The sequence below is a fragment of the Rhamphochromis longiceps genome, linkage group LG8 (genome assembly GCF_057381845.1).
Source record: "Rhamphochromis longiceps isolate RC_006_pf linkage group LG8, R_longiceps_female_GT1.1, whole genome shotgun sequence".
NCBI classification, from domain to species: Eukaryota; Metazoa; Chordata; class Actinopteri; order Cichliformes; family Cichlidae; genus Rhamphochromis; species Rhamphochromis longiceps.
This window is the reverse complement of record NC_140564.1, coordinates 9,440,012-9,584,190: the sequence shown is the minus strand read 5'-3', so window position 1 is coordinate 9,584,190 and position 144,179 is coordinate 9,440,012. Positions and strand designations below refer to the sequence as shown.

Genomic DNA, 144,179 nt, shown 5'->3' with positions numbered 1-144,179 from the left:
CGCCCAATGGCTGCCCACTGCTTCACTGAGTGAATGGGTTAAATGCAGAGAGCAATTTCCCCACGGGGCTCAATAAAGTACAATAATGTACACACTTTCTTCTTCTTTCTCGTGTCCAACGAGAGGGGATCGAATTTTGGATCACTGCTACACGGCATACAAGCAGGGCTACAAAGCTGTCTCACACCCGGCTTTTGGGAAGTCAGACCACAACGCCATCTTCCTCATTCCCCAGTATAAACAAAACATACGGAGGGAAGACGTGACTACGAGGGAGGTAAAACGGTGGACTGCCCAATCAGAAGCTACGCTACAGGACGCACTCAACGACGTCGATTGGGACATGTTCAGAGCATGCGCAGTCGACATCAACGAGTTTACGGAAGTAGCAGTATGCTTTGTCAATATGCTAGCGGAGGAGATTATCCCCACTGCGAGAGTCACCACATTCCCAAACCAGAAACTGTGGATGGACAGATCGATCCGCGCTGCAGTAAACGCCAGGACCGCCTCCTACAACGCGGGTCTCGCCACTGGCGATATGAGCGCCTACAAAGCGGCCTCATACGGCGTGCAGCGCGCGGTGAGAGATGCCAAACGCCAGTACCGGGAACGTGTGGAGTCCCGCTTCCACCAGGGCGACACACGGAGTATGTGGCACGGACTACGCACCATTACGGACTACAAAGCCAGGGACACTGCGCCGATCAACGCCGACTCTGCATTCACCAACGAGCTGAATCAGTTCTACGCCCGTTTTGAGGTTAGCCAGGCGGCTAATGCTATCTACTGCCTGACTACCAAGGACAGTGACGTCATCAGCGAGAGACCGGTGACCAGCATCGTGGAGCATGACGTCCGAGCGGCATTGAGGAGAGTGAACACAAGGAAAGCGGCGGGGCCAGACGGCATCACCGGCCGTCTGCTGCGCTGCTGTGCTGACCAGTTAGCAGGTGTGTTCACTTACATCTTCAACGAGTCCCTGGCGAAGTCTGTGGTCCCCACATGCTTCAAAAGATCCACCATCATCCCTGTGCCCAAGAACAGCAAACCCTCATCCCTGAACGATTACCGGCCAGTTGCACTGACCTCTGTAGTAATGAAGGTGTTTGAGAGGCTGCTGAAGAACATCATCTCCTCCTCCATCCCAGACACCACAGATCCGCTGCAGTTCGCCAACAGATCCAACAGATCCACAGAGGATGCCATCGCCCACGTCCTACACACCACTCTTAGCCACGTGGACAAGAAACAGGGTAACTATGTGCGAATGCTGTTTGTTGATTACAGTTCAGTGTTTAACACGATAGTGCCCTGCAGACTGTTCACAAAGCTCAGGGATCTCAACAGCCGTCTGTGTGCATGGGTGTTGGACTTCCTCACTGGCAGAACTCAGGTGGTGAGTTGGCCGTCCGACTGCGGTCTGGAGTGTGGGGCCTCCCTGCTGCTACGGAGTCGGGGTGGTCTGCCTCTCCCCACCGCATGGAAAAGGGTAACACCACCTGGGTCTGGGTGCAGTTCCCCCCTCCAGGGGCAAGGGTACCTAGACCCAGTTTGTAGAGTACGCTTGGGGAGTGTGATCGTGTGTACAGCGTCTCTTTATGTCTGTCTCCACGTTGGTTGAGTGTGGAGTGAGTGCATATGAGAGCATGAGGGGGGGAATGGATGTTTGTGTCTGTGTGTGCCTGTGTGTCTGTGTCTATATGTCAGGTTGGGTATCAGACGCCACCTCTCTGGGGACACCTCAGGCCCTCCAAGGTTTGGAGGCCTATCTCCACCTACCACCACTTCCCCTGCCGGTGGCGGACTCCCTCAGGTGTCGGTGCGTTGGTGGTTCTTTGTGTCTGGGGGTGGGCGTCCAGGTACACACCGGCTCACTCCTTGGCGGCCGCTTATCGGGGCCTGGAGCCTGGGGCTCGCTCGGGCCCCTTCGGGGGTGGGGTGCCCCCGGCCTCTCGGCCTGGGGCTCGGTCACTCAGGCACAGCTGGCGGCCGGCGGAGCTCATGGGCGCGTGACTGCAACTCCCCCTGGCTTCTGCTCCGCGGCTGCTGAGTGAACCCTCATCTGGGACTCTCCTCAGCTCTTACTGGAACAGTGGCGCGGCTGCCCCTCTGTTGGTCTTCCATGGTTTCTTGTGTTCTGGGGGCCTCTGGATGTCTGGAGTTTTGATCTCCTCCATACCTGCTTCACACCCTGGAGGACGGGGCTGTGGCCCCCCCACACTCCCTAGCAGATCGTTACATGGAGAAACCTTTGGAATACAAGCGCGCTGATCCACACAGGTATGCACACGGGTGTTAACTGCTCGTAGACCCAAATTACACCTTTCTTGGCTGCTACTTCGAAGCACATCTGTCCTGCGTGCTGCACAACAACATTGAATATTTAGTATTTACTGCTGTTTACACTTAGCTAGATTAATGCGATGGTGTTGTGTTTAGTATGTTGCTTTGTTTTTTGTTTTTTTGTCTTTTTTTGCTTGTTTTCTATTCTTCTCTCAACAGGTGATCCAGGAGATTTTTATTTTTTTTCTCCCCCCCTTTCTCACTGTCCCTCTCCCCTTCTGTTTTTCCTTTCCTTCCTCTTTCTTTCTCCCTTTCCTATCTCTCACTCATGTCTGTCCCGTCTGTAACATCTGAAAATAAAATATAATAAATAATAAAAACAAAGATCGACCAAATGGACCAATACGGCAATGCCACGATGATCCATTTGGCAAAGTAAATCCATTGGGTATCCTTGTTGGTCTTCAGACAACAATTCTGATGGCTAAAGAACCAAATGGGACAGGCGGAAAAAAAAAAAAAAAAAAAAACTCAGGTGGTGAGGGTGGGTAGATGCGTCTCTAACAGCATCACCATCAACACAGGAGCACCTCAGGGATGTGTCCTCTCGCCACTGCTCTACTCCCTCTACACTTCAGACTGTGTGGCCACCCATGGCTCCTACACCATTGTGAAGTTTGCTGACGACACAGTGGTGTTGGGTGCCATCTCCAACAACGATGAGGCGGCCTACATTAGATTAGATTAGATTAGATAGAACTTTATTAATCCCTCGGGTGGGTTCCTCTGGGAAATTCGATTTCCAAAAAAGCACAGCACCGACAGAAGTTACAGAGTTACAGAATATTATATATATATATATATATATATATATATATATATATACACACACACACACACACACACACACACACATATATATAAATACAGAGACAATATAAATAAAATATATGAAGGGGATAAATAGAATAAATAGGAATAAAAATAAAAATACAAGTGAATTGCACATTTCAAGTATTGAGGTCTATTGCACTGTTGACTATTTACAAAAAGTATTGCACAAGGTATTGTACAGTGAGGTGCAGAGGCACTACAGCTTAGTTGTTCCCCCCTCCTTTGTCCTCCTGTTTCCCCTCCCTCTCCCCTCCAGAGAGGAGTTAAACAGTCTGATGGCGTGTGGGACAAAGGAGTTTTTAAGTCTGTTAGTTCTTGTCTTTGGGAGAAGCAACCTGTCACTGAACAGACTCTTCTGGTTGTTAATGGTCGTGTGCAGAGGATGCCTGGCATTGTCCATAATGTCCATCAGTTTCTTTAATGTCCTTTTCTCTGCCACTGTCACCAGAGTGTCCAGCTTCATGCCGACCACAGAGCCAGCCCTCCTGATCAGTTTCTCCAGCCTGGATGAGTCCTTCTTTGCTGTGCTGCTCCCCCAGCACACCACAGCATAGAAAAGTATTCCAGCAACCACCGACTGGTAAAACATCCTCAGGAGCTTCCTGCAGATGTTAAAAGACCTCAGCCTCCTGAGGAAGTACAGTCGGCTTTGGGCTTTTTTATACAGGTGCTCTGTGTTGCATGACCAGTCCAGTTTATTGTCCACCCACAGCCCGAGGTACTTGTACTTGTTGACCACCTCCACCTCCTCCCCCTCTATCTGAACCGGCAGTGGACCTGCTCTAGACCTCCCGAAGTCCACAACCAGTTCCTTAGTCTTTGAGGTGTTGAGTTGCAGGTGGTTTGTGTGACTCCATGCGACAAAGTTCCTCACCAGACTTCTGTACTCCTCTTCCTGATCATCCCAGATACACCCCATGATGGCTGTGTCGTCTGCAAACTTCTGAATGTGGCATAATTCAGAGTTGTAGCAGAAGTCAGAGGTGTACAGGGTGAAGAGAAGAGGGGACAGCACAGTTCCCTGTGGTGCTCCTGTGCTGCTGACCACAGTGTCAGACGTGATGTCCTTCAGCCTGACGTACTGTGGTCTGTCGGTGAGGTAGTCGGAGATCCAAGCAACCAGGCAGGGGTCCACCTCCATCCTGTTCAGTTTTTCCTGAAGCATACAGGGCCGGATGGTATTAAAGGCACTGGAAAAGTCAAGAAACAGGATCCTGACCGTGCCTTTTCCCCCATCCAGGTGTGAGTGGGCTCTGTGTAGGAGGTACAGGATGGCATCCTCCACTCCGACACCCGCCTTGTATTCAAACTGTAGTGGGTCCTGGGCATGTTGTACCTGTGGTCGGAGGAGGTTGAGGAAGAGCCGCTCTAGAGTCTTCATAAGATGTGACGTCAGTGCCACCGGTCGGAAGTCATTCAGCTCATTGGGCCGGTTCTTTTTGGGGACCGGGACGATGCAGGATGTCTTCCATAGGGCGGGCACTCTCCCCAGTCGCAGACTGAGGTTGAAGACTCGTTGTAGCGGCTCCCCAAGTTCAGCAGCACACGCCTTTAGCATCCTAGGACACACCTTGTCTGGGCCTGCTGCCTTTCTGGGGCGAAGCTTCCTCAGTTGTCTCCTGACCTGATCCACTGTGACACTGGGAGATGTTTGGGAGGAGGGGAGGGGGGGAGATGTCTTGCTGCTGAGAGAGGGATTGGAGGAGGGGGGTGTCATGGTGTCAGGAAGGGGGGGAAGCGAGGGAGGTAGGAGAGTGGGGATTGGACTCTGTAGTGAAGGTGAGGGTGAGGGTGGGGGGGTTGTGGGCTGGTCAAACCTGTTGAAGAAGTTGTTGAGTTCGTTTGCCTTCTCCACAGTCCCCCCCACTGTGCTTTTCTTGGTGTTGTGGCCTGTGATGGTTTTCACACCATTCCAGACCTCCCTCATATTGTTCCTCTCCAACTTCTGCTCCACCTTCCTCCTGTAGGTGTCCTTTGCTTCCCTCAGGCAGCGTTTCACCTCCCGCTGTGCTGCTTTCATCTCCTCCTTCACTTTGCTCCTGAAAGCCTTCTTCTTCTTGTTGAGGACAGCTTTGACTTCCTGTGTTACCCACGGTTTGTTATTAGGATAACACCGTACTGTCTTAGCAGGGGCGACCGTGTCCACATAAAAGTTGAGGTAGTCTGTAAGACAGTGTGTCGCCCCCTCTATGTCCTCACCATGTGGGCTCAGGAGCACATCCCAGTCTGTGGCGTCATAACAGTCCCTCAGAGCATCCTCCTTTTCTGGGGTCCATCTCCGGATGGAGCGCGTTGTGACCGGCTGCCTTTGGACGAGGGGTGTGTATTGTGGCTGTAGGTAAACCAGGTTGTGGTCTGACTTCCCTAGTGGGGGGAGGGGGGTGGCTCTGTATGCATCTCTCACATTAGCATACAGTAGGTCAATTGTCCTGTTGTTTCTTGTGGGACAATTCACAAACTGGTGAAAAGCAGCCAGAGTAGAGTCCAGTGTGGCATGGTTAAAGTCTCCAGATATAATAATGAAAGCCTCGGGGTTTTGTGTCTGAAGTCTTCCTGTGACTGTGTGTATTTTCTCACAGGCAGCTGTTGCGTCGGCCCTCGGAGGGATGTAAACACACACACAGATCACATGACTGAACTCCCGAGGTAGATAATATGGCCGCAAGCTAACAGCTAGCAGCTCCAGGTCCGGACGGCATACCGAAACTTTAACGGAGACGTGTCCAGGGTTACAGTATATGTTGTTAACGTAGACAATGAGTCCCCCACCTCTGCTTTTTCCGCTGGCCTGCGTGTCCCTATCGGCTCTCACGGATGTGAAACCGCATAGGTCTACGTTAGCCTGCGGCGTTAGCTCGGTTAGCCACGTCTCCGTGAAGATAAACAAGCTGCACTCACGGTATAGTCTGTGGTTGTTCAGAGCGCACAGTTCATCAATCTTATTCTGTAACGAGTTCACGTTGCCCATGATCACTGTCGGGATTGATGGTTTGAATCGCCTCCGGTGATCCGCTCTCCTCGCTCCAGCTTTGCAGCCTCTGTAGCTCCTCTTTAGCTCGGCCGGGATGTTGTGTCGCATGCCGGTCTGTCCCTTTGTTTTTAGTGCCAGCAGCTCCGCTCTCGAATAGATGAAGGAACTGGTTCCAGAAGTTTTAAAAAGTGCATTATCCATCTTGTATCGCTATATCTAAGAGGTATAAGTAGAGTAAGGTGAAAAAAAGTTTGAAAAGCCTAGTCTAAAAAAGTTAAAGTTAACAAAAAAGGTGCGGTGTTGCAGAGCTACTTGGAAAGGCTGCCGTCACTCCAGCGCCATCTTTGAATAACATGGATGAAGTGAAGAATCTGGCATCGTGGTGCCAGGACAACCACCTCCAGCTGAACGTCGGCAAGACCAAGGAGCTGGTGGTGGACTTCAGAAGGGGTCAGCACAGAGACTACAAGCCCATTATCATCAATGGAGCTCCAGTGGAGAGGGTGCAGTCCTTCAAGTATCTTGGTGTCCACATCTCCTCAGACCTGACATGGGCTGCCCACATTCAGGTCCAGACCGTGTCAGGTTACATTTCACTGTGTGTTATACTTGTATAACTATGCACGTGACAAATAAAGAGCCTTGAAGCTTGACGGAAAGGTCCACAAACTAAAATTATCAAACTTACCGTTTTTCTGTTTTTCTACGCAATTTTTTACAGTGTAGTGTTGAGGTTTGTGTTTTTAGGTTAGGAAGTGTCAAAAATGCAGATGAAATAGACTAAAAATAGAAAGTTATCACTGGAGGTCTAAGTTGTCACCAGTGGGAACCCCAAACCTAATCTCAACTGTAACCTCAGGCAATCGTGATATGACATGCAAATTTTTGCTTTGATTAAACTGTTCTAAGTCTTGATATGATCAGTGAAGAAAGAAAATAATTGTGATTGTATTGTTGGGAAAAACAACAACAATAAACAAAAATTGCTAAAATAAAGTCAAATAAAATCTTCGTTTAATGCAGTATATTGATATAAATAAACATGCTAAATAATAAATGTATCATAAAGATATAAAATTTATATAGCTGCAATATCAGTGTCTTTTATCAGTCCCCAACTAAACTTTAAAGCATTGTCATTCTTTTGATTCGTATCGCTTTTATTTATTTATTTATCATTTTATCATTTTTGCAGCATATTGTAAAGAAAAGTAGCTTTTTTTATTACAGATTTCTCAGGACTGTTTGTTTCATCACTCACACACACACATAGTCGACATCAGTGTCCCAAGACATGCTTCATCTATATCGACTATATCAATTCTTCTTCAGCTGCTGCTCCCGAGCTGCCCTCTTGTTTCCGGAGAGACGCGCATTCATAAATCCTACACTTACACTGTACTCATCGAGTCTTCTTATTTATGCCCCATTAATTAGGTATTACTGCAATAAACTGCCTGTCCCTGATTATAAATTGGTACACTGTTTGTTGTTTACCTGCTAAAGTTTTCAGCATTTTTGCAATAGTGTCATCATGCTAATTTGCTCTTTTTAGTAAATCTCACCCTGAGTAGCACACTCTGTTCTCCATATTTAGCTCACAATAGTTTGAATCATCAGACGGAGAGACTTAGAAAAGGAGCTTCTGGTTCATTCAATGACATTTATGATTCAGTACAGTCAGTTCAGCTGGAGTTCACTAAGAACTGAATGTGTCCTCAGACACCAAACTTTGACAGAGAAACAAAAAGAGACAGTGGGGTTAAACCAACAAACCATTTGTAGAACATCTGACCAATGTTGTTCATTAATGCTGCTTTAATATACCTGTTCCGTATTAGTATGCTGCGCATGCACGCAGTGAGACGGGAAGCAAGAGGAGGGGACCCGCCCCCGGGAATGGAATGACTAACGTGTAATGGTTGCTTTGTTTCGAAGTAAATGATGCTCAATGATATTCACGAACCCTGAGTCATTATTGAACGACAAACATGGTGTCAGAAGTTGTGGTTCGGTCATCTACTCCAGCACTGCCGACGGAGTGGTAAGACTAAAGTTTTCCCAGCACTTTACGGACGAAGCAAGCAAGTCACCAGCTAGCGTTGCTAGGCTATCGTAGCAGGAGGCTATTAAACGTCGGCGACCATGTCGGACGGATTCCGTAGACCAGACCCATTGGTGTTTTGTGGAAACATCGCAGAGAAGTGGCGTATATTCGAGCAGGAATATGACATATTTATAGCCGCTGCTCATTCTGATAAGGATCCTCGGACCAGAGCGTTCATCCTGCTAAACCTAGCCGGCTCTGAAGCCATCGAGCGGGAGCGCGCATTCGTTTATGCACCCGCTGTGCACGCGGGGGAAGGAGAACACAGACGACTGGTGACCGAAGAAGAATCGAGAGAAGACCCGGAATGCCTAAAGCGCAAATTTCGTGAACTCTGTAATCCCCAAACAAACATAACAATGGAAAGGCACAAGTTTAACACCAGAAACCAACGGCCAGATGAAACAATTGAGTCTTATGTGAGTGACTTAAAAAATAAGGCAGGCAGTTGTAAATTTGGCCAGCTTAAAGACGAGCTCATCAGAGATAGACTCGTTTGTGGCATAAACAGCGACAGCATGAGAAAGCAATTGCTGCGCGACAGCGACTTAACTTTGAGTAAAGCAATTGAAATGTGCCAGATATTCGAGCAGACAGATCGACATACGAAAGCTCTAGCGGCTCCAAAGCAAATGGCGGCAAAGGTCGACACTTTGCATCACACAATAAAGAAAAAGAATCCACACAAAGTCAAGACAAAGACAGGCAATGAACGGCGTGCAACGCATCCAGAACATAGGCTCGCTCACGCAATCACAAACTGTAACAACTGCGGGGGCAGCCACGAGGCAAAAAGGGACAAATGCCCAGCATATGGCCAGCAATGCCATAAGTGCCAAAAATGGAATCATTTCCAGAAATGCTGCAAGTCATCACAAACACGGCAATTCAAAAAGAGACCCGTAAACCACATTGAAATGCAGGCGCACGGCAGCGATGAAGAAATGTTCTATGTGAATGGAATTGACATAGACACTATAAATCCCTGCTTTCCATACAAGAATGACATTTTCACCACGGTGCATATTAATGGAAAACCCTTAGAGCTCAAAGTGGACACTGGCGCCAAATGTAATGTCATGCCAGCTAACCTTTTTGAACAACTGAGACATGATGAAAAACTCATGCCATCACGAAACACTAAACTGGTGGCATATGGGGGAGAGGAAATTCAAACAGCTGGCACAGCAACACTCTCATGCCACTCTGCAGGCAAGGACTACCCTCTGCAGTTCTTCATAGTGAAACGAGACGTACAACCCCTACTTGGCTTACCAGACTCACTTCACTTACAATTAATCACACTAAACAAAGAAGTCCACCATGTGACTAAGGAAGTGGAAAGCACCTTTTCAGAACAGATCTTCTCAGAGTATTCAGACCTCTTCGAAGATAAACTTGGTAAACTTCCGGTTATCTATTCCATGAAAATAGACCCAGAAGTCACACCAGTAATAAAGCCAGCACGCAAAATACCAGTTCCAATGCTAGACAAGGTTAGAGCAGAATTAACCCGTATGGTCGAGTTGGGTGTGATCACCCCTGTCACAGAGCCAACAGAATGGGTGTCGTCCATGGTGGCGACCCATAAGAAAAATTCAGATGAGATCAGACTCTGCATCGATCCAAGAGACTTGAATAAAGCACTAAAACGCCCACATCATCCTATGCGTACTATAGAGGAGATAGCCGCCCAAATGCCTAACTCCAAAGTCTTTTCCGTCTTGGATGCGAAATGCTCCTTTTGGCAGATAACACTTGACCACCAATCATCCATGCTCACAACTTTCAGCTCACCGTTTGGCAGATTCCGCTTTCTAAGAATGCCATATGGAATAAACTCAGCCAGTGAGGTGTTCCAGCGTGCAATGGAGCAGATCTTTGCTGGATACCCCTGTGCTATCATTGTCGATGACATACTCATCGGTGGAAGAGATATGAAAGAGCATGAACACAATCTCAGAAAAGTACTCGACCGTGCAAGGGAAGTCAAGCTGAGACTTAACCCCCTGAAGTGCAAATTCAGTCTCAAAGAAGCCTGCTACGTTGGCCACGTCTTCACAAGCGAGGGCTTGAAGCCTGACCCAGCAAAGACCAAAGCAATTGAAGAGATGCCCACACCTGAAAACGTCACAGCTCTCCAACGCTTCTTAGGGATGATCAATTACCTAGGAAAGTTCATTCCTAATTTCAGCGAGCTTTCAGCCCCACTTCGGGAGCTAACATGCAAAGACGTACAGTGGTGTTGGCTCAAGCAGCATCAAGATGCATTCGATGCTTTAAAACGAAGTCTGACCAGTCCTCCTACCCTCAGATACTACGACGTAAAGAAACCCGTCACGCTAACGTGTGACGCATCGCAGCATGGACTCGGGGCTGCATGCCTCCAAGAAGGCGCCCCGATTGCCTACTCATCTCGTACTCTGACACAGACAGAAACGCGCTATGCGCAGATTGAGAAGGAGCTTCTTGCAGTCGTATTTGGTTGTTCCAAGTTTAATGATTACATCTATGGGAAACAAATCCAAATTGAAACCGATCATCAGCCATTAGTCACTATCTTGAACAAGCCAATACATTCAGCTCCAGCCAGACTGCAACGCATGATGCTTAGGCTGCAAAAGTACAACTTTCAGATAGTGTACAAAAAAGGCTCGCAGATGTACCTCGCCGACACTTTATCCCGTGCTCCCACAACCTCGACGGATCAGAACAGTGATGAAACAGCTGACTACGAGATCATGTCGATCCAGCAAATCTCTTCTTACAGGCTGATGCAGCTAAAGGAACACACTGCCTCAGATCCAGAGCTACAGAAACTGAGCACTGTCATAATGAGAGGATGGCCTTGCAGACAAACTCAGCTGCCCACAGAACTTCGTCAATACCACCCATATCGAGACGAACTCACTCTAGAAGATGGCATTGTCATGAAAGGGCTGAAAACAGTGATTCCTAAATCTTTGCAAAAAGATTATATCGTCATCCTCCACAGAGGGCACCCAGGCATGGAAGCTACTAAACGCAGGGCCCGTGGCATTGTGTTTTGGCCCACAATGACAGCAGATATTGAGCAAGAAACAGCTGCGTGTCCAGTGTGCAACAGCACAAGGCCACATCAACAGAAAGAGCCGTTAAAGCTACATCCAGTGCCAGACCTACCCTGGTCAACCGTCGCCACCGACATCTTCGAGTGGAACGGACAACATCACCTGGTTGTAGTCGACTCTTACTCAGGTTGGTTCGAAGTAGACCTGCTTCCAGACCTAACCGCCAACACTGTCATCACAAAGCTCAAAAGACACTTTTCTGTCCATGGCAGCCCGCATAAAGTAATATCAGACAACGGCACTCAGTTCACCAGCCAACGCTTTGCAGACTTTGCTTCAGCATGGGACTTTGTTCATGTGACAAGTAGCCCAGAATACCCGCAGGCCAATGGATTGGCTGAACGTGCAGTTCGCAGTGCAAAGCAGTTGATGGAAAGATCAAAGAGAGATGGAACGGATGTCTTCCTTAACCTACTCAATCTCCGCAACGTGCCACGAGACAACACATTAGGTTCCCCAGCTGAAAGGCTGATGTCAAGACAGACGCGCACGACCCTACCCGTGTGTAGACGTCTGCTCGTTCCCAGCCCCAAAAGCAACAGAACAGTTAAAACAAACCTACTTCACAAGCGCCAGGCACAAAAGAGATACTATGACAAGTCCAGCAGACCCCTCCGCCCCCTCATGCCAGGTGAGGTTGTGCGGATGCAAACGCGTCAAGGACATGACTCCTTAGGAACCATCAAGGAAGCCCGCGAAGAGCCCAGATCGTACATCGTCCAGTCAGGAGCTGGAGAGTACAGGCGAAACCGCAGACATATCCTCCCAGTCTCTGAACCGCCACCACCACATGGAGATTCCCGTGATGATTACACCGCAGCCCAACCACCTACCACTGACTCCCCACAGCACATTCAAGAACCCGTGACACAAACCGACGAACACACACATAGCCACACGCAACACTTCACACAAGCCCCAGTCCAGTCCCCCTGTCGCCCGGCACGTGATGCTTACATCACACGATCTGGGAGGGTCTGCAAACCAAACCCCAAGTATGAACACTAAGGCGTAAGAGATGGACAGTAACACAAAGAAAAAAAAAAAAAAAAAAAAAAAAGTGGACAGTACAAGTGATGTGATGTCAGCAAAGTTAAATGCTCTCCGTGTCCTTACCAATGACACAGTTCAAGGTGTGAAGTAATTTGTTAATGTTTAGGCTAGAATGTTATGATATGGACATGTTGTTAACGTGTTATTGCTAAAGGTGTTGTTAGCAGTTTATACAGCCATAAGCTAAAGAGAGGGGATGTAGAACATCTGACCAATGTTGTTCATTAATGCTGCTTTAATATACCTGTTCCGTATTAGTATGCTGCGCATGCACGCAGTGAGACGGGAAGCAAGAGGAGGGGACCCGCCCCCGGGAATGGAATGACTAACGTGTAATGGTTGCTTTGTTTCGAAGTAAATGATGCTCGATGATATTCACGAACCCTGAGTCATTATTGAACGACAAACACCATTCATCAGTTTATCTGGGTGTAAACTCATGTGTTCATAGACACATAAACTCTCCAGTCTACACTTACAGCAACTCAGAGAGACAAACTTGAATTAGGCTATTTTCTTTTTCCCACATTTTAACACAGCCACACATGAAAGTAAGCGTAAACAAAAATGAAAGAATGAAAAAATCTCATGCATAGTCAGAAGGCAACAAACAAAACACCCATGGGGCCCAAACAAAGGGAAGGCTTTCACTGGCTTGTAACTGCCTGTGCTTGAGGTTATCAAAAGGGTAGAACAAAAGCTTGAAAAGAGAGAAAAAAGTTATGGTTGTTGTTTGCTGTTTTTCTCACATGTGACCTAGGTTCTTGGGGCTTGTTAGGCCTAACTTTGTACTCAGAGCTTGACCCAAAAAAGTCAGGAAGGACCAAAATGCGCCCACATATGAGAACGTCTTGGGGGAGCATAGTTGCCAGGCAGGGATCACTTGGTAATCTTTTACAGTGCTTCTGCACCATCAATTTGTAGCTTACTCACTACTTAGCATAAGAAAATCTTTGGTCGTCCCACGGCTTCTTATAACTGAGGCAAAATCCCACGAAGCAAAAATACTTTCACAAGTTAAAAGCTGAAAAGATATTGACAATGACTTAGGTTGATGTCTAGAGAACATTGAAATTTAGTTAAAGGGTAAAATATATAAACTGATTTTCTTAGGTTGTTGGAAAAAACACAAAAACAAACTCGTTTGCATCTGCATTTAGTTCAAATGTGAAAAGGACACTTTCTTTCATCGCAACCTCAAACGGCCACCAGATTTAAACCTCGAACCTTGTGGCTAATCGCAGCAACACTGCGACACTCTGACATGTAGGAAATAGTTTTGGCTCACACGGATGCAACAAACAATAACAAAAACTCCTTTAAGAAACACAATTTACACATAGAGGTATAAATTAATGGTCAAAATCTAGAGAAAGTCACTGTTATTGTTGTTTCCTCCCACTGGAATAATCGAACTTCTTTCAGGGCTGTTTTGGGGAGACAAAGACCGTCATCTCTTTGATAGTTTCCTTCTCTTTAATTGAACTATGTTTAGTGAAGTTGTTCAAACATGCTCATCTTACACATATATACGACTACATGTATCTTTTTTGTGGATTTTTGGTTTACAGGGCCCTGTTTCAGAAAGCCGGTTTAGTGCAAACTCTGAGTAAGTATACCCTGAGTTAACGAAAACTCTGGGTTTTCGGTTTCACAAAGCGAGTTTAGATTAATTCTGAGCGAGTTACTATGACGACACACTCCGTGAAGCTAACCTGCCCCCTAGCAGGTTTACTTCAACTAACCCTGACCTTCTCCGCCTCTTTGTCGGAAACCTGACTGTAGGAAGTGTCAGACATGGCGTGCCCCTTCCTTGAAGAGCCAGTAGATGTTGAAGCCCAAATTCTCCACAGAGCTCTCCGCCGGGAGAGAGTGATTAGAGCGCGTTTGGACATTTTATCATTTCCTGATGATTTTCTGTGTGAACGTTACCATTTTTCAGCACAATCTATAATTTATTTGAATAACAACTTCAGGCCTAATATTGCTCATGTGACACATCGCGGACATGCTCTCAGTTCTGTACATATTATTTGTATTGCACTTCGGTTTTTTGCAAACGGGAGCTTTCTGTATAATATTGGTGACGCTGAGCACGTTTCCAAGGCTACCGTCTGTCGGGCAGTCAGGAATGTTACAGTTGCACTGAAACGTCTCCTGTACTCGTCTGTGGTGTTCCCCGGTCATAGACCCACAAGATTTATCAAAGAGGGATTCCACAAAATTGCAGGTAGCAGGATGAACAAAACTTAATTCATGATGTGGTGATACTTGGACTACTACTTAAATTTTACATGTATTTTCAGGGTTCCCAGGCGTGATTGGCTGTACAGATGGTACTCACATTCCAATCATTGCTCCTTCAGTAAATGAAGGAGACTATGTGAACAGGAAGTCTTTCCACAGCATTGATGTACAGGTACATAGCTCCCTGTAGCATTTCAAACTAACAAATTATTTCATCATAGTAATGGATGCTAATTTGTGTTCTCTGCACTGTGAAGATCATATGTGATGCTGCCAACATTATCACAAATGTGGAAGCCAAGTGGCCAGGCTCTGTTCATGACTCACAAATTTTTTGTGAATGTACACTGAGCACAAAATTTGGACATGGTGAGTTGAAAATACTTTAAAATATATAAAGACCAATTGCTACAGGGACATTTGAACTGAAGTGTATCCTTCTGTCTTAGGAGAGTTCACTGGCTACTTGCTTGGTGATAGGGGGTATCCATGTTTACCCTATTTGCTTACCCCTTACCCTGAACCGGGCCCACAGCAGCGATATAATCTGGCTCATTGCAGGACAAGAGCCAGAGTTGAAATGACTATCGGAATGCTTAAGGCCCGGTTCCAGTGCCTTCAAAGACTCAGGGTCACCCCAGAAAGGGCATGTGACATTATTGTGGCATGTGTGATTCTTCACAACATTGCCACAATTAGAGGAGAACACTGTCCTTCTGAACCAAACATCAGCAGTGATCCAAACCATGAACATCCTGACCCTCCCACGGACATACAAGATGGAAGAGCAGTCAGAGACACCATATGTCACAATCATTTCCTTTGACCCATCATCTCAACATGTTGAAAGAAGAATAAACAGATTTTTTTGTTCAACTGGCTTTATTGGTCGCCTGTATTTCCTGTACACAAAGTATTAATAAGTATATTATTATGTTGTTCAAACACTGAAATAATTCGTCCATCTCTGACCACTTCACCCACCCTTAACTGATGTTCCAGCAGTAAAATCTCAATCTTGGTCTTTTGGATCTGCTGCTTGAAGTGTTCCATTTCCAAGTCACATTTTTTTATTTTCTTGATCAAATGGGTCTTGTACAGCTGCTTTACAGGGAGCTATTGAAACACAGAAAATAGCATTGACATTCATAGTACATGCCTACTTAGGTTGGTTGTAAATCAGTGCTGAACATCCTACTGAGGAAAGGTTTGTTGGAGAAGTGGCTGGACCCTCTTCCTCTTCATTTCCATCATCACTCTGTTAGAGACATAGAAAGTCCATGGTTTTATTATAGTACCACATTTTATTCAATTGTTATATTTTCCATTGTAAGATGTAAACCTCATAAAGTGTCTCTGTTGCTTCCTCCTCTGTAACAGCTGTCAATGTTTCTTCATTATTTTCCTGTAGTAAAGAAATTAACAACATTGCTGTTCTACTGCAAACTCATATAATCTGTGGAGTATTAAGAGTACTCACAACTGCATGTTGGTCTGGCTCAACAGGAGGCTGCACCAGATGCAGTACACCATCACCATCAACTGATAGAATATGAGGTTTATACAGGTCACTTATAACTTACAAGGGACCAAATGGCAATTAACAAACATACCAATCACCTTACACTTCATTGTCATTATGCTCTCAAAGACAACCAAGACTGAGGGAAGGCAAAATCAGTAGGAAAATAACTTCACTACAAAATAATTCATTATGGTAAAGAGTTTATCAAATGAATGAGTAGCACTGCAAAGGTGACTGTGAAGAAAGGATGTATGCACATCATGTATTATTTTGAATTTACCTCTTATGTAGGCACTTGTGTCTTGTGGGGTTATTGACTCAGAGGATGTCCCCGCAGAGATGCCTTCAGCCACAGGGTGCCCACTGGTTTGGCTGAGGGCCAACTGCTCAGCCTCTGTGAGTGGTGGTGGTGGAGGACCCCCACCTGTTTTTCGGGCCTCCGCTTTTTTTCTGTTGGCTATAACGGGTCACATTTGAGCATACAGAGTAAGCAAATATGTACTTGTAATGTGCTCAGATAATTTCAATAAGTGCTTACAGAAAGAAAATTAATGTAGCCTCTAACTGCAATTGATTTACATGGGACAAACAGACCAAGCACTATGGCTCATAATACAATTACACCTTACCTGTTTGGACTATATTTTTATATTTCATTTTTACTTGCTGCCAGGAACGTTTGGGGCCTGTTGGGTTGCACCTGCGCTCACATCACATCACAAAATAAAATGTATGAAATAAAAAATAAAATAAAATATAATAAAATAACGTGTTAAATGGGTGGAAATCCCTAGATCAATGTTTAAATTAACACTCACGCATTGACTCTGTCGGCTATGTTTTGCCGTGCATGCTCCCTGTCTTTTGCAGCTGAAGCTGTGTTACTTTTTTTCCGCAAAATTTGCATGTTATCGGCATATACTGCCATCAGAATTTCGGCCTCAAGCGCTGTAAGATATATTGACCGCGCCTTCTTTCCCTCCGTCTCCATGGTGACTCGCTTAATCTGTGCTCCACTAATCAGGGCTTTATGTATCCTCGTGTCCGCGCTTAACTTGGGGTTAAAGCAACTCCGCGTTGACTGAACTAATTGTTATCAGCCTTTCTGAAACCGAATATTCCGAGTTGGACAGTTCGGGGTTACTTGACCCTGAGTATCGTTTTTCACTCTGAGTTTTCTAAATCGGCTTCCTGAAATAGGGCCCAGGTAAAAGTTCTTATTTCTAAAATAATGTGGTCACAGCTCGAGCATTTTACAGAATTGACCATCACTTCATGTCACGCTTGCAAACTTAGTGATTTTGTCAGTAACACCTCTTTCGTAGCTTCAACACCTAACAAAATGGCAAGTTTATTTGAATAGCACATTTCATTATACTCATATAAAATGTGCTCATATAAAAAGTTAACCTACACGCAAACACAAAGACACACACACTCAGCTGCTGAGTGTAGGCTTGTGATAATGAAAAGGTTTTGAGTCTGTTTTTGAATGCATGTACAGATTTGATTGACTTCAGGACAGCAGGCAGCTTGTTCCAGAGAGCAGGACCACAGTCACTGAAAGCCCCCCCCAACTTGGCTTAAATTCTGGGAACCGTTAAAAAGTCCGTACCTGAAAGGTCTGACTGGGTTACAGACGTTGAGCAAGTCAGAGATGTAGTGGGAAGCCAAGCCATTTAGAGCTTTATGAATAGAAGGATTTTGGAGGTAATTCTATATTAAACTGGGAGCCAATGAAGTGAGTTCAGTCATATTTCTGTGTACATGTAAAGACTCTCGCTGCTGCTGAACAAGCTCAAGCCGTCACATTAATGTTCATTCTCACAGATTTGGTAGAGGTTGAAAATTCAACCTTTCAGTTGGGCTTCCAGTTTCTTTCTGAGTCAAAGAAAGCCGGAGCAGCCAGAAAGAGAGCTGAGTGGTGGCACTGGTGAGATCTAATAGTGCTGCGTTTGTGAAGTGGAATCTGTCTGTGTTTACTGTGCAGGAAGCAACCAAAGGTCGAATCTACAAGGCAGATGACCACTTTCTGGTACGTTAAATGTCAGTTCTCAAAAATCAAAAGTAAGTGGCGAGAAAGTCAGATCTGCATGCAGCCAACAGACAGAAGTCAAAGCATCACATTGCAAAGACATCAGTCACTAAGTAAAAGAGAACATTAGGCCTTTGTGAGGTGCTACTGATTCTGTTTTGCCCTCACAGACTCAAAGTAGCCTCTGGTGCTTCTAACATCTAACTTATTTACTTGTAAATAACACCAAGAGAAACATCATTATCTTTAACACATCCAATCCATGTTGTATCAGATTTTCTGCCTATTTCAGATAAAATTTCTGGTTATTTTATCTGATGGTGACTTTGTCAGCAGCATCATTTTTACAGCAACAGAAATGACAAACAGCTGTAAGGTTCTCAATTATCCAATATGGTGAAATTGCACTGTTTATGAATTTGAAGCTGCAAATTAAAAGCTGTGAAAATACACTTGTTCACTTATTCCACCATTTCTCCACACCTCCCACACCTACACTACCTCCCACCTTTACAAACCAGTCAGAATTTTTTTCCACTCCCCACATCAAAAATTGATAACCGATAGGTGTCCGGCTGAAAATGCTCATAATTCTGCCTCTCACTGCTCGTGTGTTCCAAGGTGAGGTGGGAGAAACCCATCAAATTCCATCAGATCATTGAATTTGCTGGTATTCCAATGTGATTTAGTTTGTATTTGTTAGCAGAAGTATGAAATGTGCAAAGAAATCCGACGTGGACAGCAAACTGTACCGGCGATAATTAGGGATGAATAAACACACATCTGCCTTGATGAATGAATGAACACGCCCCCGAGAGAGCGCAACTTTATTTACAGCCACCTAATACATACATACATTATGTATCAAGTGAACATCAAAAAGAACACATCCCATTGGCCGTTTCCATCATTTGAGAGCATTTTATTTTCTTCATGTCAACAGTATTACTTTATGATACAAAACACAGTTGGAATTATTGTGTTTTGCCAAGTTTTGGTTAAATGTGCACATGGCCCGAAGGAATTGGAGGCGGTGTTCATGCTTGGTTGGCTTATTAGTTCAGAAGGCTCTGAATTAGTCAGTGCTCTTTAAAGTTTCCCCTTTAACAATGTCATACTGTTACACCTTTCTATGTGTTAACGTCAGAGTTTTTGTTCAAGAATGGGATACATACTGTCACCCACATTTTATCAACCCATCCAAGTGGTGAACTGTAATCCCTCTTTTCGTAAGCGCAATTTTCTCGCCTTTAGGTTTCTGACACTTAATATCACTTGCATTTACAGTGTAGTTTCCCCAAGACATTGTTATATGTTTCTGTCCTTGGTATCAGACGTTTTCAGAATAGCAATGTGCCCAGAGTGCTTTCAGGGGAAAACAGACTAAAATCTATTAATCTTTTTCTTGCCAAAGGTATAAACAGAGTACAGAACATACTTTGTGTTGGCTGATATTTAATTAAAGGCCTACAGCCGCTCCTTAGGGAACACCAGACAACATAAAGAATGCATCTGAATTTATCAAGGTCCATATGAGTATTCACTGTCAAAGAGCAGTGACTTACAGTGATGTGGTCAGAATGCATTAGTTTGTGTTTGTGAATAATCAGAAATCAATAACTCATTTCATTTGAGGAGAGAATAGGTTTGGTTTCTCCAAGTCTGTCAGAAAATAGCGCACAACAGAGCTGAGAACTGTTGCAACATTAGAGGTGCTGATTGGTGAACCAAACATCAAGCATGGGACTGAAAAATGAAACCAGTAAGAATTGTAGTTCTTACAACTTATTATGGGCTCCCTTGTTAAAATGTCAAAGTAAACAGCATTTAAAAGAAATAATACAGTGCTAGATGTACTGTATATACATAACTTACCCATTTGGATACTTGGCTTCTTTGACTGACATGTATACTGTTACATGTAGATGTAGAGCCAGTCTCAAGTGCATTAGCTGATAACTAAGTATTCCACTTCCTCCAAAAGCAGTAACTTCCAAAACCAATTTCTGTGGATATGTCCATCTTTTATGTTTGTTTGTTTATTTGTTTTGTTGTGAGTATGTTGTGAGTTAGCATCTATAGATTCACAGCTAAAGATCAGAGAGAAGGCCAAGCTATTAATTTTCAAAACATTAAAAAAGCAGGCATATAATAAGGTGAATGGGATGCACATGGCTTTCAACACATCAGGAATAATGCTCTTATGAGATGATGAGGTTAAATAATTGTTGGCCTGTGCTGTAATTTCAGTATCTTTCAGGTGTCTCCTCACAGCCTCCCTTCACCTCTCTGACTTCAGCCAGTAGGTTTAATATGTAAACCACCTCCTGTAATGCACCTTGACATTGTGTGGGTGTACAGCTCATTTTCTGTCTGTGCCCCTGTAACATACTCCTATTTTTATGCTAATCCTTTGGCCAGACGCTCACAAGATCCCCCAGAGAGGATAACGTGCTCCCAGAAACAATACACTGGAAGATAGAAACACACACAAATTTAATTCAATTCAATTCAATTGTATTTATATAGCGCCAAATCACAACAAAAGTCGCCTCAAGGCGCTTCATAGATACAGAGAAAAACCCAACAATCATATGACCCCTTATGAGCAAGCACTTTGGTGTCAGTGGGAAGGAAAAACTCCCTTTTAACAGGAAGAAACCTCCGGCAGAACCAGGCTCAGGGAGGGGCGGGGCCATCTGCGGCGACTGGTTGGGGTGAGAGAAGGAAGACAGGATAAAAGACATGCTGTGGAAGAGAGACAGAGGTTAATAACAGATATGATTCGATGCAGAGAGGTCTGTTAATACATAGTGAGTGAGAAAGGTGACTGGAAAGGAAAAACTCAATGCATCATGGGAATCCCCCGGCAGCCTATGTCTATTGCAGCATAACTAAGGGAGGATTCAGGGTCACCTGGTCCAGCCCTAACTATATGCTTTAGCAAAAAGGAAAGTTTTAAGCCTAATCTTAAAAGTAGAGATAGTGTCTGTCTCCCGAATCCAAACTGGAAACTGGTTCCACAGAAGAGGGGCCTGAAAACTGATGGCTCTCCCTCCCATTCTACTTTTAAATACTCTAGGAACAACAAGTACCGTAGGCCTGCAGAGCGAGAGGGAAGTGCTCTAACAGGGTGATCTGGTACTACAAGGTCATTAAGATAAGATGGGGCCTGATTATTTAAGACCTTGTATGTGAGGAGCAGGATTTTGAATTCAATTCTGGATTTAACAGGAAGCCAATGAAGGGAAGCCAAAACAGGAGAAATATGCTCTCTCTTTCTAGTCCCTGTCAGGACTCTTGCTGCAGCATTTTGGATCAGCTGAAGACTTTTCAGTGAGTTTTTAGGACATCCTGATAATAATGAATTACAGTCGTCCAGCCTGGAAGTAATAAATGCATGAACTAGATTTTCAGCATCACTCTGAGACAGGATATTTCTAATTTTAGAGATGTTGAACAAATGGAGGAACACAGTCTTACATATTTGTTTAATATGTGCGTTGAAGGACATATCCTGGTCAAAAATGACTCCAAGGTTCCTCACAGCGTTACTGGAGGCCAAGGTAATGCCATCCAGAGTAAGAATCTGCTTAGATACCATATTTCTAAGCTTTTCAGGGCCGAGTACAATAACCTCAGTTTTATCTGAATTAAGAAGCAGAAAGTTAGCGGCCATCCAGGTCTTTATGTCTTTAAGACATTCCTGCAGTTTAACTAATTGGTGTGTGTTATCTGGCTTCATAGATAGATAGAGCTGGGTGTCATCTGCATAGCAGTGAAAATGTATGCTATGTCTTCTAATGATAAAAATTTTATTTGTGAAGAAGTTCATGAAGTCATTACTAGTTAACGTTAAAGGGATGGTTGGCTCAAAAGAGCTCTGACCTTTTGTCAGCCTGGCTACAGTGCTGAAGAGAAACCTGGGGTTGTTCTTATTTTCTTCAATCAGTGATGAATAGTAAGATGTTCTGGCTTTGCGGAGGGCTTTCTTATAAAGCAGCAAACTATTTCTCCAGGCTAAATGATGATCCTCTAAATTTGTGACACGCCATTTCCTCTCCATCTTACGAGTCATCTGCTTTAGGCTACGTGTTTGAGAATTATACCACGGAGTCAGGTACTTCTGATTTGAGGCCTTAGTTTTCACAGGAGCTACAGTATCCAGAGTCGTACGTAGTGAGGAGGTAAAATTATTAACAAGATAATCGACCTCTGTTGGAGTAGCGTTCAGGTAGCTGCTCTGCTCTATGTTGGTACAGGGCATTGAAGATGATAACAGTGGGTGGATTATATTATTCTTAAACTTAGTTACAGCGCTTTCAGAAAGACATCTACTTTGATAAAGTCTACTCTCCACCGCTGTGTAATCAATTATTGTAAATGTAAATGTTATCAGGAAATGATCAGACAGGGGAGGGTTTTCAGGAAACACTGTTAAATGCTCAGTTTCTATGCCATATGTTAAAACAAGATCTAGAGTGTGATTAAAGTGGTGGGTGGATTATGTTTACATTTAAACACGTCATACTACAACACCTGCAGTCAAAGGAGCTTGCAAAGAAAAGAGTCTGGACTTCTTTAAGTTGCTTGAAGACGTTTCACCTCTCATCCAAGAAGCTTCTTCAGTTCTAAGGTCAAATGGTGGGGAGTCCCAGATTTAAACCTAGTGGGAGTAACCCCCCACAGAGGGACAAAAGGACCCCCGATGATCCTCTAATCGCCTGAGCCAAGGTGTGAAACTGGGTGTGGGTCCCAATCCTTGGCTGATTGGGACCCACACCCACCCACACTTAATGTTTTATTGTATTTCAGATTATAGCTTCATAATAATTACAGGACATTAGACTACTTGTTCTTGTTGCTTAATAATACAGAATTATCATATAGAAATAAAAAACCTGAAGTTGTGCACTATTTCAACACGCTGCCTGCCTGCAGCACTAAAGGACTCCGTGAGAGACGTCTGTCTCGCCCTAGCAGCACCTGTCCCTCTCCTCCTCTTCAGTTTGCTTCAACATAAGCTCGTCATATTCTGTGATATGATTTACTGTGAGGTGTTTGACAAGGTTAGTGGTGTTGCCACAACACCTCACTGTCTTGCCACATGTATCGCAAACCGCATCTTGGCTGTTTGTGGAGGTAAAATATGTCCACACATGACTCAGCTTATGCTCAGCCATTGTTGTGAGTGCGCACACCAAGGGCCTGCGACACATTTATACAGCCGTATTTCGCACATGACTATGAAAGGCGGAAGAGGAAGTAGTTCCTTCCAAGTTACATGATCCCAATGATTACCTCAAATTACTAAAATATCAATATTTTAATTTGAGAATCGATTCTAGAACATAAATTACTTGTATCGAAAGAATCAATATTTCAATATCGATCCGCCCACCACTAAGAAACACCAAAGGAATTTTCAAAATTCTTTTAAAAGAGAGTTTTCAAACACAAGCAAGGCAGTCTGAGATTACTTGACAACATTAAGGCCCAAGGCCAAAGACACCAGCAAGGCTCAGACTTTAGCCACTCAACGCGTAGGTCCAGATAAAATCACAGAAAGAAACTTGACTAAAATCAGTCTCATTTTGCTGCTGACCACAGAAAGACCGTGTTGTGACTACCAAAGTCCGATCACAGAAACTTGCTCTGGCAACAGTATGTCAAGGGCTCACGTTTTTCAGTTTTCACAGCTGGTTGCACTGTGGTTTACAATTCCATCTTGCATCCTATTGCAGATATGCAAAGGTAACGATGCAGATAATACAATACACACAGATGCTTTCATACTATTTTACTATTTTTCAGTTGTAGGAAAAATGTTGTAATACTTTTAAAACAGTTATGCCAGAAATGAAAGATAATGTAAGTTATCGACTGCAAAATAAATGCATGTGTGTGTTCTGGATCATACAGACCCTGTTTGCAGAAAGTTGTTTGTATGATAAACTTTTCACCTCAGTAATTCTTAGCCGTTCAGATGAATGTTCAAAGCTGCAGGATGTTAAAGCCATTCCCACATGTTTCTCTAAGACTTATCAGCAAGGATGCAGTTACTTTCATATCAAGCCAGCAGAACACGGGTCACTGCCTCTGAATGGAGAAACTGCAATCTACTGAGAATCTACTGAATGATAAATGAACAAATTCCTTTTATGACTGAAATATGATTGTTTGTATGTGAATTTCATTACATATCATACCAAGTCAGTCCACACTGATGACTTGGTATGATAATTCTTGTATTTATTTCTCCATTATTAACCTTTTCTGTTCTTTTTTACGACATGAAATTATGATGGAAAATATACAAAATATTCACATAAATATTCAAGTTTAAAGATTAAAACAGCTTAACGTTTTTTCCTGTTAGTTGCACTGAGTATAAAGTGACTCAGAAAAGTTGATCCACACATTTTCACATTAAAAGCTAGTTTATAATATCTGGATTATGATTATCACAGCTAGAAATACAGTCTCAACAGTTGAGGTCAGTTGGAGCAGCTCAAATGAAACAATGAATAAACAGAGTTTAGTCAAGCAATGTCTTGGACTTGCACTGTAACTGCCTACAAACCAGTTCTCTTGTGTAAAGTTATATAATTAAGCAAACAGAGGCAAAAACACATTTAGGACAAGTGATCAAGTTATGAAATAAACTCTTTCAAAGGTAGGAGACAAGATTTTTACATTAATTATTTTAAAATATTCGAGTCTTACAGAACATCAGCATACCTGGAACAGTTATTTATTAACTCAATTAGGGTTCTTCGTCTGGGGAAAATAACCTGTTGAGCTGCGTCTCCTTCAGATTCAACCACAAACATGCATCCCTCTTTTTGCCCCGTTCTATATACACTGTTTTTATGCAACTCCTCTTTTCATAGGTTTTACAATGCATTCATTACATTGACTTGCTCTTAAATTATTTTTAACTTTTCACTATTTTTTCAAGCTGTTTTAACAAAAACAAAACAAAAAAAAGCCCAAAAACCCCTCAATCCACAACCCTTAATTGGATAAGCAGAAAAAAATGGATGGATGGACAAGACCCAGCTGTACATTTGCATCTAAAGGGCAAAGGTCACTTTTGAAGATGCCATTGTCCACATTTTGGACAGAGAAGACAGATGGTTTGACAGAGGAGTAAAAGAAGCCATCAATGTCCACTGTGAAGGACCATTTTGAGATCCGTTCCCAGGCGCCCACTCACATCATCTGTCACATCTCAACAGGTCACATGATAGGGTGAGGCTGATAATGACCCCCACCCTTTTTCATACCTTTGCTCATTTGATGAGGCACATGATCAATAGTGGGTCAACAAACCTTTTAGGGGACAATTCCCACTAAGGCTAGATAGCTGGGACCATTGGGCTTAGAACTGAAGAACCGTCTCTGATAAGAGAAATTTTTATTCAACGCTTTATTATTTTTGTTACATCTGATTGTTTTGGTATTCCAGCCTTAATAAAAGGTATAATTGATTTAAACAAAAACGTAAGCTTCTCCTGTGAGATTTGATGATTAAGCAGGATAGCGTTGAACAGTACAGTAACCATGACGTTTAACGATGAGCTGATGATTTTTGTCCTTTTGTTGCTTTTTTATTTAACCGTTGGTTTGTTCAGACAGATGACAGAAAGACAATACCTTCAGAATTTCATTGATGATCAGCTGATCCAACCCAATCCAGCTCCCACTGAGTGTGGTAGGAACGAACAGATTGCTCTTTTTTGCCCTTTTTCCCATACAGAAACATAAGCGATGAACTAAATTCTACATTCAGAAATCTGAAGAAGTGAGAAACATGTTTTCATATTTTGCACTTACATCATGTTTTCTATTGCAATGGCTATGTATTCTTTGCATCATCTTTGTGTCACGTATTTATGAACTAAATTCATTGAAAACTACAGAAAAACTACAAAAATTATAAGTTGAGATTTTCTTTTGTAATTTTTGAATTAATTGTGAAAAGGTTCTTTTATTGCTGCACCCCTAAGTGGTCACACCTACATCCAAACCCACTAAGACTTAAACATTGCCTCCATACAAAAGTAATAACATTAAATACAGAGACTGGAATGTGGATCTGATCAGAACTGACAAAAGTTGGAGCACAGCTCAGGATTTATAATTCACATTCACTGCATTAAATTGTATGAAGCAAAAACATCAATTAATGATGCAATATTAAGAGGAGTTTCAGAAGTAGCAACAGCTTGAGGAACGCCATTTCCAATCTACATAACATTTTATAATCTCCTATTCAAAGACTACAGCTGACATGAATAATTTCCTCATGTCAAATATGTCAAAACATGCCACAATTTTCTGTGTAGAATGTCAAGAGCAGACACAGTCATGAACATACACAGCTCTGACTCATCTTGCCTTATTCATAAACCCCACACTTTGATTGCAAACACGTTGTGGTTTAATATATGAAAAAGCTAGATGATATATGACTGACCCATTTTCCAGTCTAGCCTGAGTAAGTCATCTAATTCATTCATAAAAAATTCCTGCTTGGAAAATAGGGCAGCTTTTTGCATCACATTATTTTGTAGACTCGGCAAGACCAGACTCTATATAAACGACTTTTTTGCAAAGCAAAGTCAGTATTGAAGCCTTTTTTCTTTTAATGACCTGCTTTCACATTTTTTTTAAAATTGTTATATTTTATATAATTTGTATCTTGTATTTTACATATTAATTGCTTTAAGTGGCACTTGTTGTGCTGTGTTGGGAGAAACACAAACAGTAATAACTAAATCACTGCCTCTAAGTATGTGTTTTGGCTAGCAGTGATTATGGCCACTGCAAAACAAGACAATGTAAATGTGAGAACCCAAAAACATGCAGAACCCAAAGCTCACAAAGGAACAAAAAGTCAGGCTTAAAAAAAATCAAAAATACGAGGCGCAAAAAGGCATATAGAAAAACAAAACCAACAGGGAAACAACTAATATTTTGACATATTTAAAAGTTTCTGGACACCGGCCCTTTAAAAAAAAGAAGTAAGTTATAATTTAAGGGGTTTTTGTAACTTCGAAATAGTGAAGGTATGTACTACCAGCAAAAGCTTTTGTGTTTCTGTGCATGGAGTGAAACTGTGGAACAGTTTGAATATGGAATTGAAGCAATGTCCAAACATAAAGCCGTTCAAAAAGAGTTAAAAAGATATGATCTTTTATCGAGTGGAAAAAAGTTAGCGTTCATCCTCCAGCTTCACTGTGCTAATGTGTTTATATTATGCTAACCATAGCTGTGTAGCTAGCCACCACATTATTATATACCAATTAGCCCAACTTCAGTAACCCTATAAATGTCACTACTGTTTAGTTTTCTGTCTTCATTTATGTACAGAGTGATAGCAGAGCTGCACTTTTTAATTTTTTAGAAATTTCTCAGTCAGAACATGGTGTATAATATAATCCTTTCTGTCATCGTTGTATTTTTACTCAGTTGTATATAGTATTTGTATTTGTATTCTATTTTTATCTTATTGTATATTTATTTTATTTTATTCTACTGTATATAGCATTTTATTTTATTCTATTCTGTACAGTTGTGTACTGTATTTATTCTTATTGTATTCTAATTTTTGCCTCATAACTTTTGCACTGTCCACTCCTGCTGTGACAAAACAAATTTCCCACGTGTGGGACTAATAAAGGTTATCTTATCTTATCTTATCTTATCTTATCTTCAGATGGAAACTAGTGAACTCCCCCACCTCCAATTGCCGTCTCACAGAGAATCTACTTTGGAAATCACTATCTAAACTGCAAGCTTTTATAATACAATATAAACCACACTTGCTATTAACTGTTGTATCACTCAAAACCGATTAAATCCAGCTTCAGGTTTTAAACTATGAAAAAAGACTATATGACTATATTCATATACAAGTAAATGATGGATGTAGCCAATGTTGATGGCTTGTGAAGTCACCCTGTGAATAAGAAGATACTAGCCAATGAATAACCCCTGGTTTTTTCTCATTTCTGTAAACACTAATGATCGCAATTAATGATATAACCTTACTTTTTCATCCGAGACATGTAAACAACTGTCAACAAAAGTGTTGTTGTTTTTCGGTCAGAGGCGATGGCCTCCGTTGCTGATGACAAAGGATGCAGCAGTAAAGTCTGCACTGACTTCACTTGTTAGCTTCCGTGTGTCCATCTTTTATATACAGTCTGAAACACAATACAAAATGAAATTCAGCAATTGTTAATATTTATGTGTGAGAAATGTTTTCTATGACAAGCCCCATTAAATCACATCTGACTAAGAAGGCTGAAAGTAAGACAGGATTATATGCACATATTTTTTTTGGTGAGATCAAATACATTGATCCATTCTACCCATAATTCACCATAATTTGTTTTTCTTTACACCTTATTGGTCTTAATCTGACTTTCATCTTTTTGCAGCTCTTTCTCAGGTTGAATAAGATTCCAGCCTTTTCTCCTAAACTTTTGCACCTGACCTTCAGTTAGAAGGTCTTTCGGTTGTTTAGCTCTCAAGTGCTGAGTTTTAATTTTCATCTTGAAGCAAAAGCAGCACTGATTTCTGTACACTAATCAAGTGTGCGCTGGACTCTCTTCCAAAATCCCGAATAAGTAAAAATAACTGTGAACTCTTCTACGCTAATAAACCAGAAGAATACTTTTTGTCACACTTCCTCCAGAGATCAAGTAATTGTGCCTCCAGGCCAATATGTTAACACCTCTCCATGCACATCATACCTCAAGCTCAGCTTATTCATCAAGTGTTAACCCTCAACTCTATATTAGGGGTCTGACCTTCTTAGATTCATAGATCTTGCATGTGACTATTAATTTACTTTACACACACACACACACACACACACACACACACACACACACACACACACACACACACACACACACACACACACACACACTACTTAATACCTTTCGTTCTAATCTGCTATTCACTTTACTGTATGTATGTTTATTTAGTCATCAAGTCTATTTTAGAAGTCCTCAAGATGCGTTCTTTGCTGCTAATTGTAATGACTACAATTAAATTCACAGACACATAAACTCACAGACTGTGTGTGGTGCTGAAGATATTACCTTTGATAACTTTCAGAAGCTGCGTATAATTACTCATTAAACTGGATAATTAGGACATAATCGAGTGTGGGCAATTTAAATGTCAAAAAAATAAGGGCCGGGTTATAGATCATTCTATTTTTATAGGACTGATGAAGTGACGTTACATGCGGTGGTGACACACATGCCGAGATTTGAGGATGTTACAGCGACACACTGCAGCTCTACAGCCCAGAGCCAGTGAGTGGGGTAACACTGCCCCCTTCAGGTGACATCACCATCCAAACAGAAATAGGGTTTTTCGGTGGACTGTTTAAGTTGCATCACTTATGTTTTTTTCCCCCCACATTGACTTGTTGGTCTTAGATACTAAATGGGCAATAAAAAAAGAAGGAAAACAGTAAAAACAGAGATACACAGAAAAAATGCATTTCAGTTTCCCAGCAGAAGGTTCCTTTATCCATCTATTTGCTAAAATTGCTTATTCGTTCAGCCAAATGTTGATCTGGATCCCTTATAGAGAATGAAGATGGGACTTTGCTAATTTCTCTGTTTTGTTTTTCATCTTATTTTTCCTCCTGTGGCTACAAAATCCATGTCAGAATCACTTCAACTCCTTAAATGCATCTGGAGGAGGAAGAAAAGCTATATTCAAGAATGTACAAGTGTTTCCAATGTGAAAATACTTTTACTCATCAGGCATGAAAGACTGGTGGAATATACAAAGCATAGCTGGAGGAAGTCTCTACAAACAACTATGAGCAACTGAACGAACGAGTTAAAAAAAAATAAAGAAAAAAGATGCAATTGTCATGAATATGAGAGAAATTATGGTGGAACGCAAAAAAATATTTTATCCAATCAGTTTCAATACAGCCTCGCACATCTCATCAGTATATGGCGTGAGCATGTGTGTGTTTCTTACTGGAAAAAACAAATTCTACAGACTCAAAACCTTTAAATTATTTCAAAATATATGTTCCATGGAATCATGTCACAATATCTGAGCCATAAATTTATTCTGAATGGGTTTTTTTTTTTTTTATTTAAAAGCACATAAAAACATAATAAAATATCACCATTATCTCTTATAAATAGTGACAATTGACAGAAGTGCATGAAATGTTCAGAGAGTTCATGATATTAGCTAAATGGCTGCAGCAAATATTTAGAAAAAGCTGATTCTGCTGAGTTTTTAGCAGAGGATTGGAAACCAGCATATGGTGAAGCTCATACTCAGACAGTGAATCTACATTTCAAATTAAAGGTTTACCCAAAATATCATGCCCTCCTGTTTTGTATTCAGAAGAAGGTAATCTTTTTCTTTTCTTTTTTTGTTTTAAAGGCAAAAAATAAAATCGTTTTGGCATTTACAGACTGTTCAAAGTAAGAATAAAAGGGAGAGTAATTTATGACTAATTATTGTTGTTTTTCTTCATGTGCTCGGCACGCAGTCCTAGAGCAAAAATATTCCCAGTGCTTTAAAATTCAAAATTCAAATACAAGCTACCATATACATATACACCGTATAATACCAGTGACTACATTGATAATTAATTCTGAAATGTAATTCTTTTCTTACCAGCTAATCTATTTTAGGTCACCAATTTTATGATTTGAGAATAAAATTATGCTCTGGAAGGAAACTATATTCTGCATTCAGTCGCTATATTAACCCAACTCAAATCTTTTTTATCAGACAATGCATTCTGTTTTGTCTGAAGTACATTAGGGGGCACTGTGGCCCCTGATATAACCAAAACAGATGTCATCATGGAGAGTTTCAGAGCTGCGTGAAATAAACAAACTGAGTGCAGCTGACCTTTAAGTGATGCCATGGGAGAAATCTGTCAGTTGATGTTAAGCCCTCACGGCTTCCTGTGAAGTTTTTGTTTGGAAACAGGAATTTTCCACTCGAGCAGTAAGGTGTGAAAGACGAGAGCACGAAGAAACGCTGCTCTTAACTAAATTGACATGGCTAATTCAGTGCAGCAGCAAAGGAGCGTTTGAGAGGGTTAAACACTGATATATGAAACCACTACAGGTCTGCACATCATCTCCTTTAACGTGGCTGCTGGTGTGGGATCTTATCTTCTGTCATTATGTAATGGGAAGGAGCTCTTCACAGGATCTGTAATCCTTCTACAAGAAAGCAGAGCTCAGCTCCACCGACCAGTCTAAATGGAGGGATTCCTGCGAGTAGACACGTCCTTAGTCACATCTATAGTCGGGGTCATGTTCTGGGACAAACTGAGTCTAGTAAGAAGGATGAGAGAAAGAAAAAGAAGCAGTTTTCCTGTTTCTAAGTGGAAGACACTTGTGGCCAAATGTGGGCAGGATCGGAGAAACGATACAAACATATCTTGAGCATGGAGTTTGGACTCAGGCCGAGAACAGGGAGAAAATTGATAGTGTTTATGTTTGGGAATTCTGAAGGGATGTAGAATGTGTGTTGATTTCTGTCAACGCTGTTCATTGCACATTTTTTGCAGGCATCTCAGTGAAGTTTAATGGAGAACATATAAGATGTTGCAAGTCTGTGTTGGAATCAGACAGTTGGCTAAAATCTATTTTGTCCAATGTTAAAAACCTGCTTTCCTTTTAGAACATGTGCAGAGCAAGTTGCAGTGTAAATGGAAAAGAGATGATCTTTTTTCATTTTCTCAGTTTTTGTGCATGATTTTAAATGTCATAAAATGAGATGTGAAAATTTTTAAATGTATAAAGTGTAATTGTGCAGCTTGGTTTTTAATCACGCCATAACATTTTCAGTCTTGTTGTTCCAATTCCTGCTCTTTTAAAGCAATTTTCTGATGTCAAAAACAAAACAATATTCATTTTTGTTTTTGTTTTTTCATTTGTAAAAAAGTTGCTCTCAACTATTTGTATGAAAGTTGGACTTTAACAGGACGATTATGGGCAAGTGCCTGTGACAAAAAGAAGTAAACCAGAATACACTGGTTTGATCCACAAGCAAGGCCTTGCTTCAAAAATACAGCATCTGGATCAGAGCATATTTTGCTCCAATACGTCCAATATAAGGTTTAGCATTAATGGTGCCTTCGGACCCCCTATGAGCAAGCACTTTGGCGACAGTGGGAAGGAAAAACTCCCTTTTAACAGGAAGAAACCTCCGGCAGAACCAGGCTCAGGGAGGGGCGGCCATCTGCTGCGACCGGTTGGGGTGAGAGAAGGAAGACAGGATAAAAGACATGCTGTGGAAGAGAGACAGAGGTTAATAACAGATATGATTCAATGCAGAGAGGTCTATTAATACATAGTGAGTGAGAAAGGTGACTGGAAAGGAAAAACTCAATGCATCATGGGAATCCCCCGGCAGCCTACGTCTATTGCAGCATAACTAAGGGAGGATTCAGGATCACCTGGTCCAGCCCTAACTATATGCTTTAGCAAAAAGGAAAGTTTTAAGCCTAATCTTGAAAGTAGAGATAGTGTCTGTCTCCCGAATCCAAACTGGAAGCTGGTTCCACAGAAGAGGGGCCTGAAAACTGAAGGCTCTCCCTCCCATTCTACTTTTAAATACTCTAGGAACAACAAGTAGGCCTGCAGAGCGAGAGCGAAGTGCTCTAATAGGGTGATATGGTACTACAAGGTCATTAAGATAAGATGGGGCCTGATTATTTAAGACCTTGTATGTGAGGAGCAGGATTTTGAATTCAATTCTGGATTTAACAGGAAGCCAATGAAGGGAAGCCAAAACAGAAGAAACATGCTCTCTCTTTCTAGTCCCTGTCAGGACTCTTGCTGCAGCATTTTGGATCAGCTGAAGACTTTTCAGCGAGTTTTTAGGACATCCTGATAATAATGAATTACAGTAGTCCAGCCTGGAAGTAATAAATGCATGAACTAGTTTTTCAGCGTCACTCTGAGACAGGATATTTCTAATTTTAGAGATGTTGCGCAAATGTATATAAGTATATAAGTGCATATGAGAGCATGAGGGTGGGAATGGATGTTTGTATATGTGTGTGCCTGTATTTCTGTGTCTATATGTCAGGTTGGGTGTCAGGCGCCACCTCTCTGGGGACATCTTAGGCCCTCCAAGGTTTGGAGGCCTATCTCCCCCTACCACCACTTCCCTGCCAGTGGCGGACTCCCTCAGACATCGGTGCGTTGGTGGTTCTTTGTGTCTGGGGATGGGCGTCCGGGTACACACCGGCTCACTCCTTGGCGGCCGCTTATCGGGGCCTGGAGCCTGGGGCTCGCTCGGGCCACTTCAGAGGTGGGGTGCCCCCGGCCTCTCGGCCTGGGGCTCGGTCACTCAGGCACGGCTGGCTGCCGGCGGAGCACACGGGCGCGTCACTGCAACTCCCCCTGGCTTCTGCTCCGCGGCTGCTGAGTGAGCCCTCATCTGGGACTCTCCTCAGCTCTTTCTGGGACAGTGGCGCGGCTGCCCCTCTGTTGGTCTTCCTTGGTCTGTTGTGTTCTGGGGGCCTCTGGATGTCTGGAGTTTTGATCTCCTCCATACCTGCTTCATGCCCTGGAGGACGGGGCTGTGGCCCCCCCACACCCTCTAGCAGATCATTACATGAAGGAACCTTTTAAAAAAAAAAACAAGCGCGTGGACAGATAGAGCTGGGTGTCATCTGCATAGCAGTGAAAATGTATGCTATGTCTTCTAATGATACTGCCTAAGGGAAGCATGTATAATGTAAACAGAATTGGTCCTAGCACTGAACCCTGTGGAACTCCATAATTAACCTCAGTGTGTGAAGAGGACTCTCCATTTACATGAACAAACTGGAGTCTATTAGATAGATATGATACAAACCACTGCAGTGCAGTACCTGTAATACCTACAGCATGTTCTAATCGCTCTAATAGGATATTATGGTCGACAGTATCGAATGCTGCACTAAGGTCTAGCAGGACAAGCACAGAGATGAGTCCACTGTCAGAGGCCATAAGAAGATCATTTGTAACCTTCACTAAAGCTGTTTCTGTGCTGTGATGAGCTCTGAAACCTGACTGAAACTCTTTAAATAAGCCATTCCTCTGCAGATGATCAGTTAGCTGTTTGACAACTACTCTTTCAAGGATGTTTGATATGAAAGGAAGGTTGGAGATTGGACTATAATTAGCTAAGACTGCTGGGTCTAGAGATGCTTTTTGAGTAAAGGTTTAACTACAGCCAGCTTGAAGGCCTGTGGTACATAGCCGATCATTAGAGATAGGTTGATCATATTTAAGATCAAAGAATTAATTAATGGCAGGATTTCTTTGAGCAGTTTTGTAGGAATGGGGTCTAAAAGACACGTTGATGGTTTGGAGGAAGTAATTATTGAAGTTAACTCAGAAAGATCAATTAGAGAAAAAGAGTCTAACTTAACATCAATGGTACTAAAGTAGCTGTAGATAATATTACATCTGTGGGATGATTACTGGTAATTTTTTCTCTAATGATAAAAATTTTATTTGTGAAGAAGTTCATGAAGTCATTACTAGTTAACGTTAAAGGGATGGTTGGCTCAAAAGAGCTCTGACTTTTTGTCAGCCTGGCTACAGAGCTGAAGAGAAACCTGGGGTTGTTCTTATTTTCTTCAATCAGTGACGAATAGTAAGATGTTCTGGCTTTGCGGAGGGCTTTCTTATAAAGCAGCAAACTATTTCTCCAGGCTAAATGATGATCCTCTAAATTTGTGACACGCCATTTCCTCTCCAGATTACGAGTCATCTGCTTTAGGCTACGTGTTTGAGAATTATACCACGGAGTCTGGTACTTCTGATTAGAGACCTTAGTTTTCAGAGGAGCTACAGTATCCAGAGTCGTAGATTAGGCAAGGCAAGGCAAGGCAAGTTTATTTGTATAGCACAATTCAACAACAAGGTGATTCAAAGTGCTTTTGATTAGAAACATCCTGTCTCAAAGTGATGGTAAAAAAGTAGTTCCAGCATTTGTTACTTCTTGGTTGGACTATTGTAATTCATTATTATCAGGTTGTCCTAAAAGTTTCCCTGAAAAGGCTTCAGTTAATCCAAAAGTGTATTGACAGGGACTATAAAAAAAGATCACATTTACGTCTCTTAATTGGCTCACTGTTAAATCTAGAATTTGATTTAAAATCTTTTATCTCATGCAAAGGTTCTTTGAATACTAGGCCCCATATTTATAAGAAAGAAAAAAGAGGAGAAAAAGTGGAGAAAAAATGAAGTTTTGAAGATTTTGAAAATGTGAAGTTTTCGATGTGTTACTATTGACAAGACTCAGGAGAACAGTGTAATGAAAACAGAAAAAGACATATTCTAATCAAGGTCAGTTAAGATCATGGTTAGAGTTGAGGCTGTCACCAATAATGACTTAGACCTCAAAGGGTTAATGCAGTTCATCTATTTTAATTGTATTTATATCTAAACCATCAGCTTGCCTTAAACACAACAAAAGTGTTTCTTTACACAGACAAAAGTCTGGATGCAAACCTCAAGTCTTTGGATCGAGGGTTTCATGTTTTCTACAAGGATCTAGCCAAAACACAACTGACATGACAAATATTCTGACACTGAGGTCAAAACTTCACTAATCCCCTCTTTTACAAAGCTGTAATTTGTGTACGACTGCCTCCATGCCAGAACAAAGAGGAGTGTGGAATATTGTTAGTGAGACTAACAGCACTGAAAAATTGCATTTCTCAAATTCAGTTTCCATTTGCCTTTCCGGAGAAATATCTTTGTTCTCCTGGATGATCCGCAGACCTCACTGTAAAAGGGTTTTGTTGGAAGTACTTTCTATTAGAAATATAGTCCTATCAACACTGCTGACAGCTAAGTAACCAGAAGCTTTTTTTGTAAAGGAATCGTGGCACAATCACATTTCATCACAAACAAAATTCCACTCACATTTATTGTACTCACAACAACATTTCATTAAAATAGTAATTTGGGTTGTGCTTTTTCATCAGTCTGTTTTATGTGAAGTTACAGTATGCGAACAAATATAGAAAAGAACCACAATAAAGGTTTTGAGCATTCAGTGTCATGTTTGTTGTGACAATTTGGTATTGAAACTGTTTTGATATCTCTTTCAAAAGCCATTATTCTCTTGTAGCATTTTTTCCCCCCAGTCGTTTATTGGCATCCAACTGGAGAATTAATACCACCAACAGGGTCTTGAATAATCAGGTCCCATCTTATCTTAAAGAACTCACAAAACAACAGAGCACTTTGATCTCGGACTGCAGACTTATTTGTGGTTCCTAGAGTGTTTACAAGTAGAATGGGAGGTAGAGCCTCCAGCTTCCAGGCCCCTCTTCTGCTCCCAGTTTGGATTCCCTCCCCTTTTAAGATTAGGCTTAAAACATTCCTTTTGATAAAGCTTATGATAAAAGCTGGATCAGGTGACCCTGAACCCTCCCCTAGTTATCCTGCAATAAGCATAGGTTGCTGGGGCTTTGCCATTTTTCAGTCACCTGTTTTCACTCCATCTTTTACACCATGTTGCATTTAATCATTAGTTATTAATAATCTTTGGCTCGCCTGTCCCTGAGCCTGGATCTGACTGAGATTTCTTCCTGTAAAAAAAGAGTGTTTTTCCTTTCCTGTTGCCAGATGCTTGCTCTTAAGGGGTCGTTGTTGGGATTTTCTTAAAATTCTTGCAGGGTCTTTACCTTACAATAAAAGCATGTTGAGGTGACATTTTACGTAGGTAGGTAGGTAGATAATTAATTCTAGCACTGCCAGAGTTTTTAAAAACTAATTCTGTAAACTCTGCACATCAAATATTAGGTGTCACTTTCTCCTTGCACCAGCATCCAAGGCTTGGATGCGTTCCTTCGACATTTTAGTTACCCCTCTCTGATTCCCATGTTTGACAGAGTTTCTGGTCTCTCTCACTGTTAAACTGGACTCCAGGCTGACACTTCACCATCACTCTCCACGCTAAACCCACCGAGGTTGACAAGTTCTGGAGTTTATCAGCCACACAAGCAAGGATGGTGGTAATTATTAGCTTTAATATTTAAAGGCCCTGTGTATATACTATTTGTTGGATTGATACAGTAGCATGAATGTTACTAAAATGCTATATGTTGATCAGAATATGTTCACTTATGAAGTCAGGGACTTTTAGTGGCTCTAATCAAAATAGACGTTGGTTGTTTTGTGACGCTATGAGTCTATGTTTCAGAGTTACTTACAGATTTCCATTCATCGATCCCTTTTCTTGTTTGCTTAACCAAAGCTGGTTGAGTGAGTCTCTCAGTCCAAACCATCTCACCTGGCTCCATTTGAGGCGAAGGGCAGCGGCTCAATTCCAAACTCCCTCTGAATGTCCAAGCTCCTCATCCCAGCTCTAATGCCCAGCCACATTATGGAGGGAATTAATTTCAGTCACTTTTATCCATTTCAGCCAAACATCTTTAAACCAACTACTTTTTTAGCACGACCTCGGTGGATGGATTATTTAAAAAAAATGAATTATTTTGGAACCTATAAGAACAGCAGTTCCCGTTGGAGGAGGAGGTCGTGGTACAGTTCCAAACAAACTCCAGAGCGACTCATTTATGGTTCGCTTGAAGTTGAATTGGATTTTTCTCTTTGTGAAAACAAACCAAATGATGGGGAAAGCTAAGTTTATAAACTCATCAATTACAAGAGTAAATGAACTATAAGTGTGAAAAAGCCTGAACTCTTAAATTTCACTGGGAACTCTTGCCATACTTCAAAACATGAGTGATTGAGGGATTGTGAGATTGATTGTGGGTTGAAAAGGGGTACTGTCTTGTGTCTACTACCATTCAACTGGTTATCACCAGTCAACCCCTTTCTTTTGTCAGTGCCCCTGACAAAAAGGGGGGAGGTACTGTCTTTTTCAGGGGTACTAACAAAGTTGACTGGTTATCACTAAATATTTCTTGGACTCTGACTCACACCCTGGGATTTGCCAATAAGTGTGTAAGTGGTACGAGACGCAATGCGCAAAGAAATGGAAAAACCCACAGCACATTTTAGCTCCTTAGCACTTAAAGCCAGCATTGAATAGATTGATACTTGCATTCATAGAACTTGAAATACAACAAATAATTATCATTATAGCTCAGATCTGACCACAGTGACCTTGCAGCTGCATTGAATCAATTATACCTTAATGACTTGTTTGCTTCATGTGTTTGACATTCTCCTCCAGAAGCAGCATTGAGTTGCATCTCCAAGCTTTGCTATGAGTGTTGTTAGGTCTGGCCTCAGCTTACAGAACAAACAAAACAGAGGAACATTTCTGCACTGAAACAGCGGGCCAAGAAGTGTCCGGCAATGTTGAGTGTGTGTACATAAAGCTGCCATGAGAAGCAGATAAACGTTTAAAATATTAATTATTTGATCGTTATCTCCCGGCTGGAGCAAAACAGAATGCAGTCTAAGAGTGCAAAAGTATGTGAAAGATATTTTCTGGCAAATACACAAAACAGATAACCAGTCTCAGAAATGTAGAGAACTAACTACTAGTATCAGAGGTTATGTAATTTTTTATTTAATATTCCACATGGAGGCCTCTTCTTACCCAAACTAAAGCTTTCACCGGCCTGAATATGTCCTAGTTATCACTCCATGTCTCCATGTCAACAACTTTTTATGAACCCTCTTCTAAATATAAACTACACTCATGAATAAACATGTCTGATTACAATATTTACTCTGCTAATAAATAATCCTTAATGATTTTTAATCTACAACTTTCTTTCTAAATAACTTGCTCATAAAAACATATCCAAGTGTATGCATTAATTCATGCATGAGCACGAGTAATTAATAGTGGTAAAGTTCTATTGTGAATGCCACAGTGTGAGGTTTTATTTAAGGACTCTTTGTCTGGTGCTGAGACTGTGTTTTGGGAGAATGTAAATGGATGATAAATCTTTGAAGTACAGAGCTGACAACCTTCCCAAAACCCTCCTCCTCTCTGTTTTCCTAAACCAGAGCTAATCTCTCCTTTCATCTCGAGCATGGGGGCGCTGACAAAAACATATATTACTAACAGAGCATGTGTGAACAGTAAATGTATGAATCTATGGGGGATTGGGGAGGGAGAAGATGATATGAAGAAATAACAGGTATTTTTCATTTTGCCAGCTCAAGGACATATAGAGCTGCTGAAAAGGAATTAGAGGGTTGAGTCCTGTGTCACAGACCTGTTAACAGCGTCAATGGCCAATATTATGTCCCACCGCAGGATCCTGGCTACTATTGAAAAGCGCCTTCAGCTATTAGAAAAAACAAATCTGTCCATGAGCTATTAAGTAAGCTAGCACTGTTAGAGAAAACAGAAACCATCAGTTTCCATCAGTGTAGGAAAAGTACCAGCTGATCTGAGATGTATATTTAGATCCCCCTTGTTCCTCCTACAGTATCCTCGGCCTTATATTTACTTACTCCGTGTGTAACAGGTAATGAGTCAGAACAGGAAGTGTGGTGTCATGACTACCTAAGTCAAGGATTTCTCTGTTAGCTTAGTCATTCATCTTCATTAGCTCATTCCAATGAAACTCAACAACTGAAATTATGCACTGCATGTTTCTATACTAGGACCAAAACACAAGCACTTAAAGGGCCAGTACTCTGCTAAGTGGTAAGCCATTTTCACATGGGAACTTAGGGTAAAATCAGGAGAATTCGTTTAGGTTAGGTCACTGCTCAAAGATGCCCTTTCCCAAAACACACACTGATTCTATTCATGCTTATTATGGAAAGAATTTATAGGCGTAGCCAGGTGCCTTCTAATTGGTTGGTCACAGAATCTCATCTCTGCTTTTCATGTATGATATGTTTCTGTTGGCTTCATCAGGTGGTGGCCTCCAGCTCACACTGTAGTGGTTCACAACCAAGTGTGAAAGAAATTAGAATCGGCACCTCCAAGTCTGATGCCATCGTCCACAGCCGTAAAAGGGTGATGTCCACTCCAGGTCAGGGCCGAGTTACCTGCCCCAAGTGGAGGAGTTTAAGTGAAGGGAGCTTTGGGTGGTGACCAAAAGAACAAGAGTGTGGATGTAAGCTGCGGACATGAGCTTTCTCCGAAGGGTAGCTGGCCTCTCCCTTAGCGATAAGGTGAGGAGTTTAGCCATCCTTGAGGGGCTCAGAGTAGAGCCGCTACTTCTCCACATCCAAAGGAGCCAGCTGAGGTAGTTCGGGCATCCTACAAGGATGCCTCCTGGGTGAGGCCCCAGGGGAAGAGCCAGGACACGCTAGAGAGATTATATCTCTCAGAATGCCTTGGTGTTCCTCTGGACAGGCTGGAGATGGTGGCTGGGGAGAGGGTGGTCTGGGCTTCTCTGCTTAAGCTGCTGCCCCTGGATAAGCAGAAGAAGATGGATGTAACAATGATGGATAGAATATAATGTATTAATTTTGGGGTGAAACTGTATAGCAAGACTTAATCATTTTGGTGAACTGGTTGGTTAAATATAATTGAAAGAAAGAAAAAAAGGTTCATAATTTTATTTTAAGGGTCTTCCTGCATGTTTGCATTTTTTCTTTTCAAAATAATAACAGTGAAACACACCAGATTTTCCACTAATTATCAATATATACCAATATATCTCTATCTACACCAAACAGTTTTCTTTAAAATAAAAGTGATTTACTTTGCTTCTGGCTCATATAAGTAAAAGAAATAATGAACAAATGGGTTTCTGAGACTAGAATCAGATCAAAAACTTCCTTTTTCTGCGAACTTGACCGTCGGGGTTGGCTATTACCTTGATGCGGTTCTAATGCTGTTTTCCGGCTACCAAATGATGCAGTGCCTGTAGCTGTGTGGAGTGTTGACCCAGGCAAACCCATAGACAGGATGTTCTAGAGCATCCCTGGGCTACAGCGGGCTCTTTTGCTGCAGCCTCACCCTATTTGTTTTTCCAGTTGAGAGCTACCATTTGCTCCCACCATCTATCCCTCTCTGCCCAGCCATCACTCTGGATTAGCAAGAATGTAAATGCAAGGAGGATGTGTGCACATGTTCTGTACATGGGTTTGGACATTTACAAGCTGAGTACTTCAAATACATAATATTTAACATAGGTAATATTTCAAATATTCCCTGCATTAAAGTATCACAACCGATACAGTATATGAAAAGTAATATAAAAATAATTATATTCAGTTAATGAGCACATGACTTAACAGGTTATGTGCTGTATTCACATATATCTATAATTTTCTGCCTCAGGGCTTTTAAATAAGTGTCTTTAAAGCATCCTAACACTATGCTGCCTCCTTACTAAGAAATGTTTGTACTCTTTACCTGAAAAAAGACCAGATCTCCAACTCCCGAGCACAGTACTGCAGGCACTCAGGCTTTAGAGATCCAAACAGTTTATGCGGCAGCACTGCAACCTGTTTAAGCTTCCACATAGCACCTGTCCTGTCTGGTAAACCATTTGCAGGAGAGCGTAAACATTTGCAGGGCTGTGTTTGCCTAATACGCGTAAGAATGACACCCATCTCCATCTCTACCTCACCCCGCTACTATGTTTCTAAAAGGCGAGCTTCAGCTGAGGTGCTGGTGTGGAGAGATACATTAATCACCGTGCCTGACCTCCTTCAACCTTCTCTTGAAATTCACTCCGTGAATTTATGGCTGCTTGTTTGGGACTGAAAGTCAAATTTATCAAAAATGTTGTTAACATAAGGTCAGTTTGATTCATGGGAAAACAGGATATGTTGTGTAATTATATTTCTTTCTCAACCTTTTTAGCTTATTTTAAATGTTTAAATGAGGTTTTAAGGAATAATATAAATGACTATTTACGTTATGACAGTATAACTTGGAATCCTTGGAAAGTGCAACACAGTCAGAAGATAAATGGCATTTCTTAGGAGCTGAGAAAATAGTCAGATCATTTATATATCCCCAAAGTCAAAGTCTGTGATTGAAAATAGCGTGTTTCCAACACTGCTGTAAGAGTTGTTAAAACACTTTTGGGAAGTAATTAATCAAATTCTAAACTAACTGACAATGATCCTGAGGATACTGTAAAGTACGGTGGCCCTGAGAGGCCAAACAGACTGCAACTTAAGAAAACACCAGCAATAAGAAAAATGCTGCAAAAGCACACAAAACACAACGGAAATAGGAAAAAAGAAAACAGAAATAGGAAAAAAGAGATTTCCAAAAGCACAAGGGAAGTGTTTCTGGGGAGACAATAACCCGACGGACCAGCTGCAGGAACCAAAATATGCTAAGAATTGCACTGGGAGACACTTAAAAGAAGCTGAGGATCTATCAGTTTTGTGAGGAAAGAAAAGATGAGAGGTAAGTGTGTTAGACTAAAAATCCATCATCAGCGTTATATGATAAAACACGCCTACCATGTTTTGGGTTCCTGCAACTGGTCTGTCCGGTTATTGTCTCCCCAGAAACACTTCCCTTGTGTTTTTTCCTATTTCCGTTGTCATGTTTCCTATTTTGTTTTGTGTGCTTTTGCAGGGTTTTTCTTATTGCTGGTGTTTCCTTAAGTTGCAGTCCGTTTGGCCTCTCAGGGCCACTGTAGTAAAGAGGACCAACTTCCTGAAAGTTTATGTCAGCATGGTGCCACACATGCATTCATTTATGCAGCACACTCACTATAACTGACAGAAATTTCACATGAATGTTTTTCACACCTTATGACACAAAGAAATTTAAAGCTAGTCTGGCCAGTGTTAAAATATACTGAAACTCTGGATCACTTCCGGGTGTCATGGCGGATTGAGTGGACGCGTTTGGTGGTAGCTCCCTATCAGGAATTTAAAACACCGAAAACTCGTCAACAGACAATTCAATTGAGCAAAACGAATATAATTGGTGAGGAATAAGGCAAAAGGAGGCCAAAATGCCAAGGGGACATGATAAAGCCGCAAAAATAAATACCAATAACGCAACAGGACAAGACTGCACGAGCCCCGATGGCATAATTAGAGATTCGGCTGGCGAATTACTAAAAGCCATCGAATCATTGAAATCAGAAATGAAACAAGATAATGAAAAGTTGAGAGAAGGCATTAACACGCTACAGCGGGAATTGGGCGGTAAGCTCGACAAGATAAAGGAGGACATAAAAACTCTGTCGAAGAGAGTGGGGGAAGCCGAGGATCGAGTGGGAAATATAGAAGATGTGACAATGGAGTTAATTGAAGCGCTCCTCCAAAGCTTGAAAACACAGAAATTTATTCAGAACAAGCTGGTGGACCTGGAGTCAAGATCCCGCAGAAATAATATACGCCTGGTTGGAGTGGAGGAAGGCTCCGAGGGGAGATCTGTCCAAGACTTTGTCTCGGAGCTGCTACAGCACGAGATACCTATACCGGCCGGGCTAGAACTTAAGATCCAGCGGGCCCATCGTATCTCTGTACAGAAACCGCGCCCTGGAGAATCCCCACGTCCGATTCTTATTAATTTCCAGGAATTCACAACGAAAGAATTCATACTTCGAGAAGTTTGGAAAAAGAAGCAAATCCAGGTGAATGGCAAGACGATCTACTTTGATCATGACTATGCATCAGATATTGTTCAAAAGCGCAAACAATACAGAGAAGTTAAGCGGATACTAAAGGAAGCGGGAGTGCGCTTCCAAACTCCCTACACGAGCATTCGGATCCACTGGCAGGACGGAGTCAGAAACTACGGTAACGTACGAGAGGCGGCTATGGAGATGCAGAGGAGGGGATACGATGTCCAGATCCCGGCGGCATCTGAGGAAGACGATGCGCTAAGCAGAAGGTGTCGAGAGTGGAAACGGGCCTCAATCTCCCATCGAGAGCAAATTTCTTCCCCGAGGCAGAGAGTTAAAAAAAAATTGGAGGAATTTCAGAGAAATGCTGATTAGTTCGGGGGATATCTTCCCCCTGTTACTGATCAGAAAATTATAGGCCTCTTAAATTCAAAGTTCTGGAGGAGCAACACCGGATGGAGGTAAATACGTTGGACTAAAATTTGGGAACTACCTTTTCAGTTCTCAAATATTTCATAGGGCCCTCCTTTACGGAGGTTTTTTACCCTAGATCTACCAACGGGGTCATGGTGGGAGACAGTTTCTTCCTACTAATTGGGAGTCGCAAGTTTGTGTTTAATTTTTGTTTAATGTCTAGTAATATTGTTTTATTTTATTTTCTTAAACTAGAGGGGATGATCATTGCACACTGTATGAATTATGAGTGGTGTAGGTAAAATAAAAATTATTTCAATCAATATCAATGGTCTGGGGAATCCAGTTAAAAGGAGTAGATTGCTATCTAAATTGAAACGACACAAGGCACAGATTATATTCATTCAAGAAACTCATATGTCAAAAGAAGAACATGAAAAATTTAAAAAGTTTGGCTATGTAAATTCCTTTTATAGCTCATGTAAGAATAGCAGACGAAGAGGAGTTATAATTTTATTAGCTAACACGGTAAATTTCGAAAAGTTAGAGGAAATCTGTGACAAGGAGGGTAGATATGTTGCTGTCAAAGGGAGGATTAATAATGAAGTGGTGTCCCTGATAAATGTGTATGCCCCTCCAGAGGACAACTCAAAATTCTATCAAAAACTATCTGAAAAAATTATAAGCTTTAGTGAAGGGACCTTGATATGTGGGGGCGACTGGAATTGTATATTAAATCATACTAAAGATACTACAAGCAAAAAAAGACGCAAAGATAATAAATCTAAATCTCTTAACTCATTAATAAAGGAAGCGGATCTCTGTGGTGTATGGAGAGAATTACACCCTCTGGAGAAGGATTATACCCATTTCTCAGCAGCCCATAAGGTTCACTCTAGGATAGATTTTTTTTTGATAAATAGAAGTGATAAACATAGAGTCACAGAATGCAATATTGGTATAGCCGACTTGTCGGATCACAACGCCATTCATTTGACTATTCACCTACATAATCAGAATAAGAAATTATTATGGAAATTGAACATTGGTATTCTCAATAATGAATCTGAGGTAAAAGAGATCAAAAAAGAAATACAAACCTGTATTGCCCACAATAAGGATGATCAGATAGACCCAACAATAATTTGGGATACTGTGAAAGTAGTAACTCGGGGGTATTTGATATCAAGGACCAGCTACCTCAAAAAAATGAAGAAGCTTACACAGTCCAAATTAGAACAACAATTAAGGGATTTGGAAAAAAAAAAGCATACAGATTTGAGTCCTGATTTGGCCGAAAAAATCAAAAACGTAAGAAAACAACTAAGTGATTTGACTATGGAGGAAATAGAAAAGAAACTGAGATTCACAAAACAAACATTCTATGAGTCTGGCTCCAAAGCAACTAAAGTATTGGCTAAACGGTTAAAATTAATGCAAATAACTAATGCAGTCAACAAGATTAGAGATCCAAATACCAAGGAACTACTATATGAACCAACACAGATAAAAAACACCTTTCAAGAATATTATAAAACATTGTATAGTCAACCGGATCAGAAAAATGGACCAGAAATTGTAGAGTTTTTGGATCAGTTAGACCTCCCTTCAATAGGGACAACTCAAAATGAACTATTAACTAAACCAATTACAAAGGAAGAACTGGATAAGGCAATAAGGAGATTGAAGACGAATAAAAGTCCAGGGAGTGATGGGTACCCCAATGAGTGGTATAAGACTTTCAAAGAGGTTTTGGCCCCTATTTTGATAGATTCTTTTAATTGGACAATAAAACACGCTAAAATTCCACCTTCCTGGAAAGAGGCCATCATCACAGTCTTACCGAAAGAAGGTAAAAACAAGGAAAACTGTGATTCTTATCGCCCAATCTCCATCTTAAATGTTGATTATAAACTATTTACATCTATAATCACAAGACGCCTAGAGCTGTTCCTTCCTGATCTGGTGGATGAAGACCAGACAGGGTTCATTAAGGGGCGACAGACACAAGACAATATACGACGCACATTGCATATAATTAATGAAGTTAATAGAGAAAAAATCCCAACAGCCTTAGTGAGTTTAGATGCTGAAAAGGCTTTTGACAGAGTCTCTTGGATATTTCTTTTTGCTGTTTTGAAGAGAATGGGCTTTGACAGTATCTTCATTAAGTGTATACAATCCCTGTATCATAGGCCAATGGCTAGAGTTAAAATAAATGGGGACTTGACAGACAGCTTTGAGCTCTTTAGAGGAACTAGGCAAGGTTGCTGCTTGAGTCCAGCTCTTTTTGCTTTGTATATTGAGCCTTTGGCTCAGTATATACGGCAAAGTACAGACTTAAAAGGGGTTTTTGTTTCCAAACTTGAACAACGAATAGGTCTTTTTGCAGATGATATAATTATATATCTACAGGATCCTGATACGACCTTTCCTTGGCTGTTTAAAGCATTAAAATATTTTGGTAAAAACGCAGGATATAAACTAAACATCGTAAAGACTCAAGTACTCTGTCTGAATTATTTCCCCAAAGAATTATTACAAAATGAACTTAAACTAAAATGGGATTCAAATAAGATCAAATACTTAGGTGTCTATTTAACTAGTGATACAAGTACTTTATACGAGGCAAACTATGTGAAGTTTAGTAACACAATCCAAAAAGATCTGATTAAATGGGCTCCGCTTGTCAAGGACCTTAGCTCAAGAATAGAGGTAATAAAAATGAATGTGCTTCCCCGGTTATTGTACCTATTCACCTCATTACCAGTCCAAATAACAGATGCACAGTTTGGTAAATGGGATAAATTAGTTAGTAGATTTATTTGGAAAGGGACAAAGCCAAGAATAAGATTTAAAATACTTCAATCAGGAAAAGAAAAAGGAGGACTTGCCCTCCCGAATCTCAAGGAATATTTCTATGCAGCCCAGCTGAGATATACTGTTTACTGGTGTTCATCAGAATATACTTCAAAATGGAAGCATATAGAGTTAAATTATTGCCTATCATGTCATCCACTAGCAAGATTGGGAGAAGAAACTACCCAGCCCACGAACAAAAATCTCATCACTGAATTTACTATTAAACTCTGGTGGACAATAATGAAGAAATATAGAATTACAGAAGATTGTAAATTGCTGATTTGGCCTGCATACTCTCGAAAATTCCAAAGTGGACAATGGGATAGCACATTTTTAAGATGGGTCAATAAAGGAATTACAGCAATGTGTACATTAATAGATGGGACAACATTTAAATCTTTTGAGAATCTACAGAAACAATTCGGATTGGATAAATCAGATTTATTTAGGTACTTTCAATTAAGACACTTTTACAATACAGAAATTAGAAAGAAGCTCTCGAGAGAAAGAAATCGTATAATAGGAACAATAACAGGTGCATATAAAAATCTTCCATCAGGAATTCTGTCGAAATTATATGATGGCCTACAAAATTTGAATAGGAATGAAACATTATATATTAAACAAAAGTGGGAATCGGAACTACAAATTGAGTTGTCAGAGGATGATTGGCGATCCTTATGTCTCACACAGCATAACTCCACTAGCTCTAGACGATGGAGAGAATATGGCTGGAAAAATGTGATTAGGTTTTTTATTACTCCGTATATCAAAAGCAAGCAGTTGAAAACACCCCAACAATGCTGGAGATTATGTGGAGACTGGAACGCCAATCACTCACATGTGTTTTGGAAGTGTAAATATATTAAATCATATTGGGAAAGAATCGCGGCAACAATGACGAAGGTGCTGGGGTATGAAGTACTGTGTGAGGCACGAGTAATGTATTTTGGAATATGGGAAAATGTAAAAAAGGAGGACTGGTATTTGTTTAAGATTATGTTGTTGTCAAGCAAAAAGGTGATAACAAAAAATTGGCTGAAAAGCGATCCTTTAAAACTGGAAGACTGGATGGACGTAATCGAGGACATATATACAATGGAAAAAATGACTTACACTCTGAGACTGAAATCTGACAAACACCGAAAACAGTGGACAAAATGGATAATTTATAAGTCTCAGTCAGCCTTATAGGGCGGGACCTCTCGTGGTTTTTTTTTTTTTTTTTTTTTTTTTTTTTTTTTGTGTATTTGTTATTGTGTTATTATTATTATTGTCTTGTCCGTATGTAATACAAAGGAAAAAGTACAAAATAAAGAGTTAAAAAAAAAAAATATATACTGAAACTCTGAGAATTAGCACCTAAATCCGTTCCTCACAGTTTTGTTGAGCATTTTATCATTTTTCAGTTAAATTACTTTGGTTTTATGACTCTGGCATTTATATTTTTTTGATAATTAGTAAGACAAGAATTGGACTTCGAATGATATAATCAGATGAAACATATCTTTCAAATGAATATTTCTGTTGCTCTTTGTCTGCTGAATGAAGAAAACGGAATTTGCTAGCACTTTAGCCGTAATGCCTATAGATATAGTATAGATAGATAACATGCTTTAACTTAGTCTGTTACCACAAACTGGACAATTGAATTAATAAATGAAACTTTCTTTGTACTTTTAATTCAGCTTTTATATTTTTATGAATACTTTTTACTTTTTTATGAGTTCATAATTTGTTTCATTTATTATTGGCTTGTACCAGCATAAGAATGCGATGATACTCATAGATAACATAGACTGTGACATCACCCACTAGTTTTTGAAGCCCCGTTTAGAAGCATCAGTTTAGGCCTCTAAATGTTGAGAATGTAAAATTCTCGCAAATATTTTGTTAGTTGAAAATTACTGTGTCATTTCACAGGAGAATTTTGCATGGGTTTTTTGGTAGCTCAAAATGAACACAGATACTGAATATACAGTGAATAATACTGTTTTACCTCAGACACACAGCTAGACGCTGCTCTGGGTCAATCGGCTCTTTAAAATTTTTCCTCTGCCTCCATAGATGTGGTCCCAACTCTGCCAACAGGAGCTCAAGCCCCCCCCCCCACTGACACGATGAAAATCTCCTTGCTGCTGAGCTGTTGTTTGGAAACAACCAACCAAGCTCATCATCGCTTGATGTCTCCCTATTTTTTTTTCATTGTGCAGGATGTTTTTGCAGAAATGCTATGGATGCAGTGTTTATACATATTCCATGACAAGTTTGCATCCAAAAATATTCAGAATTTCATGTTGTTTTTTTCACAAAACATAAATAATATGACAGTGTAATATAAATAGTATTTCCCATTGTTAGCATCTTGGTGTTTTGGTGGTGGAGGCGATGAGAGAAAGTTGAAAATGTCGGCCAAACAAGAAACACATTTGTTTATTTAAAAATCTCCTCCAGTCACTTTCTCATGTCCTGTTGTTCTTTACTGTGCAGTAATTGACAGGTGCCATGGTTACCTGGAGCCCTGTACACCGCCCCTCTAATTTTGCTCTCGCTTTCTCTCTCTCTTCTGCTCCCAGGTCTTTGTGTGATTGGGCTTTGAGAGCAGGTGTGATCGGGGGCTGCAGCAACTGCATCATCACACCTGTGTGTCATTGCCTCTGCCTAACTGGCTTTTGAGCTACTCGTTGTCAGGCTGTTCAGCTTGGCTTTGTGGTAATTTAGGGCTTGTAAGTCTAAATATTCAGAATTGTTGTTTTCCGGGTGATTCACACTCTCATCTCCCAGGAATCCCTGATTGTGCGTCCCTTCAGTTTGCTGCCTTTGTCAGAACCTCATCTCATGGATTTACTTCAGTTTGGACTTTGAACTATGTAATTCACCCTTCCAGCTTCATTGTCTCAAGGGAGCCAGAGACTGTGCTCCTCAGTTGACTCACTGAAACTGCAGGTATATTGACTTTCTTATTCAAACCAGAGTTTGTGAATTAAACCTTTGAACTGTCCTGTGACTATCATGACAACAGCAGTCACTGCTGACCACCACAACCACATCTAACACCTTCACATACACACCTAACCTCTGTTTTCAAATGTCTAGAAAAGAGTGTCCTGTTGCAATCAGTCGTAAATCCTTAACAGATCATTTAGCATGCATTTACACTATCAATATGTTTGTGTTTTATGGGTAAATGTATACATGGTTTGTATTTTACTGATTTCAATTCTGGATATGTAACCAGCAGTGTATTTCCTAAAACTAAAATAGAAAATTGGACTTACTAGAATGGGATTTATACAGTTATTTTATCCATTTTACTCCACTGCCTTTACTAGTAGATCGCTATCTCACAATCACTTTCTTGGTAAAAGACTCAAAGTGGCTCTCAGGTTTAGTGAAGCTCTCATAAATGGAACCAGAGCACAAACCATGGGAGAGGTTTCGACCATTAAGTGGGTTTGAAATGGCCACATTTGAACTCTCACATTACCTCTTCAACAGCCTCTTCTCTTCCTGCTGTCCAGCTATAAATGAGAATCCCTCCACACCAGTACCCTAAGGCCATACGTCTGCTGCTTGAGACCGCACACTGCTATTTAAATCTTTCAAATTGCACTGAAAATTCTGATGTATTTTTCCTCTAGTCTAAACCTAATCTCTACTGTCTGCAGGCACATAGTGTGCACATTCAGCCACAGCTCTGTATTGCCAAGCTTACAAAGCTGGAATAAAAGGATCTTACTGTTAGTTTGCATGTCATGATCATAAATAATGCAAAGCTTGGTGCACTATGTCATCCTGAAAGAATACACACATATAGATAGATAGATAGATAGATAACTCGATATATATAGCTATATCCCGATAGATGTATAAGTATTTTCTCTAAAATGGATTCTGTCACGTTCATATTACAGTAAAATTCTAAAGTAACAAATACACAAATCTGAGGTTTTTCCTTGAAGTTGAAAATAGGTAAATATCCCATTCTGAGTCACTTTGCTGCCTGGGATATCTCTTGATTTCACCTTCCTTTTGTTAGATAATTTTGGTGATTATATTTGTATATGTGTGGTGTGAGATTACATACACACTCAAACGGCCTGTAAACGGCCGTTGAAGATCGTCCTAAAGCATCTCAATAGGATTTAAGTCCAGACTTCAACTAAGCCGCTCCAAAACCTTTTTGTTTGTTTGTTTGTTTGTTTGTTTTAGCTATTCAGAGGTGGACCTGCTGGTCTGTTTTCTATCATCGTCCTGCTGCATAACCCAAGTGCACTTGCTCTTCAGGACAGAAAGTGATGGCTGGAAAATTCTGCTTCAGGATTTTGTGGTAATAAACAGAATTCATGATCCCATCAGTTGCAGCAAGTTGTTCAGCAAAGTGCTGCAGACATCACACTACCTATTATTTTAAATGTCAATAATCATCTTATTTTTTATTTTTTAAATATTTTTTATTTATTTTATTTTATTTTATTTATTTATTTATTTATTTTTTAACATGTTCAGTGTATCATTTCTGGCATGTCAAGTGTACAGCACTTTGTGTTCAGCTGGGGGCTGATCTGAAAGTGCTTTATAAATAAATTGCTTGCTTGCTACCTCCACCGTGTTTGGTGCTCTTGGTCTCTTTTTCTGAAAGGCTGTAAAAGTTTTATGCCAGATGTAACAGGACTCAAACCTTCCAAAAGGTAACTTTTGTCTTATCAGTTCACAAAATATTTTTCCTAAAATCTTAGGGAAAATCATAGCCTCTTTCTTGTGGTTGTGTCATGATTACTGGCCTCAACTGAGACAAGTGGCATCTGCAGCTCTTTAGATGTTCTCCATAGTTCTTTTGTGACCTCGTGGATGAGTCATTCATGCGCTCTTGTAGTAATTTTAGTAGGCCGGCTGCTCCTGGGAAGGTTCACCACTGTTCCAAGTTTTCTCCAAGTTTGTGAATAATCACTCTTACTGTGGAGTAAACTGAAGTCTTTGTTGCGTAGCTGTTTCTTTAGATTGTGGCTTTTAGCCTGGTTCCCTTGTCAGACAGTAATCTCTCCTAGGTGTGGCTAGTGAAATTGAGCTTTCCAACAAATGTGGTTAATCACAGTTAATCTATGATTGGTCACAACTTTTTTTTACTTCAGTCTGGCAGGTTTGGATAGCTTTTTTTCCCTTAATAAATGAAATCAGATTTTTAAAACTGCATTTCTTCGTTTAAAATCAAAATGTTCTGAAACATGTAACTGCTTCTAAAATACAATTAACTAAGAGGTCACAAAAGAGCAACTGCTTTTTCACAGGACTGTACGTGCATGCGTACATACAGCTTTAATACATCATCAAGCGCCTTGAGGCAGCTGTTGTTGTAAATTGGTGCTATTAAATAAAATCAAATTGAACTGAACTGAAATGGAATTTATTTGTCAGTGAGAAAATTCAGAATGCAATTATTAGGTTATGAAATAAGAATTCATCATATGCAAGGTTTTTTGTGATCCATGTGATGTAATAACATTTTATCTCTCGTTTTGTTTAAGTTTTTTCTATCTGCTGTAAAAAGTCATGAGAAAGTTGTGGCTTAATTAGCTAATTGGTTAGTCAACTAATACTGTTACTACTTCCTTTCTGATTGTGAAATTAGCTTTTGTCAATTAAAAATAAATTACGCAAGGCGATTTATTCTTAATGATATACTGAGATGGGTTTTTAATGCACCAACCCTGGCTCTTTGCTCTCTAATTTGCTCGTCTGTGTTTGGCTTCTGTGGATGTTAGTTTACACTAGATCCCCATTAGTGTCAGAAATGCTGGGTGATGCCCAGTTACTGTTTGAGCTAGTTAGACAGAAGGGAGCAGTTGTGTCTTCTCTTTTTGTCACAAGTTAAAGTGGTATTTGCTTGTGCTTGTATGTGCATTGTGATTTTTTTCAGTGCATATGCGCATGAAATCCCAGTGAATGCTGGTACAACAGTGTGTGACCAGTTTACTCCTGTGTGATCAGTTTTCCTGGACAACAAAGTTAGTTCATTTATACTCTTCTGGGGCCTTATCTTCATTGGTTAGGGGAGGACTGGGTGGGAGAGGCAATCTGTCGGTGAGGATCCACAGGCGTGTTCAGCTGCTCTGTATCTATAGGGAGCACAGACAGATCCACCTCAGTCCCAGAGCTCTTCGTGAACAGATGAGAACTTGGTTTTACCCTCCATGAAATCTGTTATTAAAAAGTAATATAGTAGCTAATTGAAGAACTAGAGTGGAAGCATTTGCTGGATCTAAGGAACTCTAAGGATAACTGGTATAGGTGGGAGACCAGCTTTGAGCACAATTCTTTCAAATCATCCTTCCGTCGTAACAAAATTTTCGGAGTTTCTTGGAAGGAGGTCAGGTTCAAATCCACTCTTTTTGATGCAGTGAAGCTGGAACAGCAGTGCAAAAAAGGAAGTACGGCGCTAAAGCAAGGATGAGTGAGAGGCCCGACAAGCCAAAGCGAAAGGCATGAGGTGGCAGGAAAGCCAAGAGACCAGACACCAATTGATTTCAATGTGAACACAGAGCCATGCCGGCTCCAATGCCAGCCTGGAACAAGAGGACCAAACTCCTGCTCACACTGCTCTTTATCATCTACAGCCATCAGGTAAACTGTACATACACACACATTTGAGGCTTTTCTGTGAAATTATAACCAGACAGAAAAGCAGTATTTATCACTGAGTGTGAGAGCTGCGTCACACTTAATGGAAACGTCTTCTATATTTGATTCAAACGATCATTTTGCAGCACAAAATAACAGTAACAATGACAGCTAACAGTTGTCTGTGGAGACATATATAATGCATTGTGTGATCCGTCGGGCTTTTATGTATTTTCTGCAGCGTTTACTTGCCTTTAGCAACGTGCTCAACCAACTTGCTATTCTTGAAAGGATAATCTAGATTTATTGTTGTTGTTGTTGTTGAAAGAACTTAAAGCAAAGCTAACATCTGAGTCCTTGAAAGGTTTTGGGTTTTTTAGGGGGGGGTTGGAGCCTTTGTTTGAGTTTAAAGGAGGTTTAGGCCCACAGGAGACAAGAGAGAAGACAGTGAGACAGCTATTCCTTATATTCCTCTGGATGGGTTTTTGACAAGACAACCCTCAGAGAGTCAAAACGCTCTCTATCAGCTGGCTCACATGGGACATTCTGAGCGGCACAGGCGGTTGCCTAGTTCAGCTGTTGCTCTCATTTTGATGTGAAGCTTGGAAGTGTTCAACCAAGATAAGATAGGTGAGCTAGATATCATCTATAAAAGACGGGGTCTCAAATACAGGAAATGCTGACGTCTCACTAATGAAAGCAAATTAAGGGGGAATTATAATTCACTCTGTATATGTCACCGAGGCCGGAATAAATACACAGGTGTGTGTTTGCATTGCTGAAGGCATGGCACTAATGCAGTGAGCCAGGTTGATAAATTGCATGTATCAATTGAAGATTAAACTAAGATGAAAATGTTCCCTCAGTCGCAGATGCTGCTCCTGATTAAATACTCCCACCAAGTGGATAAAAAAGGATACTGCAACAGTGCCTTCGTCTGCAGGCTGCAGATACTGTGAAAGATTCAATCTTGCAATCATTAAATTAAATAGACAATTCAATTAAATGACTGTAGCTAACTGTAAATCGCTTTAATTTAATCAGCAATGAACGAATGAATAAATAAACTTTCATAATATTGAACAACTGATTAAATTTTCACTTAATTTGAAGCAAAATTAATTAGCAAAAACTTAAAATTTAACTGTGCTCCTTTCATAAACTCCTTCTGAATAACTTAATATGGTAAATATGCAATGATTACACAGGATACTAAGCATTCACTTAAATACATAAATGAATCATATGATGATGACGCCTCAGATCAGGAAACATTTTTCCAATCATCGGTTGTCGTTGCCTTCTCGTTGACTGGAGTGGTACACTGGGTGGTCTTCAGGTGTTGCAGCCGTTTTAAGGATCAATGCATTGTGTATGCTCTTTGGCATACAGTCCTGTCAGCTCAATGCACGCTAGCCATTCTCCTCTGGCATCAATAAGGCGTTTTTGCACAGAAAACTACTGCTTACTAAATATTTTCTTGAGATGATTATGCAGGAACGTCTCAGCAGATCAAAAGTTCTTTTCACCAACAACCATGGCACATTCAGAGTCCCTAATTTGCCTTTGTCCACGTTCTGATGCTGGGTTTGACCTTCAGCAGGTTCTGTTTTCCATGTCTACATGTTTAAAAGCATTGATGTGCTGCAGTGTAATCGACTGATTAGATATTTGTATTAACAAACTTGGCTCATCCCAGTGTCAGCTGAAAAACATATGCAATATATAGTACGTCACATGGTTGCTTGGAAATAGCCTCCAGGCTGGTCCATGCAGACCAGACAGTAGTTTCACCCCTCTGGTCTCCTAATGGGGTTTTTTGGTGGACAATTTATACTAAGTTTACTCATAGAAAACCCATGTAGACACCTCAAAACGATTGTTGGACCTGTAGGCACACACAGTCATGTTTGCTGGCACATTATTAATAATAAGAAAATGCCACTAACAAAACACGATTGTTGTAAAGGACATGAAAACAAAGAAAATGTTTGTGTCACAGAAGGTGTTTCAAACCTCATTAAAATGAAGATTAAACTGAATCTTATTGATGCACTTTTATACATGTTATCCCTGTTGGCCTTCCTGAGCTTGGTTAGAGGTTCTTTTTTAAAATGCTGCACTTAAAAATATTTAAAACCTCCGAAATTGAACTACAACAATCTGAAGAAACAACACCATAACTTCATGTTCTAGACATCTACATTTGGTATTGTGTTGAACTAATATCTTAAGTTTAAAACTCATCTTTACTTTCATGTAACACAAGTGTGTGCCATAAGATGGTGCAGTTAGTCAGTTAGAGAAGTCATTAGGAAAACATCCTTATGTGTAAGCGTGCCTTGGTAAAAGAAAAAGACAGCGTCTCACATCTGGGCACACCCATAATTAAACAATTTTAGTAAATGGCCTGTATTTGTATAGCGCTTTACACATCCATTCACACACACACACACACACACACACACACTGGTGATGGCAGCTACATTGTAGCCACAGCCGCCCTGGGGAGCACTGACAGAGGCGAGGCTGCCGGACACTGGCTGCCACCGGGCCCTCTGACCACCACCAGTAGGCAGTGTCTTGCCCAAGGACACAATGACCGAGACTGTCCAAGCCGGGGCTCGAACCGGCAACCTTCCGATTACAAGGCGAACTCCCAACTCTTGAGTCACAAATCGCCCCTAACTGAAAGTTACTTTTAAAATGATGGGTTGTCTTTTCTTCTCGTGATTAACTATATTCCAAAATGTTATTCACACAACCTGTCTGTTAGACTTTTAATTAAATTTTAACTGTTATTTTTTAATTTTTGTTGTAGAGGGCAAATTTGAGAGAGTTTGGAGTCCATGAATTTCATTACCAATAAAGATGTTCCCCTGATAAAAACCAATAAGTCAAATGATCAGCGTTTTGTACGATGTACTGTTTATGTGGTCTTTTATATAAGCATCTTAAACAATTCTTTCCCAGATATCATCCTGAGCGAAAACATATCAAATAACAGTTTTTCTCTCACTTCTTTCTCCATCTGAATGGAAGGTAACAGGTTCACTGCTTGAAAGTCTGATTGCTAAGCGGAATGAATACTCGAAGAACTGCAATAAAACTCTGGTAGCGAGTGCACTCTCAATAACTGGTAAGCCTTCTGCAAGCCTTCATATTTGTCATTTTTTTATTACCTTTACAAAATCCTCAAGCATTATTTTTATTGCAGGAAACTACTGCAAAGGAGCGTTTGACATGTTTGTGTGTTGGCCCCACTCTTCTCCTGGAAATGTGTCCGTCCCCTGTCCGTCTTTCTTACCGTGGATCAGTGACGGTAATGTTGTTTTATCCGAAACAAATCACATAGGAGTGCACAAATTTTTAAAAACTGTATTATGCATACTTTGTTCATTAGTCACAAGAATGCAGCAAAAAGCATACGAATTTTACAGTGCATTTAAATGTCAAAATCAAAACAGCTAATTACACAGTCACACTTTAAACGTGAAAAAGAAGAAACATAGTCACAGTATGTTACGACGGGGTGCGCCGATGTGAATGGAAACAGGACCCAAAAGCAGATGCTGAAAGGCGGAGTTGCTGGCTGAACAGAAGACGATCCTTTATTTGGATGTTGGCACACGAAAAAGCATGAAGCTATGAAAACTAAGAAAACTGTGAACACTCAGAAAACTAAAGGACTAAGAAACTCAGTGAAAATGCGATGACAAACTATGAACACTGAGTAAACTATGACGAAACACTATGGGGATGCAAACAGACGACCTGACAATGACATGCAAAGAACAGAAGGCTTAAATACACACATGAGGTGATCAGGGGAAGTGGAGACACACATGGGAACACAGCTGACACACATGAACTTAACGACAGGACAGAAGGAGTGAAACTGAATACACTGACCGTGAATACAGACTTTCAAAGTAAAACAGGAAACATGGAGATTAAACAAGACACATGAACCGGGGAGACGTAGTACAGGGGAGATGACATAACTGACAGCATGGACTTGACAATATAAGACACGCAGACATAAACACACGAAGGGCAAGGGAGACTTAATACACGGGTAATATGTACAAATGGCTGGACTGCCTTAGTGACCCTAAACAAAGAATAAACATCAAAATAGGCTAAAACACAAAACACTGGGTCGCACGACCCAGGACCATGACACAGTATTATTGCCTAATGGTCATAATAAACTCTTGGAACTCTGTCCTGAGCTGTAACCCACTGTTACACAATTTAAAATGCTTCTTCTCTTAAATATACACTGAAATAACATTTTTCATGTTTTTGCCAATAGTTGTAGGGGGGCTCTGTATGTATGTGAACAACAGCTGGTGTACCAACACAGTGATAATAGACCGTCACTGTTCACCGGACATTGAATATCTGACTGTTAAATGCAGGCCCATCTACCTACCTAGGGAGTTCACCGTTGTCATAATAACAGCTGTTTACATACCACCAGATGCTAATGCTAACTCTGCGATCGCACTCCTGCATACAAACATCAATAATAAACAGAGCACTTACCCTGACGCTGTACATATCGTAGCAGGGGACTTCAATCACGCAGACTTAAAAAGAGCAATCCCCAAATTCCACCAGCACGTCAAGTGTGCCACTAGGGGTGACAAGATTCTGGACAAAGTTTATTCCAACATCAAAATGGGCTACAGGGCCAGACCTTTGCCACATCTGGGTCAGTCTGACCACTCGTCACTGTTTCTAATCCCTGCATATGCCCCCCTCAAGAAAACTGCTCTTACCATCACAAAGAATATTACCATATGGCCAGAGGGTGCCTCTCAGCAGCTGCAGGACTGTTTTGACAGGACTAACTGGGATATCTTTGAACATCAGGACTTGGAAATGTTCACAGACGGTGTCCTCTGCTATATAAAACACTGCATAGACACTGTTACAGCAGTCAAACGGATCCGGGCTTATCCCAACCAAAAGCCCTGGATGACCCGGGAGGTCAGGCAGCTGCTGAAGGAGAGGAACATTGCGTTCAGGTCTGGCAACAGGGATTACTACACCACAGCCCGATCCAACCTGAAGAGAGGCATCAGAGAGGCAAAGGGGGACTATAGGAGGAGGATCGAGGACCATTTGAAGAGTAATACCAGCCGGCAGGTGTGGCAAGGCATCCAGCACCTAACCAACTATAAGATCAATCTCGGAGCTGCGGACGGTGACCTGGAGCTGGCAGAGGAGCTGAATATCTTCTTTGCCCGCTTTGAGACCAGGGTACCGGAGGTATTGGAGCCACAGCAGCAACACGCCACCCATAGCAGCACCACCCTCACCCTGGAAGAGCACGAGGTGAGGCGCATGCTGCAGGCTGTTAACCCGAGGAAGGCGGCGGGTCCTGATGGTGTGCCAGGTCGAATATTGAGGGATTGTGCAGGACAGCTGGCTGGGATCTTCACCAGGATTTTCAACAAATCCCTCGCACAGGCGACTGTCCCACTCTGCCTGAAGTCCTCCACCATAGTCCCCTTGCCTAAGAAGCCCCACATCACCGGCCTGAATGACTACAGACCGGTGGCACTCACCCCAGTGGTAATGAAATGCTTTGAGAAGCTGGTCCGCAGACACATCACAGCAGCCCTGCCCCGCAGCCTGGATCCACACCAGTTTGCCTACAGAGCAAACCGATCCACGGAAGACGCTGTAGCCACAGCACTCCATGCTGCATTAACTCACCTGGAAGAGCATGGTAGCTATGTGCGGATGCTCTTCGTGGATTACTGCTCAGCTTTTAACACCATCCTTCCACACAAACTGGTGGCCAAGCTACAAGACCTGGGGCTTCCATACAGCACCTGCATGTGGATCAATAGCTTCCTCTCGGGCCGTAGACAGAGAGTCAGAGTTGGCCATCACACATCCTCAGCCCTGAGTCTCAGCACTGGCTCACCCCAGGGCTGTGTGCTCAGTCCACTGCTCTACTCTCTCTACACACACGACTGCACTCCTCGCCACCACAGCAACATCTTTGTGAAATTTGCAGACGACACCACAGTGGTGGGGCTCATTTCCAAGGGAGACGAGTCTACGTACAGAGACGAGGTGGAGCAGCTGACGTCATGGTGTAAGGCCAATAACCTCCTCCTCAACACTTCAAAAACCAAAGAACTCATAATAGACTTCAGAAGGAAAAAGGCAGAGATCCAACCACTATTCATAAATGGGGACTGTGTAGAAAGGGTGGCAAGCTTCCGCTTCCTGGGAGTCAATATAGAGGAGAACCTTTCCTGGAGTGTGAACACCTCCGAGCTGCTGAAAAAGGCCCAACAGAGACTGTACTTCCTGAGAATTCTCAGGAGGAATAACATCACACAGAGACTGCTGGTGTCCTTCTACAGAGCCACCATTGAGAGTGTTCTAACTTACTGCATATGCATCTGGTACACTAGCTGCACAGGGGCTCAGAGGAAAGCACTCCAAGGGATCATTAACACCGCCCAAAAGATCACTGGCTGCCCTCTCCCCACACTGGAAGTTCTACACAACGCCCACTGTTTTAAAAAGGCCCAAAACATCATAAAAGACACCTCACATCCTGGCCACTCCCTGTTCGAACTGTTGCCCTCAGGCAGACGGTACAGGGCAATCAGAGCAAGGACTAATAGACTCAAACACAGCTGTTATCCAACTGCAATAACACATCTGAATACTACAAAAAAATGTCCATCACGCCACTCTTGTGTTAATCTATGCACGGTCTGAAGCATGTGTGTGGGAATGTATGTGAATGTTTTACTGTTATATCTTATTAGTATTTTAAGTATTCTATCTATTTTATTTATTGAATTTTATTGTTTTATTTATATTTTGATATTGCTAGGGATGATGCAATGATCGGGGACCATTCTTAATTTCGTTGTTCTCATGACAATGACAATAAAGTTTCTGATTCTGATTCTAAAGAATTCTTGTATTCTTTATTAACCATGGAAAAAAGCACAGGTTGCATTTAGGGCTGTCATAATGCCACAATTTCACTTCACAATGATCGGAGTAAATTTGTCGTTATTTTATGTTTGTGTGTATGTGTGTGTTTAAAGTGCATGTATTTTTTTTGTGCAATCTCAAGTCAGTTTTATTCAAGTTGAATTTTCCATGGAATTATTTTCTCGATAGTAAGACAGGAGGAACTATACATGCAGAAGTAATTCAAAATCACCCAGCTTCAAATAACCATTGTTATAACTCAGCACGATTCAATTTTGATATAATTTCATGCTAAATTGTTGAACTGTAAGTGACACAGTCCCTTAGGGGAAAATAAATGTTAGCATAGACTGCTACCCCTCTAATTTTGGACATCAGATGACATTTTTCCAGTATGTCCCTCATATTTAGAAACTTTATGAAAGACTGAATATAAAGATGTGCCCTGAAGTACTTTAACATTTCACATTTCTTAAATCTACCACCAGAAAATGATACAGAATATATCACAATGAAGTTTGAATTCTTGACCTCTTCTTCCAAGGAGAAGAACTGCCTACCCAGAATAAATACAAATCAATAAACGTAAAGTAATTATCTCCCCTCCAAGTCAGCCTTTTTTCTCACTGAGCTGTCAGAGGAAATAATGCCCATCCATGTTTCTTCCATTTACCTCCAGACAATTCTAGGAGCGCACATAGAGAATGCTTGGAAAATGGGAGATGGCGACAAATGGAGAACTCCTCCGAGCCCTGGAGGGATGTCTCAGAGTGTGAGGAGCACCATTACTTTAAAGACAAGGTGAGGGAAAGGGTGTGTATTACATAGTTTCCCTTTAGGTTTTAACGCTGAAAGCGAGGTCTCTATTTTGCAATTTGTTTCTTTCTCTAGGCGTAAAAGTTCTAGAAAGACTATAAGGGATTATTTTCTTGATTGTCCTTAATCAGAATTTTTGTGCTAAAGAAGTGTAGCATTGCCTCCGTCAGTTTTATTGTGTAATTATATCTTTTTCCAGGAGGATGAAATGCTGCGCCATACAGCCCTCAGGCTCATCTCTGTCATTGGCTACTCCTTGTCTTTGGTGTCTCTCATATTAGCCACTCTGCTAATGGGCATGCTAAGGTTTGAAACAATTTTTTAATGTTCAGAAAAATAAAGTTTATAAAGATTTATGACAACTTTGGTATTAACTTTGAACCTTTGGTCATCAGATCTTGTGTATGATTACATGATAACATTTTTTACTAGATCATTATAGAGTCGAGCTGCCAACTGTAGACCGTAGTTCACATGTATAGAGCTGCCATATTTAGTAAACCTGGCATGCTTGCTTTATGTAAAGGAAACAAAAGCTGGAAGTTTTTTAACAGATCTCCACAGACTTCAGTTGCAATATGGATGCTACATTTTGGCACTACATTTGGATGGTAACTGAAGATATCCTTTAGGCCTAAAAACATCTACAACATTCTGCTTCCACTCGGCAGGATACAGCTTCTATAATTCTGTTATACCACTAGCAAAATATAGGATGGACTTATTAACTTCAACTGCATTGATTTTATGCAGAGGATTACAGGACTTGACAGTTACCCACTAGGAAGAGATATTTACAAGCCTGTGGAGACAAGTTATCATTTTTAATTACATTAAAAGCCACAAACATTTCCATGTACCTGTGAGAACCAAGAGCATTTTTCATTTCCACTTATGTTATGTCATGTGCCCTCAGTAATGCTTTTACAGTTGCACAAGAAGGATCAATGGCTTTTTCAAATTGCTTCTGTATCTTCTTACCAGGAAGCTCCACTGTACCAGGAACTACATCCATATGAATCTGTTTGTGTCATTCATCCTGAGAGCTGCAGCTATCCTTTCTAAGGAGATCATAATGCACATCATGTATTCCAACCTACCAAAGGACGACCCTGGATGGAACACCTACTCGAGCTCTCCGGTACACTAACCATGGTGTTTTTTCTAAAGACTGTTAATAATGTCTTCTTATTTGTTTCTGGTTTTCAGTGGATACAGTTCTGAGACTAATCTACCTGAAACTTACACTTTAACAGATAGTGATAATGTGCAGATTGTCCAAGGTGTGCATGGAGTACTTTGTGGCCTGTAACTACTTCTGGCTTTTGGTGGAGGCCATTTTCCTTCATACGCTGCTCTTCACTGCTGTGCTGACCAAGAGGTGTCTGCTGAAGAAATACATGCTGCTAGGATGGGGTGAGTCAGACATGAACTATTTGTGTGTATGCTTTTATATTAGGAAGTAACCTGAGCCCAAAGCTCACTTTTGTCCAGATAAGTCAAGGACGTGGCCATATTAACATGTTCACACAAGAATGAACAAACAAATGAACATGGTAGCATGGAGAGAGGTTAGCCAACTATGGCTCGTGGATCTGAGAGCAGACCACAGCAACCTCCCTGAACAGGGTCCATAAACCATCACAGTGACAGACATCCAAGAAAGGTTTGCCAGTATGAAGAGTTGGACAGCACCAGGCCCTGACATGGGTCACACTTATGGCTGAAGAAGCTGACTGGGGTTACATGAAGGGACTGATGGAATCTTCGATACCAAACATCCACATTGACGGCGAAATAATGTAGCTCAGTGCTCCAACTTTCGGAAGAAGGGAATGCTCTCATAGCTAGAGATTGATGAGGTACAACACACATGCTACAGCAAGGGGGAGCCAGGATGGCAGGTCAGGGGAGAGATAGCATCACCCCCACCCGAGATTGGGTACCAAGCCCAAAGTGTGAATGAAGAAGGATTGTTGAGTATGAGAGGAACTGACCTGAAAGACAGAATCATGGCAAAGCTTGAAACGTGGATCCTCCAAGACTACGTGAAGTACCCTCAGAAGACCTACTAGATGATGTGAATGCAGCACGATGGACAATACTTACCGTCACTATTACCGAGACTAACAAGCTGATCTACACTACGGCAGCAGTGATCAGTGAGATGCTTGGCTACAAGTTGAACAGCCACAAGGAGCAATACCCTCCATGGAGAATGCGACTAGAGGCTAAGATCAAGGTAGCATGGGGGGGAGATTAGCCAACTATGGCTCGTGGATCTGAGACAAGACCACATCAACCTCCCAGAACAGGGTCCAGTAACCATTACAGTCACAGATATCCAAGAAAGGGTTGCCAGTATAAAGAACTGGATCAAGGCAGTATATGGTTGAATTAAATGTTAAGTTAGGTATTTCATCATGTTAACTCCACAATGGTGCAGTGGTTAACTAAGGTTCTGGGTTTGAGTCTGCTTGCTCTCTGTGGAGTTAGCATGTTGTCTCTGTGGTTGCATCGGTTCTCTCCATGTGGGTAAAAACTGAATGGGTTTCATCTGTTAGCAGGATTATTTGTCCAAGTCAGAAACATTTCCCGTGGCAGTGAAGGTTTCATGCACTTGTAGTGCTTCAAAACTGTGAGCGATAGCGTCTTCTTGTGTAGTTTGATTCATGTGCACTTAAGTGTGATCTGTTAATCTGAAATGCTCCAGTTTCAACTACCATCTCATGTCATTGGTGTTTCAGGAACTCCGGCCTTGTTTGTGACACCATGGACAGTGGTCAAGATTTTATATGAAAACACAGAGTAAGTCTCTCAATACATGTTTTATATTAAAATAATCAGTTTAACAGACTGCTGCTTGACTCGTAAACCCTTTATTCCTTAGATGCTGGTCCATTATTAACAGAGGGTTCTGGTGGATCATAAAGGGCCCGATCACTTTATCAGTGTTAGTAAGTCAAGTTTCTCAACAACCTCTACACACTTTTCAAAGAACCATAGCACAGTCACATTGGTTACAGATATGTCATGTGGCTCCAGTGGTGCTTAATTAATTAGTTACTTTCCCCCTAATTTTCTCCATGTAATGGTTTATGCCTCGTGTTGGCATGTGATATGATGCTACTATAGTCACAAGTATGAATGATATTAGCCATCTTCTTACTTTGAAGCATTTCCAACACACTTTTAGTCTTTTTTAATGTGCATTTCATTTAAACCTGCTTTTGTTGTATATTGCAGGTTATTTTCTTTATCTTCATTAAGATTCTGATGTTGCTGCTGTCCAAGCTGAAAGCAGATCAGGTGAAATTTACCGACTACAGATACAGGTATTTAAGATTTTACTGCTTCCCTGTCTAAATGTCAGGAAACAAGCTTGACCTTGAGAACTGTTTCCAAAGTCTTATTCTTAAACTGGTACAGCAGACTCCTGGCTTACCATTTAAATGTTAATCACTCACCATGTGCAGCACAAATTCAAATGTCACCCCCACAGCTCTGACCATAAATGTCACACCACGAGGGAAAATCATGCATATAAATGTACGCACAGGTTATATAATGTTTCTTATTCCCTTAGATTTAAAAAGAGCAAAGGGTAACTCCACTCTAAAAATGCTCATACTCATTCTCAATGATAAATGTATTTGTTTATGGACTTTAGCTTGGCCAGAGCAACACTGGTGCTGATTCCTCTGCTTGGAATCCATGAAGTAGTCTTCACTGTGCTGATAGACGAGTGTGTAGATGGAAGCAGTCGCTATGCTCGGAACTTTGTCAACCTCACCCTCAGCTCATTCCAGGTAACACCACTAATACAAATTATCCACCTGATGAGAATTTTATTTTGTTCTAAAACTGCATTATAACTGCTATTTGTTGCGTACAATCTTTTTTAGGGGTTCTTGGTAGCTGTTCTGTACTGCTTTGCTAATGGAGAGGTATGTTTTTCTTTTGTCAGTTACAATAAATGCAGTTTTGATATCAGGAAAATTGTATAGTAAGAACTGAAAACTTAACAAAAAAATAAATTTAAAATGCACAAGTTCTTGCTTTGTTGCCTGAAAGCTTTAAAGCTTCTTTCTTCAGTTTCTGCAGTTTAGCAGACCACATACCTGCTTGTACTTCATAATATAACCCCAGCTTGTAGTAGGCTACATTAGCCTCTATGGTCTGAGGTTCTCTGAGCATCTATAGTGACATATCACTGAACAAGGTAAAGACTGACAAGATAGTATCCTCATTAAAAAAAATCATGAGGCGCACAACTAATCAAAATAACACCAAAGTGGAGCGTGCAAGAACAATTGTTCACAAGGGAAAGTGGTGACCATAAACCGTGAACTACCACAGCCCCCTCGCCCCAACTAATAACACTTGAAACCAACAAATGAGATAATTGGCCGGTCAGAGGAGTGTAACGGATGCATATAAGAAATACATGGGCCATTTTTAAATTATACTAAATGTCTGTGAAGGTTCTCAGTCGTCCAGGTCATCGTAGTCTAAGGTGCTTGGAAAAAAAGTGTCTGGACTTCTTTAAGTTTCTTGAAGACATTTCATCCGAGAAGCTTCTTCAGTTCTAAGAGCAACAGTCCCACAGTTTAAGCCCTATGAGAGTGTCCCCCAACAGGGTCATGGACCCCCTATTGATCCTCTACCTAATCACACAAGGTGTGAAAACAGATGTGGGTCACAATCAGCCGAGGTTTCGGGTGAACCCATTGTGAAACCTAGCCCCACCCTATCATGTGATTTATTGAGGTCAAATGGCCCAAGACACACAAAGATTTGTAGCCCAACTTTGGTTAGAGGTTTCTAAAAAATCTTGTGAATGTGACAGCTCAAGAATTAAGTCGCCTAAGATTTTCAACTTGATGCTATTGGTGCATCTAATAAAAAATGTTGGACAAGATTAAATTGCAGTGACATTGATCTCAAGGCCAGAAATCAGAGGTTACGTTTTCTGAAAATCTTGTGATTTTAAAAAAACTTGCGTACAAGGCAGTCAGTAACTTGCAGCAACTCCAAAAAGTATAAATCCGAAGCTACGTGCCATTATGTACATGTATGTAAATATATGCCTAATGGACTGCTATAACTGGGAACCTTTATCTTTAGGTACAAGCTGAACTAAAAAAGCGCTGGCAGCTCTTCTTGTTCACCAACCACTTCAAGGTCAGGACCTGTTTTCGGGGAATGCCCCTGAAGCACCTGTGGAAATGTACTCGAGGACATCATCCGCGGTGCTCTCGGCAAAGTGACTCCTATGACGAGGGCGGCATTTCAACAATGCACCCCCACCTGCTCCAGGTGGCTGTGCACGGCAGAGGCAGAGTACTCGGAAAAGGAGAAGTTAAGGGTCAAGCGCTGAATGGCTATGATGTGACAGGACTTGAGTTCCTCACCAGGAAGAGTCTATCCAGTAGCGATGGTGAGATGACGCTTGGGGAAACCATGGAAGAGATTCTGGAAGAGAGTGAATTCTGATATACATACGTTTTCAAGATTGGATCACCAACCAGAAAACTTGTTTGTTTCAGAGCAGTGGTCCAAATCCTCAGTCCCCAGGCCTTCGCTGACTAAGGGGACACCAAGGTAGACATAACTGCACAATGGGCAGGAAGTTTAAATGTATGGAGAAGAGGTTAACAGACACCCTGTGAGAAAACGTTTGCATTGAGATTGTAATTCGAGCATTCTTCGAAATAAAATAGATTTTTTTTCATTCAGGGTGAATTTTACAAACTTGCAGTATAGAACGTGTTTACTCTAAATTCACCAGAAGACAATTTATCCTGCTGCATTCCCAGCCACTAAGATACACAAGCTTCATCCATGGCTATAAATCCATTAATCAGATTCTTATGTACTTACAGTATTCAGTGAATTCCACACAATTGCAGGCACGTAATGTTCACCTTTGATATTAGTACTCGCACAGTTAAAGTTATCCTATACACAAACAGCAGTGTTAAGCATTTCTCTGTTTTATTTACACAATATAATATGTCAGGCCAGTTATAAATATCCATATGATACATTTGGATTGAATTGTGTGTATAAATACAATGTATTTGTTGTTTTAATGTGAATATGTGCAGAATGTTTTGCAGGCTTTTCATGTTTTCTATTCTTGTGAAGCTCAAAATGTATCAAAGGTGATGTACAGGTACAGTAAAACTATAAGATGATTTGTACATGTAGTGTCACAAAATATGATACTGATCATATATAGAAATAAAACGGCAGTTAAAGTGTAGTTGTGTGCTTCTTCTCTCACTATCTGGGCCTGAGACACTGCGGTTACATTTTCCAAACAGATTCAGTTACACTGAAATGGAATTTCATGCATGTGCTTGAAGAGTCATGTGAAGTGACACAGAGAGTGCACAGTCTCATAGTTTCATTTATTGATTTATGTTCATGGACACAAATTTTCCTTTTTCCCGTGTACACTTACATGGTAAAGGGCTGCCATGGAGACTAAAGTCAGTTTGTGAGATAGAAACAAAATTATTTTTATCATGTTCACAGACATGAACTGTAGTGCTTCAAGTCTGAAAGAGCCGCACAGTCCACCCCAGGAGTCGGGAGGAGCGGTAGCAGCTTGAATCACACACAGGACCACACTTGGGGTTCTTATACTTGAACTTTATTTAGATTGGAATGAAGTGGTGACTGAAAGTAACTACATAATATGACATCAAAGCAAAGTAACCATAGAAGGATTCAAAACAACAACAAAGAAGTTAAAATTGACAAAAATGATTTTATGACGGGAGTATTCACGGTGTGCTGCATTCACAAGTCACTGAATTCATATAAGCTACAAACTCCCAGCTGACACTTGTTCCTGTGTGACGTTCCTCAAATAAGTCAGAACTGACCTGGCCTTGGCTTTTGTGTTCTGATGTGGTAAGGCACTGATAAAACACACATTCCCAGACACAAACCCAGAGAATAGGTTGATCAGTGTGTTTGAATACCTACTGTATATGTAACAGGTTTGGATTTTTCCCCCTAAATAATAAATACCTTCATTTAGAAACTGCATATTGTGTTTACTTGTGTTATCTTTGTCTAATATTCAAATTTGTTTAATGGTCTCAAACATTTAAGTGTGACCAACATGCAAAAAAAGAGAGGGAAAGCAGCAAATACTTTGTCAGTGTTTGTACAGTAACATGTAGCTTGGCATTAGTGTCTGTGGCCACTCATTGTGAGAATGAAAATTCCCAGCCTACTGTCAGAATTACCCTTTTCCAACACTGTTACTTGCACTACTACCATTACTTGACCAACACCTAGTTTTAACCATAAAGATGGAAGAATAGAAGCTAGTTATTTTGGCTCTTGTCTATTATATTTCTCCCTTCCTTTCTTTTATGTGCCTTTTTTCACTCTTATGTGTATCCATTCAGTCTGAGCCCAGATTTAGGCCTCTTACCACCAATAAATGTTGCTGACAGCCAACATAAGTGGCATTTCTTTTAGTAGTTCTAGCTGTTAATTACATCGCCCTCAGCACAAAATCCAATTTGCACCAAATTTCATACAGTTCTACTCCAACAGTTATAAAACAGCCAGCACTCAGCATCGGTTCAGCACCATCTACGTTTAAGTGGTTTCAGATCGTTCCTTCCAGCTATAATTTCCATCTGATTTTAATCATAAAGAATGACGGTGCTACACCTGATTTACACCTACTTTCCTATAAATCTTGACACACCTTCACTTTGCCTGTAGCATCGCCCTCCATGGTGCAACCATTTTCATCAGAGGTTTATCATTCCATAAACTAGCATTACAAACATGTCTGCAGAAATAGCTTTCTGTTCATTCACAAGCGTTCCTGTGGGCTGAGAACATAAAAAGCAACAACAAAAAAACATTAACAACAGAGAAGGCCCAGCAAGAGCCATGGTATACATACAGGTTACCCAAAATAGTTAAAGCCGGAAAAGTCGTCATGAACTGGGCATAGCAAAGTGACAACTTTGCTATAGGAAGAGGAATCTTGCAGATTTTGTCAACCTGCGATTAGTCTGACACCAATGACTGACAGTTTGTTCATCTAAATACACCCCAGTACATTTGGGCACAGTTCAGTGCATAAGTCTTGCACCATGGCTAAATCAATAGCCCTGGATGCATAACGCCCCCAACGAAAAAAATTCCCTTCCCTCTGGTAAAGTCTGTGTAGGTTTGACTAGATGGTTTTGGATACCCTGGAAATGCTCTCTAGGCTTCTGGTACAGGTTCATGTGCTTGTAAAATTGCACTCTTCAAGTTTTTGTAAATTAGACCTTGGGAAACAGGGGAAAGCAAGCCCCCTGAGCCTTACTTGCTAACTGTAACTGCAACATTAGTAGCAGTTTAGTAGCTTTACGCTCAAACCTAGCAAAGTAAATATCAACATCTGCCTCAGAAAATACAAGAGTCACATTGCTATTTTTAATGAAGTTAAATGGTTATAAACACCCTGGTGCACCAGGAATCATAGCATCAGAGGCTTTAACCACTTAAGTGCCAACTTTCTCCCTCTTGTCTTTCTGAAGACATGCTAAACACACTCTCAGTCTAGCATCCACCCAGGCAGCTAAGATAGAGCTTTTACCCTCTGATGCTCATTAGCAAACACAATGACTGGTTAGTGGCATTAAATGACTGGAGAATCCTACAGGTGGCAGTAATGCATCGTTCTGGATGTTAGCTGCTGTTAAGCATCAAAGAAGAACTGCACGCTAAGCTACAAGCACAAAATCAGATTGTTATATGCACACAAATTAAAATGCAACAACACCTTTCCACAGACCTACCTGTCTTCCGGAGCAGGCTTGAGACATCTTTATAGACAATTTCAGCTTGTTGAGAATAGATTCCTTAATATACATCAGAGTTAAAGAGAATATAGTTTGGGATTGCTTTTAATATTACAATATGGCGGTTAATGGGTATACAAAATAGAAAATAGGCCTGGAATGGGAACAAAGAACTGGGGTACAGGGCAGAAGGACGATCAACCCCCACCCCCAGGGCAGGAAGCAAGAGTTACTGAGGGTGAGGGGCAGACCATTGCCAATGGACACTACCTTAAAAGGAGATGGGGGTTAGCACCCCTGGCCACTGTACCTGTGTATTTTCATTGTGGGGGTGTTTACTGTAGGAGTAGGTGACCAGAGGTTATACCTGCAACTACTGTGTGGAATTCTTTAGATCAGCCTTTAGAATAGGACTGCCGTGTGCTGATCTCCAGATGCATCTGTAAGGAAAATGGGTCATAAAAGGATTGTGTAAAACATGGAAACATCTCTGCGTGATTTCTACCAAGACAAAAAGAATTGGAGAGAGAGACCGGCGTTGTCCCTTTTCACAAGCTTTACATCATGTTCATTTTTTTCGTCTTGTGAAGGTTTGCCAGTTTAATGATTAGTCAGGGGTAACTATTAAATATATACGTTATATTTATTGAAAACAACTTTTTACCACATTTACCATACATACCAATGTTCTGAATTATAGGCGCTTGAAGTACACAAGAGGGGTTGTGTACTTTAAGTGCCTATTAAATATACTAAAGTAATGGTGTAAAAAAAAAATCTGGCTGATTTTGAGGGGGTCAGATAGCAGGCCACCACAGGGTGCTGCTCACTTTAAAACATATAAAGCAAAAATGATGGTTCTGAAACTCATAATTTTAAAACCCACTGTAAAGTTTCCATCAGAATAAAATATTACAGCTTCTACAGTAATATTTCAGAGGTCAGGGTTATTGTACTTCCTGTTTCTGTTGATTATCTATTTCCTGGATTAGACAGAGTAAGCAGTAAACAGTGTCTCATTAACCATTGCGGATTAGTTGAAGCAGAGCACGCTCACTACACTGGGATTAGATGCTGGAATTAATCACACAGCTTTAAGGCAATCTGGTTGAGGAACCCACACATATATACATAATGATGGTTTTAAGATCACCACAATGCAAAGAAGGAATCACAGGGCTTCAGTGTGGCACTCACATCACAGAGTCATGCAGGACTTATAAAGCGGAAGCAGCTACACACACTAATGACACTGTGGCAAAGTAATCCTACTCCAGAAGGAAACCAAACACAGCATTACACTGCAGTATGTGATTAAAACAGCTTTCCCTATTAAATCAGTCGAAATGAAGCAAACAAATGAAGCATTTAGAAGTTTTCTCAGGGGGATGTTGTTTCACAATTAAACTAAATGACACAGCCAGGAGAAACTGCAAGACCACTCTAAAATTGTTGTAAGACAAAGTTCTTAATATATAACAACAGAGACCAAATATTTCTCAGCATTTCCTTCCATAGTTTAGAAGAACATGTAGGTTAGCTTTTGAATTGATTCTTTCTCTCTGTGCCTTTGTGACTTTCCTCTTAGTGCTCTAGTTTGCTTCCAGAGTTCAAAGACATGCATGGTATATTAACTGGTGCATGTGAGAGTGTGAATGCTTGTTTGTCTTACTGTGTTCACCCGAGGGGAGAACAGGACGGATGGATGACTTTATGCTCTTGTCTTTGAGTTATTTTCTAAGCCTGCCGTTCGTAATTCATACACTGTATTCCGTGCATGCTTGGTTGTCAGATGATCATTGTTTTTTAAATAACTCCCAGACGTCTTCTTCCTCTTATTCCTGTGTATCTCAGGTAATGCTGACCGCATCCTATTAGTCATTGCTGGCACCAGACATCAACATGGGGGATGATTACGTGAAATAGGGTTTATTTGTGTTTAAGCTTGTGGCTTTATTGACTTTGCTGACAGTGCTATACTGCTATTGGCAGGATGACTGGATACCAGCAACTAAATGTGGGGGAAAGAGTCTTGTTTGTGTTGTAAAGTGTTATATAACATTAGGTTTCATGTTTTCATGATGTCCATTGCACTTTTTCTATTCAAATAACTGTTGATAATATAATAACTTATTGCAGCAGCTGCTCTATTAATAATATTTACGTATCCGAAAGGATGCACCCATAGATCAGCACCACTCTTTTTTTGTTTCCAGTGACTCACGTATATTGACTTTTGTAAATCAATCACAATGTGTAAGCAGGATAAGAAGACTATGGATAAAAATACAGTGTCGTGCATATAAGTTGGACACCTGGTACTACCTGCTGATAAGACCTTCACGTGTAATCATCTATTTATGTGCATCTACAGCATTAAAATGTGTTATATTGATGAGTATTTATGTATTCATGGTCTTCCAAATTTCACCTGAGGGTTTTTGTTGCTTATGTAGATCATGTGACTTATAATAACGCCCCTGATTTGCGCCAATGACCTTACAGCTTGAGTCACGGTTTTATACCTTCTCCTTCCGGTTTATCAGCTGATATAAGCCGCCCCCTTTGTGTTTGTGCCGTGACATCATGGCAGGGTCATCTGCTCAGAGTAGCACAGCGGAGCGCATCGGATACATAAGCAGAATCGAGAGCTTCGGCGCTTGTCACCGTCTTCACAGGTACATCGCCTCCATCCCTCCTCCGTTAGGGAGGGAGCGGGCTGATAGAGAGTCGTCCCGAAAGCGGGTTTATTTCAAACACCTTCTTAAAGCACTCACACAGAAGTGCGCCGAATGAAAGTAGCTTTCACCTGGTGGCGCAGGGTTTGCGTTTGACGTGTACTGAAGTGTGTTTTTACAAGAGCGAGTAAAATCCCGTGTGTCGTGGATGGAGGATCGTGGAGAAGTGAAGCGCGATGATTAGGATACTGAATAAGTGTGATGTGGATTGTTTGGAGCAGGGGGAAGTCACTGACACCCGTGTTCTTGCTCTTTAGCGGATTAAAGCGTTTGTTGCTTGCCACATTCTGCTTAAACTCAGAGAAAGATTCGCGTGAATATCCACTCATGCTGCATTTACGTGCAGTGGGCGCTGTCGAAAACGAGCCTATCCAAAGATTAATTGGAGACGACTTAATTAGATCTAGATCACAGGTGTCAAAACTCCAGGCCTCGAGGGCCGGTGTCCTGCAGGTTTTAGATGTGTCCAGCTGATTTAAATGGCTAAATTATCTCAACATGTTTTGAAGTTCTACAGAGGCCTGGGAATGAACTAATCATTTGATTCAGGTGTGTTGACCCAGGGTGAGATCTAAAACCCTCGGGCCCTGATCTAGATCAACAGTTTATGCTGTGCTAATAAATGTCTTTTACTATATTGTTTGGTGTACAATTCTGTTGTTGTTAAGCAATAACACATTACCTGGTATACACCTACATAATGTGGCAGTTACACTGTTAAAAATCAAAATACTTTTTGTCATCTCTTTATACTACATGACTGTTAGAAATGCACATTAAAGAGCTTTTGACTATCTTGGCCAAAAGGCTTTCCTGACTATTCCTTCACATCTCATTCAGCATTCACCTGAGTGATGAGGAGAATAAAGAAGTGTACGGAAAGTGCAACAATCCCAACGGTCACGGACACAACTACAAAGGTTTGTCACACTCCTTCCCTTAAACGAACTATATTAGGAGTGTAATGCTCTTCATTCATCACTCTCGTTTCTCTCCACAGTGGAGGTAACCGTGCGTGGAAAGGTATCTGCAACATTTATGTGAGGAATCCATGTCACCCTAGTAATAAATAGGAAAACCTGTTTCAGGAACAAGTGTGTTTTCTGTATATGTTTTCAGATTGATGCTAAAACTGGTATGGTCATGAATCTGACTGACTTGAAGAAATGTATTGAGGTAACTTTTTTTCCCTTAATGGAATTTAAAAACTGGCTAATTTTTACTCAAAAAAACAGACTTGTTTTGGACTGTTTAGCTTGATAAAAGCTGTTTTGGATGCAAAGATTAATTTAATTTTTCAGTTTTTATTAACAATTTGACAGTAAATAACTCAATTACTTATGTGCTAATTAAAATTATTATTGTATAGTTTTCTGAGGTTTTAACTGTTGTAAATATTAACCGTTTATAGACAGTTTTTATTATGTTAAGTTGGTTTGTGCACTACTTCTACAACATGCAGACTAAAATTGGCATTTGTTAGTTTTACACAGAACATTTAGGATGACATACATTAGCTTTGTATGGAACAAACTGTGAAGTTGGTAACTAACTGCCCAGTTGGTGTACAGTATATTGAAACATTTTAAATTAAAACCAGTGCTTCCCCTGCAGGAAGTAATCATGATTCCACTGGACCATAAAAACCTGGATAAGGATGTTCCATATTTTACTACTGTTGTCAGGTGTGTACCCTTTCAGGCTATTGTCACCGGTCTTATTACAGATTTATTTTATTTATTTATTTTCCTCACTGAAACTTTTTCATCTGCCCACGTAGCACAACAGAGAACGTGGCTGTTTACATCTGGGACAACATGGTGAAGGTTCTCCCGCCCGGCCTGCTCTATGAGATCAAGATTCATGAGACCGACAAGAACGTGGTTGTGTATCGAGGAGAGTAGTGAAGCAGTGTTTGGTTTAGTAGCCCTAAAGTGCCATTCCTTTCTACTTATTTTAGGCTAATTGTTTACGGACTGACTTCACTCTGGTCACACGTAGTTTGAAAGTCTTTTAGACGTTGTTCCTTTTGCACAGCAAAGATTTCATAGATACTGCCATGTATATTCTTGTAAACAGAATCCTATTTATGATCTCATCATTTTGAGGAAAATTTGCCGTAAAGGAGAGAACAGAAGCCTGAAAAATGTGGTTAGAAAATAAACTGTAAAACATTGTAGACTGAATTCAATTAAATAAAAATTGGTTCTCTCTGGTGGTTTTGGGCCTCGTTAGACATGGTTTACACAAGAGGAGGTCTGACCTCCCTCCAGAGGATGGAGAAATTTAATGAACCAAATTCAAAAGTAATACCGGTGAAGCAGACCTGACCAATCAGAAGCATTCTGTGTTTCATGCTAGTATTAACAAATGGTTAAATTATCAGAAGTCTGATATTTACATGTCATTTGGCATTTATATGAAAATAAGTTGTGAACAGCCTAATAAGATGTTCTCAGTCCAACAGTGACATCTAGTGGAATAAAATCATCCCTCTCAGCTCGGATTAGACCCAACTTTTTCAGATGAGTAGAGCTTGGATTTTATTTTCAGATGAAGGGTTTGAGTCAAGAGGTACAGAATTCAAGATGTTGGAAATCTGTTTCCACAGTCTGTAAAGTCATCGGTAGCTGTTGGCAGTGGTTGATCTTCTGTTTTGTGAAGTCCAAAGTCAACACAGCAGCTTAGTAGGAGCTTTGAGAGCTCTTCATGTGTGCATCTGTGTGATAGTGAATCCAGCTGAACAAAAGTAATCAGTATCTGGCTGCAATGCTAAAACTACTGCAGGACCAAATGGTTCGCTGACCACATTAATACTGTATGGAACTGGCCAACTGCCTCACCTGACCTGAACCCCATCCCCATGGAGTATTGTGACGACGAAAAGGCCCCAAACAAAAAGATGCAGAAAGAGCTGATGGCAGCTCGCCATAACGAACCACAACGACGCAGTAATTCCTGCTAAAGGAGACTTGACCAAGTACTGAATATTTAAATTTGAATATTTATAAGAAGGTACACATCTGTCATTTTAACCACTTGATGTCAGTAAAGAGCTGCACATTTCTTAGAGGCTATGGCACATTTGCACCGGGATAATAAGTTTACCACAAAAGGTTGGGGAGGGGTGATATGAGCTCATATTTTCTGCTCCCACAAAACTTACCAAAATGAAAGTGGTTGCTGTCCTTTCATCTCAAACAGCATTATTGTCATAAAACCTGGATTGTCTTTATTTACATACCTGCAAAAGTCACACCAAGTCACCGGTTTCAAGTAACGTTTGTGAACTTTTAAGTTGTCTCAGATCAAAGGCATGGAAATTAAAAATGCATATATGCTATATGTTGCTGTGTAATGTTAATGCTTCATATTTGGATGCAGAGAGCTTTCAGATTTGGTTTGTGAATCATAGCTTCAGGCAGCTAAAATATTAACAAGGACGACTTTTTGCTGGTGTGAAAAAGATAACTGTTTGTTCAAACCTGAGTGTCTTGTCTTTTTTAGATCCCATCTGATCCCTGAGGATCAGAGGATTGAGGTGCCGTCAGCTTGTCTGATCTCCTAACTTTATATAGTTGCTATTATGAGTAAGTCATAAATTTAAAGCCATCAGTCAACCTACCAGCAGAAATTGAGACCATGCACTGTTTCTTTGATTTGATGTGCTCAGTCTTTTTTAATTTGTTACTCCAGGATGTCAGGATTCAATAGGACACCACATTTTGGTGACTTTGAGAATGTTATTGAGGAGAGTAATAGGTCAGACTCCTAAATGACCTTTTAAAGCTGATGCTTTTTATTTTTATATTGCTTAAAAATCCAAGAATGTGGAACAATGTGAATTGAGGTTTGTAGCCTTGAAAGAAGTAGTAAAAGTATAGGTGACATTCAGCACTACTGTATCAGGCATTTTTTTTTTTTTTTTTAAGTGATCCTGTTTACAAAAATGCTGGACTCTAAAACAATTTGAAACAGAAATATGTACAGTTATATGAAATTTACTGAATGTGTATAGGGTCCAGATAAGCCAGGATGTAAATGAAATCTTCTGTGTGGGCTTTCCAACATTTCTGGAAGCATAGTTGCAAAAGAAAGCAGCCTGGTAGTTCAGGCCTTGCAGGAGGAAATATTAGGGTGAATGTTGTGTGTGCTCTGGTTTGTCCTTTTTTTCCCCAAAAACATGAAAAGTCAAATGGAAGAAGCAAAAAGGGAGGAAAGAAAGTTAATGTTATAAATATGAACCCGTATTAAGTTTTTCTACACATTTTGAAACTCATTAACCATAAATATTTTTAAAATTTGACAGGCCATAGACTAAAATCTACGGATACGGAAGACGATTAGGGCCACAATTTTTTATTTTTTTTCCCCCAGTATTCTGAGAAGAAGAAAAGAAGTTGGATCGACCGTGCGTGCACGGCGCTAATGCGTTAATGAGCTAACCACGCTAACGCGTTGACGCCGTCACCATGCAGCCCCACGCACGGGTTGATCTGCGCTAACTTGCTAACGGAGATTTGCTGCGTTAATGCAGTTATGGCGTTAATGTCATTTTAACGAGATTGACACTGACAGCACTAGTTATGAATACATTTTCTTTTTTTTTGGTTTGGTCTTGTTGTATTTATCCGTGGCACCTTAAAGGCCGGTCCATGAAAATATTGTCGGACAAGAACCGTGGTGCAAAAAAGGTTGGGGATGGCTGGCCTTCAAAGCAGAGAGAGGTTAAGCTGTAAAGTGACTAAAGGACAGTACAGAATTAATTTCCTCTGATCTGTTGCATCATCTGCTGAGCTACGATCACATTAAACCAGCTTTGTCTCACGAAGAACATCGTACCATAAACACCTCGTCTCAGGTTTTCATATTAAAAAACAGAAGTGACAACGGTGGGTGTACAAAGTAGTTTGACCTTTTAACACTCAACCCTCTATTCAGATACGCTAACTTCAGGCTCCAAAAAGCCAACAACCTTCAGGAACCTTGGTGTAACTTTTGACTCAGCTCTGACTTTGGACACTCATGCAAATTTATTGGTTTGCTCCTGTTTTTATCATTTAAAAAATATTGCTAAGCTGAGTCCTGTTGTTTCACGCTCAGAACTAGAAATGGTCATCCATGCATTTGTTTCATCTCGTTTGGATTATTGCAATTCTTTGTTCACTTGTTTAAGTAAAGCCTCTGTGGGTCATTTGCAAGTTGTTCAGGACGCTGCCGCAAAGCTTCTGACCAAATCTTCTAAATCCTCCCACGTTACACCTGCGGATCCAGTTGCACCGGCTCCCCATAAAATTCAGAATCCACTTCAAGATTTTGACTTTGACATTCAGGGCTCTGCATGGACAAGCACCAACCTATATCAGAGATCTTTTACATCAATACATCCCCAGCAGGTCCCTGAGGTCATGTGATCAGGGCTTGCTGGTCGTCCAACATACAAGGCTGAAAACGAAAGGCGATAGAGCGTTTGTAGCTGTAGCCCCCAGACTCTGGAGCTCCCTTCCTTTAAGCCTGAGATCTGTGGACTCAGTGGTTTCATTTAAAAAACAGCTAAAAACCCATGTTTTTAAACTTGCTTTTGGTTGATTTCTGCTTTTATGTTTTCGTTTTTCTGCGAAGCACTTTGTGATTTTTGTCTTGAAAGGTGCTATACAAATAAAATTTTACTTTACTTACTTACTTTACATGGTGGCGACCAAAATGCTAATACTACACGGTGATCGTACCCATCGACACCAATAGTAACAATCCTTTATAAATTGACTATCACTATTACTTAATGTTAAAAGCTTTGAATGGAGCCAGGCTAGCTGTATCCTGTGGTTCCTGTGATTTTGTGCACTAAATCTGTTTCCATGTGCAACACACATTTACCCACACAGATTAAATCCAGTGTCCCACTTTAATGGTTTCTAGTCTGATCCCTTTATTGTGTTTGTGAACTGAGACCACAAAATGTGTGAAGTGTCTCTGGATGAACAGACACAGTTTAAAACAAGGGGCCTCTTCTTGTTTCCCTGCCAGAGTTGTAATCTTTGTGTCAAGATTCAGCAGCCGACTCAAACCTTTAATTAATAAAATTCCATAAACATGCGTCATGCACAGGCAGATGACCTGCTATAAACAAACCAGAGCAAGACTTTAAGAGCAGAAGTGCCACCTCTTTACTCTGATTCCAGATCAGACTCAGCCTTTTGTACTTCACCTCTTTTCTTGATTCCAGTAAGCACTCGCTGATCTGAGATCTGTCAAAAAGCCTGGAATAAGAACCTGCTTCTTTTATAGCAAGTGGGTAGATACAGAACAAATCAAACTATAATTACATGTCATAGAGTGCAGCTGGATTACTGCAATTAACAGGTAAAGCTAGTGATTATCCTCCTGTTTCATGGAAAAGTATTTTTTGCTACATTTTAAGGCCCTCTTTGCTTTTCTGTTTAAACACAAGCAACTGTGTGCCTTATTTATTTATGAACTTAGCCCAAAGTAAGGCAGTTGAGTCGGATTACATCCCCTAATTATCTTTGCAAATGTAAATAAAGATAAATGTGCAAAGCTCACAGTGTGTTAGCATGGATTTAACATATTTTTTGGTGCTGTGATGTTCAGGTAGTAGACTTTCACTTGTTTGGCTGTGCATCTTACTACATCTTTCCGAAACAGCTCTTATTTATACTCTTTAATCTCTGCGACAGATTAGCTCAACAACACAGCACAACACAAACAAGTGCTCATCTAAAAGCTTTGGATCAGAACGCTTAGGTAATAGCAAATGGCCTGGTGCTTATGTGGCACTTTTCTACTCTACCGGTGAGACTTTAAGGCACTTTATACAACTTGCCTCGTTCACACAATCACTTTTTTCTGCTGAACTCGATCTGCCGTTCACATGTATGCATCTCTTGCCCAATGATATTTGGCATGCAGACCGGAGCCGCCAAGGATCAAACCACCAACCTTCCAAATAGTAGATAACCTGCCCAACTTCCTGAGCTACAGCCGCCCTTACAACAGGCTGTCTCACTTCCTCATTATGTAGTGAAGTTATGTAAATCCAAGGCGGATTCCTGCAAACAGTCAGTAGAAGGTTTGTTTTATTTGATAAGTGATATTTAACAATTTAGATCTCAGTGAATGTGATAAATGTGTCGAATGTGTAGCAAACTGTTGTAAAAGAAAAGCTTCTGAAACACCATTCAGCAAAACACTAAACATTTCTAACTCAACCACATACTAATTGTTTACTTGCACCAGTCTCTTTCCTTACCACTAGGAGACTAGGAATCTTGTACATACCTCAAAGATGTTTATCACATTTTGACATTGGAAAACCACGGTTTGTCAAAATGGGACATGAATGAAAACATGTAAAAAGAGTATTTCCTACTCCTTTTTCTATAAAATTGGTTAAAAATAGTTTGTGCTCATCAAATATTTGTGCTTCTTTGTGGAACTTTGCTTGAGAAAAGGTAGCTAGCTAGTTAGCACGATAGTTGCAGAAAAACAATGAGTTGTTGCTTGAGTCATCTTGGATCATCCTGCACATAGAAAAGTCTTTCTTCCTTGTCACGGTAATGTATGATCTTGTTAAATGCTAAATCTGTTTTGACGTTTACTGCCATGATGCCAGGTCTCTCTTGGAAGTGAAATTTGGATAAATGAAGAATTAATAACTAGACAATATAATGCCCATATTGTCATCTTTAAAATTTCTTAATCTCGGACACAGGAAGCCATTTGCCTCATTTGAGAAGCAGCAAACCTACAAGTTGTCAGCTAAAGCGTAATGTATGGTCCCACAAATGTCCCTGTCTGCATATGCAATAGAGACTGACTTAAGACAGAAATAAACAGAGAGGAATTTCCACCCACCACAAACGTGTTACCATGCTTTTCTCCAAAATGCAAACGCCATGTTGCTGAACTTGGTCAGTCAAATGCTGGTTGGAAGAATTGAACAGTGAGTCAACTCCGAGGCATTCCCTGGACAGCCAAGAGATATAATCTCACCAGTGTGCTCTGGGTCTATCCTGATAGCCTCTTTATGATAGGATATGGCCTGAACACCTAACCTGACTCTTTTTGATGTGGAGGAATAGCGGCTCTACTCTGAGCCCCCCTGGAATGACTGAACTCTTCACCCTATCTCTAAGGGTAGCCAGCCACCCTCAGGGGAAAATACTGTACTATTCACTGAATAAACACATCCAGAACCAATCATTTGGAGCAGGTAAAGTTGGAAGCATGAGTTAGACAAAGTTGAGCACCATATAAACCAAACAAGCTGGAAGATGCTAAAATCTTTAGCTTAGCAGAGCTCAAGAGTTAATGATCATTGTCTTCAGGCTTGTCATTACACATTGTTGTTGGATTCAGTCAGAATATATTAGTATTTCCACTAATATAAATGTAAAAACAAACAGAAATGTGACTTTTTACTCTTTATAAAGGTAAAAAATAAATTCACTGTGACATAAAGTATATTTTTTTATGAGCACAGGATCAATTTCTTGAGCTTTGCATGCATGCTGACATCCACTTGACTGTGAGTCAAGCCATAAGCCAAACAATAGACAATAAGCCTCTAAAAAATCCCAAGTTTCCCTGCCAGCTTGATTAAAAACTTCGGGGATCTGTTCTTTTCATGCCCACAAGATGAAACAAGATAAATTACCCACTGCTGTCATTTTCCCTGTGTTGCAAGGTAAACATATCATTTTGTGCATGATTTCCTCCTGCCTCCAGCCAATAGGTGCAACAGATCTTTATCCAGCAAATGACACACACACAAAAATACACAGGGGGTATTTATTAAGTTATTAAAGTAGTTTAATTAATAAATAAGTAATAATAAAATATATGCATGAATTATGAAGCTATTGCAGGTCCTAGAGACTTCCAATTAGCAGATAAATGAGAATATGAAATGCTAGTGTAAGTTCAGTCATAGCCTGAAGTTTGTGAATTACTTGTGTGGGTACCAGAAATTTTTACTTTTAACTTTTTTCCTGCAATAATCCAAAAAATACAAAAAGCATTGTGCATGCATTCCTTACAATGTGACGCTGCTTTTTCATGGTATTGTTACAACTTTAATTTACAACTTCTGGCATGGGTTTTTTTCACCATTAAAATTCAGTATTTGTTATTTTAAAAACAGAAAATAATAATGTCACATGCACAACACAGTTTGGTTGCAAATGAGCCACTCTGTAGTATGTGTGTGCTACATTGTTGCGGTAAAAGCTGCCAGTCTGTCTTCTTTTGTTATGCCTTTGTCAGAAGGTGGCGTCGCTTTGAGCAAAGAGGAGAAATGTGTGCATGTGTGGAATCAGGGTTTAGAGCGGCGTGGGGGTGTTCAAGCTTGTTTTTTGCTTGCTCGTCATCTCCCTCCCTTCCTCCCTCCCTCCCTCCCTCCCTCAGGGTCAGGTAGCATGCATAGCACTCTCACACACACTCCCACAGCTTCAAGAGAGCACACACACATTCTTCACTATCTACCCAGAACCTGCTTGGGTGAAGACAGCATGTGCGTCTGTGAGCTGTGAGGATGGAAAAGAGAGTGTGTGTGATCCAGACTGACTTCCACCAGTATAGACCCACCATTGCTCTCCACAACAGACCCCTGGCACATGTAAGAAAAATGCCTCTTTTTCTCTGGCACTACATGTTTTCCTTCTTCACTTAATCTTTGCTTATTCATTTTTTGCAGACTTTGTGTTATTTAATCTCTCCCGGTTAGTTTTCTTTCTGGCACTTTCTTCCACCATGATGCAGGGCTCTTCCTTGTTCCAGGCCCACACCTCTAGAAAAGAGGGTCCTTCATTCAGCAGGGGGCATCAGAGTGTATAGGATCATTTGTGACACATAGTGTATGTGCTTTTCAAGTTTTTTTTAATTTACTTTAAGATTTTCCATGTTTCAGGATTAGTATCATTCTTAAAGTTTAAGCTGTGAGTAGCTAAATGTGTAGTTTTTCCTCTTCTTCTCACAAGCTCACACATACATTTCAGTGGAATGCAAACACAGACAAGCATCAGAAAGCCTGAGGAGACTAAAACAGGGAGTTTCATTTGCTTGCTCACTGATTTAAGGTACTGCTGAAGGATCAATTACAACCACTTAGAAAACATTGGAAGATTTGAAGATTTAAAGCAAAGAGTTTTATGAGGAGATCAATACAACTCCAAACTACTGAACTGGAGCCAGGTAGCAACTCCAGAGTTCCCCTTAAACTCACTGACATCATTCTTTATGGAATTAATTACTAATATTAAATGATATCAATAATGAAAAACAGTAAAACAAAGTGTCTGTGAAGATCATGGTAGTCTATGGAGCTGAGAAAGAAAAGTGTCTGTTTCACCTCTCAGTTTATGGAGAGTCCCAGATTTTTAAGCCCTATTGGGAGTGTCCCTAAGAGGGCCGTGGACCCTATTGATCCCCTGCCTGATCACATGAAAACAGCTGTAGGTCACTATCAGCCAAGTAAAACAAAGTATTAAATGTGACAGCGGGGGCATGTACTGCAGCCTGCCAGTAGGGGAGCATCACAAGATGTTTGACCTCTTTTGGGGAGCTGTCATGTTGTGCACCTTTATATTAATGTATACTATCTATGGCGTGTGTGGATATTAAAAGATAGTCAAATGATATGAAGTAATGTAAGGCTGTACTTTTGATGATGGCTACTGCAGAGTAACTGATTACCATTTTTATGTAACTTGCCCATCACGGATGATATACAACTCTGTGACCTAGACCATGGTGGCTCTTTCAGCTGGCTGGTTCCTGTCTCTCTCAGTAGTTTCACATGTAGCAGCTGGGTCTGTCAGCAAAGACACAAAAAGCTCGGTGGTTTTCTTCTTTGATGATGGTGCATGTGGGTCATGCGGCTCAGACGGGATACTTTGTTTCTTTGTGTGCGTTTCCTCCTAAATTGAAAGGAATCCCACTGATCCTCAGATAATGTTATGTTTAGGTCTACACACTTCAAGGTAACTACAGTCAGTGTTGTCTATAATCCATCCAACCGTTATGCGGTCCAATAATGTAAGGTATTTCAAATCAACCTTATCGGGACAATAACTCACAAAGAAAAGAGCAGAACTTCAGTGTAACTACATGATGACAGTCATATCACTGATATAATTTATAAGCTGGTATTATTGGACCTGACCTGCAGTCAGTTGACCACATGAGTGTAAGTGAGCTATGAGGTGCTTCGCTGATCAAAGGCTTGCTGTACCTCCCTCCGCGACCTGGATCCAGAGTTCAGCCAGAGGCCAGGCTTCGCTCTGTGGTCCATTTATCTGGGAGCAATTTGGATGCTGAGGATTGTTTACTGTCCAGAAATGCTCTGTTTGCAGCAATAAGCTAACAATTCAAGGACGACACACACCTGGATAAGAAGCACCCAAACACAGTAGATGTGCATTAAGTATCACTGAGCTTTAGAGCTACAGGTTTTTGCTTAAGCTCTGGGTCTGCAGTCACAGTCTGACCTGTATACTGCAGTGGTCAGTAGCACTGCAGATGAAAGAAAGAATAAAGTGCATTCATCAAAGTCGCTCTGAGTAAAACTTAGATATACGTCATGTGTTTTATCTCTTGTCAGACACACATGTATAAAGACAGATGTGATTAATCCCAGTCCTCACTGTCTGTTAGGATCTTTTCCATTTACACACTGTGCTATTACCTTTAGCTTACTAGAAAAACTAACTTTAATGATTTTTTCTACTAAATAATGGGCCATTATCACACAAACCTTTACGTTTTATTAACAGAGGAATGATTTAATGTGCACATTCATTGAACAGCCTGAAATTAGTCATTAAGGCTCACTATAGTAAAACAAAAACATATTAAGAGCTGGCTATTTAGTGGTTGTTAGTGGCATTGCAGTTTGCCATACTTACAAGTTAACTGGTTCTTAATTATGATCTCACTAGGGACTGTATTACTAGTTTTAACGCATTGCTACTAAGAACCTCCCAGCAATGACTTTTGCTCAGGCACATTTTGAAGACTAACTTTATAATTCCTGAAGTTTTGTTTTGCACCTACATATGCAAATATAAAAGATATTAATTTCTTTTTTTATGGATATTAGTGATGAATGATTAGACTTAAACATTAAAGGTGACGGACATCTCTGCTGAGGTTTTAATATTAAAAAAGATCAAAATGATCTTCAAATGCCGACTTTACCCAAAATTTAGAATTAGTTCTTTTTTTCCAAAGGCTTGAAAGTAAACCGACTATCACTTGCATCCTTCTGTCCAAGCTCACACTCTGTTAGTCTTTGACTCTTTATGCTTCAATAAGTGACAGGATTTTTCTTTGCATTTAGCACCTGCCTGTGCAAAGGTGTTCAATTAAAACTGAGCATTAACTAAGCAGCTTTCAAAGCTTCAAAGCATGATCCAGAGTTTGCATGATGATTTTATTACTTTTTTCCTGAAATAGTTTGGCTGTTGCCTACTTGAGTAATGTGAATATTAACAGGGATAACACACAGGCATGGTAACTATTGGTGGTAACTAGGGTTGCCAACTCCCTGAAAAATAAATAAGGGACACCTCGTGGCCAGGGCCGGGCGACCCAGTTGTCTTCACCCTTCCCAGTGTGGTGAATTTTCTAGCTCTTTTTTTGTGTGTGAAATTATTTTTTTAACCATTTGACTTGAAGTTGATTTAAGTAGATGCATATTCTATTCTTTGTGATATGAACACATGTGAAACAAATGATCATTTAGCCATTTATTTTTAGCTCAAAATGACAACATTAACACAGTAAAACAGGTCTCTTTCTTAAACAGAAGCCTGTCATGCTTAACTTTTGAGAATATAAGTAAATCTTTCTTTAAAAGAACTTTGTCCTGCTTAACTTAAAATAATAGAAAACAATAGAAAGAAAAATATTCTTGTAACAGTGCACATTTAGTGCATTTAGTACAATTGGCTTCAGTTGAGGTATTATTTCAGCTTTTCTAATGCTAATCAGCTGCTCCTGTTTGTAAACCCGCTTGTTCCCATGATTACGCATCATAACTCATCATCATTATTCATCTATGTATTACTTTTATGTATTAGTCATCAATTTGTTGTAATCATCTATCCTTGCAGTTGTTTATTACACAAAATAAATTATATTATCACACTTCTGGCCACATAGCGCTGATATTCACTGCACATGCCCATATTAACGTTTTCCAGCCAGGTGTTTTCCTTTTCCCATTCTTCCCTTTCTCTGAGGGGAACAAACATTGCTGCTCTAATGCTGGGCTCACACTGTGCGATTTTTGGCCCATTTTGAGCCGATTTTTGAGTGATCGGACCGATTTTGGCCTTCATCGTGCGTCGTGTAGTATACGTGGGGTAACGAGAAGTGATTAACACCTCACGACCAGCTCCCGATCATCAATCGCTCGTGAGGGTGTCACCACAGGCGCTCACACTGCTCACGCGCAAACGTAAACGTTGGTGAAAAAGATGGAGCAGCACAGCTGTGCAGCGTGTGATCTGGACACAAGCGATGGAGGCACAACTTGTAGAACTTTGGAAAGCTCATCCGAGCCTTTTCGATGTGGCATCACAAAATTATCACGACCACAACAACCGTGAAAATAGTTGGATTTACACTGCTGCTCAATCACAGCTGCCTGATCATGTTTTTCATTAGCAATTTAGCAAAGTTGATGGTGGTGTGTCTGTGTGAGTGAAAGACAGAGAGAGCGAGCGACAGATTTTCTGTTATAACCTTCATGTTATGGAGGCACAGTGTGAGCACTCAGGTCGCATCAGAGCATCGGGCGGTATAGTGTGAGAGTACATCGTGACATACGAACTTCTAACCCCTGCGAGTCAATCATGCAGTTTGAGCAGGAGCTGAATAACGTGACTGAAAAAATCGCACAGTGTTTGCCCAGCTTTAGGTGTACTGTCATCCGAGACTTGCACCGCAGAGTCGGCGTTTGTTCCCCTGTTGGCCATGCTTCTTGTTGTGGTCATCTGTTGTCTTCCGGTATTTTCTCCGCAAGCGACCTTTCCTCGACCAATGAGATGAGCGGTAATCTGAATTGTCATACTCGAATTGTCATAAGTGTGCTGTCAGCTCATTGGTCACAAAGCAGGAGAGGGGCTGGGAATTATGTTTTCAAACAAAGTGTTAATTCCATAAACATTTATAGACTACTTTTGATTCTCACTGTATTACGGGACAAAGTGCGTCCCTTATTAGCTCAATACGGGACGTGTACTTTTGTTTCGAAATACGGGACGATTCCGTATTTTAAGGGACGGTTGGCAACCCTAGTGGTAACTACTAAAGATGGCGGCGCGTGAACAACGCGAGGCTCAGTGTCTCTCCAGAATCTGCTATTTAGCGGTTTTTTATCTACTTTTAACCGGATTATTCGTCCAGAATTGCTGTGCGTTGCTGACCTACAGCAGACAAGAGCTTCTGGACATCTGGACTCACAACTCCAACAGTTTTATCGCCGATCTCCGACTCATCCCAGAGATCTCCAGAACACCGGAGGCTGCCCACTCTCCCCGGCTGGGCGGAAGTGCATGCAGACGGCGCCGAGATCGTAAACAAAGGCGAGGTAGGCGCGGAGGGCTACGGGCTAAGCTAAAGCTAACACCACACCGGCTGCCTTTACCCAGTATTTTTCTCGCCAATGTCCGTTCTCTGGCAAACAAAATGGATGAGATACGGCTCTCCATCACTAACAACAGACGGATTATGGACTCAAATGTCATGTTTTTCACCGAAACATGGCTGAACAACAGCTGCCCGGACAATGCTATCGAGTTAGCAGGACGCCACACACACCGAGCCGACAGGCTAGCAGATGACTCCGGCAAGACCAGAGGTGGAGGTTTGTGCATTTATATTAACAATGCTTGGTGCATGAACTCCACTACTACTGAGAGTCACTGCTCACCTAATGCGGAGTTTTTAATGGTCAAATGCAGACCTTATTATCTCCCCAGAGAATTCACTTCGATCATACTCACTGCCGTGTATATACCCCCCGACGCTAATGCTAGGTTGGCCATGAAAGAACTTTCTGCAGCCATTAACAAACACCAGAATAAACACCCCGAGGCTGCTTTTATTGTTGCTGGCGACTTCAACCACACCAACTTAAAGACAGTCCTCCCCAGATTCCACCAACATGTCTCCTGCCACACCAGAGGAGACAAGACTTTAGACCATGTGTATTCCAACCTGGCTGGAGCCTACAAAGCCACACCCCTCCCCCACATTGGACAATCGGACCATCTCTCCCTGTTCCTCACACCTCGGTATTCACCACTCATCCAACGTGTGAAACCTGCTGTGAGGACAATTAAAGTGTGGCCAGAGGGGACAGACGCAGTGCTCCAGGACAGATTTAAAAACACAGACTGGAATATGTTCACCCACACAGACCTGGACCAGTACGCCTCATCTGTACTGGATTACATCTCCAAAACCACAGACAGTGTCACCACCCAGAAACGGATCACCATGTACCCCAACCAGAAGCCTTGGATGAACCGGGATGTTCGTCTCCTCCTGAAGGCCCGCAACACTGCCTTTAGGTCAGGAGATGCACACGCCTACAGTACAGCCAGGGCTAATCTAAAGAAGGGCATCAAAAAAGCCAAACACCATTACAAAAAGAAGGTAGAAGAACACTTCTCCAACTCCAACCCCCGACGCATGTGGCAAGGACTCCAGACCATCACAGACTACAGGACCACCAAACCCTCCCCCGCATCCTCTGATGTCTCCTTCCTCAACGAGCTCAACAACTTTTATGCTCGTTTTGAGCGAGGGAACCCCACAACCACAACCAAAGCAGACATGACGCCAGACCACCAACCTATGACTCTCTCCCCCACCGATGTAGGAGCGGTGCTGAGCAGGATCAATGTCCACAAGGCTGCAGGCCCTGATGGCATCCCCGGGCGTGTTCTCAGAGCGTGTTCTGGGGAGCTTGCAGGAGTGCTCACAGACATATTCAATCTGTCCTTGGCCCACGCTGTGGTACCGGCCTGCTTCAAATCCACCTCCATCGTCCCGATACCCAAAAACTCCAACCCATCTTGCCTCAATGATTACCGCCCAGTAGCACTCACCCCCATCATCACTAAGTGCTTAGAGCGACTGGTCCTAGCACACTTCAAATCCTGTCTCCCCCCCCACCCTGGACCCCCACCAATTCGCATACCGCCGGAACAGGAGCACAAAGGATGCAGTCTCCATCGCAATGCACTCTGTCCTCTCACACCTGGACAACAACAACACCTACGCCAGAATGCTGTTTATAGACTTCAGTTCAGCATTCAATACAATCCACCCCTCACAACTCATCAGGAAACTGATGGAACTGGGTATCAGTTCCCTCATCTGCAAATGGTTACTGGACTTCCTGACCAACCGCCCCCAACATGGCCGGCTGGATAACCGCTGCTCATCTACCATCACAATGAACACCGGTGTACCACAAGGCTGTGTGATGAGCCCTTTCCTCTACTCCCTCTTCACCCACGACTGCAGACCTGCTGATGGTTCCAACACCATCATTAAGTTTGCAGATGACACCACGGTGATTGGCCTCATCAGTGACAACGATGAGGCCGCCTACAGGGAGGAGGTGGATCGTCTGGCTGAGTGGTGCGACAGAAACAACCTGCTGCTTAACACCGAGAAGACCAAGGAGCTCATCGTGGACTACAGGAGGAATGCTGACCCACATCCACCCATCCACATTAAGGGGACGGCTGTGGAGCGTGTGAGCAGCTTCAAGTTCCTGGGAGTCCACATCTCCGAGGATCTCACCTGGACGACCAACTGCTCCAAGCTGGTCAAGAAGGCTCACCAGCGCCTCTTCTTCTTGAGGACTCTGAGGAAGAACCACCTGTCCTCAGACATCCTGGTGAACTTCTATCGCTGCACCATCGAGAGCATCCTGACCAACTGTATAACAGTCTGGTACGGGAACTGCTCTGCCTCGGACCGGAAGGCGTTGCAGAGGGTCGTGAAAACTGCCCAGCGCATCGCCGGAGCACCACTTCCTGCCATAAAAGACATCTACAGGAAGCAGTGTCTGAAAAGGGCTGGGAAAATCATCAAAGACCCCAGTCACCCATCACATGGACTCTTCACCCTCCTGCCCTCTGGGAGGCGCCACAGGAGCCTCCGGACTAAGACCACCAGGTACCGGAACAGCTTCTTCCCCACAGCTGTCAGACTCCTGAACTCTGCCTCCTGACATCTGACCCACGTTAAACTCATGGACTGAACATACACACACCCACAATGGACAACTGTACCCTCAAACACAATAATAACATGGACTGAACCACCACTCACAACCACTAGCACTTTATATAGCCTCTGTAGGAATTATATCTCACTTATCTTAACTGCACTACTGTATAGCTCTGTGTAAATAATCATTCTGTACATTCGATAATCTTTAATCCTACAACTGTTTACAACTTGCATAGTTCCCATTTCTGTATAGCTGTATATCCCAGATTCTGTAAAGTTATTTATTTCATATTCTGTATAGTTTTTCATATTTATATCCTGTTCATATCCTGTACATAGCTTGTACTCACTACAGCCTGTACATACTTATAGTTATAGAATATTCACAACATACTTCATACCGTGTACATTATAACATACCATAATAGACCCATTTCTGTAATATACTCACATATCTATATTATTGCTAATATATATTGTAATATATCTATATCACTAAAGCACTTCTGGATGGATGCAAACTGCATTTCGTTGCCCTGTACCTGTGCATGTGTAATGACAATAAAGTTGAATTCTATTCTATTCTATTCTATTCTAAAGAGTAACTATTATGGCTGTCCTTGTTTTCTGCTACACATTATATTATTACAAATATTAAACATAGTTACACTACTAGAGGTCAGCACACGTATGCAAGCAATCCGTGTACGCAGACATTTTTTTCTTGGATGTTAATGATGGTAATAAGAACAGTAGCCCCGCCCACCTGCAATCTTCTGTTTACAGTTTTTTCTGAATGCTTAAACCCTAACTGTGATTCCTGTAGCACAATCTCTAAAACTATTCAGACTTATAGCAAAACCACTCACTGAGTTTGCAAAACTAAAAGCACAAAAACTGCTTTGCACTCAGTTTGCAATTTTGTAACACACACTTTGCAAAACTGTAGGCACAATTCACTGCACAACACTCAATTACCAAATTTCCAACACACTCCTAGCAAAAGTATACACATGTATGGCTATCATTAACACTAATTTGCCAACTGTCTGGCACACTTTCACATGTGAAAACTTTTTTAGATAATTAGTTCACTTTGCAATCAGCCTAAGCACTATAATACAGGTAAGCTGTGTGTGCGGAGTACAATGGAAGGAGCAGAAAGAGTGAGAAGTAGAGGAGGAAGAGGACGTGGAGGTGAAGAAGTAGGATGAAGAGGACGACAAGGACAAGGAGGAGCAAGAGGAAGACGAGGAGGGGGGAGAGGAAGATGAGGAGGGGGGAGAGGAAGGGTAGGAAGAGTAAGAAATAGAATTGCTGATGACATCAGAGCTACAATAGTGGACCATGTAATCAACCGTGGAATGACCCTGAGGGTAGCTGGCCAACGGGTCCAGCCTAACTCGAACCGCTACACTGTAGCAAGTACCATAAGGACATCTTGAAATGAGAATCGGTTAGTACAGTCACTTCGCACAAAGATTTGTAGCACTGCCATATGCCAATGAGAAACACACCAATACCATTGATGTAAAAATACGGAAATTGTTACTTTACAGAATTGCTAGATGACCAGATGCTGGGGGCAGAGGAAGCATGTTCACTGCAGACCAAGTAACCCATATAGTCATTATGGCGATTGCAAATAATCCTATACTTGGAAATAAACACTTGTGTTTGTTTTGATGTGTGTGAATAAACACCAGTACTTGAAGTTTGGATTCCTCTATGCTTATGGATCTATGACAGAAGTATGAGCTCAGACTGACATAGCCTACCTTGTGCACAGAGGAAGCAAAAGCCAGATGTGTTTTGTATTCATACCATCAGTGTGCAGTTGGCGCATTGTGTGCTTAGTAGATGATGGCTTGTGTGTACTGTTTGATACGGAAACACCATTTTTACGAAGGTGTGAAGAGTTAATCTAGCTGTGTTTGCTTTTGCAAGAGAACTACAATGTTTTGATTATTGGGTGACAGGTTTTCTTATTTGTGTGAAGAGTTTTGCAAAATTAGCCAATAGTTACAAAAAATGTGCTTAAGCAATCAGAAAAAACTGTAAAAGTAGCAGCCACTCAAAAGAAGGTTTAGTCAGGGAGGGGGTTTGTTTCAGAAGACAAGGAATAAGTTAAATAGGATTATTTTTGAACTGTGAATCAATATAAAAGTGGAAATGGATTAAGAATAGAACAACAGAATAAGTCCCCTTTTCATATTCATAGTCCTCAGTTGACTTCAAAGTATATTCAGGGAGTGCAAACAATTTTTACAGCACTACGAATCAGATGGACACTTGGAAAGTTTTTTTTCTGAGACAAGAGGTGCAGAAACACCTCAGAGCTTCAAGTCAAAACATGACACCTTTGCTCAAGTGTAATCCCCGGCCTTCACACAAAGCGGGAATGCGCTGCAATAAAGAGAGTACTTTATTTGTGCAATATCAACACTGGTGCTGGCATAAGGGGTTAATCCCTGTGATCATGCTAAAGGTGAACCATTGATGTGTCATATTTGTCTTCCTCTTCTTTTTCTGGCATCGGCGTGCAGATTGAAGCTAAGTGAGACATTAAGTCCCGCACTGACAGGTGAAGGTATTGTGTGTTTAATCTGACTACAGGCAAAAGGAAGTTCAGGTGTGTCAGGCGATACACATGTGCTAAACCGTGTTTGGACAACGTGGTAATTATCGGCACACACTTTAAGAAAGATGATAATGCCCTTACTACTTTCCCTGCTGACGAACTGTACAGTTTGTCAGGCATGAGCAGTGAACTGGCTGTCAGATCTCTGACAGCCCAACTAATGAAAGCTCTTTTTCAGATACCAGCACTCAAGCAGCAACAGGTTTTTGTGCATGTGTGTGTGTGTGTGTGTGCGTGCGAGCCTGCCTTTCTGTACAGTAACACAGCATATGCTTTTTAACACCTTCTTTTCAATTCAATTCAATTCAATTCAATTGTATTTATATAGCGCCAAATCACAACAAAAGTCACCTCAAGGCGCTTCATAGATACAGAGAAAAACCCAACAATCATATGACCCCCTATGAGCAAGCACTTTGGCAACAGTGGGAAGGAAAAACTCCCTTTTAACAGTAAGAAACCTCCGGCAGAACCAGGCTCAGGGAGGGGCGGCCATCTGCTGCGACCGGTTGGGGTGAGAGAAGGAAGACAGGATAAAAGACATGCTGTGGAAGAGAGACAGAGGTTAATAACAGATATGATTCAATGCAGAGAGGTCTGTTAATACATAGTGAGTGAGAAAGGTGACTGGAAAGGAAAAACTCAATGCATCATGGGAATCCCCCGGCAGCCTACGTCTATTGCAGCATAACTAAGGGAGGATTCAGGATCACCTGGTCCAGCCCTAACTATATGCTTTAGCAAAAAGGAAAGTTTTAAGCCTAATCTTGAAAGTAGAGATAGTGTCTGTCTCCCGAATCCAAACTGGAAGCTGGTTCCACAGAAGAGGGGCCTGAAAACTGAAGGCTCTCCCTCCCATTCTACTTTTAAATACTCTAGGAACAACAAGTAGGCCTGCAGAGTGAGAGCGAAGTGCTCTAACAGGGTGATCTGGTACTACAAGGTCATTAAGATAAGATGGGGCCTGATTATTTAAGACCTTGTATGTGAGGAGCAGGATTTTGAATTCAATTCTGGATTTAACAGGAAGCCAATGAAGGGAAGCCAAAACAGGAGAAATATGCTCTCTCTTTCTAGTCCCTGTCAGTACTCTTGCTGCAGCATTTTGGATTAGCTGAAGGCTTTTCAGCGAGTTTTTTGGACATCCTGATAATAATGAATTACAGTAGTCCAGCCTGGAAGTAATAAATGCATGAACTAGTTTTTCAGCGTCACTCTGAGACAGGATATTTCTAATTTTAGAGATGTTGCGCAAATGGAAGAAAGCAGTCTTACATATTTGTTTAATATGTGCTTTGAAGGACATGTCCTGGTCAAAAATGACTCCAAGGTTCCTCACAGTGTTACTGGAGGCCAAGGTAATGCCATCCAGAGTAAGAATCTGGTTAGATACCATATTTCTAAGATTTTCAGGGCCGAGTACAATAACCTCAGTTTGATCTGAATTAAGAAGCAGAAAGTTAGCGGCCATCCAGGTCTTTATGTCTTTAAGACATTCCTGCAGTTTAACTAATTGGTGTGTGTCATCTGGCTTCATGGACAGATAGAGCTGGGTGTCATCGGCATAGCAGTGAAAATGTATGCTATGTCTTCTAATGATGCTGCCTAAGGGAAGCATGTATAATGTAAACAGAATTGGTCCTAGCACTGAACCCTGTGGAACTCCACAATTAACCTCAGTGTGTGAAGAGGACTCTCCATTTACATGCACAAATTGGAGTCTATTAGATAGATATGATACAAACCACTGCAGTACAGTACCTGTAATACCTACAGCATGTTCTAATCGCTCTAATAGGATATTATGGTCAACAGTATCGAATGCTGCACTAAGGTCTAGCAGGACAAGCACAGAGATGAGTCCACTGTCAGAGGCCATAAGAAGATCATTTGTAACCTTCACTAAAGCTGTTTCTGTGCTGTGATGAGCTCTGAAACCTGACTAAAACTCTTCAAATAAACCATTCCTCTGCAGATGATCTGTTAGCTGTTTGACAACTACTCTTTCAAGGATTTTTGATATGAAAGGAAGGTTGGAGATTGGCCTATAATTAGCTAAGACTGCTGGGTCTAGAGATGGCTTTTTGAGTAAAGGTTTAACTACAGCCAGCTTGAAGGCCTGTGGTACATAGCCGATTATTAGAGATAGGTTGATCATATTTAAGATCGAAGAATTAATTAATGGCAGGACATCTTTGAGCAGTTTTGTAGGAATGGGGTCTAAAAGACACGTTGACGGTTTGGAGGAAGTAATTATTGAAGTTAACTCAGAAAGATCAATTGGAGAAAAAGAGTCTAACTTAACATCAATGGTACTAAGAGTAGCTGTAGATAATATTACATCTGTGGGATGATTACTGGTAATTTTTTCTCTAATGATAAAAATTTTATTTGTGAAGAAGTTCATGAAGTCATTACTAGTTAACGTTAAAGGGATGGTTGGCTCAAAAGAGCTCTGACTTTTTGTCAGCCTGGCTACAGTGCTGAAGAGAAACCTGGGGTTGTTCTTATTTTCTTCAATCAGTGATGAATAGTAAGATGTTCTGGCTTTGCGGAGGGCTTTCTTATAAAGCAGCAAACTATTTCTCCAGGCTAAATGATGATCCTCTAAATTTGTGACACGCCATTTCCTCTCCAGATTACGAGTCATCTGCTTTAGGCTACATGTTTGAGAATTATACCACGGAGTCAGGTACTTCTGATTAGAGACCTTAGTTTTCACAGGAGCTACAGTATCCAGAGTCGTACGTAGTGAGGAGGTGAAATTATTAACAAGATAATCGACCTCTGTTGGGGTAGCGTTCAGATAGCTGCTCTGCTCTGTGTTGGTACAGGGCATTGAAGATGATAACAGTGGGTGGATTATATTCTTAAACTTAGTTACAGCGCTTTCAGAAAGACATCTACTTTGATAAAGTCTACTCTCCACCGCTGTGTAATCAATTATTGTAAATGTAAATGTTATCAGGAAATGATCAGACAGGAGAGGGTTTTCAGGAAACACTGTTAAATGTTCAGTTTCTATGCCATATGTTAAAACAAGATCTAGAGTGTGATTAAAGTGGTGGGTGGGTTCTTTTACATTTTGAGAGAAACCAATTGAGTCTAATAACAGATTAAATGCCATGTTGAGGCTGTCATTTTTAGCATCTACATGGATGTTAAAATCACCCACAATAATTATTTTATCTGAGCTCAGAACTAAATTAGATATAAAGTCTGAGAAATCAGACAGAAACTCTGTGTAAGGCCCATTCTTCAATGGATAATGACATTGTTTTATTCCAGATCCACTTCTTGTTTCTTTTAGAAGTTATGCCAGAATTACTTGCAGAATCTTGTTAGGTGAGCAGAGAAAATAAAAGAAAATATATATATGTTCTGGCAGAAAGTTTAAATGTATGCAGCAGACAGAAGGTCTGTTGCTTTGGATAGTGCATTTTGTGTGGAATTGAAACCATTTCCTGCACTACATTTAATGCGGGGCTTTATTGTGTTAAAATACCCTGTCTAAGAATTCAGTGCAGAACAGCTGACATTTCTATTTGCAGTATAGACAAATACTATTGTTCATAATCAGAGGGTTCAGAAATTCCTTGCTTCTATTTCAAGGTCACATTTGCTACAGCAGAAAGCAACATCCTAATGGTTGTCTAAACTTAGCACAAAAGTAAGAAAATGTGTGTTTGGTTGATTATTTGTCCATGCTTCTTGAAAATAAATCTTACGCCTTTGGAAAGCAAGGGTACTGGTTATTATAAGCAGACCTTTGACAAAAAAATTAAAAGTGAGTGAGCAAAGTGAGCAAACCCACTCTGGACACTAACTAAAATTAAACTGAATTAAAAGAAACGTTAAAATAAAAATAAATATAAAAAATAATTAGACATTAAAAACTATAATAACTCTGATGGAAACCTGTTTATTTCCCCTAAATAGTACCACATTTGTAAGGAACATGCATGTGTGTGTTAAGCAGCAGGGTTGAGCATGTGGATGGATTATCTCAGCTGTTCTCCTGACTGACGTTTGGTCCGTTTAAAAATCTTTTTCCTGCCATGTGATTGCATTTGTCCCTAACCATCGTTAACTTTTATCGAGTGGAAAAAAGTTAGCATTCATCCTCCAGCCTCACTGTTTCTGTTATGCTAACCATAGCTGTGTAGCTAGCCACCACATCATTATATACCAGCTAGCCCAACTTCAGTAACCTTACAAATATCACTGCTGTTTAGTTTCCTGTCTTCATTTATGTCGAAAGATGGTGTATCATCTTTAGATGGAAACTAGCAAGCTAACTTCCTGCTGACTTCTAACTCTGTTAAATTTAATAAATTCTGTTTTCATGGATGTTAGACTTCAATGTTACACCTGGTAGAGCAGCCACACTGATCATTTTATTAAAGACAAAAGGATTTAGACAGTTTTTAACTCTCAGTGATGCTGCAGTGTTCCTGACTTTGGGACCTGAAGCAGAGTTTGGACCTGGAAACGGCTAATGAGGTCAGAATTAAAGACCAGGTTGTAAAGCAGAAGGGTTTAGTAACTGCAGCAACTGCAGAAGAACATGTGAAGCTATGGAGTGGGGTTGCTTATGATAAGGTGCCTTGTGCTTAAAAGTCACCTATGCTCTGCTGCTAACTGCAGAGTTCGAATTCTTTCCTAGCATTAATATCGGCACAAAAACTGATATTCATGGGCCGGGTACATGGTTATGTAGCTTATTTGTGGCCATACAGTGTAGGCTAGCTGGGATTTTATGGTGAAAAACTAGTCAACTTTCTTATTTCACTGCAACTCTATCAGTGACTAGATAAGTTGTTGGCTTCAGCTTTGTTTTAGACTCCTCCAGCTTGGCTTTTAGTCTTTGGCATACACTGATTCAAATCCTGAGGACATCTTGAATTGTGGTGTACATTAATCAAAAACGTGGCCTGGATTTTGAGAAGACCTTCTATTATAAAACCCCCACCGGCAGGAGATCCAGAGTTACCAGTCTTATGATAGAGAGCTGACCTCTTGCTTGATTTCTTACTTACTTCCAGCAGCACAGTTGTTAGTTTTTATTGTTGCAGTGCAAACCAGCAGGAGGCCAGTTAGGTAAAAGGGGAGAAAATGTGGGCTCATACTGGTGGATTCTTGGATGTCTTTTACAGGGCAAAACTCCCTGACGTGTGGGCTTGTGTGTGTGTCAGATGTGGATTTGGAGGAGTTGGGGAGTGGGGAAGGCCAGACAGCAGTGAACAAAAGTGAGAGAGACTCAGTGAGAGCACCAGACAGCCTAGCTGAAATACCAAGCCTTCTGTATGCATGCGTGTATTTGCAGATGTGTGTGAGTGGTGTTGCGGGTCAGGTCCCTGTGTTTGCAGCCCGTTCATACAGAAGAAGCAGGGATGAGGGAGAGAGAGGAGCTCAGGAGAGCCATAGAGCAGAGTGACCGGCTCCTTTCCAAGGTCCATGAACTAGAGGAGCAGAACACCCAGCTTAACAAGGAAAAGAATGAGGTGGCCACTAAATACCGAGCTGTAAGTCTCTGCTGCTTTTCCCTCTATGCCTCAACTTTATTCTTTCCCTTTCCCCTTTAAATAAGAAATTCTTTTGTTTCACTAACTTGATACTTTGGAACTCACATAATTTGTGATTAAGCTTGAATTTCTGCTCGATAAGGGATTTTGAACGTGGTCATTATACCAGCCCCTAGTGTATGAAATTAAGTGGATAATGATACCTTTGCTGAGGGAGAGACAGAAAGAGAGAGAGGGATGGAGTCACTGTGGCAGTCGTATTAAATCTGGATTTTCCTTTTCTTGCTGTGCTGACTATTTTCCAACTGATTATTTCATGTAGTGAAGAAGCACAAAGTATCTTATTTTTATTTGTTTTTGTACCCAGACTGCTGTCAGTGCTGTGGGGCACCATACTGTTCCTTGGCTTCAGACTCACAGTATTACTGGTTTATTCCAAGGAGGAGTGTTTGAGTGGCACATTCCCTTCTTTATAGCTTCATAGGAGAAATAGAACAACCATTTTCTTGTCAGTCCATTAAAGAAGCACGACAAAACTAGCATTAGCACAAAAGCAAAATTACAAATAAATGATATCGTTTCTTTTTTCTTAATTTGCAAATACCTGAAGTGACACGTGTGAACTCAGCTTTTACCCACTGAGGATTAAGTCTGGTGATGACTCCAACCCCAATCCTAACCCTTACTCTAACAATAGGTTTAAGTCTAAGCAGTTAGGGAAACAAAGAAAGTAATCATTTTAACTAATCTACATCAAAAAATGTTCACATTAAAATAAAAATCCATTTAGATTTTCTTGAAAACATAGGTTAGGAGTAACCTCCTATGACAACTTCAGAGTACTATTAGGTACTAATCAAGTACTACTTTTGCAGGACCAGGCTGTTTGAGATATAAACTGGAGTGTAAATGTGGGACAGTCTCTTCTTCTTGTTGGTGGTCTTGCCATTTTGGTTGTGATACTGCCCAGAGTTCTATGCTAAACAAACATGACAAAACAGAAACCTTCACCTGTCTATGAGCTCTGGGCTTTTGGCCACCATCCCCTCTCCTAGTCTCCAAATCAACAAGAGGGTTAACTTAGTTTGTGTTACCTGTTTTGGTGCTCTGCATGCCTAGGAAGCCTGTGTGTAAGGCTTCAGACAATCTTCGTGAAGCAAAGGTTTCTGTTGTTTAAGATTTTTGGTAGTTACATCAACGTTAACTTCCACCAGTGAACCCCTTGGCGATGGGGTTAGAAGTAGGTTAGGTTGGATTTTAGCTATGTTACACAATTAGAAGATGTTACTGTTCAAATCAACTCTAAATTTGGCCTGACAGCTTCTTCTCTTATAACGTCTCTATTTGGTTAATAGGTGACAATTCAATATAAAGGGGAAGATTTGAACCTAACCCTGACAAGTGCAACAGTATCGACTTCTTATACTTGTGCGGCTTTTCCATAAAACATTATTTAGAAGTTGAACCAGAAGCTCCTTTTTACTGAACACAAATCCTGATGTTAGGATGTCTCAGGAAGAAAAACTTGAAAGTTTAAAAAGTTCAAATAACTGCTTTCTATGTTGTATTGAGTTAGGGCATTATTTAGAGAGATTTAGGTGCTTCGAGATAACTTATTAGTTGTGAGAAATAAATCCATCCTTCAGGCAGAGGATTTAGTGTGAGAGTGCTGCTGCCAGTATTTGTTGAAAATGCTCCAGGGTTGCCCATGGGATCTGGTCATTATTGGTGCTGAGTGCCTTAGCAGACTTTTCATATGGCTTTGATGGAATACATCATAAAGGCTTTCAAGGAGCTGGACCGTGGCCTTTGTCACTGTATTTTACCAGCAATCATCTTTCTTGTCCTTGTGTGTGTCATGAATCGCTGTGCGGCAGGCAGGAGTTGGACCCAAAGTGCAGGACTCACAGACTCAGGGAGGTGAACTCAAAACTCAGCTTTATTTGCTGGCAGGGAAAAAACATACAAACTAATCTAAACTGGGAACTTGGAAAACTCACAGAGAGACACACAGGGAGATCCACACAGCAAGAGGGACGACGCGACACTGACTCAGAGAAACACAGGGTTTAAATACACTGGGAAGTAACGAGGGGAATGAGACACAGAAGGAGGGCACAGCTGGGAGAAATCAGGACTGACGAGACAAGCAAAGCAGGACGCATTCACATGAGACACGGACCATCAAAGTAAAACAGGAAGTATCACACAGAGACGCGAACTTGACACAGTGGAGACAGCAACTAAGAAATACAGAGACATAAACCATAAGGCAGAGGTCTAAGAACCAAAATACACAGGGAAATACTCAGCTGGGAACACAAGAGACTAGACTAGAGAGAGTAACAAAAAACCAACCATGAGAACATAATGCACAATGCAGAGTGACAGAAAACAAGAAACTCAAACATGCAAAGACACACAATTACACAGAACAGAGGGGACACAGAGAGACATGAAGGGCAAGGGATCAAAACTAGAAGCCATAGAATAAATCACACACAAGTACAATAATACAAAAATCACAAAGAACTAAAAACGCTGGGTCAGGAGACCCAGGACCGTGACAGTGTGCCTCTAATTACAGTGACCTTCAGAAGATTTCTTCTGCATAGTCACTTTGTTTGATGACTTGCAGCTGATCTTCCTTTCTTTATTGATATAACAAGTAAGTCTTTAAAGTGGGTTTAATTCGGAGGAAAAGAATTTCCTTTATAATCAGCATTCTTCCAAATTTTATAAAGTTACTTCAGCAGAGACAAAGTGTTAGGACTATAATCCCCCCCCCTTTTTATTACCCTTTTAGAGTAGAACATAACTTTTTATTGAAATCACCAGGTGTGCACTGGCTCCCACTGTGTCTTTTTTTCACTGCTTAGATTAGCCAGCCACAAATAATGACGTGAATCTGCGGAGGAGACAGATCAGCCAGCAGAGTTCATATCTTGGAGACCTCCAGATTTGACTGCAGTGAAAAATGTGACCCCTTGTCAGAGTTGTTTAATGCTAAGGAAGACTTCCAGTTTTCCAAGGGAGTTTTGTCTCAGACTTCATTACCCAAGTTGTTTGCTAAGGGACACATCTGTTATCTGGGGTACAATAAAATCCTCCTTATGAATCAACCCTGATGCATATCTGCCCTGTTAGGTCAACACTGTTCTGGCAGATTGACATTCTGTTGGCTTACTGTTAATAAAGGGTCATATACTATTAGACTGTCAACCTCAACAACCAAAAAGATGAAAGTTTTCCACTTTGTTGGTCTGGCTTTCCAATATTAAACTAAAGCGATTCAATCCAGCCTGTGAAAAAGATCATTTTGCTTTCCTTTTCAACAGCTGGTTTTGTGGAAAGACAGCTGACAAATTAAAAAGAAAAACTCAAATCTTTTAACCCCTACAGTACAGACACCCAGCACCTTTGTTATGCTGTGGTGGCATTTTACAGGCGTGGTTTGGGTCAATAGAGAGAAAGGTCACAAATTACAAATTAGTACAAAGTTGGTCTGAATGACCAGCTTTGTTATATGATTTCAACTAGTTTATGGAACTATTCCTGTCGTATGTGGTGGCCTATCTCCTTATCAGTTTTTTTCTTGAAGTTAGTTATTTGGAGTGAGGCCAGCAGACACCAATCAGCTACAGATCCTTTTGACAGAATACTTGTCAGTCAAAGTAGCCCTAAATCAACTCAAATTAATACTATTCAATTCAATTTACAACAGTAGTTGCCTTATGGTGCTTTATATTGTAAGGTAAAAACCCTACAATAAACTCCGGCTTATAGTGTACATTAAAAAAATCCAGTATATAGATAAATGACAGAATGAGTTATGACAGAATGCACATTTGTTATGAAGGGGCAAACTATACATACAGTAAAAGCCAAAAACTTCCTACTAGCCTCTAAACGTGTTATTTCATATTTTAAAGTTAGGTATTTTAACATGGAAGTATATGGCGATTGAGTCACTTTTGGATCTAAAACCAAGTGTCCATTTGTGGAACTGCAACTTTTTAAACTCTGCCTTGGCTTAAAAATTTCAGGAGGTTTCTGCAGAACAAGCATAGTACTAGCACATCCATAGTTAATATGATATCTGAGTTTAAATTAAATTGACAAACTTTTCCATTCCTGACCTGTTAGTGTGGCTACAGAAAAAAAAAGGCAATACTAAAGAACAGATGGTAAAACTAAATGAGGAATTTGAGGGTTGACACTGCATGATAAGCAGAGTTTTCCTTTTTCTGATATTCAGACCAACTTTGGTACAAATGGATATAAACAGAAAATGCCACTGTTTACCGCCCAGTTACTGCTAATGGGAAATAAATGTGCCTTCCTGCAGCACTATCCAGATGCCCCAATTCTGCATGTGGAAAAACTTTCAGCCTGGATAGACTTTGGAGTTTCTGAGGCCTGAGGCGAACTGTGGGACAAAAGACTGGCAGGGAGAGATGAATGAGCAGTGTAAAGAAGAAGAGTGAGTAGGGTAAAGAGAAGCTAGGGAATAGAAGATTGACTTCAAGGGCAAGAGGGAGCGAGCAAATGAATGGAAGAACAAATTAGTCAGGAGTGATAAATTTTGACAGGAGTTGGAACTGGAAAGCCTGCGAAATAATGCTAGAGACACATTACTTTTGTAGTTGGAAGATATTTCATGATGAAGTTTTTATATTTTCTCCTTTACTTTGCACCAGACACATTTACCTTATATGCAAAAGATGTCTGCTTTTAGGTTAGGAGGACAAAAAAACCCAGCATAAGGAAATCACGCGATCATTTAAAACTAGTAGCAATAACGAGCCCGGATAAATGGGATGGTTGCCAATTTGCAAGCACAAGACAATGGTTATTGTAAAGACTGATATTCCTGTAGTCAGATATTAAATTAAATTTGCTCAAAGCACAGCTATGAAAAAGTGCAGCTTCTCAGGAGTGTTAGCATTTAAATAATCTGTGCAAAAAGATCCAGCAGATGAACCCGTAGCCTCCCCTTCCCTCTGGGGTTATCACTCATCTTACCCTGATGATGTTAAAAGGATGGCTGTCAGTTAAATACCAGGCATCTGGCCTCAATGTGGCAATATTTTGAGCTTGAGACACTATACAACTATTGGCTGCATTTGGCACTGAGAAAGCCAACACAGCCAAAGACATGTAACCAGAGGGCTTTCCTGTTATGCTTTTGCCTAGTAACCATGTCCTCACATTACATTATAACTCTGTAATCACAGTCAGCTGTCATTTCAATCTCTGGATGAATGAATAAGACCTAAAACAGCAGTGTAAACAGGAAATGTGCTGTGTTTCATAAAGTGACTTGGTTCTAGAGTTGGTATAATGAAAATCTGATATAGTCTCGAGTTATCTGTGTGTCTCAGTCACTGGCAGCTGCTTGTCAGATATGTGAGTGTTGGTGTTGGACATGAGCAGTGTCTGGTTGGGCAGCCTGGACGAGCGCAGTCTCAGGCTTCTCCAGCTCTAGTGGGAGTAACATGAACAGAACTCTCTGTGCTGCCACTCTGCATAAGAACCCAGACCGCATTGTCAAAATAAAACAGTATAAATTCTCAGAAAGCCTATGTTTGTCTTTTTTTGTGGCTGGATATCTTTCATGATGGCATTGGCTTGTCCTGCCTCATATATCTGTGTCCACTGTTGGACGACTTTAAATTCAGTGTTATTCTAACTCTTTGTAAGTTAGGAAGGTCGTGTGTGATTTTAGCTGCACATTCTGTGGTTTAGAGGGGGATAAGTCATATACAGCACATGATTTTGTTTTTCCTGATACTTCCAATTATATATATGTTAGATATAATTAATGTTACATATTTACTCATTATAGTTTCTGCTGTGTTTTGTGACATAAATATACATCATTATGTACAGGTAGCATGCTACATACCAAGGCTTTTACTTTCCTAAAAATAACTTAAAACAAAAAATATGTGAGATACTGTTCTTTACTTGTATCACTCAAAAGAATAACATATATACATTAATGATACTCCTATCATGCTTCAGTACAGCCACCATATTCCTGTGGTAATCAGTTTCCACTGACAAGTTTGTTCTTGTCTTAATCACAGTACCATCTCCATTATTGATGTTAGCTCAAATAAGGAAATGCTTGGTTAAGTCTTTGTGGGGTCTCAGTAACTTCATTAAAAAAAACAAAGGAAACCCCCCCTATCAACACTTAAATGTAAAGCACAATACGCCTCTTTGTTCTTGCTAAGATGAATGCTGTGGCATTGTGGGGGACCATGTGGGCGTGGGCACACATGACATTTATGTCAATTATAACCGAGAGGAGAAAAGGCATTCTGACTTACTGCCCTTGTTTTTTCTTTTCTCTGCTTGGGCTTTGAGGGTACAGCTGAGGGCTGCGTTTCTGTGGTAGAAAGGCACAACTTTACAGGCTTTTCTTTGGACCTGACATCCTACACCAACCACCATCCCTGTGGGACACCCTTGGATCCCCACCCGAGAAACTAGGGAGAACCACCTGTTTCTGGACTACAGCAAGGGAATAAAGCAGCAGAGGTAGCCTTTGTGGTGAAACAGCCTTGAGAGTGGACCAAATAGTGGCAATTTCAAAGAGGTCCAAGTACAGAGGAATGTTTGGATTCCAGCAGCTTATACCAGCACACCCATATGAATGGCTGATTGAGTGGGAGTGGAAGAACGAGATAAAAAAAAACAAAGAAGAAAGACAGGGCTGATAGATTAAGGAAGGAAAAGAATGGTGAGCAGAGCTGCAAATGTGTAAGGGAGGGGATCTGTAGGGTGAGTATAGACGAGAGCAACACCAGGGAGGGAATTACTACTGTCACTCCTCTTCAAACCCACCTGTAACAACCAGAACAGCTGTACACCCAGTCAAAGGAAGAGAAAAAGGCTCAGTTAAGCCTAGCTGTGGGACGGAAATACTGTTGGGCAAGCTGCGGCAGGTGAAGTTGGAAGCGTGTACGGTAGAGGAAGTACCACAGAGATGATGTCTGGGAGATGAAATCAGTGTCGTCACCCCATTTTTGATGACTCAGAGGAAGCCAATGGGAACCACGCAGATAATGGACCAGAACCAGAACCTGAGGAACTGGATTGGGATAGCTATAGCACCACACTGGAGCACAGAATAGCAGCTGTGGGTAAAGCATACAATAAAGTAAAGCATATATTAGGCTAATTCTGGAGTATATATTGTGCTGGGAGAATTTTGGTTTTTTAAGATAACCGGTGTCTTCATAGCAGGAAAAGCACACAAGTTACTCTGTAGATATTTAAGTTCTCCAGTAAACACCACAAACTAAGGCAGGTAAATGTTAAAAATGCCAGTTGCCTGACATTTTATTCTTTATTTGTATATTTAATTATATTCCTTATTACTTATAATAATTATTTTATTGCTTATACCTCTGTGTCTCCTCCTGTGACATATGGTAAACTTGAGTTTAAGCTAAGTGAAGAATTTGAAACTAAGTATAAATAGTAAAAAAAAAAAAGTAATAGTGGCATATGTTCTCTTATAGTCTAGCAGTTGTGAATTACCAGGACAATTTTGTAGTTTTTGGCTTTTGGCTGTAGTTGGCTTTTGAGACTGTGTATGAAGTGGTAGAAAAGGTAAGAGATATTAGCAGCTCTTATAAATGAATTTTTGGGGCTTTTTTGCACCTTAAATAACGCAGTAAATATAGACAAGAAAGCATGTAGAAGTTAAAGTTATCAAAAGTATAAACTGTTTGTTTTTTTAAGTGACAGTCGTTGTGAAATGCTTAGATAGTATAAAAATATTAGCAGTAGTTCTAATAGCAATGCTAGCTAAAACGCCACTGCTGAGTTATAGCTAGCATAGCAGGACAAGCTTTAAATACTATTTCGTTTCAAAGGTAAACAAGGTATAACACTTAACAAATGTTGTTCTTTACAGAATTTTACATCTATATATATATATAAACACCCAGCACGCCCCTGCGGGCGGTTTATCCTTCAAGCTCGGGTCCTCTACCAGAGGCCTGGGAGCTTGAGGGTCCTGCGCAGTATCTTAGCTGTTCCCAGGACTGCGCTCTTCTGGACAGAGATCTCCGATGTTATTCCTGGGATCTGCTGGAGCCACTCGCCTAGCTTGGGAGTCACCGCACCTAGTGCTCCGATTACCACGGGGACCACCGTTACCTTCACCCTCCACATCCTCTCGAGCTCTTCTCTGAGCCCTTGGTATTTCTCCAGCTTCTCATGTTCCTTCTTCCTGATATTGCTGTCATTTGGAACCGCTACATCGATCACTACGGCCATCTTCTTCTGTTTGTCTACCACCACTATGTCCGGTTGGTTAGCCACCACCATTTTGTCCGTCTGTATCTGGAAGTCCCACAGGATCTTAGCTCGGTCATTCTCCACCACCCTTGGGGGCATCTCCCATTTTGACCTCGGGACTTCCAGGTTATACTCGGCACAGATGATCCTGTACACTATGCCGGCCACTTGGTTATGGCGTTCCATGTATGCCTTGCCTGCTAGCATCTTGCACCCTGCTGTTATGTGCTGGATTGTCTCTGGGGCATCTTTACACAGCCTGCACCTGGGGTCTTGCCTGGTGTGATAGACCCCAGCCTCTATGGATCTTGTACTCAGAGCTTGTTCTTGTGCTGCCATGATTAGTGCCTCTGTGCTGTCTTTCAGTCCAGCTTTGTCCAGCCACTGGTAGGATTTCTGGATATCAGCCACCTCCTCTATCTGCCGGTGGTACATACCGTGCAGGGGCCTGTCCTTCCATGATGGTTCCTCGTCTCCCTCCTCTTTCTTGGGTTTCTGCTGCCTGAGGTATTCACTGAGCACTTGGTCAGTTGGGGCCATCTTCCCAATGTATTCTTGGATGTTCGTTGTCTCATCCTGGACTGTGGTGCTGACACTCAGCAGTCCCCGGCCCCCTTCCTTCCGCTTAGCGTACAGCCTCAGGGTGCTGGACTTGGGATGAAACCCTCCATGCATGGTAAGGAGCTTTCTTGTCTTTATGTCAGTGGCTTCTATCTCCTCCTTTGGCCAGCCTATTACCCCAGCAGGGTACCTGATCACGGGCAGGGCGTACGTGTTGATGGCCCAGATCTTGTTCTTACCATTTAGCTGACTCCTCAGGACTTGCCTGACCCTCTGCAGGTACTTGGTGGTTGCAGCTTTTCTAGCGGCCTCTTCATGGTTCCCATTCGCCTGCGGGATCCCCAGGTACTTGTAACTGTCCTCTATGTCTGCAATGTTGCCTTCTGGTAGTTCAATCCCCTCAGTTCTGACTACCTTCCCTCTCTTTGTTACCATCCGACTACACTTCTCCAGTCCGAACGACATTCCAATGTCATTGCTGTATAGCCTGGTAATGTGGATCAGTGAAAATCAGTGAATCGATGTCTCGTTCACTCTTGGCATACAGCTTGATGTCATCCATGTACAGGAGGTGGCTGACAACTGCTCCGTTCCGTAGTCGGTATCCGTAGCCAGTCTTGTTAATGATCTCACTGAGGGGGTTCAGGCCTATGCAGAACAGCAGTGGGGACAGAACATCTCCTTGGTAGATCCCGCACTTGATGGCAACTTGTGCTATGGGCTTGGAGTTGGCCTCTAGTGTTGTGCGCCACATCCCCATTGAGTTCCTGATGAAGGCTCTTAGGGTCCCATTGATCTTGTACAATTCTAGGCATTCCAGTATCCAGCTGTGGGGCATTGAGTCATAGGCCTTCTTGTAATCAATCCAGGCAGTGCACAGGTTGGTCAGTCTGGTCTTGCAGTCTCGGCTGACTGTTCTGTCTACCAGTAGCTGGTGTTTTGCGCCTCTGGTATTCTTGCCAATTCCTTTCTGTGTCCCGCTCATGTATTGACCCATGTGCCTGTTCATCTTAGCCGATATGATACCTGACAGGAGCTTCCATGTGGTACTGAGGCAGGTTATTGGTCGGTAGTTGGAGGGGACCGGTCCCTTCTTGGGGTCCTTGGGGATCAGGACTGTATATATATATATATATATATATATATATATATATATATATATATATATATATATATATATATATATATATATATATATAAATGGCTCTTACCAAAATAAAAGCTATACTATCCGCTTCTTCTGGGCTATATTCTCAGCAGCATATTAAACATATCAGGTCCCCATAAGGAGAATCATGTGCTAACGGCTGTCTAAATGACTCGGGTAAAGTTTGTAGCATGCGTGCTTGTTGTTTTTGTCTGCTTCCACTTGTCTTTGCACTAGGATGATGTAAATGTGCAGTCATATTTGTTGTGTTCCCACTAGTGCTTTTAGGTTAATCTCGTTGAAATGACCTTAACGCCACAACACAGCAAATCTCCGTTAACGAGCTACCCCTGATCGCCCCGTGCGTGGGGCTAGACGGCCAACACGTTAACGAGCTAACTGCGCTAACACACTAGTTCCCACCCATGTAATTAAGCATTAAGCATTGCGTGGCACATCCAACATACTGTTTTACTTTAGTCCATGACGCGCTTACCTTCAGGGTCATACGTCACATGAAAACCAAAATAATTCCAAACACCAGATCTGAATGAGGGTGGGAGGTTCAATTTGCCATGTTGCAAGGAGAGCTTAACTTCTGTCTCGCTAGCTTGCCCTGCGCTCTTCCTTCTGATGATGCTGTCTGTGTTGAGCGCTCAGTGGATCTGCGCTCGACAGTGCAGCCTAGGCGGAGTAGTCGAACGCAGATTCACTGAGCGCTCAACACAGACAGCATCGTCAGAAGGAAAGTTGATAAAATAAATTACAAATTTTGTATTGTTCGATACATATGCGTACCGAACCGAAAGCACTGTATCGAACGGTTCAATATCGATACGAATATCGTTGCACCCCTAATATATATATTAAAATACATCATTGTAAGACAAGGATGTGTGTTTTATCATGGGGATTCTAGCTGGGCCTACCCTAGTTAGCTAAAAGCAACAGAAAAATGGATAGCGAAGAGTAAAATTTAAACGGGTAGATAACTGATAATAACAGGTTGAAGGATGTAGCCTGTGAGGAACCAGCTATGAAGGACAGTATCGATGCCGTCTTGTTCCAGTAGCCCACTTCTCATCAGGGTGTCCTGGTTCCTCAACACCCGACATGGACCTTGTTAATCCGGGTAGGCTTGATTTAGTATAGGGGTTCTAGCTTAGGACCCTTACTGGATAGAGAAACCCGGGGCAGGAATCGGAGCCCTAGGTGCAGTGACTCCCAAGCTAGGTGAGTAGCTTTAGCAGATCCCAGGAACAACATCCAAGATCTCTATCCAGAAGAACACAATCCTAGGAACAGCTAAGATACAGCACAGGACCCTCAAGCTCACAGGCCTCTGGTAGAGGACCTGAGCTTGAAAGATTGATGGCCCGCAGGGGCAAGAGGGGAATTTATATATACTTTTATAGTTTACAATGTATCGCAAAACAGTTTCTTTTGGTTTAAGAATTCAGTCTCCAGCACAACAGTATCTGATGGATGTTTGTACAATGCCAATGTTTTGTTTTGTTTTTACTGGTTTTAGCTTGAAGAAGGCCATTGATATTAAGCTCCCTTTTATAATTACATCTTAATTACAGTCCATTAAAAGACAATGGAATCACACTCATGATCTATTAACTTAAGGGATAATGTCAATTTAAGAGACTGCTACATAAATTTCTAATGTAGAAAATGCCAGTGCATTATGAAACCCACTGTATCAAAAGATTTTTACAGAATTATAAGTACAGGTAGGACAAGCTATTGTATATTAATTACTGGTTGACTGAACAACCTCCTTCCTGCAGTTCTGTGTATTGCATATCTCACTATAGAAAAATGTATGTGCAAATTTGTTTGCACATACCCTTTGTGTTAAATAGGCTTGTATTCCATTCATACCTGGTAATACCTGTTTAGTAGTGACGAGGTAAAAGGGTTAAAGGTGCAAACAGCTTTGCACAGAAACTTGTGCGAGGAACTTAAAAAAAAGCACGGAAAGTCCTCCAACCAAGTACTTTTATGGAAATAAATGCAGATGGAAATGTGGTTGCTTGATCATTTCACAAATGCCCAGATATCTGGGTATGCTATTTGCTCATTTCTAAATGCCTTGCCCATGATGACTGGCCTATAAGAAAGTAACTGTAACAAAAGCAAAGCTCTCATAGTATGGCCCTTTCACTACTGTTATGGATGGCAACTGATTAAATGATCTGGTGTTTGGTAGAACTTGCTTATCTGGTTGGTAATACACGTGACCATGTTACTTCTTAGCAGGACTATATTAAGGCAAGTGCACACTGACAGAGAGACGGTTCTTTGTGAAAGAGGATAAATTTCATCCTGTGGTAAGATTATCTTTGCATGAACGTCTTGAGGTTTGCTTCAGCTTCTTTAATTCAGCAAATCCCTTTATATTACATGTTTATCCTTAGCCTTTTACTAACAGTGTCAGCTTTTTCTTACCTTATCTTGCCCTTCTTTAAACTCCAGCGACACTGAGTTTGACAAAACTATTATGTTGCTGTATAAAAGATCTTTTACAACTAGATTAGAAGTTGGTACAAGGTCTGAGGACTGTGCAAAAAACAGTAAAACTGGACAAAAATTATTATTCGTAGCATATCTGGCACAAAATGAAATCCAGCCAATGCAATAATCTCCATAATACAGATCTACAGATTCATTCAGTTGAAAAGTAAGTGATTTAACTCTTAACCCCCAGGAGCAGGAGAGTGCCCAGGTATCTGAGCATCGCTGTGCCCAACTGGAGAAGGCAAGGCGTGAGCTGGAGCAGCAGCTGGAGGAGGAGGAGGTCTGCTCAGCCCAGCTGGCCCTTCACAGAGACAGGCTGGAGGCCGAGTGCAGCAGCCTCAGACGAGACCTGGAAGAGCTGGAGAGCGCTCTGACTGTAGCTGAAGAGGATAAACAGGTAGGGCATTTTTGGATCTTCGTGATATGATAATCTCTGGAACAAGGATTTTTGCGCAGAAAGAGAAGGACTGATTTGTAATATGGAAGGAGCATTTAGGAAGACGACAGATTGGCAGATGAAGGTACAGTTGTCATCCAGCTCTTTAATTTAAAACAAGCAGTAGCCAGGCAAGAAAACTAACAGACTGCAAGAAGCACTGAAGCCAGTGGATTTTGGCAAGTGGGAGGTGGATGGCTGGTGGTACACTTAATATGGTAACAGGCTGACTAAGTTAGACAGGTTAGCCAATCATAAAAGTAACAAAGTGAGGAAATAATATTGCCAGAAATGCACAAAGTCACTGATTACTAAATAAAGCATGGTATAACTTCAAACCATGACAAGGTTATAGTTTCAAAAAGTAACACTAGGGCAGGGGTGGGCAATCTCAGTCCACGAGGGCCGGTGTCCCTGCAGGTTTTAGATCTCACCCTGGGTCAACACACCTGAATCACATGATTAGTTCGTTACCAGGCCTCTGGAGAACTTCAGAACTTCTAATTTAGCCATTTAAATCAGCTGTGTTGGTTCGAGGACACATCTAAAACCTGCAGGGACACCGGCCCTCGTGGACTGAGATTGCCCACCCCTGCACTAGGGCCATATGTCTGTCTGTGTAGGATCTCAGTTGTCCAGGTCATGGTAGTCTCAGGAGCTGGAAAAGTCTGGTTTTAAGAACTGAAGAAGCCTCTTGGACTCTAAAAAGTGCAGTCGCCTTCTTTTCAAATACAAGGACCATCACTTTTCCAAAATATTAAATCTGAATGTAATTTGTTTGAAGTAATTAGCATTAAGTAGCATAGTGTTGACTGGTGGAACATTGAGCACCAGTACTGAAGAACCAGTCTGAAAAATAAAAACCAGAAAGCATAAAAAATGGAACTGAAACCCAAACAATGCGCATAGGTTCTGTTTTCAGTGAACATTTTTTCATCCATTATTATCTGTTTTAGAGAGATTCAGACATCTGTTCAATCCCTGACTCTGAACGGTTATGAAATGTTGATCATATTGTAGTTTGTCACAGTATTACCTGTTTCTATCCAGATCTCAGGTAAAACATCTTCCCACCAAGAGTGCTTGCACTCTTTTAGTTTTTTTTGTTTTTCCACGCTTTGCAGAAGCACGGTCTTCTCTGTGCAGAAACTAACAAGAAAGGGCTGTTCTGACACCTCCGTTACAGCCCCTGCCCCCCCAAACCCTTTTATCTATTTCACTGAGGTGTATTAAAGGATTAGGATCCTATCTTTGTTCAGGAATGCTGCAAAAATGTGTTGCGCTCACAACACTGTGCGTGACAGTGAATTAAGATTTCTCTGGGTAGCAAAGCAGTGCCGAGTTGGAAATTTACTCTGAAGAATTTGATCTGCTCCATGATGTTATAAACTTGATCCTCTAGTTATATGATGATTTTTTTTTGCTGAGTGGCCTCCCGTGTGGCAAAGATACAGTAAGAGGGAAATGTCAGGGGGCTCAGAGAAGAGAACAAGACCAGACTGGTTTGATGGCGCAAAGCTTTGAAAAAGAAAATGATGAGACCTCCTCTGATGCCACAATAATCTTTTAGCTGGACAAGATGTGAGAAGAAAGTTTTGACTCACCTGTTCACTCTGAAATTTGTTGAAAAACATGTTAGTGTCCACGTACCGCAGTCTGCTGCCTCGCCTTGTTTTGCACATTTTTAACTCTCACCTTTCTCTCTAAGAGAAGAGAAAGCTTTGATGTCTACTAGAAAGAGGGATCGTGACATCTGTTTCTGTCATGATAGGAGACAATTGTTTGATGGTGTGGCTGCAGTCACAGGCTACAGACTCAAACTGCTGTATTCACAAGCAATCATGGTTACATGCCCAAGCAAACAGCGGTAGCTACAGAGGGAGGGGTTTTAGCCGAGTTAGATAAGAACAAAATCTATGTATAGATAGTTTAGCTTGGTCATTTTTTGAATGAATAAAATATTATCTGATGTACAAAGTGGCAGATGTTAAAAATTGCTATTAAGTTACAACCTGTGTCTGTTTTCATAGCTGTCACACAGTGAGGTAAGGACGCTGTCAGAGCAGCTTTTTCAGAGGGACGAGGTGGTGCAGAAGCTGCAGAAGGAAAAGGAACATCTGGTGGAGCTCAGCCAGGTATGCTGTTAAGTGTATGATACTGATATACATACATACCTGGGCTAATGTCTATTAATAGCTAAGCTCCATAAAAACTAGAGTTTACATTTTCCATAATGCAAGTAAACTGCTTTTCTTTTTTTGGCCTCATAAATGCCCTCATGCCTAATATCTCTCCAAATCCACTCCTTTCATTTATAACATAGATTGGAAATCACAGCCAAGCAGAGACAAGGTTTATTTTGGTCATTTTTAGAGGACTTTATGGGTAATGATGGATACCTTAACCCGTTGCAACACTGTTAATTTCCCAAAACTGATAAACTCCTCCAAAGCAACAGGGTTAGGGTTTGCACTATGCAACTGTTTTCACCCACTGAGTTGTATGAGAGATTAAAGGTGCTCTATGAAGGTTTCTTATTGCCCTAGAAGACATGTTTACATTCACTTTTGTTTACTTTGGCGTGTGGTTAGTGGCTCGGCTGCAGGGGAGGGGTGGAGCAGCGGGTTCAGGGTGTGGTTGCAGGGGAGGCTGACACACACCTGAGCTCCATCATCTTGTCATGGATCCCCAGTAAAAGATGTGCTGGGACATGAGGTGGGAGGTGTGTGTGCTACAAGCAGGGCAGCTGAAAAGTTGACCAGTGAAAAACACAGAGCAAATAAAAACGTGTGCGACTGCAAACGCTGTTGGTGTCAGGGTAGTTATTTCCACATTTACGAACTCTGATTATGTGTTCCTTTATTTTAGAAAATGCGTCGGACGTCATAAAACATTAACAAGATTGTTTAAAAAATATATATATTGTCTGCAGCTTAGATCACTGAAAATGACGACTCAACACCTCTTGTGTTCAGAAAGTGGTTAGGGTAGTCAGAAGGTAGTATGATATAAGATATTTTAATTTTCACCATTAATGAAAATCTTCCTACCAACCAAACATTCCTCTTGGTCATATTATGATTCTGTCATATAACAAACTTGTGATATTTTCCATTTTATCTTCATCATATACTCAGTAATTATCCCAGATATCCCAGAATACTTGTGGGGATAGGTTAATTGGATAATCCAAATTGCCACTAGGTGTGAATGTGCAAGTGAATGTGAGTGCGAATGGTTGTCTGTCCCTGTGTGTTGGCCCTGCGACAGACTGGCGACCTGTCCAGGGTGTACCCCGCCTCTCGCCCCATGACAGCTGGGATAGGCTCCAGCGCCCCCCGCAACCCTGGAAAGGATAAGCGGAAGCGAATGGATGGATGGATGGATGGATCCCAGAATACCTGAGTATTGGTAACACACAATAAATTACCACGTAAATTAACATCAACAGAAGCACACACAAGAAGTACAGCACTGTTCTTCAATCTTGGTCATATACATGAGTCACCTGCACAGAAGGTTCTGACTTGCATCTGTAATCTTTACGTGTACAACACACGGACATAGATATCTAAATAAGTCACAGACTGATAAAATCCTAGAATTTCCCACCAAATTAGAGAGCAAACTTTGTGGGTGGACTGTACTACACAGCAAGCAATATTATTTGTCAGGTAATTACGTTAAAATATTAAAAGATGTACCAACAGGACAAACATGTTTAACCAATCCAATTCATGTCCACAAAGTCTAGTTCACTAGTGGAAATCAAGCCTAGCCAACAGCATTTGGTTAATATTAATCCAGGCAGCCACGCCCCAGACTTTAAGTCTTAACAAAATGCAAACAGATTTCATTAACCGTGGAGCTATTTTATTAGAGATTAAAAATATTATTTGTACTAGGCTGTAAACATGTTATTCTTATGACTTGTTGGAAATCAATGGAGGTGATTCACTTTTACAGCCAGCCTCAAGTGGCCATTACAGGCACATAAGCGTTTGCTCCTTTTTTCAGCCCATTCCCTATAACAGACCATAAATTTGTACATGAATAGATTATCTTTTGCACTTGAAGCAAATGTTCTAATCTCAAAGTATGCATGTGCACACTTTAAAAAATATCTGTTTGCATTTTATTGGAAAACATTTAAATTGTAAATTTAACTCTTCCGTTCCCAAAAGCATACAGGGACGCTCCACTGGCTGTTTGACTCAGAACAAAACATGAGTTTAGGAAAAGGGAACCATATGGCCTGTGGACAGAAGTGGCACTCGTGATAAATGTGCTCTTCACCAGACACAGACCAGTCTCCTAGAAAAAAGAGAGAGATCTGAAGAATTCGCAGCCCTCAACAACCTCATCTTCCTTATGACAGCTATAAGAGGCCCTGTTTGCTAATTCCTCCCAGATGGTTCAACCAGTAGTAGCAGTCTTCTTCATTGTGTAATCCATGTGGACAATTTAGCATTAGTCCTCATTATGTTCCTACTGTTTGCTGAACATGTCTCAGATTATGGATTTGGCCTGGAATACAAGGAGACGCCTGTGGGGAAAAAAATTTAACACAAAGTGCACGCACTGCTGTTTGAGTGAGTTTAGTCTTCCTGTTTGATGCTTCGCTGCTTTTGCTCCCTGTTGATGAAAAGACAGATAAAAAACATCTCATCTATCAGATCAAACTGAAGATGCCTTCTGACATTTTCATGGTTAAGCAAATAAATCATATTTTTCCAAAGTACAAATATGGCAGACAGATGGACATGAGACAGACATTTAAGGACACATGTGCAGTCCAGGCTCAGACATCTTTTATCACCCTCAACAGCAGGCCATTGAGGACCTGCAGAGTGAAGAGGAGAAAGTCAACCTGCTGACCAAAGAGAAAACCAAGTTGCAGATGCACACTGAAGATGTATGTACATATTTTTCAAATTGAACATATAGTTCATACCATATGCACTACACAAATGTTTTTTTTCAATATTTATTCTGTAATTTCTGAAATTTGCAATGTGTTATAGCTCGGTGCGCTTTTAAATTAAAATGCAGGACTGTTCCGTCTAATTCCTCCCAAACGTGCTCACCTGGGTGTAATTGTAGGCTGTAGGGTGCTCTTCCATGATGTAAAGCTGGTTAATGTCTTTGAATGTTTTGAGTCATTGTCTTACTGCAGGATGGAGGCCTGGCCAACCACGTTGGCTTTTAAACTGCTAAAATTCCAACAGCTAGTCTATAATTTTGAACGTCTGTCATTTGTGTTAGATGGAAAACTATAAACTCACTGGAAAGTGTGTTAGGTAAATGTTGCGTTTAAGCCTTTTTTTAACCTTCAAAATTGCTCTCATGGTTCGTGGCACATGGTTGCTGCAGATTGGTCAGCTGAACATCCATGATGCAAATCTGCCACCGATTACTCAGGAACTCAGGAGATCAAAGTGTGCAGAGAAAAGATACACGACAACCACCAACCTGAACTGTTGATACAAAGCAGGATGAACCCATCCTTTCCTGTTGTTTGTGACACATTCAGACCTTCCCATCCAAATGTATCAGCAGAAGTCAAGTAGTGTTATTTTATAAAATCTATAATATGTTAATAACTGATAAAACAATCTCTGATTTTATGAGACTACCTAGAGCTTTAACTGTAGACTCCATGATAACTTATTTTAAATATAAGGTCAGTGCCATTACACTGGTGTAACATTTGCATCCAACAGAAACACACATGTTGTACACATTAAAAGTAATAATAAGCTTATGAACCAACTATTCAACAGCAAAGTGAGGAATGGAAACTCATGGTTATTTAACTTAATTGTAACCCTGCTAGCCAATACAGCTTGGCAAAAATAGGGAAACACTGAAACATGTAATTTCACACATAAAAATTGTCAAATATAATAAATGGTGATTATAAAATATATTAAAAAGTGGCACAAAGCATTTCACTATTTGCAATTACAGTCAAGAAATATTGTTAAACCCTATTATTGAATCCGTCCTGTAACTTTCCTCATGCTCAGTTGGAGTACCAGCTGGAACAGGAGCGCCATCAGCATGCTGAGCTAGAGAAGAGCAGGAGGAGGCTGGAGGGGGACAGCAGATCTTCGCAGGACAGTCTGGGAGAGATGGAGAAGATGAGGAATGGTCTGGAAGACCTCATTAAAAGGTCAGTCAAAGACGCGCTGCATGCTTATAGCAAACTTTTCAGAGTAGATGGGAAAAAAGCCAGTCAGCCAAAGTACTGTTTGCTCCTGACACCAACAATTTGAGGCTAAAGCTACATTCTGTTAAATTCTGTTGGGAAATTTTGCAGAGATTTTCATAGTTTCACAGAGACCTTCAATGATCTTCCGACGTTTTTTCTAGTGTAACATTGAGGCTTGCATCTCAGGGGTCTGCTGAATCATCCTGCTAATTACTGAGTAGACTGTCTGTAAAGACTCTGTTGATTCCCAGAAGATAAATCCAAATGTCCTTGTTGATGCCCTTGTTTTATTGCTAGCATTACCAGAGGGTCAAAATGTTGGCTTTTATATCAAAATTGATTAACATAGACATTTAGACAATGAAAAATCCAAATAATTAACAGTTTTCTTAAAAACCAAAGTGAGACTGATATGTTTAACTGTTGTATTACTTAAGAAAATATGGTACAGATGTCCACAATTTCACCAGGACCTATAATTTTATTTCGGTCCACTGTCATGAAAAGATTTTGAATCAGTTTTCTTAATTTATGCTAATTAGCGTTAGCATATTTGTAATGCTCTGTGAGATTTTCTGTTTACTGTATCGGTTCCAAAATATTAAAAAGTTTGCAGTGTGCCTAATGGCTGAAGGTTTTTTGTACTATAATACAGTACTATATATTGTACTATAATACTGTGGTTGAAAATTATACAGGATATTGTTGTTATTTCCAGTTTGATCCTATTTGTAGTTTGTGGCATCACTACCTCATGGTCACAGTGGCTAAACATTGTGTGTCTGTCCTGTGGGTGGGGGGATAATAGTCATTCAGAATGTTTTGAGCTATACAATAAAGCATATTTGTTCAAAGAAGAAGACACACAGGTAGTATTTCAGGTCAAATTTCTAACTTGAGAAGCCTGGAGACTCTTGGAAAACATTAGCTTTCCAAAAGCATTTATAGCATTAGCAATTTTAAAGCTCCAGCCTATAAAAGTCAGTACAACCGATATTTTATTCTTTGAGACTGTCTATAAGGTTAAATCAGTCAAAATGTGGTTAAAGAAAGGACATAAACAGGGCACCATTATTAACATAAACATTTTCACAAACTGTGCATTTATCACAGCCATCATGATGGGTGGTAAACCCGTCTCTAAAACATTTATATCAGCCTATCTAAGCCAGAAAACATGGGGTGAATTTTTTCCCCCCATTTAGACTATATGCAAGTGACAACAAGTCTTATCTACTGTTGTCTTTTAATAGTCCGCTGAACTGGAACCTAAGCTGATCTGATCTACTATCCCAAGGGAGAGAGAGCCTGATGGACTTTGGAAAATTTCTCACTCTTGTGTGCGTCTTATATCCTGAGGCAGCAGAGCTTGGACTCTATGAGACTACATTGTCCTTTTGCATCTCTTTTAAGGTGTATGTACCTCTAGGGATTCACTAAGATCCCAGCATGTTGTTATCTGCCCAGTGATATAAAAACAGATGTAATCATTCACTGTACCCTACCCTGCAGCAACAATCTACTGAAGGCAAAAGCCTCCTGTCAGAAAACAAAAGTACAGTGCGCACCTACAATATTGTCTCCGTAACAAAGTTAAAACTTGTTCTCTTTGGCACTAATAGTTGCGTGACCTTCTTGAACATTAACAAAGTGAGTGACTCACTTGTTGCTAAGATACTATGGTATTCAAACAGTACTTATTGTCAGAGGCTATTAAATCTGCCACTCAGTATAACTTTAGTCCAGTGAAGCGTCACAGACATGGTGTTGCGATGTTGTCAAAGCACATACATATACAGAGCCTCACGTGCACGCCTCACAAATGTGACCAGAAGGTCAGATGGAGCAACCTTTTCATGTGACTGATACTCCTTTGTATTTGCTGTTGATCATTGCGGCTTTTAAAGCACTATTTTTTGTGCCGTGTGAAACACATTAAAGAACATTGTTGTAATGTGTGTAATGTTTATATTTATCAGTAGTTCAGTTTTAGATGTCCAGCCCCAACATCCCGCGGTACCATGATGCTGCCTATATTAGCTAGTCCGGGGGGTTTTAAATGCAAGAGAAACTGTAGGGTTTTGGGAAACAGTTTTTGTGTTTTCTGAGCAAAAAACATCCTCTATGCTCATTAATTTCAATTATATATTCCTTTTCTCATTAAAGGAAGGAGCTGGAGATCAGCAGTACCAGCTCCAAACTAGAAGAAGAGGAGGCACTTAACTTTGGACTGCAGAGGAAGACCAAGGAGCTACAGGTAAGTTTGCATTTTGTTGTTTGTCTTCTGTCATTTAACACTAGCAGTCTTGTTTAACAATCGCATGGTGAGACCTAGCAGAAAGAAAAAAGAAATCACACACCCAAACAGGTGATATTAAATTTCACTTCAATTTTATTTATATTTATACAGCGCCAAATCACAACAAAAGTCACCTCAAGGCGCTTTATATTGTAAGGTAGAGACCTTACAATAATACAGAGAAAAACCCAACAATCATATGACCCCCTATGAGCAAGCACTTTGGCGACAGTGGGAAGGAAAAACTCCCTTTTAACAGGAAGAAACATCTGGCAGAACCAGGCTCAGGGAGGGGCGGGGCCATCTGCTGCGACCTGTTGGGGTGAGAGAAGGAAGACAGGATAAAGACATGCTGTGGAAGAGAGACAGAGGTTAATAACAAGTATGATTCAATGCAGAGAGGTCTATTAACACATAGTGAGTGAGAAAGGTGACTGAAGAAGAAACACTCAGTGCATCATGGGAATCCCCCAGCAGCCTATGCCTATTGCAGCATAACTCAGGGTCACCTGATCCAGATATAAAGTGGTAGTTATCCATAGAAATCTAAATCGTTTCCTGCACCAGGCTGTAAATATGCTTTTCAGTGTTGTAAGGTTGAGCATTTTAAAATGGGAGTCTAGTTGGACTGACTCATTTTGGAGTCTCAAGTGTTCATTAGCAAAAATGCAGTTTTTGGCACTTCTGCTTTGACCTCTCTGCGTGCTTACAGTTTAGTTCACTCAGATTCAAATAAACCAAGTTATCGTCATACTTGACTCTATGATATAGTATTATATAATATAACTGTTTGTGCTTTTTTTACATGACCAAGAAAAGCAGTCATGTCTTTGTTTGACCACTTAATGTTTTAGAAAGCAAAACAGTTCAAACAGATAAGTGTACAAATGTAAACCAGACTTTTGTGGCCCATGGCCTTACCCTTTGGTAATGATTTCTTGTTATCATCAATCATTTTTTAGCTATTTCCCAGAACAGGCTGAATGTGTCAGCTCAATGTGATGTTTCCACATTTGTTGCCAATGTCACTGACTCTGTCGCTCTTTCTGCTAGTAGCTGCAGCGCTGTTTACTGTCCATCACCTGTGGCTCACACACTTAAAAGCATCTGTTTACTCTTGCAAAAAGCTTTTTTCACTAATGTCACGTTCGAGATAAAATACTGGTAGCTAAGTTGACTGAGCTCACGCACAGCACTGCTAAAAGACATGTGGAGTCCTTCCTTATTGGTTTGATAGTCATCAGCCAGACAACGGGGCTGGTATGCTCCTTTCCTCTGCAGCCTTTAATTTCTGAAAATGTTCAAAGAGCTATAAAGAACTTTACGTGTCCTGTGTGCATATCGCGATGACATTTGCTCAACACTGAGCTGGCTTATCAAGTTAGTCATTACTAATCAACACAGAAAAGGTCTTTTAGTTACCTTTATAATAGTAACTGTAATATTTAGTTGAAGTGGCTGTGGCTTTTGTAGACTGGCTTCTAAGTGGAGTTAAAAGCTGTTAAAACTGTTGTTTTACAAAGACAAACAGTGAGCCCAACTGTAGGTAACAACACGGCAGAAAAAAGGCATTCCTGTCTTTTAGCAAAGCTGCTGGGCTCTGCTCTGTGATTGGAGCAGTCGCTTCAAGCTCCAAGCATGTCAGGAAATGGTTAGAACGCACTGGCTACATCAAAAATGAACTGGGTAGGTCAAGTTTATTATGATCTACCAGCATGCATTGACTTTTTGACTTCCAGGTGAATAATTGCAAAGCATTATTACTGTTATAGATATTATATATGGCAGTAGATATTTACTATCAGCTGACAGTGACTCAGGGTTCAGAATGTTTTTACATCCTCTCATCTAGGCAAAGTGGATTAAATGCTAAAAAAAACACCTTAATGTGTCTTATCACTAAATTTCACTTGAAGTATCAAAATTAAAAATACTTAGTCTGTGAGAAAATGTTATTGCTATATGATTCAAGACGCTGTTTGTGAGTCTGGAGTTATGTGACCTGATTTCCCTGAGACAGGAGGATCTAGTGATGGTCTCCAGAGGTGGCAGCCAATGATTTTCTGGGCAGTGTTAATTACTCTTTGTACAGCCCTCCTGTTGTCACTCGTGACCCTGCCTACCACAACACCCAGCCAGTAGGAGAGGACGCTCTCCACTGAGGAACAATAGAAGACCAGAAGCAGCTGGGACGGGGGCGCCGAGTCTAACTGATTGTTACCGGTTGGCGAGGAAATCTTTGATCCAGGACCAGGTGGCATGTGAAGGTGGTCCAGTCTTTTGCTGAGGATGTCTGGGATTATTTTGTTGAATGCTGAGCTGTAGTCCATGAAGAGCATCCTTACGTTGCGCTTTGTAAAGGGTGATGGTGATGGCATCCTCCTTGGACCGATTTGCTCTTTAAGGAAACTGGTAGGGGTCGAGGGAGGAGGGCAGACAGTGTCTGATGTGCTGAGGCACTATCTGTTTGAGACACTTCACGACTACAGACGTGAGGGAGAGATAAAGGATGATAAAGAGTGAAAACTGTAAATCCCATCCACGACCACAAGTGCATCCACACTGCATATGCACATGAAGACACAGCAAAGTCATTTGGAAGTTTTGATGCTTTACGAGAAACAAAGATTTGTCGTTTAACTTTCAAAATAGTATTTCTCAACAAAAGATAGTGCTGCACCTCATTTGTCTGTCGATGACAGGAAAAGGACTGCTGAGTTATCACACTGTAAACTTCTTTGGAAGTAAATCTTTCTCACTGCAGACATTTGGGCTTGTTACAGCAGGAGAAACACAGGTGCAGCTTGTAAGATTATCGATGGATTTAAATATTCCAGTAAAACATGCCAGCCGACATACCAGTGCATCGTCAGGGAAACACCTGAATGCAAGTTGTAATTAATGGGGTTAGCTACACATTGTGTTTATTAAGTCAGCATGGGATAGTTCAATTGTGGAAATGTTTTTTAAACTTCTTTTCGAAATCTTTGCATGTAAGGTCAAAAGTAGCATCACTAACTGGTGATACTTTCAAAGTGTTGTTGAGTTGAGAGTGAGCTTGTTCATTGTTCCGTCTGAGCAACTATAGGAAGTACAAAACCAAAACTATTTCACTGCATGCTAAACTGTGAGAAGAAATATTCCTTGTATTTATGTTAGGTTGTCTTGTGAAAATGTTGTTTAGTGATTGCTGCAGAAATTAGTCCTAAAACCACAAAATAAATTGGCCCTTTTTTTAATTCCAGCATTCCTTGTCCCAGAATCAAGGTTTGTTGACTGGGTTTTGATTTAGAGGCTTTAAATAATATGGTCTGTAGTTAAGACAAGCTTTACATATTTTGTTCTATAGGAACAAAAGCAAAAACTCTGCTTAATATGTTTATACAGAAATGGAAAAAATATCAAATGACCACCTATCATCCTTGTTCTGTAGCTCCATACAAGATCTTGCCCCTTATGAGGTGGACAATTATGATAAAGGTGGTGAATTGGCACTAAACTACATGGGAGGAGTTGTTAATAATAGGAAGACAGTTGGAACTGTAGTCACCATAAACATCATTAATAACAGGCTACATCATAATAGGTTGAAATCTTGCAGCACCTGCAAAATCCCACTCCTCAAGAATGCACATGTACAAGAGCATCCTGAGTTTGTCAGTGAACATCTAAAGGATTCTGGGCCTGGGAGAAGGTGCTATAGACAGATAAATACTAAATCAAGGTCTTTGGCATCAACTCAACCCACTGTGTTTGGAGGAAGAGATAATATGACCCAAAGAACATCATCCAAATATGTCAAGCATGGAATTGGAAATATTATGCTTTGGGGATGTTTTTCTGCTAGGTGTAAAGGACGACTTCACCGCAGTGAGGGGCCAATGAAAGCGGCCTTTTCTCAGCCAGAAAACCGAAGATGTGTCGTGTATGATCTTCCAGACCCAAATGACCCAAAACATACCCTGATGATGACGTTGGAGTAGCCTAACCTGTCTCTGACCTTAAGGATCACTTATTACCTAAAAACTTTAAGCGAATGCGTATATTTGAACCTGTATATATACTTCTGACACTGTGTGGATAGGAGAAAATTCAACATAAATTCAAACCGGTGCATCCAGTCATTGCATGTCTAATGCTGGAAAAAGAACAGTACAAATAAATGATGAAGTGTATATCACATCTTTTGTACTAGATTACTGCTGTGTATTGGCTAGGCATGATAAAGTTAGCAGCTTATCATAGGCTTGGCTTATGTGTCTTTGGGTTTAGAAAAAACAGCAACATTTTTCAGTATTCAGTATTACTTTCAGCAGAGTTCAACATCTGGAGAGATGCAAAGTTTCATGGAGCTTTCAGTGACTGTGACCGGTATATGGACTAAAACCACAGCGGCCTTTGAGTGCAACAAAAAAGTGCCACCTAGCTGAACCTCAAATTTCAACAAAGCTAAAGGAAAAAGCCATCCCAGTTATTAACGAGTAATCTTTGGTGAGGCAGTGGAAAATCACCACAGCAGTGAGTGTATGCTGTACCACTAAAGACGGTGCAATTTAACTAACCATCTTTAGGATTGCAGGCACTGCAGAAGCAAGGGTAGAATAGCTATTTATTGTATGCATTATATTCTCTGCCAATCTGGGAAGTATATACTAATGTTTTTCTGCTGAATCTTTCAATGGCATGCAGATAAAATCAAACAAGTCTGAGAGCTTTTATCTGTGTCACTGGTGCATGTTGCAGATAATGTGTTTTGTCTGTGTCTGTCATTGAGTTCAGAGAGAGAGGGAGTGTTATGGGTTCAGGTGGTGCTTCTCTGTTCTGCCAGTGCCTCTGGGAGCCTGATGTTTCCTCCAGAGTTTGTCAGTAGTGAAAATAAAGAGCTCCTTTGTATCTAATTTGAGGAGTGAAAGACAATCCATGTGTCTTTGAGGGTGCACATGTTTTCGCATTTACTGTAGCTTTGGCATCCTCTCACAATGAAGCTATTATATGTAAACTTCTCCTACTGATGAAGATGCAGGTGGACAGGCCAGCCAGCTGGACATCACCCACTGAGGTCTTTCCTTTGACGTAAAGGTTGCATGAATATGTCCACGCAAGCTGCTGCAGAATCAAAGAGACCGCTTTGTCTGTCGCTGATGATGAAGCCGCCTCTCCCTCTGTAGTATGCTGTAATTCAAAGCAGTTGGCCTAAAGAGAAAGCAGCCATGCAGCCTTGATTTCTTACAGCAAACGAATCCTTTTTAGCGGTTTTATTTAGGGTTGTAAAACAGTTTACACTCAGTCACAATCTGAGGGTTATCACAATCTGTGAAGATAAAGCTCATTTTGTTTTTTTGTTTGGTCTGTAGCAGATGTTTTGCTGAAGGTGTTAGATCAGATTGGGCCACAGCGGTGATGAGAGTCTCGTATCCAGATTACGCTATTCAAGCTTTCTATTGTCCTCTCCCTTATAGCTACATATGCTTGTCTTGTGTATAATATGGGATCATGTGCTTTTGTGTCATTTGAAACATAAAGCATAGAATTAATCTTAGTTTAAACTGATAATACAGTCACAATACCATATTTTGTTTGTAGACTGATCACTACTGGAAAAACTTTTTTTTTCTTGTTTTTCACCCCTAAAAACACGAGCTGTGTGTACTAAGAGTCATCGTTTTGCTAAGAGGTGTTTCTCAGACAAATGTTCTGACAAATGAGCACCTGTGGTGAACAAGTCTTACTTCATACTTAGTACCAATAATTTCATCTATATAAATATAAAAAAAATAGTTGGGACCATGTCTGTGGAAGCTGTCAGCAACAAAAACTTTACATCTGGAGTCTGTAGGTGGCCATCTGGTGGCATTTAAAACAACAAAGCATGCAGATTCCTGCACCATTGCCGTGATCTGAATTATGCTAGTGTGTGCGAACAGTATAGATGCAGGGAAGGCCTCCCAGTTGTTCAGCTGGGGGGGTCTCACAGGATATCACTGCCCACACTGCTGACCATCCCCTCTGACACAAGCATGGAGACATCTGCACTGAGGCCACATCTGATTGCAATTTATAGACAGTTATTATGGTTTCAGATTGAAGAGGGGAAAAAGAAAACCGTAAGCACAAGCAATTATGGAGATCAAACCCTGCAACCATTCTCAGCAACAACGGCCTAATTCTGTTGTTTCCAGCTCACTGCTTCAAGACTAGAGACATCTTTGTGGGTTCATTTAGAATCAGTGTCTAAATTCTTCCTGCTACACATAAGTGGCCAGAATTACCCATGTAGCCTGGCTCAGACTTCTTAACACTCTTGGTGCACGATGTGTTTTTTACAATTGTATTAGAGCCACAATGTTTACTTTGAGGGTGGTTTGAGGCTCTGGAAAAGAGGAATTTAACAAGAAACATATTTGAGTGGGGAACTGTCAGTGAGAGAAAAAGAGGCTGTGCATGCATAAGGGGGTGTGGACAGTAAAGTGCCGGAGGGGATCGACAGTGAAGGTATGTGTGTGTGTTTGTGTGTGTGCGCACGTGCGTGTCTCAGTGTGTGGGACACTCAGTCAGTCATTCAGTTGGGCTGCTGCTGCCTCACGATGGCTGTTCTCTCTGCAGAGGCGCTCCGCTGGCACGTGAGTTTTTATTTCTGTGTTTCTGTTTAAACGTATCAAAAATGATAAAAGGAATAAGTTAATGTCTCTGTGTGTTGTTTTTAGGCATTTAAAAATATTCTGTTGTTTATAATCAAAGATGGCACAAGTACAGGCGAGCTCTCCAGCTCTTGTCTGTACACATAGTTTACAGTACGTTTGTTATGGTTTGTTGTTTGGGGAGATTTAGGCGCTGTGGCTTTCACCACTTGAGTGAAGTGGAGGTGTTGTTGCTGTGAGTGGCCCTGGGCCATCCGGCATGTCAGACACACTTCCTGACATTGAAACATAGATACAAATTGTAGATAACCAAGAGCATGACTCATCTTGGTAGAGTGCAGCCGTGCTGGGAAGCGAGCAATAAATTTTTATTAGTAATAAAAAAAAGCAGTTTTGGCATGACATAAGTGGAACAGAAATCATCTGTGGATGATATACTTCTGTTAGATCATTCTGATGATTTTGAACAGAATCCAGTAAAATGAAATTCAAAGCGCAGTAGGTGTACACAGAGGGTTCTACGTATACTGTAAGCTGTGGTAGAGGGAGTTGAGTTTTCACTAAGAATAACAGTTTGTATCATGGGAGGATCTTTACCATAATAAAATGTATATAAGTGTGTAAAATGCCTTGAGGCAACTGTTGTTGTGATTTGGTGCTATATAAATAAAAGTGAAATGCCTTAAGAGGACACTGGATATTTAAAGTTCAAAAGCAAGAGTGTTTAAAAAAATGACACTATGTTTTCTATACATTATAACATATTTAGTGCCGTTAGCCTGTGCTGAGGTCTCATGAACCTGCTGGGAAGCTCATATTTTATTACACAAGTGTGTGTCCTGTCCTTCTTTTCCCCGTTGACCTCCAAACCGGATGGAGCAGATAGTAAAATGGGAGTTTTCCTTCCCACTGTTACCAAATTCATGCTCATAAGGAATTGTTTGATGACTGGGATTTTCCCTGTAATATTTTGGAGTCTTGACCTTAGAATATAAAGCGCCTTGAGGTGCTTCTGCAACTGATTTGAATTGAATTGCATGTAAAAATCAAACGTATCATACAATTCACATTCGCATTTTACATGCAATCATAATAATTTCTCCTCATATCTAAATGTAAACTTACATGAAGTGATTGAACAGAGTAGATATTCCTGTTTTTGTTCCAGGATTGTTTACGCTGCATAATTAAATATATTGTTGTATGCTGTGCGTGTTATGGGCTCACACAGAGCAACAAACAGTTATGGCCACATTTATGTCAATGGTTAATTTAGATGTCTTTGGACTGTGGGAGGAAGCTGGAGTACAGTGAGTATGCTGACACAGGAACAACATGCAAAATCTGCCCAATATATTTTGGATATTCATTTATTATTTTTATGTTGGGCCAATAAGCTCATTATTTTATTTAAACCCAAAGTTGCATAGATAGATAGATAGATAGATAGATAGATAGATAGATAGATAGATAGATAGATAGATAGATAGATAGATAGATAGATAGATAGATAGATAGATAGATAGATAGATAGATAGATAGATAGATAGATAGATAAAACCCTCAGAGGAAGTGCATAACATGAAGAACTTGAAGGGTGGTTGTTTGGCACTGATCGACATCCTTTACCTGTACCAACTATGCACGATTGTCATTGTTCTACATAACTATGGCTTTATAAACACAGTATCCTCTGCGATGAAATAGCTGAGTGTTCCAAAAATAACTGAAAATGCTTTGGTTATTTTCAGAGGTGGTCAGTTCACTGTAAAAAATAGTGCTGTTGTTGGTTTGCAAGGAATAAAGAATGTGTTGTGTAAAGGAAGCGGTTGTGCGTATTTAAAGATTTGTGTCATCATTAAAATGTTTTAAAAACCCTTGAATTGAGATGATGAAAGCAAGTTGTCACTTAGAATATGTGCAGTCATTTATTTAAATACTGTATATTCAAGGTAGATGCATAGTTGTAATTCATGCATGTGCATTAAATGGTACATATTAGTCATTCTTCATGATGATAACATGCTTGCATGGGAAGTAATTCAGCTGCTGTTGAAAAAGGTTACAAACCTGGAAGGAATAAACCTTACAAAATATATAGAAGACACCTGAAAATGATTTTGACTGATAAAATACTGCATGTATTCAGACCTTGATGCATCACTTACTTCAGGCCAGGACCATAAAACCAAGAGCAAAAAAACCCCAAAACAGAACAAAAAGAAAAAACACAACAAAAATTCTTCGAATTTCATGGAAATGGCAGTGCTGATGATTTTTGGTCTCGGTGACCGGACATAGCACACCCAGCCTGGGGTCAAAATACAGATAATGACGGTGCCTACAGGACATTCTTACTCTAAATTGCTACCTGAGGAAAAAAGCCAGAGGCGTGCCAAATCCCTACAGAAAGTGGAGTGTATGAGAAGGACTCACCACACACACAAGTGCTGCCTTGAAATAGCAAACAGTCTGTGGAGATGACGCCCCGTTTGTTCTCTGTCAAAATTACACATGTACTGTGAAAGCAGAGGAAATATCCTCCCCATGTTTTATTGTATTTTATTAGTTCAATGTTCAGGCCTGTGGTACTGAAAGCAAATTAAGTTTTCTTGTTTTGGTTTTTTTAAGTATGCACCTTCATCCATTTCAATATCTCTCATTAGGCTCGCATCGAAGAGCTGGAGGAGGAGCTGGAAGCAGAGCGGACCATGAGAGCCAAGGTACTGTATATCTACACACTTATGAGGAACTGTGTGGCTTCGCTCTTTAGTGCACATGAAACAAAGAGCAGTTAAATCTGTCTGTCCTTCTTTGGGGTAGATAAGAGGAAACCAGATAACTTGGTTCGGCTCTAATGTTCAGGCCTGTGGTGCTTAGAGCAGTTTAAAGATTGAAGGGGACGGTAAATGAAGAAGAACAGACGAAAACAGTGCTGATGTGCTGGCAGCTGGTGGGGTACATGTGCTGGTGCTGTGCCTCTGGTCACCCCAAACTATCTGCACCTGTGATAATAAAAGGGGGTTGAAGAGACCTTGTGTTTCTGATTAACATAGAGGGAACCCATAGGCGTGGAGGGAGCCCCGACGTCCTTTTTCCTTTTTCTTACTTTCCCAGATCGTTCTCTGTCTTCACACACCCATATCAGTGCACCTTCTGTAAGCCCTTTGCCTTGCTCCTTCAAGTGGAAGAATAGGGCATTTTTTCCATCCATCTTACATTTGACTGCAATAAAGTGTCCCAGATGACTTTTTTCTAATGCACAACTTTTTCAAAGGAGCATGTCTTTGTCATAAAAAGCTGATACCAAGGTGGCTCTTTAAGTGCTTGCTGTTTCAAACAAGGACTTATAGTATGTGTGTGCTAGCATGACTTAAGAGCGTACTGTAGTTACAATAGGAAAAGGCAGAAATGCAAAGGCATATATTTCACTCCAAGTGGCAAATAGAGTGACAGCTGGCCTGAGGGTGTGTTTTTCCCCACTCTGGGTGGTATTCTTAATGGTGCTAGCTGAGACCCCTTCAGCCTCTGAAGCTGCAGAGCAGCGAAGAGGCAGGCAGAGACATGCAAGGTCTTTATCTGTTCCTCCGTCTTCAGAGCAGCTCAAATACAGCATACCTTTGCTGCAGACAGGTTCGCTATTGTTAGGCTCTGCTCCTCGGGTCGCACTGGGGAGATAGAATTATGAGATAGAGGCTGACAGACAGCACTGTTTTTTCTAGGATCCTCTCCCGTCTGGAATGCCATGCGGTTTTACACACACACGCTCACACACACACACGCTCACACACACACGCTCACACACACTATATAATTGTAAAGTAGCATGTTCTCACACACCCAGGAACACACATAGAACACACATAGTATGCATAGCATTCAGTCAGTACACAAACACTTTATCTTTAAACTGGAAATCACACATTCTCCATAGAAACATGAACAACAAAAATTAACTTAAAAGTCAGGTGACTACGTAAAATATGAAAGGGGTTATTTATATAAGCTCTCGGTTATTATCCAGTTTAAGCTTAAGGGTTGTCAAATTGTTTAGCTCCTTTGCTTTTTATCTTGGGTTTACTAAGTGAATCCTTATAGTTTTGATGCAGTCAGGAATTAAAACAGATAAGTATGACCTCACAATTATCTTGCCAAAGACGCAACTTTAAATTGTTTTTCACTGTTTTTGCTTGCGACAGATGCCCAAAGTAGCCAATTCATGGAAACCAACAAGCTACCAATGTCTTGATAGCTAATATTGCTAATTTATTAGCAATTAAAGTCAAATTTATTCAGTATAATTTTTTTAATATCTGATGCAGATGATGTCCTAATGTGAAAAGTAAAGCTGCTTCACGATTTAGGAGCAGCAAGCTGCAAATGGCACTTGATGCTATGCTTAAAACCCCCAACATTGCCATTCTTTACTAAGTGTAATATTCTGCTCTGGGTACTCGCTAACATTTTTATGAGATTAGATCTGATCAGATCAGAGCCAAAATAATAAATTTGCTTGGTTCTTGTCCCAGATGTTCCCTCGCCCCAGCAGATATTGTGCCTCACCCTATCCATAACATCATCCTCTATCACACCAAACCTCTGCATATCCTCCTTCACTATATCCATATATCCTTTGGCCAGTATACCCACAATCCCACTCTGCACATCTAAAAACAACCTCAACCTTGTCTCCCTTAACTTTGTCTCCAAACTGCTCAACCTGAGCTGTTCTTCTGACGTACTCATTTCTCATCTTGTTCACTCTTAATGAAATTCTGAACATCTTCAGCTCTGCCTAGCCTCACCCTCTCCAAACATGTCAAACTGTCCATCATAATTGGAACCAAGAAGGAGCTCACCAGTTCTTTGATATAATCTTACCTCCATCTTTCACTCCTACCATACATATGTCCTGCACCACCCTAACATACTTCTGTGCCATGCAGTCTCACAGCTCCTCTCTTGGCACCCAATCATATGCTGTCTCAGAATCCACAAAGACAAAGACACCTTTTCAGTACTTCTCCATGAACACTCTGAAAGCAAGCATCACACCTGTAGTGCTCTTTCGGGGCATGAAGCCATACTTCTGCTCACTGATAGCCACACCTCTATTTAAGCTAGGTTCAACGACTCTTTCCCATGGCTTAATGGTATTTCTCATCAATTCTATCCCTCTGTAGTGACTCCAGCTCTGAACATTACCCTTGTTCTTGACAGACTGAACTGGATGGCTTTCCCTGAGATTTAAAAATTTTATTAATGGCATTTACATATTTGCTGCATAGTGAATGTACTTATACAAGCTTCTGGACAGTCAATAGCTATTGTTTCCTCTTTTTGGGATAGCACATAATACTGCTGCCATGTAACAAAAAGCTTTGTGGTGGCAGATTAGAAATCACGAAGGCAAAAGTTTCACACAAACATTTTTAAAAGGCAATTTTTCTACCCTTCAGTTTCAATCAAATCCCAACATTGAACATTGCTGACCTTTCTGCGTGGATTTTGGATGGATTGTGTACACCAACCATTGAATTACTTGAAATACCGGACACGTGAACTACAGCCCTGAACTTTTCGAGACATTAGCCAACAGATGGGTGTGTGAAAATTAAGATCTCTCTCACTTTCTGATCGCACATTGGCCAGCTGTCTTGTACATGTGATATCCAATAGGTGAACAAGTAGACATCATGTGACTGAAATCAAGCAAAGTGGACCGAATGTTACATCTCTGAGGAAAAAATAAGTCATGCTAAACTGTCACTAGCAGGACTTTCATTGAAATTATCTCATTTTTGTGTTAAATTGGTCCCTGCTTGTAACTTACAGAAGATGATGGACATGTTGTATTGTATAAAGACTAACTTTGGAGAAAGCATTTGGCTCTTTCAATATATACTTACTTACTATAGCATATATACTTCTCTAATATAGAAAAAGAGACGTATACAAACCTGTATCTTTTTGGACAATAAGATTAAAACCATTGAAGTAAACATACATTTAGTTTTGTTTCAGGATAGAACATCTCACCAGTCAGGGGTTTAGTTTTTGGAGACTGAGTAAATGAACACTAGAAATCACTTATGCAAACACAAATTGGCTGACTGCACAGAGACACACTCCTACTCCTTCATGCTCTTGTGCAAATGAAGATAAATCTCCTATCTCTAACAGAAGGGCACTTTAGGAGCACTGACCTTCCATTCCACCTCCGCACAGTGTTAACCCTCGACACAGAGCCAGCGTGTGGACACAAAGGGCTGGGTTCAGGTGTGAGCTGTTTTTTGAAGATTTAGCTGGAGGAGTAGGGGGTGGAAGAGGAGGCCCCCAGTGAGAGTCATCTATTTTCTGGCTGAAGTGTGCTGACGGCCGTGCCTCATTGCTTCCATCAGGGGGCCCCGAGACTCCGGCTTTTGTGGATCAGTCTCAACATCTACGGCTGTCGTTAAACTGGCTGTAAAACACGTGTATAAAAAATAAGTGTTTTTAATTACAGAGCACCAGTTGTTGTTTGTGCATATAATGGACCAGTATAATAAACTCATTCCATGTGTGCTGTTCCATGTTTGAGCATGAGATGAGGGTATGTACTGTCAAGTTTTATTACACTGTGTATAAACTGATATATAATCAGTTTTCTTCTACTAGTGGAGCCGAGATTTTGTTTGTAGAAGGTAATCATAGTTAATGATCTTATGTGTCTCATAATGTCAGAACATATCTATTCTTAGTACTTTATTTATATTATATCAAAAGCGTTACCAGAAATCTAGAAAAAGTTTGGGTATATATGCTGATACTGCTTCAGTAAGCCACTTAAGTTTTAGGACTTTTTGGTTGTTGTCAATCCATCCATCTTCTGTTTATCTAGTGCTGGGGGCTGCTACCTAAGTATATAAGCCAAAACGTCCCTGTCCTTAGCCACCATCTTTAGCTTATCCAGGGGGAACCAAGGTATTCCCACGCCAGCCAAGAGATGTAATCTCTCCAGCGTGTCCTGGGTTTGCCCTGAGGCCTTCGCCTGGTGGGTGATGCCTGAACCACCTCAGATAGCTTCTTTCTACTCAGAGCCCCTCTGAATAACTGAAATCCTCACCCTGTCTGTAAGAGAGACACCAGCCACCTGTCAGAGAAAGCTCATTTCTGGTGCAGGTATCCACAATCTCTAAATCAACAGCTTCACTTTTACGCTCGTCCACATCACTGCAGCTGTGGCCCCAATCCGTCTGTCAGTCTCCCGCTCGCTCTTAAACAACGACCTGAGATACTTGAACTCCATCACTTGGAGCAGCAATTTGTCCCTGACCCAGAGAGGACGCTACAACCTTTTCCAGCTGAGGACAGAGGCCTCAGACATAGAGATGCAGATTCTCATTCATTTCATTAAGTCCTTCAGTTTTCAGTAGATATAATGAGAAAGGAGTCACTGGTAGTGAAAGGAGTCACTGGTAGTGAAAGGAGTCACTGGGAGGTAACTGTAGAGTTTCTCTGGTTTGAATCCTTTAGCTTCCTTTTGCCCATTATTGTTGCTTTATTACTGATGAGTGGTTCAAACCAAAACATAGTAAGAAGAAGGGTGAATCAAAGTGAGGTAAATAGCCAAAGTATAAAGAGTATAAAGGGTTTCAGATCCCATAATGATGGACAGATAGCTCACGGCACTTTTACCCAGAAATCTTTGCATTATATTGTATAATTTTGTTGTCCGATATCCTTCTTTAACTGTTGTGTTCATGGCAGGTGGAGAAGCAGAGAGCTGATCTCACCAGAGAACTGGATGATCTCACAGATCGCCTTGAAGAAGCAGGAGGAGTCACCGCCTCACAGGTAAACTACCAGTACACAAACACTGTCGAGCTGCACACTTCTGGACTACATAATTTCCCTCATAAATAATCCCAGATTGTACAGCTAAATGCCCTAGAAAATCTAACTTAAATTACTTCCTGTGTGTGTCGAACAGATGGAGGTGAACAAGAAGCGAGATGCAGAGCTGCAGCGCCTGAGACGAGACTTGGAGGAGTCCTCTGCCCAGTCTGAAGCTCAGGCTGTGTCTCTGAGGAAGCGGCACAGCGACGCCGTCACAGAGCTCACAGAGCAGTGTGAAGCTCTGCAGAGGACCAGAGCCAAACTGGATAAGGAGAAGCAGAACCTGAGGATGGAGGTGGATGACCTAGCTGCTTCACTGGACAGTTTACAGAAGGCCAAGGTCAGGATCTGAGATCACATGGACCTTATCTGTATTTTGAACAAGACAGCAACGTCACAGACTTTTGTGATGAGCGTGACCTAATGTGCTGTGATGTTACTGTGCCCCAGGCATCCTCTGACAGCCAGATGAAGAAGCTGGAGGAGCAGCTGTCTGAGGCCAACAGGAGGGGAGACGACCTGCAGAGGACGCTCACTGAGATCAGCGTGGCCAAGAACAGGCTCACAGGTAAAACAATGTTACACCTGTGGGACATGAGCAATTACAGAAAGTCATTCAGAAATCCCATTGTCCCATCCTGTCAGTGGCTGTGGCTCAGGCGTTAGAGCAGATCAGCTACTCACTGGAAGGTTAGTGGTTCGATCCCAGTCTGCATGCCTAATGTCCTTGAGCAAGGTACAAACCCAGTTGCAAGTTTTCTTAATCAGTTTCTTTCTGTCTTACAAGTAAGCAAAGCTTGATGCATATACTTTAAGGTTAAAGTGATCTTCTCCGGGATGTTACATGCAGCCTTAATTCACTAAAACTGGCTCCCAGTAGATTTTGTGCATGTAAAAATAATATATTTTGATGACAACTAGTTAACGATTGACACAAAAGACGGTGGTGGTATGAACTCATATTTCATATTCATATTTTAAGAATAAAAAAGATCCGTTGTTGGGAAAAAAGACTGTCAGTAATTTCTAAAAAATTTTTGAGTAATTCTTTCTTTTATATTTTGCCAACGACAAACCTGACTGACTAAGCCCTCCTGACCACTTGTCCTCAGGAGATTTGGGAAAAGATCTAAAAAGCAAACTATTTAGGCAGAAAACGAATGTGTTGTTAGGATAAGATCAAGTATGCATACGTACATTTTAATTACATTAAGTTTACCAAAGCAGGAAGGAAGGTCAATCAAAATTAGAGCAAATCCCAAATGAGAGTAAAGCACCAAAAAACTGCAGATGTGTCCTCTAATGTAACACGATCACATCTTTCATTTAAGACTCTGAGGACCTTGTCTCCAGGTTTATGTCTCCAAGAAGTCTCGCAGAGACACTGACATGGTGTCTATTTGACACAGCATTTTATGCTACACTAAGACATTACACAGCTCTTTTTGCATTTCTCCCATGTGAGCTCATAATAATATGAAATATTTTGTTTCAACCACTGAAATAAAATAAATGTAACTTCCTGGAAGATGTGTCTTTGCTTTGCCACCACGTTGCTATTCTATATGAACGTCTTAAACTGCATCTGCCTTTTGTAGCTAAATAATCCCATTGTTTGTGTATGGTAAATGGTAAATGGCCTGTATTTATATAGCGCTTTACTAGTCCCTAAGGACCCCAAAGCGCTTTACATATCCAGTCATCCACCCATTCACGCACACATTCACACACTGGTGATGGCAAGCTACATTGTAGCCACAGCCACCCTGGGGCGCACTGACAGAGGCGAGGCTGCCGGACACTGGCGCCACCGGGCCCTCTGACCACCACCAGTAGGCAACGGGTGAAGTGTCTTGCCCAAGGACACAACAACCGAGACTGTCCAAGCCGGGGCTCGAACCGGCAACCTTCCGATTACAAGGCGAACTCCCAACTCTTGAGCCACAATCGCCCACAATTGGTCCCTGCCACAATCGCCCAGTGTATGGTGCCTGAATTCTGCTGCATGCTACAGTGCATCATTAACCGGTGCTCCTGTGTGTCCTGTCAGCTGATAATGCCGACGTGAGTCGACAGATGGAGGAGGCAGAGACCAGAGTGAGCCAGCTGACCCGATCCAAGACTCTCCTCCAGTCACAAGTGGAGGAGCTGAAGAAACAGCTTGATGAGGAGGTCAAGGTCTGTGTTTTGAACATAAAGCAAAAACACATACTTTTTGTCTGTTTTGCAGTTTAAAGTAGGCTTATTCAATAGAGTTAGTTACACAAACTTAGTATTTAAAACGTTTCTACTATTATAGCGTGTTCTGTGAATGTGGTTGCCTTTGTGAGGCTATTAGACTGATTGTTTTTGGTAAGATTTGGGAGAGAGTCTGGAGAGGTGGAGATGTGTGCTGGAGAGAAAGTCAGAAGAAGCAAGACAGAATCTATGTGCATGGGAATGAGAGTGAGGCAGGTGGGATGCTGGAGACACAAGTGCAGAGGTATTGTAGGTGGATGATTTTAAACACCTCGGGTCAACCATCCAAAGTAACAGGCAAGTGCACCTCTACTGTGCACAGGAGAGGTGAAGAAGAAACTGCAGACAGGATGAAGCAGGTGGAAATGAGTGTCAAGGTTGATTAATGGACAATCTTCGGATTTAGTCGGCCTGGTGAAAGGTAATGGGGAAGTGTGAGTGTGAGCCTCCTAGTCTAAGAAGAGTATTATGCATGCAATCATAGATGATCAGAATCAGAATCACCTTTATTCGGCTAAGTTTGTGTACACAAACAAGGAATTTGACACTGGTACACTTTACTCTCAGCATATGAAATGTTTCAAATATGCAATTTTAAATATGCAGTATATAGACATACAAATAGTGAGTGTAATCGAGAAGAGACAAAAAGATGGGCAGTACGAGTGAAGACTAACCGACACCTCTATGTCCCAAACGGATGTGTCATTTTATCAAAGCTTTGTACGTTAGTTCAGCTTTTATATTGTGCTTGTTCTCCAAACAGGTTAAAAAACCTTTTAACAACCATGAGTGAAGTGAGTCAGTGTGTTAGCACAGATTTGTGTTACATTTCTGGGCTTTACACTGTGCTCAAAGTGTGTCTCTTCGCTGGTGTTGCCAGTGTAAGCAGGGGGTCAGCAGCACTCTGAGCTCAGTGCGGCAGGACTGCGAGGTGCTGAGGGAGCAGCTGGAGGAGGAGCAGGAGAGCAAGCAGGAGATGCAGCGCCTCGTCTCCAAACTCAACAGTGAGGTGACGCACTGGAGGACCAAACACGAGGCCGACACCATCCAGCACGCAGACGAGCTAGAGGAGACCAAGTACGTGGTGTTGATACTGGCAGCTATCATCTTCATCTGACGAGATGTGATGCCTTGAATTGAGCCTGTAATGTGTCTCAGAAGTCCAAATCATACGTGTGTCACAGGAAGAAGCTGGCAAGCAGGCTTCAGGAGGCTGAGGAGGCCGTGGAGGCCACCCAGGCAAAATGTTCCTCACTGGAGAAAACCAAGCAGAGGCTGCAGGGAGAGGTGGAAGAGCTCTGTATGGACCTGGAGAAGGTAGACAGAGCGGCTCGTTATATACTCATTTATTTGATGCCTTGCCATAAAGCTTTGGTGTTATAGCAGTGTATGGTCCCTGCCTTAGGCCAGCAGCTGTGGGCAGGCTCTGGATAAGAAGCAGAGGGTCCTGGAAAAGCAGCTTGGAGACTGGAAAGAGAAGTGTGAGGAGCTGGTGGCCGAGGTAGAGGGCTGCCAGAAGGAGAGCAGGCAACATGCCAGCGAGCTCTTCAAACTCAAGACGGCTCATGAAGAGACTCTGGAGCAGCTAGAGGCTCTGCGCAGGGAGAACAAGGCCTACCAGGGTATGACGGCACACATGTGAGGGCTGAATGAACATACAGCTGCCTGTCTTGGATTGCCTCATATGCAACTTCTTCTTTGTCCCACAGAGGAGGTAGCAGACCTGACAGAGCAGCTGTCCGATGGAGGCAAGAGCGTGCATGAGCTCCAGAAAGCAAAAAAGAAAATTGAGATGGAGAAAGAAGAGCTCCAGGCCTCGCTGGAGGAATCTGAGGCCGCACTGGAGGTGAGTGCTTTATCAAGTCTAGATTTGCTCCAATATTTGAAGCTTGTCGTTTGTAAATTGTGCGTTTCTTCTTCATTCCTCCCGTTTTGCCAGGCTGAGGAGACCAAAGTGCTGAGGCTGCAGCTCGAGTTGTCTCAGGCGAAAGCAGACCTGGAGCGCCGACTACAGGAGAAGGAGGAAGAGGCGGAGGCTGCGAGGTACCTCAGCTTCCTCTCATCCTTCATGTTTCTCTGCATTCTGTTTTTCTCCACCATAATGTTTCTTTTTAAAGTTTGCAGATAATACACAGTTACACATGACACTGGAACAGGGTTTAGTCTATTTAAACTTTGGGTAACTTTCCCCCTTGATGTGGTTCGTTTGTGCAGAAGTGAACATGGTAATTGCACTCTAGTGCAAACCAAATAAGCCACACTGAGACCCTTTGAAAGAGGTGCTCGTGGTCTAGTCCAGCTAGATCTATCTAGAGCAGCTGGTTTTTGGTAAGAGCCTTGATCCAGCCCAACTACCAGGTGTACGCTCCAAGTCCAAGTGGCTAACTCTGATGAGCATAATCATTAGCTTCTTAATTTGTTTACTTAAGTAAGCATCTAAATCTAGAACAGAACTTTTTCTCAAAGTTTTTATGAAAGCTAAAGATTCATGAACACAGAGGAGAATGAACAGAACCCTTAAGTGGCCATTAGAGCTCATTTTTGGCACTTATATGCCATCTTTATTTTGCTGTTTATCTAAGACAATGTTTTTCATCTTGTTCCCTCATGCCCAACGTTAGAAAAAGCCACCAGAGGGCGTTAGAATCCCTGCAGGCCAGTCTGGATGTAGAGGTGAAAGGGAAGTCGGAGGCACTGAAACTGAAGAAGAAACTGGAGGCTGACATCAATGAGCTGGAACTGCAGGTGGACCTGCTCACCAAGAGCAACACAGAGCTCAGCAAGAACAGCAAGAAGATGCAGCAACAGATCAAGGTCTGCTCACAACATTCGGCAAGTACAGTAAGTGTTTTCTACACCACCCTGCTCACAGAGCAAGTGTCTGTCACAGGAGCTGCAGGCTCAGCTGGAGGAGGAAGTGAGGAGCCACGAGGAGTGCAGGGAGGAGCAGGTGGCCATGGAGCGACGCTGCTCTCTGCTGGTCAGCGAGGGTGAGGGGACCCACGCGGCCCTGGAGAGCGCCGAGAGGGCCCGAAAGGCTCTGGAGATAGAACTGCAAGAGTCCGGGGAGAAATACAGCGATCTCAACAACCAGGTATTACACAGTGCCTCCGCTTCTGTTTCACTCATTCTAACCGGACCCACATACACTCACAGACTTCCTGATGTGTGTCCAGTTCCAGTCGGCTCTCAGCGGGAGGAGGAAGCTGGAGGTGGATCTCCAGACTGTGCAGCAGGAGCACGAGGAGCTCCAGGCCGAGATGAGAGGATGCACAGACAAAGCTAAGAAGGCCACCTGTGAGGTAAAACACATGAGATGACTCCATGTCGAAGCACACAGCAGATTAATACAGACGAGGTCGGTAACGCTGGAAACGGATGTTCTGTTCTGTCAGCTTGCACGAGTTGGGGAGGAGCTGCGTCTAGAGCAGGAGCACACGCTCCACCTGGAGAGAGTGAAGAAAGGACTGGAAGCCCAGATCAAAGAGATGAGCAGCAGACTGGAGGAAGCTGAGCAGATGGCTCTGAAAGGAGGAAAGAAGATCATCCAGAAGCTGGAGGGAAAGGTACACACAAACATGTCAGAATGCCTGAACTGTCGCTTCTTTTTAGCCTCACAATGTTGGAGCTGTGAAGCAACTGCTCTGGGATGTGTGCAGTTACTTTAGCTAGTGTGGTCACGAGTATCCCTGCTGTTAAGTGTCTGCACAGAAGAAGTACTTACCTGTTAGACTTATAAAGTAATTCAATGTGTAAAGTCGATTAATAATCAATACTGCTGTAGTTTAAATTTCTTCCAGAAGAAAATCTTGCTACAGGGCAGGCTTCATGAAAATGCTGCCTCCTGGAACTTATTTGAACCGTTACCCTAAAGTACATAAAATCATAAAAAGTCAGACCTGCAAGAAAATCCTCCTAAAAGTGATGTTTCTAAACCATTCTTTATTTTTACAATATAATAAGATGATATAAAAACTAATTAGAGGATTAAGGATTTATATTTACATGCTAGTGGCTAGCCATTTGCACATGCCTTTGCATGTAGCACACTGGCATATGCAGAAATATGACAAAACAAAGTTATGAGCTGTATGTTATTGAGTATTGGTTGTCTGGCCTGCAGTACATTTCTGCTTTTATGGAACTTTTGACAAATAACAAATTGTAACAGAGTGTGTCTTCACTAAACACTCAGTGGATAAATATGAAGCCTTCCTGCACACAATAGTAGATGCTCTTTGCATGCAGGTGAAGGAGCTGGAGCTGGAGCTGGACTCTGAACAAAAGCGGCACGCTGAGACGGTGAAGACGCTGCGGAAGAACGAGCGTCGGCTGAAGGAACTGCTGTTCCAGTCGGAGGAGGACCAGAAGAACCAGCAGAGGATGCAGGAGCTGGTGGAGAGGCTGCAAAACAAGATGAAGGCCTACAAGAGACAAGTAGAGGAGGCCGTACGTCACCTCATCCTCTTACTCTGAACACGTTTCCAAGCATGGTGTTTGTGGGCTTTTTAAAATAACTCACACTGCTGTCACTTCAGGAGGAACAAGCTAACATGAACCTGGCAAAGTACAGGAAGACCGTGCACGAGCTGGATGATGCCGAAGAGAGGGCGGACATTGCTGAATCAGCGCTCACCAAGATTAGGACCAAGAACAGAGGAAGCTTCGGCAAGGGATACTCCTCCGTAAGTATTCTCTGGAACAGTATATTATCAGGTGTATTACGCGGTTTATTAAATAATAACTCCATGTTAGCCTCTTCTACTAAGTACTTGTTCTGACTCTAAGGCCTGTGTCTGTTCTAACAGGGTTACAGCACTCCGTACCCAGGCCGAGTCCGGTCACCCAGTTCAGTGGGCTCGGAAGGCGGAGGAGAGAAGATCCTCAACGATGACGAGGAGTCAGTCAGCTCCCTCATCCCAGCCTATCTCAACTCCCTCAAGAAGCTCATGATTGATTAGGAGCATGGCTTCAATTTCACCATCGTCCCCCAGAAGTGAAGCATGGTACAGTATGAAGTTTGAAACCATGGGTGGAGCCTGACTTTTTTTTGTGTATGCTGTACATTCCTGTTGAGTTGTCTACAATGTACTTGTGGCTTCCTCTCTGAGTGAAAGCTCATAGCCCTGACACATTCCAGCTTTATATCCCCTTTTTATCCATTTATACTGTAACATTTGTATGTAAAAACTAATAAATGTATTTCTAAGTGTTCCAAATTTCCAAATATCTAAAGAACAATCCTCAGGCTGATTCTCAGTCTGGAACACACCATTTTATATGAGATATTGTATTTGTTTAATACATAAAAAGCCAGACAAGACAAAGCATCAATAGTTACAAAATAAAGCTGGCACCCAGAAACTGCAGTTCCTCTAATGGCCACATGAGGCTGTTCAAAAAGCAAGTCAATCCACTACAGACTTCCAAATCAAAATGTGCAACTTTACTGTACTGACATATATACGGGGTGGCTGAGACTATTCCAGACATTTGTGCTTTAGCAGATATCCTTCTCTTTCTGTAAACATGCAGAGTTTATGGATGCAGCTTGCTAATCAAGCCTGCTAGCATTAGTATTTACACTTCCTGATTTCTTTTTTTTTTTTTTTTTGCCTGTCACTTCCTGATTTCTTAGATTTTCAAATATTTGTCACACATGCATGTTTCAGATCAAACACACGTGGACAAAAGTAACTGAAGTAAACAGAAAATACAGTTTTTACATGATGATTTCATTTATTAAGGAAAAAAGTAAACAAAAGCACCGGGGGCTATGTGAAAAAGTAACTGCCCCTCAAACATAGTAAGTGGTTTGAGGGGCAGTTACTTGGGATGGAGCGTTTTTCATACATTTCCAGGAAGGATGTTGTTCCTCTTAGTAAATAAGCTCATTATTTAAAATCTGCATTTTGTATTTATTCCGGCTCTCTTTTTCCGATGTGATCATCAGGAAACTACTGTTTGTAGTCAAGATTTCCTTCATTTAAGCAAATGCGTGACAACCTTTAAGATAAATAAGGTTCAAACTGGCTGCAGTATTTATTAAACCATACATGCGAGAGGCTAAAGGGAAGTTTTTGAGTCCGTACATAAGTGGTGACTTAAATACAAAACACTTTTTTTCATGATTAACTTTTGCCTTATAAATGACTTCAGTCACTATCATAAAGTGCTGCTGGGGTGCTGTCAGCACATGGAGTAGTTTAGGCCATTAATGTCAGTGTATTTTCAGATTTCAAATGCATCTGTCTGAACTTTTCACTGACTAAACCTGTAACAAGACCTGACCAAATATGCTGTTGAATGTAAAAATATGTTTTTTAAGGAAATAAAAGACCTTTTTTTCCCCATTAACTCTGTTTTCTTGCTTTTTTTCTTCATTTTTTGGAAACAAACAAACCACAAAGCAACGCATTGAGACATGAGATACGTATTTCCATTTTATTAATGAAAAATGACAACTTTAGCTGTTAATGTACAAAAACATCTCATTTGTCTCCTTTTAGCAGTCAAGCAGTACTAAGCAGTAATACTGGACAAGAACATTTGGTATGGCAGTTAGCTTCTGCAGTACGGTTACCAAATCCAACTGAAGCAAATGATTCATATTCCAAAACTCTATCATACTGTTAGAGATGTTTTCTTGTGTATAAAGCACTTGTATGTTTAATATATTATCAGTACCAAATATCTACCGTATGTTTTCTGTAAAAATCTATTTAATCTATTTTACATTCTTTCCACTACGATCCCCTTTCAGAGCAAATCACCTTAAAACATATTTACACATATATGTCACAGTTATGCTTCATGAACATAACCAAAAACAAGTCTGTAGCAACTTGTGTTTAGATGTCTTTGTATATGAACAGCAATTTACAGTAAAAGTTGATTAAAAATCATCTGAATGTAAAGTGCAACTGGCTGATTTAAAATTCTTATTAGAAATTTAAAAAAGGAGAAAATTAGATTTGTGAAGTGTTGCCAGATTTGGGATTTTAGTCCTTAGGAATTCACCGTTGGCTATTGCCCAACTCCTAAGTGTGATGATCAGTTACTGCCAGTCATAGTTTAGGAAATGCAGCTTGTTGGTGGCAGTCCCATAAAGCATCTGATTTCCCACCATTTATTAACTGTGTCTGAATCTTTAATGGGATTCATATCCCCTGCTTAAATTGTTTGTGTGTACAATAACAGAAGAGCCAAACTTTGAGGAACAGCACTTGGTGTGAAGTAAAATTTAGCTTGGCCTCATTAAATAAAGTCATTGTATGAAAAGAAGCCATCAGTTTCTGGTGGGTTTAGGTGGGAGGCTCGCATTGATTTTCCACAGAATGTGAGAGTCTGCAGATGTGGATCAACTGAACACTTGCGACAGCTGTGTTACAAAAGAGAAGCCTGCTTTTTTTTTTTACCATAGATTGAACCGAAGACCCACCATTAGAAAAAAAACTT

The 144,179-nt window shown here is 41.2% G+C and overlaps 4 protein-coding genes across 6 annotated transcripts in view; 3 read left to right on the top strand and 1 right to left on the bottom strand.

Annotated features, from left to right (window-relative positions):
- The first annotated feature begins 53,146 nt into the window (after positions 1–53,146).
- On the top strand, positions 53,147–68,470 carry glp2r (glucagon-like peptide 2 receptor). Its single transcript, XM_085415670.1, has 14 exons — positions 53,147–53,323; positions 53,434–53,656; positions 56,696–56,792; positions 56,871–56,975; positions 61,314–61,435; positions 61,650–61,756; positions 62,435–62,591; positions 62,707–62,866; positions 64,198–64,258; positions 64,341–64,407; positions 64,697–64,785; positions 65,121–65,259; positions 65,356–65,397; positions 66,578–68,470. The coding sequence occupies exons 2-14, from the start codon at positions 53,579–53,581 to the stop codon at positions 66,944–66,946; spliced, it is 1,593 nt and encodes a 530-aa protein (XP_085271796.1). The 5' UTR covers positions 53,147–53,323; positions 53,434–53,578; the 3' UTR covers positions 66,947–68,470.
- Positions 68,471–72,831: 4,361 nt separating this feature from the next.
- pts (6-pyruvoyltetrahydropterin synthase) lies at positions 72,832–76,507 on the top strand. The gene is made up of 6 exons (XM_085415200.1): positions 72,832–72,959; positions 73,860–73,939; positions 74,020–74,042; positions 74,139–74,195; positions 74,634–74,704; positions 74,800–76,507. The coding sequence occupies exons 1-6, from the start codon at positions 72,868–72,870 to the stop codon at positions 74,921–74,923; spliced, it is 447 nt and encodes a 148-aa protein (XP_085271326.1). The 5' UTR covers positions 72,832–72,867; the 3' UTR covers positions 74,924–76,507.
- A 5,981-nt stretch (positions 76,508–82,488) lies between these two features.
- On the top strand, positions 82,489–142,389 carry LOC146663066 (putative uncharacterized protein MYH16). 3 transcript variants are annotated; one of them, XM_085415666.1, is made up of 23 exons: positions 82,489–82,656; positions 111,206–111,412; positions 113,482–113,586; positions 116,280–116,366; positions 117,481–117,626; positions 119,832–119,922; positions 129,269–129,325; positions 134,352–134,438; positions 134,575–134,820; positions 134,931–135,048; positions 136,531–136,658; positions 137,602–137,798; positions 137,906–138,038; positions 138,127–138,343; positions 138,431–138,567; positions 138,661–138,764; positions 139,343–139,535; positions 139,612–139,815; positions 139,898–140,023; positions 140,117–140,287; positions 140,970–141,170; positions 141,260–141,406; positions 141,530–142,389. In XM_085415666.1, exons 1-23 carry the CDS (start codon positions 82,573–82,575, stop codon positions 141,680–141,682), a joined length of 3,339 nt encoding a protein of 1,112 aa, XP_085271792.1. In that variant the 5' UTR covers positions 82,489–82,572; the 3' UTR covers positions 141,683–142,389. The 3 variants fall into 3 exon arrangements, with proteins under 3 accessions (XP_085271792.1, XP_085271791.1, XP_085271794.1); XM_085415665.1 differs by lacking the exon at positions 82,489–82,656 and adding an exon at positions 98,316–98,462; XM_085415668.1 differs by lacking the exons at positions 82,489–82,656; positions 113,482–113,586 and adding an exon at positions 98,316–98,462.
- A 761-nt stretch (positions 142,390–143,150) lies between these two features.
- Positions 143,151–144,179, bottom strand: part of gas7b (growth arrest-specific 7b) — a 64,299-nt gene continuing 63,270 nt past the window's right edge. Inside the window, exon 14 of the mRNA XM_085415669.1 lies at positions 143,151–144,179. This exon is cut by the window's right edge and continues 729 nt beyond it. The gene's annotated coding sequence lies outside the window, so the exon portion shown is untranslated.

Coding starts and splice junctions, on each gene's coding strand:
- pts (XM_085415200.1), top strand. CDS start 72,868: ATGGCAGGGTCATCTGCTCAGAGTAGCACAGCGGAGCGCATCGGATAC. Junction 73,940..74,019: donor TCACGGACACAACTACAAAG/GTTTGTCACACT, acceptor TTCTCTCCACAG/TGGAGGTAACCGTGCGTGGA. Junction 74,705..74,799: donor TATTTTACTACTGTTGTCAG/GTGTGTACCCTT, acceptor CTGCCCACGTAG/CACAACAGAGAACGTGGCTG.
- LOC146663066 (XM_085415665.1), top strand. CDS start 98,331: ATGAGGGAGAGAGAGGAGCTCAGGAGAGCCATAGAGCAGAGTGACCGG. Junction 98,463..111,205: donor TGGCCACTAAATACCGAGCT/GTAAGTCTCTGC, acceptor CTTAACCCCCAG/GAGCAGGAGAGTGCCCAGGT. Junction 141,407..141,529: donor TCGGCAAGGGATACTCCTCC/GTAAGTATTCTC, acceptor CTGTTCTAACAG/GGTTACAGCACTCCGTACCC.
- glp2r (XM_085415670.1), top strand. CDS start 53,579: ATGCCGGCTCCAATGCCAGCCTGGAACAAGAGGACCAAACTCCTGCTC. Junction 56,976..61,313: donor CTTACCGTGGATCAGTGACG/GTAATGTTGTTT, acceptor ATTTACCTCCAG/ACAATTCTAGGAGCGCACAT. Junction 64,786..65,120: donor TTTACCGACTACAGATACAG/GTATTTAAGATT, acceptor TATGGACTTTAG/CTTGGCCAGAGCAACACTGG.